Source organism: Struthio camelus, chromosome 11 (genome assembly GCF_040807025.1).
Source record: "Struthio camelus isolate bStrCam1 chromosome 11, bStrCam1.hap1, whole genome shotgun sequence".
Lineage (NCBI taxonomy): Eukaryota > Metazoa > Chordata > Aves > Struthioniformes > Struthionidae > Struthio > Struthio camelus.
This window is the reverse complement of record NC_090952.1, coordinates 22,801,601-22,930,321: the sequence shown is the minus strand read 5'-3', so window position 1 is coordinate 22,930,321 and position 128,721 is coordinate 22,801,601. Positions and strand designations below refer to the sequence as shown.

The following is a 128,721-nucleotide window of genomic DNA, read 5'->3' as shown; positions in this document are numbered from 1 at the left end:
ACATGCACTAATTAGCTTTACTCGTACAAAATGGGAAGCCCTTAGACTTTCCGTGAAGTTATTAGTGCCAGGATTTTGTAGATAACATTAGCATCTGCGGAGTTTACCCAAGGGTCTACCCAAACAAGGGTTTACCCAAATGTTCTCTTTGCAACTGAAGGAAAACTTTTAGATGTTTGACATCATCAAACAGTAAAATAGGGAGATTTATTACAGGGGCAGAGAGAACAGGGCTCCCGAGCTGCTTTGCTTATCATGGAAAGGGGGGTTAATGAGAGGTGCACATGCCTCCCATTGTTTTTTGGTTTTGTTTCCCTCCGGTCCTGCTTCTTGACAGGGTTTGCAGTATATGAAAAGGCCTTGGAGCCATGGCACAAACTACTTGGACCCTGCAGTCTGAGGATTATATTTGTACGTCCAGAGGATGTTTATCTCCCTCTCGAGCTGCCATTAATGGAGAAGAAGGCCAAGCGCTCAGTGAAGCTGTAATTTTTCCAGGGAAAGGGAAATACAGGAAATGACAGTGGATGCGACCTGCAGGCAAAAAAAGATGCATTAAAGAATTTGAAAAGGGAGGGATTTGTCCCAAAAGCGAGACCACCAGAAGAAACGGCTGGGCGCAGGTGGAGCCGGAGCTGCCTTGCTCCTCGGGCGCGGGTGGCGGTGGAGCAGAGCCGGGAGCAAACACGGCCCCCGGCGGGCAGGCCCGTGCCCGGGCGGCTCTGAGCGTTTTGCGGGTGTTTGCAGGGACGCGCCGCTCCCCCGGCGGCTCTGGGGCTGGCACAGAGAGCGACTCCCTGGACCGCCCAGGAGCCACGGGAACGGTTGGCTCAGCCCGGCCGGCAGATGCTGCTCGTGCCTTTACATTTGCGCAAAGGTGCCCGCTTTGGATGGCCTGGTCACGCGCTCGGGGTTAAACTTAATCCGGATTAAGAGACAATCCGTCAAATAGGCGGGGACTGATGTGTGGTTTCCCCTCTGGGTGAGTATTTTATCGCACAAATTCCCGAGTGACGCAGGGCCTGGGCATCTCGGGATGCTCCCCGTCCTGCCTGCTCTAGTTATGCAGCTTGTGGCGTCTTCACTTTGTCTGCTCCGGCCCGTGGCCGGGGCTGTGCGGGGCGCGCTGCTCCCTCCGGGGCTTGCCACGCGCCGCCCTGGCGCTTCCCCCCGCCCCGCGCGCTGGACGGCTCCCGGGTTCCCTTCTGCTCGTCCCCTGGCTGAGTCGCGCCGCGCAGGGCTGAGCGCGAGGCGCGCCGGCCCCGGCCTCTCGGCAGAAAGTCTGACTGCGGGACTGCGAGTGACAGATCTACGGGAAAGTTTTCTATTAATTCATTATTGCTTGTTGCCGCTCGGAAGCGTAAGAGTGCAATTGCAATGGAACAGACTTACCAGGGCAAAATAAGGCCTATGTACAGCCGTGGTGACCTGAAGGCTAAGGGTTACTGGCCGTTCGCAGTACCCATCTTCTGCAACTCGGGGAGGGCAGAAACCCCCGGTTTGCACCTTTTTGTCTGGCAAAATCGTGTGCTCTCCTGCCCTGCGAAGGACAGCTCCGGTGAGCGAAAGGCCGAGGCTCCCGCACCGTTTCTTTGGGAAGCCGGGGGACTCCCGGCAGCCAGTGAGGGATTTCCAGCAGCATCAGCACCGAAGTGCTGCTTTTGAAGTTGATATTAGAGTATGCCAGGCCGAACCCATGCTGCCCTGGACGAGGGTGTAAGCATCTGGCCAAGTTAAGCTTGCTTAAAATTGGGGCCTTAAATTACATGGTCATAGTAAAAGCTCACTGCCTTTGCCTGGCAGTGTCTGTCCGGTTGAGCTGGTTTGAAAGGGATGGGACTGTTTAACCAGTCAAACAGTTGTGCTAGGAAATATGAAGGAAATAATTAACCTGCCAGGCTGCTTAAAAACATTAGAGAAAGCTTTCTTGTTTTTAAATATAGGACATCTTTCCTATCTCTTTCCTCCTTTTTAGTTTAGAAAAGGTGGAAAACTGATGGGGAGAAGAGGCGAAATCTGTGCCTCCAACTGGAGGACTAATAGCTGACAACGAAGCTGCAGTGATTTATAGCTGGGTAATTTTCCAGCTGCCATAGTTTGTGTTAGCACAAATGAAAACTGATGGCAGCTTGAGGGAACGGTCTCTGCGGTGAGGAACGGGCACATGTCAGCTGCAACCGCCTCTGCCGCGGGAGCAGCCGCTTCTCCAGCCCCCCAGGCCGGTCGGCCGGGCGGGCAGGGCCCGGGGCGCGAGCGCCGGAGCATGGGAACGTCGCGAGGGAGGGCACGGTCTGGGGAGGGATGCGAGCGGGGAGCAGAGACCAGCGTGTGCATGCGATGGGGAGGGAAATGTGGGTTCCTTTATCTTTGCCCCCTCTTATCAACCCAAACGCCTTGTTCGTCTGCCTTCGGAGGCACCCCGCCCCCTGTCCGCGGCAGGAGCCGTTCCCGGGGGCCGGCGTCGTGCACGGCGGGCTCCCCGGCCCCCGGGAAAATGCTCCGCGGCCGTCGGATCGATGGAGGGGAGGCGTTTAGTGGAGCACTAATGAAGCACGCGGGGAGAGCGTTTATCAAAAGCCATGCGAAAAGTTAACGAGCCCTCTCGGCCACGATGGTGGGCACGTGCCATCGCCATCCCAGCCCTCGTGCCAGGTTTCACCCCTTGGAGCTGCCCAGAGCATCCTGCCACCAAGCCCGCACTAAAACGGCAGCGTACGGTCCCCAAACCAGGCCTTATGTCCTCTGTAAGGCGCTCTTGATTTTCCATTGTTTTTTTTTTTTTCCCCTTGGCTCGAGCTGTGAAGGAAGAAGGCTTTCATTCCAATGTAGTTTATTTTCACTAATTAAGAAGGATAATAAGACAATTACTGGCAAAGTACATTGCTTATAGCCTAAATATTCTTTGTTTTAAGGTTTTCCCCAGTGTCAAGGTTCTGCAGCGGTTCTCATTAGGAAATATAACACAGCCCGTCTTTGAAAAGTGGCAGCAAGCGGAACGTAGCCTGGTGGGAAAATTCTAAAATATTTAAATATAAATTATTTACCTCAAAAGTTCGCTCTCTGAATTTTTCCTGCCACGGTACCTAACTAATTATCATGTTATCAAAGGAGTGTGCAAACCTGTAAGCCTCGTCGTTTGGAGTGCTTTGACAGATAAGCCTTTCCGACCGCAATAGATGTAACTTTGCTATTATGAGTCTGGTTCTCTTTTGAATTTTGAATTACTATTTTTTTTAACTAATAGTCTGTTTTATGTAAACCTCTCAGAGATTAGGAGTTGATTTCAAAGATCATCCTCCATAAAGTCTCTTGATCATATTTTACGGCTCCTGTGACTCATGGGTGTAATCGTGTATCCCTAGGATATTTATGACATGTTCGCGTAATTCCCTACGGTAGCTAATCTCAGTTCTGTACCTTAAAAATATTAATATATCTTTAAAGCAGGGCTGGTAAAAAGGCAACTTTTACAGCCAATCTTCAGCTCCAATTGCTCCTGCTGGGGAAGTCATAATGATGAATTTGTGACATAATTTCTGCGGCAGCATGCTGGGATTTCATAAATGGGGATGGTGATTATAGAGCAGGATCAGGTGAAGCTGGATTGTGATGGAAAAAGCCCCGATTCAAATGCAAATTGTTCAATAATGGCATAGGGGATACCAGAAATTACTGGCAATTTATTTTATTTGGGTTAAGCTCCTCATTCAGTCTTCTCCAGTTGGAAAGTCACTATTTTAAGGAAGCGAGCAACAGAAATGGCTGGGAAACAAATCTCTCTCCTCTTCAGAGAGTAAAATTGTTCTAATTTAATAATAATTAATCAGTTAGTGTAATTAATAACAATATTCTGTATTTCTGTGATTCCTCCCATTCGGGGTGCTCGAAGCGCTTCTCAGGGCCTAACTGATTCCTCCTTAGCGCTCCCTGTAAGCAAAATCCCATAATTTGCCCCCTTTTCTGGAGAAGGGGAGCAGCGCACGCTAGGCACAGAGGTTACGGGGTTTGCCCAAGGTCACGGGGGAGCCGGAGTCAGGACAAATTTGCATGTCGAAGACCAGCCACTGCCCAGCTGGGTTTTAGCTGCGGGACCCTCCGGCTGCGGGGCCGTTGGAGCGGTGGCCGCCTACCCGCAGCCTCCAAACACATCGGGCCCTTTTCTGTTGTCCGACACGTGGGATCGGACACAGGGGCGAGCGGCCCTGGAGCGGACGTCGGCGAGCCCCGGGCGTACGCGTCGGCAGCGAAACCAGCAGAACGGGCTGCTGGATGGTTATTCCTGCTGAAATTAGAAGCTAGTTTGTGTTTTGCTTTCGTTTTTTTTTTTTCTTCCTTTTTTTTTTTTTCTTTTCCCAAATAGCTTGGAATTTAAACTGTTTAGCTGAGGATTAAACTAATTGCTTGTGTAAAATGCTGTTCCCACACCATCTAGTGTACATCTGTCAAGCGGGGAGGGATAACGGAACCAGTTGCCAGATGGTCTCTTGGATTTGGGTGGCCAGGAGCCAAGTAACTGCCAGTTGGCGGTTTGCGGGGTTCTGGCGGAGAAGTCACGCTACGTGCACATGCCCCTCGGTTACTCCTCTCCGCCTTAATGAAGACACTGGCTAATGCAATAAAGCAGCCGTTAGCCCCCTCCCCAGAAGTGACTGAGTTTATAAGTCTGATTTGTCTGACTGAAGTCGGCTTTTCCAGGAGCTCGTGCCCTCGGCACGCTATGTGTGCAAAGGCGCTTTCCCAGACGTGCGAGTCGCTCGGTGTTGCGCCCACCGACTGCCTGCTTTTGCTCTGCAATGGGAAGGGGCGGTTATGACAAAACCACTATTACAAAGCGTTTTCACCTTTATTGCTAGCAGCTCGAGAGACTTCATCGCTCAGTAGCTTCATTGCTTACTTATTGAACGGCACACACCTTAACGCGTGTTGGCGGGCATCACGCCGTACCGTTTTAAAAACTGTCAACCCAGCAGTTGCATGCTTGAGGGAAGATACGGTCCTGCTCCGCTGGGAGGAAGGGTTGTGCCGGCCTCCCAAGGGGCTGCTGGGGGTGCGTTAAAACAGCTGCCCTCGACCCAAACGCCGCGCGGGAGCAGCCACGCGGCCCAGCCGGCTGCAGGTCAGCAGCAAGGCGGGCTCTGAACTGACGGCCACGTTAGACTGTTTCCCCGCTTAAACTTTGCACGAGCAAGTTTTCCTCTCCAGGGCTCAGGTCTTTGCCTATAAGCCATTAAAATGCAAAGCTGCCTGCTGTGGTAGGAAGGGGCAGAGCAAATACAGTTTGACGGTACTGTTTCTTTTTGGCAGGGAGTGTATTTACTGGGAAAGGTTAGGTCTATTCCATGTGTTTTACACCAAAGGCCGCAGTGTAAATAATCAACTGGATCCACCGAAGTGTGAGCGCTGACACTGTTGCTTTTCTGTTGAGCTGACCTGCACACAGGACCGTGCACTGGTCCGTAAAAATTGCTACGGAAAAGCAACGGCTGCGTTTGGAGACGATTACAAAATTGGTCACCAAGAGCTGTCGAGGGCCAGAGCTTCACCTGGAGCCTGCTGGCATCCTCGGGAAGCTTCCCGCTGAACGGGGCGGCTTTTGCACGCAGAAATTTCCTTCGTCGGGGGGGATTTCTCCTGCGCGCCTCTGCAAAGGGAAAGGTAAGAGCAGCACCTGCCTCGAGGCAACGTAGCAGCAACGGGGCTTTGCTGGCTTTGGGGAGGTCTGCGGAGGAGCTTGGGGGGGGGACTGCTCAGCGAAGCGCAGAGGAGGTCGCGCTGCAGACCTCAGGGGGCTTTACAGCTTTAGCATTTAAAAAAATACGTTGGCAGCTGCAGATCTGGCGTTCAGTTGACTGTCCAAAAGGTGGAGGAAATGGACAAGTCCCAAGCAAAGGGACCAGACCAGGGGGGCCGCGCTCCTGACCCCCCACCAGCCTGCTGAGCCATTCCCATCTGCAAAAAGTCTCTCTCTCTTTTTTTTTTTTTTTTTAAAGTTGCTCAGTTAAAAGCTACTTCCTGTCGTCAGTAATTACCATCCCGTTGAGGCTTGCCTGATGTACAGCAGAAGGGCAGTAATGTAGCAGCTAATGCATGTTGCCCTCTGCCGTGGCCTAAGTCCTTCTCTGCCCAGATATACACCAAATCATTTGGCTCTCTTAATGATGGTGTTAAACGGACTGTGTAGCAATGGCTACCGCTCTCGCTGGCGGCTGGCTCCTTAAGAGGATGAGTTTGAGGGGCAGAAGAGGGATGTGTGCGGGTGAGGACCGGTGCAGAGCTCCTGAACAGGCCTGGGGCCGGCTGCGCTCACAGGTCAAAATCCTGGCCTTGCAAAGCGGTGCTCACCTCCAGACGCGGCCTGTGCCAATGGACAAGGGTGCCTAGGGCCGAGACCACGTCTGCCAGGAGCTGGGACCTGCCCTGGGCAGACGGAGATGAGAACCCTTCGCTCTGCGCCTCGAGAGGTGTTTGGTCAAGCTGGGCTCATGCTCTGATACAGGAGCTTCCAGGGCCGCTGAGGTTAGCGCTGCAGGAGCACTGCCTTGGTACAGCTGGAGAAATCTCAATTAAACCTGTCACCATCTACGCCATCCATCCTCATGCCTGTGCTGCATTCGGAAGCAGCAGGGCGGGCTCCCAGCCAGCTGGCCCGATGGCGTGAGCAGACCAGCGGCCGGGCGAGCTGTTGTGCACCTCTGAGTCCCCCCGTGCTGCGCAGTTTTGCTAGTCCGTTGGCAGGGGATAACTCCACGGACAGGGCTGTGGTCGTGTGGCAGTCTAAAATGCAGTAGTGCCCTGGTGTAGAGGCTCTCTGGGGTATGTGGCGTCATCTTAGTGACTATTTCTACAGCTCCTACAGGATGTAGGAACTGCAAGGCACCCTGGTTAAACGTGGAAAATAGCCCCCATCCCACAGACCTTGCTTTCAGCTTCTCCTGGCTTGCCGTGCTTGGGCTCATCATGAGCTTTCTTAGTGAGCCCCTGAACGTGCCTCTTGCTAAGCATGGGAGTGGATCGGGAAGCAGCTTCCTCCAGGCAGGAGGTTGTGCAGGGATGAGAATAGCACACAGCTATATACGGAGATGTTTGTGCGGCAGTGAAAACCCACGTCCTTTTGTTCCTTCTCTGGAGGAACAGGACGTTCCCTGCCAAAACTCCGCTCTCTGGAGGGATGACACCCTGTGCCAGGAGCCTGGTGCCAGGAGCAGGCAGCTGCCTGCACTGTCACGCTGCCATGGGGAGCCCCAGGAGATGGGGAGGCAGCTATGCCTTCTCCCTTTGCTCCAGCTTTGGTGTGAAAGGTCTTCTAGAGAAGTATGCCCAAAAGCTTAGAGTTTGGGAGGGGACCAGGGGAGGGAGGAATGAGGTTGCTGGTAGGTATTTGTAGCCTGTTCTCTTCCGGGGATAGTCTCGCTCTCTTCAAGTTTTCCTCACCTGCCCCAGTCCCAGTGTGCTGTGGAGCCAGTTTGTGGTCATGGCCAACGCTGCGGTTGGGCGTTGCAGGCTTCCTCCTCCCCAGCAGCCCGTTCAGCACCTCAGACCTTGGATGTATCTCTGGACCTCCTGGCAGCTCCCAGCTTGTGCAGGCAGTGATGCAGCTTGATGGTGAGGAGACAGAAAATAAATGTAATAAAAAATGAGGCAATTGTCCTGTTCCTGGTAGTGGCCATGGGGAAGCTGTAGATGCCATGGCACCCTCTTTGCAGTGCCTGTGTCCCTGGGGAAGTTTTGCTGTGCAGGGAGGCACCACAAAGGGTGAAGGCAGCAGTGGGACTGGAGCAGGAGCAGGAGCAGGAGCAGGAGCAGGAGCAGGAGCAGGAGCAGGAGCAGGAGCAGGAGCAGGAGCAGGAGCAGGAGCAGGAGCAGCCCTTGCTGGATTTGTGACTAGCAATTTTGAGGATCGGTCTCTTTAAATCAAGACAAGTTTCCTCAGGTGTGCTATCACTACCCACAAAACAGATATATAGCACCTTTTGAAGTCTACATTCCTGTTCTTAGTTTTGGAGGGTTGCTGGGCAGTTTGCTTGCAGCTCTCCCTCAGCTTAGCCTCATTGTGCCCTTCTGGCTGATGCTACTTGGCTTCCTGGGTGTGCTGCCTGCTGCTCTGGCAGGTCAGATAGCGCAGGAGTATGCTAATGTGAACGTGTGGTGCTGGAGAAGGAGGGGGTGAGTGGAAACTTGGACTTGGAGGTAAATTTTGCCTGCTGAGTATATATGGGAATGCACTGAATTTCCTGAGAAATATTGTGGAAAAGAGCATGCTGACTTGAAGGGCGGGGGGGGGGGGGGGCGGTGGAAACAGCACAGCAAAACATACCCTGAATGAGCCCCATCAATAGTGCTGTGCTGCTGCTTAGATGTTCAAAGGGAAGGGTCCAGAGGCTAACCTTGAAGGATTATTAGATATATCACCAAGTCAATACATGTGGATGTGCAAACTCCAGCGCAGGCACCCTCTGACCTGCACATCCTCAGGAAAGGAGCTGATGCATTTCTGTCCTCAGAGGTATCCCTAAGAAATAGGGGATGAAAAGTGAAGCAAGTCTTTGTTTTTTTTTAAGGATGAATCAAAGAGATAAAGGCAAACCAAGATGCTGAGAAGGTGCACATATGGAAGCAGCTCCTTTATTGAAATTACAGGCACACAAATCCAGAAAAGCCTTGTGGGTTGGGTCTAAGAAGCTTACCAAAATCAGCACCTAATCAGCATGATCCCTCCTTGCCCGGGCTCCAGGGAACTGACCTTCAGAAACCTGGGTCTGGGAGGAGCGCAGCAATCCCTGAGGCTGGGCAGCACGCGAGGGGCATGGCTGAACCCCCGCTCTGCGGGGATGCAGCATAATGTGGAAATATGAAGGGAATGGGTAAGGGCCAAGTATGACCCCAAAATACTTGGTGTCACAATTTCCTGAGACAAAGCTGAGCTGTGATGCCTACAGACTCTGCATGAGGTGCCTTTGGAAATGACCAATAGTGAAATGTTTCCTTTGATTTCCTTCCCTGTCTGTTGCATTTTTAGGAGAGCTGCTTTCTCACCTTGTCTGGAAGTTTGGGTTTAGTGAGGCCTTTTTGCAGAGGGGATCATGGCATGTTGCAAAAGCCTGCACAGCTTGGAAATGAGGGCTGGTGTTAGGACGGTGCGTGGCTTTGCAGGGAGCCCTCCTGCTGCACCAAGCTGTGTCACTCCTTTGCACAGCCAAGTCATTAACGTGCAAGGAAATTTGGGAGACGATCACTCAAAGCTCCATGTCTTCCATGTAATGGTTTGTCTTGATTTCTCTGAGTCCGTTTGGAACGTGTTTTGGGATCAGATGAGAAACAGAGGCTAATTCTGATCCTACTGAGGGGAGCTCCCATTTGTGTGTGCACACTGGAGAGCATTTTTTTGGAAATGGAGAAATGCATGTGTAGCAGAAAGCAATCTGGGCAAAGAAAGCGCCCTGCAAGTAATTCCAGCTCCATCTCAGGGATGTGCCTTGCATTTTGCATAAACTGAGCTCGGTCCAATATGCTCTGCATGTTAGAATATGGCTTCATGAGCACGTTCAACTGAGAGACCAGTGTCAGTAGGCAGTCCCTCTTCAATTTATGCTAAAAGCCAACAGATGGGGGAAGTAAATGCCAGGAAACCAGGCCCCTGATCAGGTGGCTTTAGCTGTGCTCATACTCTATTTAGACAATAGGCTGCATTGCATATTTGGAGACTGATCTTGTGAAAATGAAACCCTGCTGGTGCTAACCCACAGAGGCTTTGCACACTGGGAAAATGGCCAAATTCCTCTGGAAAATGGTGAACCTCCAGCTGGGGGAATTAATGAAAATTCACTTTTGCCAAAAGCAGAATTTCATCTTTTTGCATGACAAAGACTGGCTCTTGCTGGTGGAGATTCCCTCTTCTGCCACCTGGTCTTGCACACATGCAGGAGGAAGCCCATGGTGGTCAAATACATGAACATGGCAGAGGAGTAATTTGCCCCTTCTACCTGTTAGGGCTAAGGCAACCAGTCAAGGGTTGGGCTGCAGCAGCAACAGGTAGGTTTCCTGCTTGGAAACCCTCCCTATGTGTAAGGAGTCACCAGGGAGTGGCAAGGGCATCTCTTGGAATGGAGATTTTAGGGAAGGACATGGGTAAGTATGTTTGCAGCGACGCAGGCTTGCAAAGTCTTCCTTGAGGTAGGGGAACAGCCTAGGGCATCTCTTCTAGCTTTGTTTCCTATGATTTCTGAGATATGCTCCTCAAACTAGCTATTGCTGGTGCTTGGTTGCTAGAGGAGATGGCTGGCTGTGCAGCTCCTTCCCCAAGCACCTGGCCTTGGACCTGAGGCTTGCTTTGCTTCCCAGAAACCTCAGTCGTGGTTCTGTGTTCACAGCTAGACCTGGCTTGGTTTTGACCCTTCACTGGATCTTTCTCCCCTTCCAAAGCAAGGGTAGGCTTTTGCTCTTCGTACCAGCTGTGTATGTGAGCACCTGCTTGCCCAGGCTGACTGTGAGGAGACCAAAGTCACAAGGACCACATGCCTGAGACAAGATCTCTAGAGAGGAACAGCTCCTCAGTCCTCCATGAGTCAAGACTTGCAGGGAGTTTTGACCTCAATGATTTTCCCTGACCAGTTTTCTTAAGACTGCTGATTTCCCACGCTTTCTGAAGTGAGTGTGTGTTTCCCTTGCATTAGCTTAGCTCCTCTCCTTCCCTTGTACAGACTGCAGGATTTGTGCTATTAGCACAAGCAAGATAACCAAGCAACTCACACAGATGCGATGATCCAGGTGTGATTTTTGTTTTTTGAAGTGCGCTAAGAACATTTGAAGGATCCTGCTCTCCTAGCAGAGGTGTCTGCCTGTTTCTGAGTAGAAACCTGATCAAAGCGTTCTTGTAAAGCCTCATGCTATTATTTTCTTCAATAGCTCTGTGGTTAAGTTCCTTGACAATATCTCTTAGCTGAACTGACTGGTAATCACAATGGGAGCAAGCAAGAAGGCCGGTTTATCTTCAAATGCAATAATCATGTGTGGAAGAAAAATAACTCCGCGTGATGCTGTGCCATATTTTGCTGCCCTGCCTAAGGAGAGCTTGCAATGAGATGAATGGCAGGATGGGCATGCTGCTGTACTGCTGAAGAGGCTTGTTTTTCTCCCAAAATCTGGCCTTTGTCCTTGGCACTAGATTTTAATTTATACTTACAGTGAAATGGGGAAACTCAGGATCTTTGTGGTTTCTAATTTGAAAGGGAAAAATTGATCTGGGGTTTTTTTTACACTTAGTCCCATACCTGTCTGCAAGGAGCTATAATGAGTGGTGTTAAGGAAAATCTGCCTAATGTAAAAGATGAACAGTACTTGGGCTTAAACTTTGAACCTCCTAAAACCATATTATAGCTCTCCATAAATTCCACAGAGAACAATTTCTCTCCCTTGGGGACCAGTAAATGGCAGTGCTGTAGCCGGGGTAAATAGAGTCTACGTGCTCCTAATTCAGGTACCTGGCAATTACCTGCTTCTTGTACGGCTCCAACAGGTGAGTTTACCCAGTTATGTTTTTGCCCACTGTCACTTAAGTTCACGCACTCATTATAAAAGCCAATGTCTGAGGACTCCTGGCAGGAGATGGAGGAGCCTGGTGCCATTGGCCCACAGAGCACGCCGAGCATCCCTGCGGCTGCGCAGATCTCCCCTCGCCTTCCCCCTCCACGTGGTTGCTGCTGGGGGTGGCACGTGGGACGTGCAGCGCCTAGCACCAGGTGTCGGAGCGGGTCCCCGGCCTCTGAGGGTGCTGCGGGACTCACGGTGCCAAGCCTGGATCCTGCTGCCAGGACTTGCCTTGCAGCTGCGGTTCTGCCTTTGGAGACAGCGTGGCTGCATTTAACAAATATGGGCTGTAAAGAGAAATGAGAACATCTTTAACCATCCCGGAGAGATTTGGGTCACGCTTATGACTTGAATGTTTACTTGATGAGCAGTGAATTGATGCTTTTCCCCCCTTCTGCCCTTGGGAACCACTTGTGAAATGAATAGCAATTGTTCTCTGCTCAATTAGTCATATATAGGCGAATGCCTTGTGGTCCCCGTCCCCAGAATGGTGTAGTTGATGCATTTAAGTGATGGTTGTGCCAGCAGGATCTCACTTGCTTTCCATGGCAAAGTATGGTGAAAAGATGCAATAACTGCTAAGTTGTCCTCAGCCTCTGAAGAGGAAGCGCGCAGCCGCTGTATAGGATGCTATTGAACTGAGCACGGTGCTCTTGAAACATATTGAGCTTATTAGAAGTGCATGTTGACTCTGGGACTTCAGTCTGACTGCGTGGCAAAACAGTTAGGCCAAAGAATATGTGATAATGTTTTTTAGAAATGTGATAATTGGATAAAAGAAGGGGGAGTTGGAGTTTAGACTCGAAGACACTAATTAAATTCACATTGACAAATCAACATATTGGTCTCATATGGATTAAAGCAGCCCTGAAATGCTTCTTTTGTTTAGATTACACTAATTAAATTCACACATTTTGCCAATCCACAACAGTTACCTTAAAACACAGAAGCCAAAAGCTAAAGCTTTGAAACGCACTTGAATGAATGTGGCTAAATCGATGCTAATAGCTGAGAATTTTAAGAAATTTGGGGGCTAATAGTTTGTGAAAATTTTAAACCCTCGCAACAAAACACTATCAGAATGATGCGTGCTTTTACTTAAACGCTGAGTGCTTAACTGCAGTTTTAAATTATGCTCGGTGATGAGGTAATAAAGTATTTCAGTGAATATGTCTCGGAGGAGAACTTGGGAAGGAAAAAAACACATATATTCCCAGTAGCCAGGCTGTTCAGGTCAGTATTTAAAAACCATAGGTCACACGTCAGAGAATTATGGCCTGCTGCTGGCAATATTTTTGGAAGTTAGGACTTCATAAATACATCAACTACTCTACGCAGGGCTGCCCCACAGCAGCCACGGAGCAAAAGCCAGGGGATAATAGTTACAAAAAATGAAGCTAATATTTGTGTGGTGGCAATGGCAAGTTTCTATCGGTTTAAATCTTAAAACACTGCCCTCATTGATGCACGCGTCGACCAGAAACCAGAGAGGCAGCGTCAAACCGGGCGCGTGCTAGCACAGACTCAGCTTTCAGGCCACGTGGGGAGCCCCCCAGGAACGCGGGTCAGCACCACCATCCTGTATTTGCAGCATGAATAGGGGCCTTGGGAGGATGCTTTCAGGGTTGTGGGCTGGCCCGCTTGCACATAGCACCCCTTTCCACCACCCGTGCCTGCCTTTGCAGCCCTCCGCCAGCCTGGCAGGGTCCCTAGTACCGCCCAGGGTGGGGGGCACGTCCCCTGTACCCGTTGCAGCGCTGCATTTTTTGCACTGTATGGTCCGGAGCAACTATATCTTTCATCTTTAAGAGCAAAACTCCAGTGCCAGCGTCACTGCGCTGTCTCTAAAGCACAAAGTGCCAGGCCCCTGCAATAATCCTGAGTCATCACCATCTAGTCGTTTGCAGAATATTCTATTTTCTGTCAGTAAACACAATTTAAGCACTTAGCAGTTAAGCTTCTTAAGATTCATAGCTGATGAGGGAGCAATTAGGACAGGATTTTAATGAATACACACCAACTCGGGGGCTCCCGCCTGGAGGACAGGCTAGGTTCGCCGGCTGAATTCAGAGTATCGCGCAGCCCGGCGCATGGCACTAAAGCACAGCTAAACAGGAACGCTTTACTTTGGGGCTAATTATATCAATCTTTGCCCCCTTATCCGTTTAAAATCTGTCTGTCAAACAGGCACGCCGCCCAGCTCCTGCCCTTGGCTGCGTCTGTAACCGGCCGGGTTGGCGGAGTTGCGATTGCAGTCGCTGCGGCCCCAGCGCAATAATTTACCCTGTTTCCTTTGTTACAGAAACGCTTTTTGTCCGTGCTTCTCCCAGAAGGTTTGATGGTTAAAGGGTTTGATCACAGGTATAGTGAAGAATGTGAGGCTTTATTTCAATACAGGTAACACTTCTAATCCTTTTTTAAGTGTTTCCTCCTGCAGGCAGGAGAGTCTGCGTGGGACAGGGATAAAGTCTGCGTGGGAAGGGCTTTTGCTAGTGCTGTGGGGCCAAGGGCTCTGCGAAGGATGGGGGGGCTGTGGCGGGTGATTTCCTCATTTCTGAAGGTGATGTCCCCTTGCAGACATACGTGGAGGAGCCGCAGCCTTGCCCACCATCTCTCGTGCCCCTCTGAGCCCTATGGTTCCCACGGGGAAGCGGCAGATGTGGTCACGCTGGGCTCTGCTGGCTGCACTCACGGCCTCTTCCTGCAATTTGTCTCTTGGACCCAGCAGTGTCGCTTGCTGGATCCACATCTCACGGTCACGGGCAGACGTGAGGCCTCTCTAAGACCTGCAGGATGCAGGTGCTCTGCAGCAGCTGGGTAGTTTTAGTATAATATTCGGCTGAACGGGGAGACTAGAAAGCGCCGGGACCTGCAGTACCCAGAGATGTTACATCCCGCTCAGGACTGCTGCCTCTGCTGAGCTGGGGGGGGTGTCCTGTGCCCGTACCCATGGAGCAGCATGTTAGGCACTGGGACCTGCAATGCTTCAAACCCCCCTGGTGTTCACGGGTGCTCATCTGCAAGAGCCCACAGTCAGCAGAAATAAACTGCCTTAAACCATTGCAGGCTACAGGTGCTTGCCATCTTCAAATGACTTTACAGATGTTAATTAATTAATCCTGCCTCCTTTGAGCTGTTTGTCAATGACTTGCACTTGCTCTTCACTGACCAAGCTGGGCAGTGGGGTAGTTGCTGCTGGATGCGCAGGGTGAGGTCCAGCAGCAGAGAGGGCTGGTTGCTGGGAATGGTCTGAGCTGTCCTTGTTTGGGGGTGGGGGGAAATAGCTGTTCATTGCAGTAAGGGTTTTTGTCAGCCATCTCAGCCTGAGGTGAAGTTTCTGGCTTGATCCTGCCCCGCTGAGCCCCGTGGCTGGGATGCTCCTGTGGCGCTGGTGCAGACACTGGCTCTGAGGGCCCCAGGTCCCAGCGAGGAGGTGACGCTCGGTCCCTGGGTTGGATCCAGCAGGGCAAATTCCCAGCAGCATGGTTCTTGCTTCTCTGGGGCGGGCGAAAGTTTCCGTTTGAGCGACGAAAGCTCCTTAAAGCCTCTAGCTTTGTCTCGGTGCACCATGGGGGTTGCTGCTGCTGAAACTGCAGTTCTTACTTAGCTCTGCTGGTGACGGTGTCGTCTGGCTAAAAACCCCGCAGCGTCTCTTTAGGGTGGTGAAACGCTTGGCGCGGCTCGGGTATGGGGATGGAGCTGCTGGTTGTGTCCCTGGGTCTCATGTGACCGCAGGCAGATGGCAAGCGCAGGGGCCTGGGCTGTTAGGGGTATGAGAGAAGGCCAGGTTGGGATGTGAGGAAGCAGGTGAGGAGGAAGAGGAGGAATGAAGTGCAGGAGGCTTGCATGAGTTCTAGCTGAATGCTTAGATCTGAGATTTAGCTTAAGCTACTGAAAGTCCAGAGTAATGCTGCTGAAATCTGTCTAAAAATACTCTTTACTCTGGAGGGGGCTCAGGTCCTCAGCCCATCTCCAGTGAAGCCCCCCTGGCAGCTGGGTTGACTCAGACCTCCAATTGCAGTGATTTTGTGGAATTGCTCCAAATGAGTCCCCCTGAGACTTTTGTATGGTGACAGGGAAGTGAGAGGGGGCAACTGGCTGAGGCAGCTAGGGATCTGGAGATCTTGGGCCATCAGACTTCTGGAGAGCAAGAATGCCTCTGGGGTTTGTGGTTTTTTTGTCGTTGTTAGTTCACGGCAGGTAGAGTCCTATACAAGACTTGAATGAACTCTGCATCCTTCTCGCGCCTTGGCCATTACCGATGTACCTCAGCTGTGTACTTATATTTTGCCGAGGGTTTCTCTTTAACTGCAGTGTCCACGCACTGTAGTCAGTGTCCATGAGACAGCCCGTTACTGGAAAAGAGCTGGGTTTTAGGCTAGCTGTAATCAGTGGTGCAGTGCAGTGTCCTTGCAAGGAGATATGCTCAGCCATGCATAAGGTACACCAGAAAATTGCACAAGAAATGAAGCCATGCGGAAACTTCAATGGGAACTGATTAGCTGACGAATGAAATAATTGCGCACTGCCATTCTCTATTTATGTAAGCGTAATGAGTGCGTAATTCAGGTAATGAGCAGAAAGCAAAGGCCCACCCTATCTGCTGGTGGGCTGCAAGACCGGAGGAGTCCCTGGGACTTGGTCTGACACTGGTGTAATTCAGACCACCAATATCACCCAGTGCTTCCTGCCCTCTGCTGTCCTCTAGAAAAACAGCTACTCTTAATTTTACCCTGCCACGACCTTTGGCAAGCGCTGCCTCATGCTTGCTGCCCTCCCTGATTTAAAAGTAAAGCAAAGAGCGCCCAGGTTGTTTGACATGGTGATGAGAGGCTCTGTTGCTCCTCCGAGACCTCTGTCACCCTCAGCTGACAGCATAGGCCTTTTGGGTGCTCTGAGGCCAGTAAACCTGAACTTCCTTCAGACCCCATGGGTGGCAGGGCTGCAGCTTACTACAAACCCTCCCAGTTCAGCCAGAGCACCACTGCCTTGGCCGTTGCAATGGAGCCACTGGAGGCAAATGCTCTGTAGGGCAGTGGGTACCTGGATGCTAACAGGTTTAGGGGTCCCCAGGGATGCTCCTGTTGGTGCTTTCTGACCCTATTCTGTCTGCAGAACCCCGAGAAAGAAAATTCAGGGAGGTGCAGGCACCTGGGTGGTTACTTCACCTATTGTCAGCAGGCCACCTTTCTCAGTTGTGCTTCCCCAGGTGGCACGTGGGACTCTTGCGCCACGTGGGAGTCTCAGTGGCATGGGCAGCAGCAGTGCTGCTTGCACAGAAATCTCTGCAGGTGGAAAGGGGGCAGGCACACTCGCATCCCCACCATTTCCCTTGCTCTCCAGCAGTGATCCCACCGCAATTCCCAGGTGTGTAGCGTTGTGCACGTCACTGGGTCTGTGTCGCAGGCACACCAGTGCCCTAGATGTCTAGGTGCTGTCCCTCAGTAGGCCCTTCCCCTCTGCCATTAAGTGCTCTGATGAGCCAGAGATTGCTGTTGATCGTAAACCCTCAAAGCTGCTCGTTTCTTGTCAAATGAGCTCAGTGCATGCAAAGCTAATTTTTCTGGGGCTTTTGATCTGTAACAGGGCTCTAACCGTAGGTTTACCCAGCCTACAGGAGGCTGGCAGGTATCTTGGTTACCTTTTGGGGACGTTGTAACTCATTTGTAGGCTTTTTGCAAGCTTCCAGTCCCAAAGCCTTCCTTTCTCCTTTTCAGCACAAAGTATTTTCAAAACAAAAAAAAAAAAAAAGAAAGAGAAAAAGCAACCTACATAATAATTTGCTTAAGACTCAGATTCACAGTAGCAAGTAAGATATAATTGTACCCTTTGATCTTCAAAGATCTCATCCAGTGTCTGCTGAAGTCAGTGAAAGCCACTCCGTTTGACTTCAATGAACATTTATAATATACAGCTCAGAAATACCCTTCCATTTTATCTATATACATCTGATGCCTCTCTGGTGAAAATAAACTTTGGTGTTTAAGTTTGGGTGATTTAACATAATTTTATGTGACATGAAAGTGTTTCATATTTGAACATGAAAGGAATAAAATGTGTTTGCCCAAAAAAAACAACTGCTACTAAAGAACCGTGCGGCATCAAGCCCAGATCACCTAATAGGAGTTTATGCAACACTTGTAGCTGCATCAGCATTGCAGGAACAAGTGCTCGGTTGCTAATGAGCTGCCTGCCTAGCCTGCCAGGCAGCTCTTCTGCCATCTGAAAACCTTTCTGTTGCTTGGTATCTGCCTGTAAAAGAAATGTGTGATATATGGGCCTTGAAAATTATCTTAATTATGCTAGATTAATTTTGCACAGTCCAATGTTTTAGCTTGCTATAGGACTGGAACTATCTTTATGCAAATACTCTAAATAATTATCTGAGATTCGACTCTGTGTGGAGGTTTAGTGTCTTCCATCCTTGGCAGCAAATGCTACAGACTAGTCCAGAGGGGAAGGTTTTAGTAGCATGAGAATTTGTAATAGAAATCAAATATTAGTACAAGCAAGATGATATCTTGCTTGAGATGCAAGAGACCTGATTACATTATTAATTTTGATAGTGATACATGATTTTATGTGCGTGTGATTTGAATACTAGATTAAAAAGCCAGGAGGTGAGTCACTGAGATGATGCCGTTTCTCGTGGAATCCAGACAGAAAGGTGGATTTAACGCTGAGGGAAAACTCCTATGGCCTCTGGAATGAGTTTGCAGGATTTCCTCCTGCCTGGAAGCCAAAGGAGGCCTTTACCTGCAGAAATCTCTGACCGGAACTACCCGTCATGCTCGTTCAGCAAAGCAATGCAACGTGCTCGAGCACTCCTGCCACCCAGGGAGAGCTGAGCCCTCTGTTACTGTTAAACACATGCCTGTGTTTTGGACAAACAGGAATGGTTTTAACGACACACTAATGATTGCCAGAATTATGGCGTCAGTTCATTTCCTTTGATCTTGTCATCACCTAATGGGACATACAGTTGGGTGCAGAGCCATCATCGCAATTCCTTACTTTCTCTTCTTTCTGATCTTGCCTGCACTTTACCCTTCTTTCCTCTGTTGTTATTACTTCGTATGGCTTTGTGCACGCACCCGCACCCACACCTCCAGTTTTATAGTGTTTTCAGTCAAGGAAGCATCAGGATGAGGTCCTGTTCCCAGCGGCAAACCGCGCCGGGTGGCTGTCGGGGACAGCCTGACTCTCCTCGGCCACATCAGACTCTCTGCAAAACTCAGGCGGTGAAGTTTGGAGCGTCTCCAGTGGCGGAGAGGGCTGGGAACATGTGTGTATTCAGAAGCTGGCAGGCTGGATCCCAGACGCTTCAGGGACCAAATATCTCCCACTTGGCTGGACTGTGTGACATCTGATACTTAACTGTTTTCTTCCCTTTCTCCCTCCCTTATTTGTTTTTGTATGAACTAGTTCTAATGGGAGGGGGGGAAGGAGGAGCCTGTTTGGTCTTTATAGTTATTTTTCAGAGGATTTGCTCTAATTCTTCTATCTCCTCTTTGGAGGCTTGTAGTTCAGCTAAGCAGAACATTGCAAGAAACAGTAACTTCTGTAAAAATCACTACAACCTCCCTCCACAGGCTGATTTTTATGGAGCACGATAGTAATTACTCCGTGAGGCCCTTGGAGTCTATTAGGAATCTGGTGTGAAAGGAGAAAAAGCCACAAGAGTGTCTTTGAAAAGGTAAACGCATGCCTGCGTTCCCTACGTGAGAATAAAATATGATATAGCATAATCTATTCTTTAAAAAATGTATTTAGAATTATTAGCGATTCTAAAGAAACTGAAGTTTTTAGACCAGATCCAGGAAAGAATGAGTCTTAATCATTATCTTCAGCATTGAATTTTGCTTTTTAGGCACTTGTTAACTGTTAATTTTGGGGTAGTGTCATGGGCAAAACAATCTTGACTTTGGTAATTTTGCTTAATTTAATTTAGTGCTAATTCATGTAAAGCTTTAATTACATTAAGCTGGAGGTTTTGCCTGCTGCTCCTGGCGTGGTTCCCCCAGCACGGGTCCCCTGTGGTCCCTCCAGCTTCATCATGAGCAAGTGAAGCTCAGCAACACCCGGCTGTCGTGTCCCTGCCAGCCTCCTCTTCTGTTGGGGCGTTGAAGCTGGCAGAGCCCGTGTTAGTGCCCTCCAAAGCCATGTAAGGGGACGCAGGGGCTGGCCTTGCCCTCAGCCACTGGCATTGAACTTGAGATTCAAGGAGGGAAGAGGACAAGCGGTTGCTCAGGATAAAAATGGAGCAAACTTAAAAGGTGGCTGCACACAGCTATTTGCATTTGTTTTAAATTCCTGTGAGTTATTTCACTCTTTTCGCCAATTCTTTAAAAACCAAGCCCGTCTCAGTGCAGTATGCAGGGACACAGGCTCTCTGACAGCTCCTGCTTGGCAAGTGGCCTTGGTGACGGGCACTGCACGTGTGAATTCCCCATCAAAAAGATGTAGGCAGGAGATGGAATATAAAAAAGTTCATAAGATAAAGCCAGTGAGAAACCAAGAGTTTAGGTGCTACAGCTTGCTGGTCAGACATGTGCAGCTGCAAACTTGGATGGGTTGGCTTCCGTGCTAATGGGCGGGTGGTTTCGTGATGGGTATTTCAGTCTTGCTGGATTTTGGAGAATTATTCTGGATAAGAGACTTATTTCATAAGCTGCAGTCAGAGCAAGGCTCAATGAGAGCAGAGAGGGCTGAGCAGCAGGCGTGAAGGGGAAAGCGCTCCACACGCAAGGAGGTGAACCTGGCAGGAAGATGAGCCTGTGTGCGTGGGGGCTCACCCATGGACTCTCCTGAACTGTTGCGTGCAGTAGTTTGCAAACCGCTGTGATAGTGCTATGTGCCAATTTATCACCATCATGCATGAGACTTTACGTTAGAAGGAAGCTTAGGAGCGGGACACAGCCACGATAAGAGGTGGTCTGTGCCATGGAGGTCATGCCTGTTGGTATCCCTGGCATTGCAGATGAGGGTTAGTTCATCAAAATATGGAAACCTACTGCAGCAACGTCACTGAAGAGCATAAGCAACGCCTCATTCCAGGAATGTTTTTGAACTCCTGCCGTTAAAGACTGTGTTATGTACAGCCAGGTTAAACTGGACGTAGCTCCATTTTAACGGTGCAACAGTGACAACCAGTGGCCATCTGGGCTAATCCGAGAGGAGTGTCATCTTTTCAAACCAGATCTCCGGACCCTGGGAGTTTTGGCTGCTGAAGGGGAACAGGATTATACCGACACTGCTCCACTCCTGAGCGGTGCAGAGACACCCTGCCAAAGAGGCTCCCGCAAGAGGCCGGGTCTGCCCCGGATGTTTCCTTCCGCAGGGTCATGATCTTGCGCTGCTAACAGGTTAAACATCAGTGTAGCAATTTGGCACTGGATTTCTGGCACAGGGTACGTGGAAGCCGTAATGCAAATTGAGGACAGCATTTGGTGTAAACAGCTAGCCAGCACGCTCGCTGGAGAAAAGCACTATTGATGCTGGCGGAGTGCAGGAGAAGGGCTTTCTCCTCACTGACTTAGGGTTGTAATAGTGCCAATTTACGTCCACTGTAGGGATACGCTCCCCTCCAAAGCCTTTATCTGCCTATTGCATCCATCTGAGCTGTGAATGAATACAGACTCGAACGCAGCCCAAACGGTACACGGGGAACATCTCATTTAAGAATGATTTGTGCCTCCTGGGGGACAGGAGGGAGTGAAGAAGCAAGTGCATGTCCTGAACGCAGGCCTGAATGGGATGTGGATCCTTTAGCAGCCCATAGGCGCGAGGAGAGTTGGTCCAGCTGGCTGGCTGAGAGGTATATGTCTGTGGGGAGACCCTCAACACTCTTCTCCTTGGCCAGAAGCACTCAGGGCCCATAATGCTCTGCTTGGGTGCAAGCGGAGGTGTAATCATTTTATTTAATGTGTGACTAATTCCACTGGCTAAGCTCCTCTGTTTCCCTGGAGGCTGTTGCACTATATTGACCCTGTGTCAGTTTGGGCCCGTCCTGTTCTGCATTGTGGTTGTTTGGGCTGCAGCCCTGGAGAATTAAACTCTCTGATTTATCCTGAGAAATGGGACCCCTTGCTGGTCAGGGATGCCTGAGGCTTAAGGGCTGAACTGGTAAAAGAAGCTGAAGTGAGCCAAGAGGAGAAGCTCACGACCTTATTGGTGTTTGCAAAAGGCAAGATGGTCTATTTTGTGCTGGCTCCATTTAGGTCCTGTGTACCAGGTTATTCCAAGCAACCTGTCCACCAGAGCCTTTGCACTGGGACAGCACAGCCACTATCTCTGAAAGCTCAGTTTTGGCTTGAGCTCGAGCAGCATTTGCCCCTTTTCTGGCTGATGTGAGCAAGGTCCTGTTTTGCATGTGTTGCTGCTTTGGAAAGGTGGCGAAGTGGCTGGTGTCCTGTGTGCGCTTTGACTCGGAGCAGCTCCCTTCTCCGTAGCCTCAATTCGCTCTTTGTTTGCTCATTTTGTTTTTCCCTCCCCTCAACCTCAAAGAAGTCATTTAGACTCCAAAGTGCTTGTCTTGCTCTTTGTGTGCGGAGGATCGTGCCATTGGACAAACGCTTTTATCCTGATAAAAGCAGAAATCCTACTGCCTGCCTGCATCTAGACTGGGCTCTATCTTGCTGACAGCTTCCCAGAGGACTCGGAGCCTTGTTTAGCACATGGTCCTATTCCTGCCTTTTCCCCTCCCCAGAGAAGTTCAGTGCTGTGCAGGAGCTCATGGTGCTCGAGGTCTTCCTGCCCCACATCTGCCATCAGTTTTGGGCAGGTCTTGGTCCCTTCCCAAGAGACCTCCGTGAAGCCCTCTCTGGGGCTGCTACGGGGCTCCTTCCCTTGCGGTGATGGGACTATAGCGGAGGGGGCAGACTTCGCTTTTCCCTGCGCATTTTGCAGTTCAGACTGATCTTGCTGCTGCTCGCAAATGGGTAGTTTATTTGGTTATGGTTATATTTATGCTGTAACCAGATGTGCACAGGAAGATGTCTTTCCATGAGCAAGGTCTTGAACAGCTCAAGCTATACAGCTGGCTCACAGGACTGCCAGTCAGTTGCTATTTGCAAGATGTGGGCTGATTTTGAGAATTTTTGACCGAGATAAGCCACTTGCAAGCTAGCATGGCACAAGGGTATCAACCCCAGTGCTGTGCCTGGCGCCGCTCTGCTGAGCCGTCCCGAGTCGGGGATGTCACGCTGAGCCGCTTCTACACACATGGAGGTGCCCAAGGACTCAAGCTTTTGGCCCTTGACAAACGAATTTAGCTAAAATCCAACACTCTGAAGCTAGACATGGGAAAACCCTTTATTTTCCCTTGACCCAAAGGAGATGCTTTGTGCCTCCCTGTTTGGGCTTTTTCAGGTGAGCTGCAGCTCCCGGTGAAGCGACGCCGACTTCCAACTATGACGCGGTCAACTTAATTAGGACTAGTTCGTTTGATTTACCAAATGAACAGACAGAGCCCAGAGTTTGTAGTTCATAAGATCTTAAATTCTCCCCAGTGCCACATTAGCCGGTTTGACCTCCAGGGCCATGCTATTTGAAACAATTATGTTGTGTTTCTTTTTTTTTTTTTTTCCTTAATTTGCGAATTCATTAAAAACGAATAAGAGCACCCAAGCACGAAGCTTAACCTCTGCGTTATGCCCTCCTGCAGCAAGCCTGTGAACTCTCTGCGACGTCCTGCTCTTTAGCCGGGAGAGGAAACGCCGAGCCCGGCCGACATTGTGCGGTGCCTGCTATATTTGTGAGCAAATAAAGCCCCGAGAACACAGAAGTGCCTCTCGCGGCCGCGGGCCTCTCCTTCGGGGCGTCTGAAATTGCTGCACAGGCTTAGGTTATGATCTACTTTACTAGCGGGCCTTGTTTCTCTGACCAGATTGGGCTAAAAGTAAAAAGTAAAACAGGAGGTGAAAACCCTTACTTCTGTTTGTTAATCTTTCTTCTTCTATCTTTCTTTCTCCTTTCTTTCTTTTTTTCCTTTTCTTTCTTTCTTTCTTTTTTTTTATTAGCAGGGCTCCTTTTTTCTCTCTCTTTTGCCTCAATAGAAAGAAAAAAAGTTTTGTCAGCACTCCTGTTTCTTTTGTTGTTTTCTTTTTCTCAGAAGTCTTTTCTGCTTTTATCCTAATCCCAGGCATGCATGAGGGAACAGTTGTGCTCTGTTGTTTGTCTGTTCTGCTAGTTTTGAACCAGTAGGGCTCCCGCTTTGTTCTCTTTATTTTCTGAACACAGAAAGGTAAAAGAGTAGGAATAGTGATTGAAACTCTTAAGAAGAGAAACCTTCGATATTTATTTAGATTTAATTCATTTTTTGCCATGTTGGTAATAATTAAGGGATGATGACAAATCAAAAAAAAAAAAGGCAGGGGGAAAAAAAGGGGAAAAGGAAAGAAACCTCTTTCCACCCCTCTAAGATCAGAGTTTCCTCACCCAGGACATTTTTAAACTTGTAGCCCTTGAGACATTGCATTTTTAGCCGTACTGTCCAATTTATTCACTCTCTGGAACCAGACAACGATTTAACAGATGCCAGGTTTTTTTTCCAGCACTCGGAATTGTTCCTTTGTAGAGATGGGTTTTATGATTCAAACGCATATTTGAAAAGCAGTATTAGGCTGTTTTACCTGATGTGATGTCAGCTTGATTTTCAAGTCAAATCTGGGTTTTTAAGCCTCGTATTTATGACTTTAAATCTACCGGCGCTCTTCACAGCTCTTTGGGGCAATGTGTTGCAGAACTCTTGGTACGGTTTGTGCAGATTTTATTATTTTTAGGTATTTCTTTAATATTTTGGCATACCAGAGGAGAAATTGCCTGAAACATTTTAACAAATTAAACTAAAACTAAGCACCGATCCATCTGTTTCTGTTTCATCCCTGCAAAACAAACCTTTTATGATTTTGGTATCCAACATGTGCTTGTTCTCTGTTGCCATGGAGATGCTGTAGGCCTGAAATTTTTTCACAGGCTCTTACGATGAAGTTTTTGAAAACTGTTTTGATTAATTTTTCCTCCACTTCAACTTCTCTCTCACTTAAACTGTTTTCTCTTTTGTTTCACACTTGATTTATGGCAGGTCGCTGTCATTTAAATAGATGTGCGTTTTGAAATTCCTCCTTTCTGTTCTAATGCAAAGAAAAAATAACCCATGCAAGTCATGCTCAAAGACTTGGTTATTGTTGCTTGTTGGATTTCTGCTCTCTGTGGTTGTCGGGCCTAATTCAAAGTAATTCAGGCTACTCAGTGGGGGCAGTGCATAGCTCCACAGGAAATTATGATAGCAAAAGTCTTCCTGTAGAGCTCTACACTTGGCACTACAAAGTGCCTCAGGCTGCAGTTACCTGAATAGGGTTGAATTAGACCAGACAACCGCATCATCCCACTTCTTAATCTATTAGAGCGATATACAAGTGGCAATTGTTGATTGCAAAAATGGGATTAAGAGGCTCTTCAAGTGAATTGATTTTCTTGTGAGAACAAAAAGAGGAAAGAGAAGGCTCGTTTGAATCACACAGCCAGAAAGTTTCGTGAATGGGTTCCACTCCAAATGTTAGAATTAAAGCAATCAGCGTTTCCCCATGGAGCGCGCAGGTGAGAGGAATAAACCGCTGAAAAATAGAAAATGATGTCTAAAACTTAGTTTGTGGTGCTCTTGCCAAATCACAGCTCTCCCCCTGCCGCCCCTCCCTCCCCCTGGCAGCAACAACAAATCCTTGTTTCAACCAAAGACTTTGTTGCTGTTCATCAGTCTCTGCTTATTATTCTTTAACCTTTTTTTCTACTGACTTGTTTTATTTATTTATTTTGTTTTAACTCGGAGAAGTGAAGAGGAGAAAAGCTGCTTCGATTCCTCTAACCTTTCCACTTATTTTTTTTCCCCCTACCAAGATCAAAGTGTAGTGTCTCTCCCGAGAGACCTCCAAAATCCGCTGTATGTGCCACTCTCCGGGCCGTTCCTCCAGGGTTTTCATTGAGCAGTGTCAGCGTTGGTAACTCTCCCCTGGCCAACTTCTCCCTCTTCTCCCATTCCCTGTTTGCTTTTTCTCTCGGGGCTACCGTTTTCACTGCAACCACAAGTTTTGTGTGGTCGAGTGTCAGAAATCTCCTGTTAAACTCGACATCATCAGTTGGGAAACAGCAGAGGAATAGCAAAAGCCTGATGTTCAGGCCTTTGCTGCAGCGGGTCCCGTTACGTATTTTTCGATGGCTCTCGGTGACGCTGGAAATCGTTCTGCCTTGGCTGCACAGCTGCCGAAAGCCAAGGCGCTGGGTGTACGGTCTCCTGCCTATGGCCTTAGCCTACAAAGATATTGAGCTGCGCGGGGAAGGTAGGGGCTAAGGCGCATCTCGGGTCGCAGGCGTATCTGGGAGGATCGCTCCGGCGGCGGCGTTAGCTGTCAGGAGCTCCCCGAGTGTGGAGAATAGAAGTGACACCCTGATGCCAGCGGGGACAAGGGGCTGACCAGAGCAGATGGAGGGAAGCCTTGTGTCGCCGCTGGCTTCAGGCCGTGTCACTCCCCAGCCGGGGGGAAATAAGGGGGAAAGGTCCCTCTCGGGCAGCGTTCGGCCTCCGTCGTGCTGGGGTCCGGGGCCGTGGCGGCCCCTTGAAAGGTGCTTCTCTGGGTCCCTGAGACCTCACGGGAGAAAACTTCCCTCCGGTGATCGACGCAGGAGACACGAGCTCACCCCGGGAGGCGGCGGCGAGAGGGCAGGGGAGCCGCTAGGTGAGGCCGCCCTGGTTCACCGCTCGCAGGCGGGCTGCTCTTCCCCTTTCAAGTGGCTTCAAAGACTGTGGGGAAGGGGAACGGAGAAGGAAAGACACGACCGAACCAGACCTCCCTACGAGGGTTTGGAGAGGCCGTGTCCATCCTCAGTGCCCTCTCCAGCACCGCTGCGTAGGGCTTGTTGTGGGTTTTGTTTGCCCGTCTTTAAATTTGCCGTTTTAGACTTGTTTTCTCGCCTGCTCAGTAAACAGCTCTGTCAGACAGGTATTGGAGCAGAAAGGGCTGACGGAGCCATTACTGCGAAGCGGAGGGGGCCTGGGCCGGCAGGCGGCACGGCCTCCAGTGGGCTCGCACCAGCAGCTTCAGGGACCAGGCAGAAGCAAACTCGGAGCAAAAGGGCTCTCCCTGTGCTTTATTCGGTAACTCTTTATTTAAGCAGCTGGTTATGTTCTTGGAAAATCTTTCCTTTTGGCTCGGCGGTGGTAGAAAGGGGTTGGGTTACTATGGCACCAGAGACCCCTTTTTACGGTCTAAACGCCCTGAGCGCGTGTTTGCAAGCGCTCTGAATCTGAATGAAATCATAAGACAAACCACGTCTCCTGCAAAGGTTACGCCTGTGCTTTCACTAAGACTTCTCCACCAACAGTTACACTAAGTCTTTTCCCAGCTTGTTCCAGCCCTTTTAGCCTTTTATTCAGCTGTAACACTTTTACAGGCTGTAATTTCCAAAGATCATGATGCACAGATATCCCCTTTTCATCTCCTCCCCTCGCCAGAGGGATTTTTGCCAAAATTTTGATAGCGGGATGCAAGAAGCCTCGGGCAGGTGCCTCCGTCTGCTAGGAGCCAGCGGGTGCAAATTCCCCCTTTGCAATAACATTGCTTTCTGCAATGGCCACGCATTAACTGCTCCGCATTTAATTACCTAAAACTGCGCTGAGTCTGCGTAGCGTTTTTGCACCTCCTATCAATTATGTTGTAATAAATTAATTTCCTTTTCAGGCTTCCCCACAGCCGATGGCTGGGCTTCTGTTCCTCCTTGACTGTTCTGACTTTGAACAGGTTTATTCAGCTGTTGTCTGCTAAGCCCTACAGAAAAGAACAATGGCTTCTGATCTGCCTTTTATGGGTTATTGGGAACTGGTGGTCCGCACTACAGCTTTGGTCAGTGATTAACCGCAGTGAAAACAAACTACACAAGGCTAAGTTGATGTTGGAGGAGGAATGAGCCCACTTCATTAAGGCTTTAAGAGGAAACCTTTTCTTCTCCAGGGCTTGTTCACAACTTTTCAGGTCTCTATTTAATCACGTAATTCTCTCTAAGTAGGAAGAGAAGCTTGCCTCACAGCGAGAGGTCTTTTGCCGCATGACAACTTAGAAAGATAAATTATATATAAATATCTTCATGGTGTTGTGGAGGGGAAACCAAATTCAGCTTTAGTGCGTGAAACTAATTTACTAGTTTCTTAGGTGGTGTGTACTTCCTAACGTCCCGTGGCAGAAGGGGCGATCTTTGCTCTTATTGCCTTAACTTTTGGCGTGTGTGTGTAGGGTCAGCAAATCATATCTGGCCAGAGCTGGACACGGATGTCTGATGGGGGCCCAAGGGCAGAGGACGAGGAAGCAATAATAGCAACGGTCCTTTAAAATGCCACTGGATGGTTTTTTACTCTGTCACCTGGAGAAATTGTCCCCTCTTGTGTCCTGGGGGACTCCCTGTGGTTGGCACCTGGAGCCCAGGGAGCTGTGCACTAAAAAGAAAAAAAGAGTAGCAGATCTGAGATGGATTAATTAGATGCTAATGGCCTGAGGCTCCTGGCGTTTGTGGAGCGTGCGTATCTCCGTGGCCCGCAAGGTATATGGACTCGCAATATGCTGAGTGATTGCACAAAGTGAATTACGACGGCATGCTTTCATTTAGTGTAATTCATTTTTTTTTTTAACATGGCGGTTAATTATGGTTTGGGGAGCATATGACTTCAACTCAAGGCGCAGCGGTAATAAATCAAGTAGCCAGCTCCTCTGGGATTGCGCGGCAGTAGGCGAACCTCGTTGTTCCCGCAGCCCCCTGCGCTAGCGACAATGCGTCAAACGGCCCCTCCTGCCTGACGTCATGAGCGGTAACAAGTAGGAATGAACAGGGAGGCGTCATACGGATACGCTTGCAAATACCAGGGAGCTCCTTGCTGTGGCATCTTCGCCATCTCTAACAAGCCCTGCGTAGACAACAAAGGTCTTCATCGGGCAGAGCCTTCGAAACGCAAACGGGTGAACGTACACCCGGCGCTTGCGCGACGGGAGCAGCTGGTCCAGGCTCCTACTTGTGTGTTAGGACAAACGGAGACTTGGCTTTGTGGCTCGGGATCAAACTGGAGGGAGTTTCTGTTCCCCTGAGTGGATGCAGGTCACCTGGTTTCCTGGTTTTCCCCTCTGTTGAGGGCTACAGCTTTTCTGACTGAAGGCAGCAGGCACTTGTAGGAGATACCCACTGGTAAGAAGTGACTCTGCCTCTGGGGACCTGCTGCTTGCAAGGTTAGGTCTTCTGGCTTGGGCAGTTCGCATTGGTGGGACTGTCTGCTTTCACTGCAGGTTGAGTTAATGCCCCAAAACTCCTTGCCCAATATCCCAAATTCAGCACAAGGTCTGGGTTTGGGTGGTCAAGGTCCCCGGCTGTAGTGGAAGCGAGACCGAGGAAGGTCCCCTGGGTCGCCCCTCACTGGGTACGTGCAGTGCTGAGTGAGACGCCTTTGGGCCTCCAGCCCTTTCCAAGTCCCAGGTGCCAGGACTGGATGCTGCATTGCCCTTTCCATCTGCCCTGCGTGAGGTACATCGCTCCTCTGTGCTGACTGTTAAACCCAGGCTTTGGGGGGGGGGGAATAATGGTCTTGATGAAATGATGCTTAAGGATGAGGAATTTCTAGTCCCAGGGAGGCAGAAGGAGAGTAAGAAAGCAAGTCTTGCCTGCGGATAGCCTGCTGCCAGCCCCACGCCGCGTTAGGGCTTTGGGTCTGCTCGGAGCTGGCTCAGTGTTGCACCACGGGAGGAGGGACGAGCTTGGAGCAGAGGAAAGAAGGCCACAAATCCCCTCCCTTGGGGAACTGTGGCTGCAGCGAAATGAGGAGGGTGAAATGGGGCAAAGCAGGTAAAATATCTGCAGAAGAGGTCTCTTTCTTTAATAAAGAGAAGAAAGTAACAGGTGTCTGTTTTCTCCTCAAATATAGCAGAGATGGTGCCATTTTCCCTCCAGTTACACGTTGCGAAGGGTGATTTTTGTACAAAAGTATCGTTCTGTTGTTGTTTTTTTCCCAAGTGTTCTATAAATTGATTCGTCTGGGTACCAAAATGTTTAACTAGTTCATTAATTGAATTCTCTGAGCTTGAATTAGAGGGACTTGCTGAAATACTTTAACAAAGAGTGTTGGTAGGAGTGGAGGACAGCGGGGAGGAAGGCTGTGGCTGCTGGCATGCGTATTGCAGAGCTCCTAGGAAGCAATGCTGGTTTGCAGCAGGTGAGGATCTAGCCCAGTGGTTTTGGGCTCAGATATTAAATGACAGCACTAAACTGTCTACATTAATAATTAAAATGTATGCTTAAATAATGCATCAAGGGAAATTGCTTAAATAGCAAACTTGAGATTTTGGGGAAAGTTCACATTCCGACTCAGGCTTTAAATGTGGAAAGAATTCAGGTATCCAACATACCAGCATGAAACAGGAATTTCAAAAGCTTTAGCTTTTGTGTTAAAATGATGAAAAGAGTGTGGTAGGAAAAGAGACTGCCGAACTCCTCAGAGTGTTTGTGAACAAAATAGCACCTTTTGGGGGAAACAAAGACAACCCTTCAGAGCCTTATCAAACTGTTTATGTCCAGGCTGCTGCAAAAATTGGGCAGCAAAAAGTATGAGATACCCTTCAGATGAATCCTCCCGAGGGAAGGCTAAGCTACAGACTGAACAGAAAGAAAAGAAAGGCAATGTACCTTGAAGAAAAGGATTATCAGACTAGTGTCCGTTTAGGAGTCCACTGCTGAATAAGGAGAAGAAACTGAAACAGAGTGAAACCCCCCACAATGTTTTATGTCTCATACGCAGCCCTTCTTGAAGAAAGCACAGGGACTCAAGGCATCAGCAGGTGACGTGCCCTGGAGCCACAGGGAGGTACGTGGTGCTGATGCTCACGCTGGCTGATGTCTTGGAGCTTTTCCTGTGCACTGAAGTCTTTCTGGAGTCAATCAGAGCTTGTGAACTGGTAGAAGACATGGGCCTTTCCCCCTGGGAAATGAGTTAAATTGGTTAATTTATCCATGTAGGTAGTTATGAACAGGTTGGTTGGGTGTATTTTATCAAGAATTTAATACTGAAGAGCTTTCTGATGTTTGCCACCACATGTGGATATGAGTGCTGGAATGAGTGAAGCCAAGCATCCTCTGGCCAGCTCGGAGAAGGGGAAGCGAAGTACAGAAACTGGGTACGTTTCGCAGGATCACACAGAGCAGGGGTTGGAAACTGAGTCTACTGAAACTGAGTGGTTGATGCTTCATCTGAGGCCATTCTTCAGTTGATAGATCAATGTGGCTTGGACCAAAGGGATGGAGAAAGACCTTATTCTGTAACCTGAAGATGCAATAAGAACTTTTTGTCTTTTGTCCGTTTTTCTTTTTTTTTTTTTTTGGAAAAAAAAGAAAGAAATTTGCAGCAGTAGTACGCAGTAGCCAATAAACTTGGGAGACTGGGATGTCAGCGATCTTTAGGTTTTGCAAAAACTCCCCTGAGACAAAGATGTTGATTTAAAAAAAAAAAAAAAAGACTTGAGAGAATTTGCTTAAACTGAATGCTTGGACTGAACTCCAAAGTACTGATGTGATGTTGTCATGGCCTGGGAAAGCAGTTGCCATCCAGACTCTCCGCTTCCATCCTCAGGCTCCCTCCTGCTCAGCCCATGTAAGACGTGCGGAAACTCCCGGCACCAACCTGCTGTTGCAGCAAGGATTGCACCGTGCTTCCCCTGGGTACGGCCCTTGGGGAAGTACGACTTCGTACTTCAAAATGCAGCTCACGCGGGGCAGTGCACCAGGATAAGGAGCCAGTGAGAGCAGGGAAGAGCCTCGTCCTGCTTGGCATCAGTCAGGTGCAATGGGGTCTACTTGTCCCTGCCAATCGGTCCCACATCAGCAGTGCCAAGCCATCCCCATCCCCATGCAGGGCCTCTCGGAGAAGGGGAAAGGCCTGTTCCTGTGTGGGAAAATTTTTCAGCAAGAAGGCTAGAGACCAGGACAAGTGACTGGCCACTTAATTGCTGTCTGTGCTCCAGTGAAGAGGAACTATCCTGCTTCCAAGCAGAAAATCCTTCGCCGTCGCTGTCTGGGGTGAGTGACAGCTCATCAAAGGCTTGCTTGCGCTCTCAGACAGGCAGCCAAATAACTGCATATCTTTCCTTTTCAGCACAATGTGCGTGCTTTGAGGCTGAGGGAGGCAGAGACCTTATTTTGAGCGTGGCTTCTAGGCAGAACGCTGATACCGTGGTGCCACCGTCCCGGGAAAAGGATGCCACCAGCAGGGGTGTGATAAAAACAACCGTGCTGCTGATTCAAAGTCCTGGGAGGATAAACAGCACCATAGGAGGCCAGCACCACTACCTTTCCAGATCTTGTAGAGCAGCAAGGATTATATCATCTTCCAGCAAACGGGCCATTTTGGATCTCGTCAATGAGATCTGAAAATCCCAGATGTGAAGCAGCCATGCTTTATATGCAAATTCAGTCTGCTCTAACGAAAGGTGGCTCTGAACCAAAAACAACGGGTCCAATTGCTCCTAGGCTTTCTTCTCTGTTCTGATGGCAATGTTCAGGATTGGTTTCAAGATCAGAAACTGTGTAGCATTGGCCGCTCTGTGCTCAGGGTTTTTTACAGCTGGCAGGGCTGGGGAAGAGGCAGTTGCGGCCCCGCTGCCGGGCTGGGGTGCGGGATGGAGCTGCACTCCCTGGGGCTGTCCCCCCTCGAGCAGGCACTCTCTTCCCTTTTCCTGAACAGGCTGGTGAAGCAGCAGCACTGGACTTTCTGGTGTCTCCTCTTGTCTCTCTGGCCCAGCAGAGAGACAGGGGGCACTGCCACCTTCCAGGGGCAGGGGGTGGTCAGATGCAGCCCGACACTGGGGATGGCACGTCTCGGTTTAGCCTGTCCCACCAGGACCTGGTTCTGCTCTGGGAAGGACAAGCCTGAGGGTGATGTCCTTCTCATCTGCACACTTGGGAAGGAGGCAAACCAGACTCCAAGTCCTCCTCTGTGTGTGTCCCTGATGGGGACGTGGGCAGCGCAGCTGCGAGGCGGTAGCACATCCTGGCTAATTGCTGCATTGTTTGGTTTGCGCGGCAGTAGAGTTTGGTCGTGTTGATGTCTGTCTGGTTCAACTCCAAACATAAAAATCTCCCGAGCTGAATAGAGGGGATTCCTTGGTGCAAAAGGAAGGCTTTCTCTTCACACATGAGGGGTTTGCTCCATTATGCTTTGACGTCCTGCAAAGAAGCTTGCCTCGGCATCAATGGCATCTAACACGGTGACACATGTAGGGCCTGAGGTCTCCAGCAGCAGGTTTAAATAGGACCATTGAATCTGTCCGCCTGCATGCATGTGACTCTCGGTGGCAGGAGCCAGTGATCAATTGAGCTGTCAATGCATGCAGATGGACCAAATTTTGGACTTTCTGCCCTTTGCGAAACGATTGGTCTCAGTGAGTTGGGACGATGGAGGTTTCTCAGGGGCACTGCCTTCTTCTGGCAAACAAAAGCGTTTGCTGACTGTCTGTCTGGCACAAAGAGCAGTATATAATGGAGGGTTTCCAGGGTCGCTTTTCTGAGCAAATCGTGTCACAGATTTTCGCAAACGCACTCGCTGGATGAATGATGCTTTCTAGCCTCATCCTCTCGTTAATTATTTGGGATCTGAACGTGTTTCCTCTGAGCCCAAGTGCAAACCTCCCATGAAATTTGCAGGTGCTGGGTCTGAGGCAAGGTTTGGAACAATATTAGGTTGCTCAGTGAATGGTCACAGACTCGTACAGGGCACAGGACCTGTCCAGTATGTGTAATTACTCAACTGTATCCTGTGGCTTTCGCAAACCTGTTGAAAGGAAATCGTTTAAACTGCAAATTGTTTCACTCCGTAGCTCAGCGCTGCACAAAGGAAAAAGTATCAATTCAGGGTTATTGTTAGACACTGGAGCTTTGGAGATGTTGTATCTAGTGGAGAGAGAAGTAGGTAGTGTTTAACCAACAGAGGAAATAGTGTTTAACTGTGAGCATGTCTCTCTAATTTCTGCTTGCAGTCCTAATCACGAGAGGGTCTGAGCATCCAGGGCGATCTTGCTGATGCTGGCACAACATGGGTTTCATTTCCTTTTCCGAGGGACAAAAAAAAGGCCCTGATTTTCAAGGCCAGGTTCTCCCCCATGCGTTGCCGCTGGCCCAGACTCCTCCAGCTGGCAGATGTCCACAGAGGCCGTGGCCTGGTGCCAAAGTGTGCCAGGAGTGGGGCAAAGCGCCTTCCCCTCCTGCCCGTGCCAGCTGCCGAGCTCTTGCCCAGCCCTGCAATAGCCTTTTTGTATTGCAAGTATCTGAGGAGGCCAGGCTGGTCTAAAAGCACCTTTTCCAGGTGGGAAAAGGTAGTTTGCCTATGACACTGTGATGGTGTGTTCACTCTCCTTCTGTATGTGCTGGTGTTTGTCCATCTGTGAGATGCCCGTCGGCTCTTTCTGGAGCATGTAGACATGATATTCAGAAAATCAGACCCATGCGCTAGACTTGTGAAAGGATTTATGCGTAGGGGTTTGCTCTAAGGGAGGGTGGTTATGACTCAGGTTTAATAAGGCCATTAAGGCGCCTACTGATTTTGGCAGCTCTTTGTGGCCCTAGGACCTCACTTTTCTTCCAGTAACAGCCAGACAGAGGCTCCTGAAGGAAGGGGGTGCTTTGCATCAGACAGCTCTTTGCATCTCTTCTGAAAGTGCGTGCCGTGAGGGTGGTGGAGCCACCTCGCCAAGCCCTGCCAGTTCCAGGACTTCGTGACCCTCTCCAGGAGGGAGACAAAAAAGAAAGAGCATATGGCAATTGTGAACCACGCTGAGTCAGCAAGATGACATGCCATTTTCCTGCACGAGTGGGAGCACTTTTCATTCAAATTCTGGCTTTGCAGAATCTCTTTAGCAAGGGCACACAGCGGAGGTTGCTCATCTGAGCAAGAACTGGCTCTGTGGGACCTCCCTCTCCCTCCGGGCAGTGGGGAATGCCTTGAATCTTGCCGGGATGGTGGTGGGGTAAGGCCGGGAGGGTGATGCATGGGGTTGTTGGGACCACTACGGTCCCTTACCTTCTCAGGCCATGGAGACAGGGCACCAGGGAGCTTCAGAGAGGAGACCAATATAATCCCTCCACGTGCAAACGGTTGCAACCCCTGCAGCGAAGGGGTTGTCGCCACGGCCGGTCGCTGCCTCGCGGGAGGTGGTCTTGGGCTGGTGCCGCTCCTGCGGGCTCACCCCCTCGGCTGGCACCTCCGTGCGCGGGTGCTGCTGGCATCCAGCCCGGATGCGTAAGGCTGGCGGGGACCTGGCAGGGGAAGCGCTGAGCAGCTCCGCACCCCCCGGGCCGGCCCTGCCTGTGCAGCACGTCCCCCGGAGCAGCGCTGCCTGCGCAGGGCTTCACGCCGACGATTAAGGGGACGCTGCAGCACGACCCTGCCCGGAGCTGGATTAACTTCAAAACCAAAAAGGAGGGGGGCAAAAATAGCTTCTGTGGCCATGTAAGGAGAACTTCTGGCTCTGGTGAATCAGGATTAGTGCTCCACAAAGGGAGGGTCGGAGCATTATAGTGAAATGTAGACTCTCCATAGGAGGCACCCATACATCCCGGCGGTGCGGGGAGGGGAGGGGTGGGGGGGGACGGCATCTGCGGCCCGGCCAAGTTTGCCGAGGGAGCCAGATCGCCCTCGCAGCAGCCCCGACGCAGGTGTCAAAACGTGCACGGGACAGAGCGTGCGGAAAGCGTGGCGTGGGCGCGTGAAGGTAATACCCCTCTGGGCTGCTTGCTGGGGGGCGAAGGGCCCTGCGGAGCCGGGCGCTTCTGCGGCCGGGCAAGGCTGAGCGAGCGCCGGCGCGGTGCAGGTCCTGTGCCTTGTTTGCTGTCTTGCAGGAGCTTCCTCCCTCCCTCCCTCTCTGTGCCTTGTTATGAATGTTGCAGGATGTTTTGCCTGTCCACGTGTTATTTTTGTTAAGCTATAGAAACCAGAGGGCAGGTTAAAAGGTTGCGAAGAGAGGAAGCGCAGGAGGTGGGAAGAGCAAACTGCGTGTTTCTGTGCGTGGGGGGACACAGGAGTAATGTCGACCGGGAACCGTCGTTAACTAACGCTTTAACCATGCACGGTCAAGTGTGAAACAAGAAATAGATTTAATGCTGCATAGCAGCTTGCAGTGTTTCCTTAGTTCCCGAGAGCCGTATGTACGCGGAGCGTGACGTAGCCTGATCTCGGGTCTCGCGGCCGCGATGCTCGCAGCAGCTCTCCTGCGCCGTCCCCGCGGGCTGGAGCGGTGGCACGGGGGCAGAACTGCCCGTGGCTCTGCGTTTAGCCCCCTTCTCCGGGCTGGGTTTCGTAATGAAAGAGCACAGAGTGCTTCGAAAGCAACCGGGCAGCTGCTGAAGGATGGCTCCAGCGCTGCTGTGCCTTTTCCAGTGCTTTCCCAGGTTACGTTTGCATCGCGTCCTGAGGCAGGGGAACGGCTCGGGGTCCGTAATAGGTCAGGGGGCCGTCAACAGGCTAAACGCCGTTTCCCTGCTGAGCTGCGAACGGGGCCACTAAAACCTCGGGCTCTCTTTCCGGAGCGGGCTGCGAGCATGAGGGTCTAAGGGGGGTGAGGGCTTTGGGGGGCCGGGGGCGCGCTGGGCGTCCGCGCCGGCGCGGCTTTTGCTTTTTTTTCGGGCGCCTCCGGGCTCTGCGCGCCCCGCGCTCCTTCCGGGGCTCTGGGAGGAAACGGGAAGCAGTGGTGGGGCGCTGGGGAATTAGTTAATCGGGCTTAGCTCGCCTCATCTTACAGTGCGAAAGTGGCACGCACAAGCACATATGTAATTATCTGTATAATTATATATGTATATAAAGTCTGAAGGCTCTTTGTGAATAGGGATCTCGGAGGGCAAATACAGGACTGAAACCCAAGAATCTTAATTTTGCCTCAAATTTTGGCTATACTGTTTCTATAGAGACCAAAAGGAAGCTTTGGCTCCCCCACTCAGCTATTAAAGTTTAGTGCATTGAAAACTGTCTTCATGCTGTGATACCCTTTCAAGGAGTAGAATAGGGTCTGAGCTAATCCATGAAAGTTGTCATGCTATGAACTAGTAGTCAAGCTTTTTCCTTTCAATTGAGTCTAAAACTATACTGTACTTCACACTTGATTGGCCCTTCAGATGGCAGGACTCAATATCCCTGCTGGAAATAAGCTCGTCTTCACACAGTGATGTTGAACGTGGAAAGATCTTGTTTCTGTGGCATAATTACTGCTGCTGCAATATGAAAGTCGTCAGGAAGAGATTTCTCTCTCCCTCTTTTTTTTTTTTTTAATTATTATTTTTGTCTAATTAATACAAGCCAAACTTTGCTCTGCTGAGCGCAGCTGGCGGGGTTGCGGTGCGCGCGCCGCAGCGAGGCTGTCGGCACGCTGTCCGCCGCGAAAGCGGGGACCTGAGCAAAGGCTCCTGCTAACTCGGGAGCCTTCTCCTCAAAGTTGCACGCCCACACGTAGCAAGGCCAAGTTCTCATCCGAACACAAGCCTTAGCCTTGCCCCATTGAGTGTACTGTAGCAAAGGTAATGAGCGGGTATTTTATTTTATTTATTTCTTTTTAACCATCTAAGATATCCAGATAACTCTATAAAGCAGAAATCTGGACCGAGGCAGTTTTTCTAATAGACGTTCAGTGCTTCCTTTGACCTCCGCTGCTGATTTTTTGTGCGTTCACACGTGATAAATTGGTAACGGGCGATAGTGGACCGTCACAATAGGCGGGGTGGCCGCAAGACTCGCAACTGAGGCTTCACCAGTGAGAAGTTACTGTATTTTATGATTATTTTTTTAAGTGGGGAAATGCCTTGAACTGTGTAGACCAAAAGGGGGCACCAAGGTATTAAAAAAAAAAAAAGTGATGCTGTTTTTGGTGGTTTACCTATTTAAAATGGAACAGTTTCTACTGTAGTCTTGTTTTGCCTTGTGTGTACTAAATAAAAACAAACCAAAATTCTCCGCAGAGTTGATGCAAATTTCCAGTATTTGCACCTTGCCAGCATAACGCTTTGGTTCAATAAGGTTATTGCTTTCTGGGTTTCTTTTTGTCTTTTCTTGCTAACCTTTGTTTGTTAATCTTTTAAGACTTGGTGAGTTTTCAGATGTACCCTTGGGTTGCTTTCTTAACTCAGTGGCAACGCTTTAGGGAAAAGCAATCTAATTTAATTATATACATCTTAAAAGCATTATCTGCCTTTTGTGCATTATTCAAGGCTCGCCTCTGCCACCACTTTCAGATGCCAGTGTTTTGCTTCTTTCTGGCTTAATTTCACCACTTATTCGGTGTAACAGGATTGTTCCCTTAGCTGGAAGCGTTATGGAATTGGGTGCGCAGGTGTGGGCAACGCGAGCCCACGCTCCCCGTCCGCGAAGGCAGCGTTTATTACAATTAGGCTAATTTATAGTTTGTGCAGCCGGGCGTCGTGGTTAGGATGAGGCACAGACAGTGGAAGAAATTCTGCCCTGCGAATAACACGCCGTCCACGTATTTGCTCTTACCTCGCCGTAAGAGGAGAAAGAAAGAGCAGGACAAACATATATTTCATTCGTTTGCAGTCCCCGTGCTCTAGACGGATTGGGTTAAAAGCGTTCTTGGTGTGAATTAATGTGACATAGGAAGTGTGCGGGGCAATTGTCTTCTCGATTGTTGTCGGGTTTTTCCTGCTCTTGACTAAGCGAGATTTTATGGCGCGCATGTATGTTTATAATCTCGATTTTTCACAAGAGCCCAACATGTTAAACACGAGTCAGATGATTATAGCTGTTTTGTAATCGCTAATTTTTATTTCTGCCTTTGTAGCTGTGCTAGTGCATAATCCTTTCATAAAATTGTCAGATTCAATTATTTTTCACACCAAATTGGAGTAAGTTTGTTTTCCCTATTTTATGCTAGCACCTTTATTGGATTTTAAATTAGAATTTTAAAATGAAAGATGTGTTTTCAAGCACTAAATATTATGTTTTATTCTTCAATTTGTACTGAGACCTAAGCCTTATTTTTAGGTTTGTTGTGAAATCCTTATTTATTGGATCATATATTATGTAAAGCTAGGCGACTGACTAACTAAGGTTACGTTAATAATGTTGATGCATGTAGCTAATTAGTTTGTATTTTCCACAGAACTCAATTTAAAAAAAAAAATTCTGCGAGCCTATTTTAGATTTCAGCAGTAATGTTAAATACACAAGTTATCTGATTAGAACTACTCATGCACAGTTGAGACATTTATTTTCTAAATATAGCTGATTTTATATTTAAAAGAGGGGCTACCACTTTGATATCTTGTGATTTGCCTGCAAAAGAATACAGTTTTCTAATCGTGCGCCCACCATTAATTAATAACATCTTCGGAAACTGTTGTGCGCTGACCCATTTTGTTTCGTGATTTAAAAAATGGCATTTTGATCCCCTCAGCTGCCTCACGAGAAATGAAAAGTGGTTGCTGTTTTGGTTACTGGTGCTTTAGGAGAAAGTGTGGGAGGAGGAGGAGGAGAGACTCGAAATACCCTAAACTATGCTGAGTAATTTAGCTGAAAAAGGGATATGCTGAATAGTTAATTTTCCTCTTCCAGTTTCGTTACGGTTTTAACTTATTCCATATTCTGAGCCTGTTATTAGTATATTTTTCTAATTTAGCTTTTCCACCTAACTTGTTCAAAATAGTTTATGGTATTTAAACTGTTCCCTCTATTTCTGCAGTTTACTCTGAAAAATGATCACTAAAAAGTGTTAGATTTAAGCTATTCTTTTGATAACTTTTTTTTAGATCCTCATATTGGTTGCACTAAAATATTGTGTATGTGCTTTCTGCTGCTCTGTTTGGCTAATTGTAAATCTCTGCTGTACTGCCCCTATAAGGATTTAAAGGTTTGCCATAGTTTATTAAACCAGTTCAAAAAAGTAAAAGTAAAGAAACTCTCAAAACCCATTGAAATGTGCACATGAACAACTTTAATCACTATCTTGCTGGAAGCTGGTTTATTAAACTCCGTTTCTGTGATGAATAGCATTTTATCCTTAGTATGTTTTGCAATTTGCAAATATTAATTTTTTCCAGGGCGAGAGAGAGAGAGGAGGGGAGAAAAAAAAGACAAACGTTCTCAGTTTTGCCTGTGTATCATGCCTTAAATTCAAAATAAGATTTTTCCTTCTTGGTTTCACAGCCCCAGAGGTAAACATTACCTCTTTCACTCTTGTGCAGCTCAGATTAATTGGAAGTGCGTGTGTATAAAATGCGCAGGCAGAATCTGAAATCAGGTTTTCTCCCTTGATTTACTTTTATAACCTAGGGAACATAAAAGTGTTTGACAACGGGTGACTACAAACGTCCCCAGACGTTATTTTTTCCTTCTCCCACAGGCGCGTACGTTGTACGTACAGAGGGGACCTGCGCTAGCGCTTCGGCTTCTGCGCTTCATCGTGAGTTGTATTTCCATACGCTTGTAGCAACGAGGAGGGGAGAAATCGGTCGTCTTCCTACTTTCCTCTAACTGCAAATTCACTGAATTCAGCTCCGTCCCAGACGGATATCTGCGGATGAATTTACTGGTGATTTCTAGCATGCTCTGCACGAACGAGAGCGGTTTTTGTTTGGTTGTAAAGCAAACCAGCCAGCAAAAAGCCGCGCTGCAAGCAAACAGTTTCCAACTCCCTTTTTGGTTAACTGCGGAAAGTACAAGCTCTCCGCGCCCACGGTTGCACGTTGGGAGGCTGTGAGCCTTTTAAGATCTGGGAAGCACATCATTAGAGCAGTAATCCAGCTGTATTTTAATTTTCAGGACGCAGCATAGCACTTACTTGCTGTGCCTCCCTCTGTCTGCCTAATGTTAGCACAGAAAAGAAATTTAATCTCTCAAATGACCCTGCTGCTGTTCTTGAGCTCATAAAAGCCAAAAAAAGTCAAGCCAGAGACTCCTAAATGTCGGCAGATCCTGTAAATCACACTGTAGCACCAACAGGATACACCTTCGGTGGAAAAGATTTTTGTCCGGGGTCTGCCTTTTATTTGCTTTCGTGAGTTTAAGCGACACGCTTGATACCAGTTCAATGTATCCGTACATACAGTATTTGATTTATAACAAATTGTTTTACTAGACCCAGCGACTGGAGATAATTATGATGGGATACAAATTTTTAAATGAATTCCAGTGAGCTGGATGCCTCATTACCTACGCAGAGAGGAAATCTTCTACGTTTCTGGCTGCCGAAGCAGAGTTGCAATTTAATCAACATGTTTAGAAATAAAATACCGATGTCTCGTTCCGAAGTGGGCAAATGAAATACACAGCAGAGGAACAGTTTTAATGTTGCCACATATAATCAGAGACTCAAATGTAGGCAGATATCGTTGTGTTGTTGTGCTTAACACCAGTCAACCTAATATTGAGGTAGAATAAGTGAAGAAAAGGGTACTAGCCAGGTAGTTAGGACGAGAGCCTGAAGTATGAGCTGGATTCAATGGTTTTATAAAAATGTACAAAGAAAAAAAAAAAAGCCATTCCATTCTGCTTCTTGCTTTGACACTGTCTAAATTAAATGCAGAGTTGCGTTGGCTTTGCACGTTGTTTTTTGCTCGTTTGACATTTAATACTGTTGTATCAGGACCGCTCATCTTAGCTGCGATGCTGCAGGAAAATGCCCAATTTAGACCAAATGTGCGAGGAACTTTATGAAGCCAATATCTGTGCGAGTGGCTAAGCGGGGAGCGGGGAAAGAGCGTGACTGGTTTATGTGCGCTGTAAAACGCAGAGCGCCCCGAGGACGTGGCGCGGGAGAGCTCGCGGGGCGTTGCTGCGAGCGCGGCGTTTGGACCGGAGCAGGTCTCTACCGCTGCTTTCTGCACACCGTAAATGCTCTTCTTTGAGTAATTGCTGCGTCGTAACGCAGACTGATAAAAATGTGCTTGCTCCATAAAACTCTCATTAATCTGGGGTATAAACTATATTTCAAAAGTTGATTGTAAACAACGTGGTTCTCCTGGCTTTTTACTATCACCACCGCCGAAATGCTAGCACTTTCAATAAATGTCATGTTATTGTATGTCTGAAGTTCAAAAAAGGTGGGGGGGGGAGTTTAGTTGCAATCTGTAATTAAATCCAGCGGGAAGTATTTCCTGAATGGCAGAGACCTTTCACACTCTGTTACCTAATTCTTTACAGGTGATTTTTTTTTCCTCTTTTTTTGGCACTAAGAAGTGGTAGTCATAGCAAAAACGGTTAGATTGCATAGCGAGAAAACGCTCTCTGCCATCGCACAGCGAAACTGGTCAAAGCGTCAGCTAATCCTCATAGCGAGAAAAAGTAATTTTAGGGTTTTTTTTTTCCCCTCCCCTCCCAAAGGACTAAAATGTAACCGAGGGACCTAGAAGATAATGATTTGCATCACCAAAAATCCGCGTTTGGGTTAAAAGTATCGAGCCCGCCACTGGATTGCCCCAGCTGTGACACGAGCGGGGCGGTGATGCGCAAGGCAGAGCTCGCTCGGAGCCGAGCTGCTGCTCCAGCCTCTCCCTCCGCTTCCCTTTCCCGCGGGCAGGCCGGTCCCCCGGCGCCGCGACCCCGCCGGCCCAGCCGCGGCTCGTGTAAACCCGAACGCGCAGACAATAGGAAACAGCCCGCGCGCGAGACGGCCTTTTCTCTCCCGGGGAAGAGTCCGCCTCTGCCCTCCAAAAATGTTTTGCTAGAAAAAAGGGCTTTCCCCAGCGAAATGACTTACTTACATTAGGAGGAGCCTTTTGTGGCCAGGCTGTTGCATTGTTCTTTTTAAAAAGTGGTCCTTGCCCCCCCAGCCCGCTCCCCTAAAGCAATGCACAGGAACACAGATGACACGGCAGTGACTCGGGCTGCTACGTGCAGGATTGAAGCGGTCTATGAGAGCAGTACCTCTCTGCTACTACCTGCAATTTAAATCTGCTCCAATTTCCTGCAGCACTTTACGGGACATCCCTGCCCGGCGTCTTGATAATACCGTCTGAAAAGCAAGCACCTCGGCGAGTCGGTTAAAACCGTATTTCTTCCAGCCAAATAAAGGTATAAATGCTCCCCAAACGCGCTCGCAAGCAGAAATGTCAGTGGGTATTATACAGATATTTTGATGTCGACGGAACGTCATTTTGGAGTGACATAGATGGAAATTTAACGTAACGACTTGGTACAACGGTGTTCGGAAGCTCCGATAAAAACGCAGCAAAATTTCATCACTGTTGATAGAAAAGGTTACTCTCGTTTTAAAATATCTGAACGAAAAAGCGGTTGTGTTCAGCTGCGCGACTTCCCTGCCTTTCGGCAGCGTCCCTGGTGCCGGCGAGCGTCAGGGTTGCGCTGCCGGGCCCGCGACAGGGTGGTGAGGAGCGTTTTGGTCGGTGAGCGTACGGGCTCCCTGGGGGACAAGGTGGGTGGCGAGCAGGAGGTCCCGGGCTGCAGAGGCGGCTCAGCACCTTTGCAGGTTGGGGACCTGGGCGCTGCCTGTGCCCTGTGATTTCTTCCTCGACCTTTCCCGGAGCCTTGGAGGCCGGCTGTGGGCAGGAGGGAGACGGTAGCGGCTCGGTGGGGAGGCAGGGGGTTGTCACCCTTCGGTGCCGGCATGTCGGTGCTCGCTCACCTGGGGTTGGGGCTACACCGATTTCTCAGGGTGAAGGAGGCTCCCACCTGCCAGGGCCCCCGCGAATTTTTGCTTTGCTCAGCGACAAAGTTGTAACGTCTCTGCCATTGCAGCAGCTCCTCGCGGTCCTGGTGAACCTCGCCAGCAGCAAAATGCTTGCGCTGCGGTCCTCAGCCTTAAAACACAGCAGCTGCATAGGCAGGGACGTGCGGCAGCCTCCGGTACGTGAGGAAGAAGGGTCCCTTGGTGTCTCACGAGCGTGGCCCGCGGTGGCATGCCTCGTGCGTGTCACGCGCTGGCGCTTTGGCTATTGCCTGCCCTCATGGAGAGGTGCGGGCCCTGGAGGAAACAGGCATGGACGGGGCAGAAGGATTCCTGCAGCAGCTCGGTCCGGTTGGAGATGCTGAGGGAGACGCACAGGTCGCGCGGTTAGCGCCGGCCTCCTTTCCCGCACCTCTCGGGATGCAGGTTGGGGGTTGGCATCTCTTCGATGTGCCAGACCCTCTGCTGGTCCATGCTTTTCTTCAGCTCGTTTCCTCTCCCCCTAGCCCTGCAGCGGCATCTTAAAAGCCTTTCTAATCTTCACATCAAAAAGGTTCCCACTCTGAAAACTACCTCTTTCACCTTTCCTTCCTGGCTTGTCACAGACTCTCTGCTTTTAAGTGTTGCAGGGTCATCTCTTGTTCTTCTTTGTCCCTTCTTTTGGGCATTTTGCTCCACTCCCAGAGATGTGCACAGATGATGTCTGACCAGGACTGCCGTTGGCCAAGGTGAAACCCATTCAGAGGGGGTTCAGACACGCAGGCACCTCTCCCTGTTTCATTTGCCCCAAAGGAGACCTGGGAGAGAAACAGCCTCTTTGAAGTCAACAGCTTCTGGGTAGACCAAGTCCTGTGTATTTCTCATAATAAATGATACCAAAATTTCCTATTGCCTCAACACCAGCATCAGCGTTCATTCCACTGCTGAGACTCTGGATGCTGCTGCTAAAATCAAACACGGCAAACTGTCTCCAGCGCTCCCAGACGTTTGCAGGCAGGTGGACGCTGAAGTTCTTCGCTCCCCACATTGAAACTAGGAGCATGTTAGAGGAAAACTGAAAGTGAAGGCCACTTTAAAACTCAAAGTAGTATGAGGATAATCAACCATATTGCTGCCAGTCTGGGGGTGGTTGTACTTCATCTGGTAAGTAGGTTTGCCCTTTGGGATGCTGCCGAGTCTGAGAACTTTCTAAGATCCCAGGAGGAATGGGGCATTATGTACCTCAGGAGAAAACTGCTTTGTATTGACCAATGCACAAGCAAAGGGCAGCTCATTTATGCTGACCATTGCTCTTGTGTGTGCAAGGGAGGTCCCAAGTGGGACTGTTGCACGGTGGGACAGGGCTGGACTCAATCTCTCCTGCTGTCAAAGCTATAGTGGGACAGCTATAGTGGGTGTGTGGGAGTGAAACTCGTAGCTTGGAGCATAGCGAGGGGTTATTCTGCGTGTGTGTAACCATTCGTGCCATTGCAGCCATGTATCCTTTCTGGAGGATCAGGGTACATCAAAGCTGTTGTAAGCTGTTTTGCACTAGGGCATCGGGCCCTGCAGAGGGTGTTGCCTGCACATAGGCTTTGAGGATTGACTGATAGCAAATGCTTCCAGTGCCGTACACATGGAAACGAATGACCCTGTTCACTGCCATGATACTCCAACGGATGCGGCTTGCCTACACTTAACTGTGGTTTTGGGTACATGGTACTTCATTCTGGTTGTCCAAAATATAGCAGCTTCCTAGTCTTTTCCTCAGTGGCTCCAAGATGTAGTGACTCTTCTCCAGGGAGTAGCTGATCTCTTTGTTGTAACTACAGTCCAAACCACCTGACTAATGAATGTGTGATCAGAAAATGCAATAAAGCGGGTTGGATATTTTGCTATTATCTGTTCTTGGCACAAAGTGGAAGCATCGTATCTACGCCGAACTTTGCTCATTTACACTTTGCTTATCTGCAAATTCCATAATTTACATACACAAAACAGGGATTTCTCCACATTTATTAACACTGATTAATAGCAGAATGCTGTAGTGAGACCTCGTATTACTCCGACTTCATTATTTCTACAAAGTAGACTACTGCCCACTTACCAGAAGATGCTTTGCTAGGAAGAATTATTGATGATTAAAACCAAGCTACACTTGTCAAAATGAATTACACAAGTACATTTTGAGAGGCAGCAGCCTTCCTCTTTATGACAGTTGTCTGCTTTGCTAATTTGCACTGCGCCGGTGGCTTGCAGTAGACCCGCCGGGCACTGGCGGGGTTAGCGAGATGCCACACGGCAGCATCCCCTGGCTGGGAGGTGCTGAGTGAGTTTGTGGAAGCAATTTGAATTCTGTTGTGTTTCTTCATACATTATCAACATTACATCAGTTGCAGATGTAATAAAACTTCATAGACAGAGGAGTGTCGTTCATTCACTGGTTTCCAGACCTAGGGTCCCCTATGAATTGCTCCAAATCCACATGGTGTCTCCAACTGCTCGATTTTGCATTTGGATCTCAATGTTAGCTGGGAGCTGTATAAAGTCACATGGAGCTCCCTATTGACTGCGAGCTGAGGTGACTCTGAAGTGCATTTATTCTCATCAATGGTGTGGAATAAATTACGCTTGTGAAATTTGCTCCAGATCTTCCTATTTCAGAAGGTGATATGTAAACAAACGGAGCGGAGCACCAAAATGTCCTACTTTTCCTCGCAGAACTCCCCAGTGGAGACCTTCATGCCTGTAGGGGAGGAGATACACCTCGGCAAATGCCTTGCACTATCCTGTCCCGTCCTGCTCCAAGAGGTGGAGGAGGAACCCTCAGTGCGTGCTTAGCTCTGGCGCAGCATTGCCTTGGGAGGTGGGGGCCAATCCGTAGGGACAGCGTTACGGCTTTTGGTGAAAGCTCTTTACCTTCGGGGCCATGGGGAGGGTCCTGGATGTGGTGTGCTGCTAGTCTGCCTGCCGTAGTCCTGGGACCACTGCGCGTGCAAGAACCCATTTCCACCTGCGGGACTCTCTCCGTACGGCTGGAAAGGCCTCAGTGTGCGACGTGTGTGCCGTCTGGCTGTTTCTATGTGCTCCGCAATGCTCCATCAGCTCTGCTCATCGCTGCTGTTGTTGCGGGTTTCCAAAGGGGGTGGGAAGGAACTTGATGGTAGATGGATCAGACCATGGTAAAGACTTCCTAGAGTGAAACGGCACTGTGCGTTTGTTCCTGCTGCGTACCACGACTGCTTGTGTCATCACTGTCTCTTTGGGGTTTCTCTCAGTAAGTGGATGCGGCAGGTAAAGATTGGTCCGCAGGCGTGATGCTCGGAGCAGGGGGCTCTGCCCTGCGTGGCTGCCCCTCGTGTCTAGCAGGAGGCGTGAAGGCGACAGAGGTGGGCTGGAGAGAAGCGCGGGTCAGTGGCAGTTCAGCTGCAGAGCACCTCGTTTTGGCTGTTACTGTGTGTTTGCACGGGGAGGCTGGTGCAGCAGCTACCGTTTATGCAGATACCAAGGAGGACTCACCACTCTACGGACAGAGAAAAGCAGCTGGAAGCAGGCAGGAGCGATGCCGGGACGTGGTGGCGTTGCCCTGAGGGCCCCACGCGGTGCCTGCGCTGGAGGTGGCCGATTCACTCGCTTCCCTTGGCGAGGGACAGCCCCCCTTCCCTGTGAATGTGCCGTCCTTCCCAGCTGCAGCCTGGCTCTTCAGAGTGGTTTTTGGCCTCGGGTGAGCCAGGCCCACTGTGTAAGCACTGGTTTTGCTTCCTTAATGCAATGGTGGTGTTACGGAGACAGATATAAACAGGCTGGGTGCTAAACTGCCAACGTTAGGGTATTAACAGTAATATTCAGGGACGATATTATAGCAAAAGTAAAGCTTTCCAGACCAAAGTGAAGCTACCATTTTGGACTAATGCAAGGGAAGGCTTATTAACACCTACAGGAATTAATTAAGCTCTAAGTGGCTTTTCCTGGGAGCAGGCTCAGAGCAGAGAGCATCCGATGCCCCAAAGAACTGGGCCAGCGGGCCAGAGGGGGCAAATCTGAAATTTCCTCAGGCACGCACGGCTGCAGACTGGTGGTGGAGGTGGAAGAGGCTAAAATTGCTGCTACCGTAACAGAGGGAATAAGAGAGGGCACAAGGAGAGCAATTTCTGGCATTTCTTCACTGTGTATGCAACTGGTAAAACTCTGCTAGGCGCTGCCACAGGATAACAGCAGGCTCGATAAGCAGAGCTTGGCTTTCTGCTGCGTATTAGATCCTAGCCCCAAACGCTGTTCCTCATTATCAGGCTCGCAGTAGGTGAAGGTCTGTTTTCCAGCCACCCTGGAAACTAGCAGTCAGGGTGGATAGCGTTTCCGTGAGAAAGGCGTATGTTGAAGGCAGTGACTCCTCAGCCATGGGCTCTGGGCGGACTCGGCGATGGGAAATCGCAGTGGATTCACATCTTGACTCGCGTATGGCGGCTCTCCGGGCCTGACTTTCCTCGCCGGAGCGGTGGCGTAAACCCTGGGAGGGAGCGAGCCGCGGAGCCTTTCCTGCCGCTGCCGAGCGGCTCCGCCGGAGGGGCCCGCGCAGACCCGGGCACGCTTGCGTCGCTGTTTGGCACCCGAGGCGGCTGGTGCGCTAGTAATAAAGAGAAGGAAACAGCAGACTGCAAGCGTTGGAGAAACCATATTTTGTCAGGCAAAATGGATAGCTTTTTTTTTTTTTTTTTTTAAATAGAAGAGCCAAGGGAACGGAACAGGCGGCGGAGCAGAGTTAATGCAATGACTTAATTGACGAAATAACTCAAACGGGTGGAGATATGAGTGCTACTCTCGGGATGGAAAACTGGCGTAAGGAACGTGAACAGAAGGCGGCGAGAAGCAGGAGGTCGTTGGGGGGAAGCTCCGCAGGGCCGCGGACGCCCGACGCCGACTCTCCTCCGCGCGTACGGCCAGGGAGAGAGCAGCGCCCTGACGCAGTTACGGGCTGGTGAGCCGGCGGTGCCCCGTCACCGCTCAGGAGATATTGGAAAAGGACTGAGGAAGCGTAGAAATCAGCACAAAAAGCACATTCTCAGGAAAACTAAGGCTAAGGCATTAAAGAAAAACAGCCCTTCACGCGTGCGCTTTGGAGGAAGCCGAGCGAGTAGAGAGGCTGGCAGAGGCAGGAGCTGCTGGAAGAGGCAGACAGCGCTTGAAACCGTAACGTGATGTTCAGTACAGGTGCAGAAGGCGACCAGGGCAGTCCCGAACTATATACCCTTGTGAGCGAGCCAGCCTGTTGCGCTGGGACCCTTCACCTCCGCCAGGCAGGATTTCACTGAAATGCCAGTCATGCCCACGGACCAGCAGATCAAACAGACCTTTTTCCCGCCCCGTCTCTTCCAAACCCTAGTTATCTATTGGAACCAGATGCATTTTTTCCGCAGGAATTTCCGAGCGGGGAAGGCCAGGGTGCCTCGCTGCAACCAGAGAGGTGACGGTCTCCCTCTGAATTTGTCTTTCGCAGACACGTAGAAAAATGCAGTCTTTGGCTTGTTCTGAGGGAGGTTTGGCCAGGGACCCCGTTAGAAGTGCTCAGCAGACACTTGTTGCTCAGTTCAGCTGCGCTTGCACGCCGCTCCGGACACTTCACCCACCTGGCAGAGCTGCGTTTCACGAGACAGCGCACGTCGGCACGACCGATTAATTCAGTGCTCTCCTTTGTGCGTTTTAGCGGCTTTTTTTTTGTTTTTAACGCTGCTGAACGTGTGAGTGTGTTTCCTCCCCCTTGTTTATAACGTTTATTTCGTTTAGAGCTGTTTTGAAGTGATCGACACCTTTATAGGTAGCGGCTCCTTACAACCTATAAGCCCGTTTATCAAAGGCAGGATTTGCTGCTGTTGTTTTTCTATTAGGGAGGAATTACACTAAGCCTGTAGCAGACATTTTGTGTTACCATGGCAGCCCATATTTCCTACAGGGTTGTGACCTCTAATGACTACAGTGGAAAGCTAGGAAAAATGGGGACTCTTTGAAGATTAGTAAATAAATGCATACTTATGCAAACTATCCAAGAGATGGCTAAACTATAGAGGGGGAATGGCATGATTCTTAATGCTGAATAAATGGTTATATGTAAATACCTGTGTGTTTTAAAAAAAAAAATCACCTTTCATTTCACGGTGCCTTTAAAAGCCTGTTTTGTTTCCATCAAAGTGGTACGCTGAACACGTTTTCTGCATAGGGCCCGTACTATTTTTCATGTAATGAAACAGAAATACAGAGTTCAGAATTTCAGCGAGGATGTTTCTTACCATCTAAATCATTCTTTTTTTATAGCCTTTTCAAATACTATTGCCATCATGATTGAATTTTCACTGTTCTTTTAGTTCATCATTGCTAGATAAAATAAGGCAGCAGAATGTACTGAACTTTTAAACAGACATCTCAGTGGGAGCTGTCTTTATTCTTTTAAAATAGCGTAGTAAAAAAAAGCCTCTGTTTTTAAAAAGAACAGATTGATTTTTACGTAAGGAATTTAGTAAAAAGGAAAAACTACATCTATCGAATAGTACGCAGCACTTGTTTTGGACTATTAAAATACCTACAGAGGTATTTTATGGGATTTGTTTGTGAATTCTGAACGATCCCGTCTTGTCGTCTGCAGAGATCTCCTAAATTGTGTAAAGCTTCAGTAGACATGCTGGTGCTCTGTGCATCTTAAGTTAATGACCCTTTTCGTGTAAGCACAGCTGTTGCAATGTAAGAAATAAATTAGCAAAATGTGCCTCTTCTCCTTGCGTCTTCAGGTCCCTTTTCTGTGGATTTCAGCATTTTTCCCATGCAGTGAGTAACTTTCTAGACTCCCAGATACATGGCGCAAAACTCTCCCATTGATGCTGCCGGCAGAAAAGGAGCAGATCGAGGTCGCGCAAAATAAAACCAACAACGTCAGCCAGATCCCGAATCTTTTCCTCTTGTGTCAGGAATACCGAGGTCAAGACAGTGCCGCTGAGCTGTTCAAAGGGAGGTGTTTTAACCCTTTTCGTATCTTCGTTTAGGCAATAAAACTAGACCCGGCTGCTCTTTGCAGGTAGCGCCACGGGGACCGGCTTCCCTTTCGCGTCGGGCTCGTTCTGGCTTGAGTGGCAGCAGCAGCGCGAGCTTTCGGGGAGAGCGAGCTCTCGAGTCAATTCAAGCCACGTCTATTAAGGCTTGCGCTTAGCAGGAGAAGCAGCCTGCCCGGGCAGCGAGAGCCTTCACAAAGTCACTTCTCGCCAGTGCGACTTTGGTGGACTGTGGGAGACGGCTTTGCCTGCCTCGGGGCTGATCCTTCTCTCTGTGAAGTCAAATTTCCATTGATTTCAGTCGGAACAAACCGGGGCCTTTGACCTGTTTTTACGGAGGAGTCCTTGGATGTGGAGCTGTCGTATCGATAATGAGTGCCGGCACTCCTTACCGGCCCGGCCTCTCCGGCGGGCTGCGGAGGCTCTCTGCCCTGTGCCGAGTCCTGCATCGCTGCAAACGAGACGGGGCTAAAGCTTGTTTTACACTTTTAGTAGCCCTGGAAATTTTACACTACGAGGTTTGTATTGGAAACCAGCAGGAGACTTTGGGCTGATATGTGTCGCGTTTGAAAGCAAAGACTTGCCACCTCTTCTGCTATTTTTTCCCCTCCTTTTTTTTTTTTTTTGGTATTTAAATAATGAACATTGCTGCAAGCAATGTCATGCTCTCAGCCCTGAGAATATTAGTGAGGACTTTCTCACCGCAGTGATTTAACACACTGAGAATCCTTTTCCCAGAAAGCACTAAGATAAGTCTTTATTATTTCAGGCTCAAGCTGCAATACGAGGTGCTTTGCCAATCCCCAAGGCAGCTTAGCTGAGGGGAGTTGCAGAAACCATGCTGCACGGTGGAAGGTGTAGGGAATTGCTGTGCCTTCCAGTGCCTGGGTAACTGGTGGAGACTGGAGGCAGACAGAGAAAAAGCATTAGTTTTGGTGTTGGTTTTGCATGTGCTTTTGCTCCTTTTTGACTGCACTGACGATACAGGTAAAGCCTACAGGCTTTTTCTAGGGATTTGGGACACCGGACATCTGGGCTTGTTCATAGTGCCGATTACTTGTGTTATTAATTTTCTTGGAACTGGGAAATTTAGTTCAAAATGTGAGGCTTCCGATGTCACTAGTCCTGGTTTTCTTACACAACTTCAGAATGTATTTATGAGTAGATTATTTTATGTTCTTCTTACTTCTGCTCTTGGTAGCTTTGAGTTTTGTGCTTATTGACAGTGGTTTATAGACTGGCCCAGAAGTGACTCCTGGAGAAGTATCCTCTCCTTGTGGCTCTGTTCCCTTCTCATGTCAGTAATTGAGTGCCCGCTGGGGCAGGAGTGACCTCCCAGATTCCTGCCCTTGTCACTCAGTGCCAGTCCTGCTTCTCTCACTCTCTGCATGGGTTTTCAGGCTTTCCATAGAAACCAGAGCTCCTGCAACCCGAGGGTCTGCTTGCAAGCCAGCGTCACCTGGGGTATGGGGTATGCATGGATCTGCCTTTTACCTGATCCCTGGCTCTCTGGAAATCCTGCAGTTGGCTTCCTTGGCTTCCATGGCACCTATTCTACTCTCAAAATATCCCAAAACGCCCTGAGAGAGAGGGACTGAATGCGTGGTCTCCATCTGTATGTTGCGAGTTGCGAGTTGCCTGCTTCAACCGTGAAGCGACTCTAATCCTCCACCCATCCTTGAACACATATTTTCCAGCCCAAACTATTTGACAAATCTGACCCAGACTAGCTAATAGTTTCAGGGTGACCAAAACTGCGTATCTGATGAATTTACGATTCAACTGAAAATTCTTGGTTTACTGAAGTCCAAACATAGAGGGGAAGCTGGTGGTTAAGGCAGCAGGGAGGAAGAGAGGAAAATAAAGCTAGTGAGGAATGCTGGGGAGATTGAAACAGGATCCTGAAATGAACTGCAGAGCTGGAATGGCTCTTTGGGAAGGGAACCACCATTTTGGGGGTTCGCTTGTGGAGGACCTGATCTTCTGTTTGCACATGCTGGTCAAGGGGCCTGAGGGTCCTGGCTAAGAGAGACTCCCCACCACCCTTTCCAGGGGTCTTGTGAAACTATTCTGAAATTCCTTTGGTTTGTTTTTTACTTTTTTGTTGTTTGGGGGGGATTTTTCACTAGTCCTTGAAAGCAGAATTTTTTCAACCTTGCTCATTTGAGGTCAGAGGAACATGCTGTGTTGAAGGTTATGGATAGCGTACACTTTTGAGAAGGAAAATGGAACAGTTTTACATCTGGTTTCATGGCACAGCATTGAAATGTTACTGGTTTTGTAGCTTAGCCGCTGAACAGACCAAACTGTGATTTCCCAGTCCCGGTCCCAGCACAGTCTCGCTCAGAGATGCGGCCATCCCCAGGCGCCGTTGTTCGCTGGCTTTCCGCAGCTCCCCACTTTCCACAAAGCTCCCTCGTTTTCCCGTTGAGCTGACACAGTTCAGAAACGTGGTGGGACTGGCAGGAGAGCAAAGCAAGGACCTTCAGGAAGTGCAATAACTTCTGCATGTGTCACTTCCAGCCTCTGCTAGATGAGGGCCTGCAGATTGAAGGTAAAAAGGCCAATATTTGGCACAGACCCATGAACATCCACCGCTCTGGCTAGCTGAGTGATGCCAAAAGACACCAAAGTCACACCTTTTGCATTTGGCTGGGAGAGCCTTTGGGAGCCTTGATTTGCACCTCTCCTGGTGATGAGCTGGGCTGCTGTCAGACCCTCCAAGAGCGCGTCTTGGGTGTAGCCTGCCTTTAAAACACACCTACCAGAAAAGCTCTGTATCCAAACAGAGTCGCTTTGCTCGTGCTGTATTTCTTGTAGCGTAATTGGTGCTCATGGTGTCGATTCCAAACAGGATCAGAAGTTCAGGTGAGGAATATACATGCTGGTTTTTTGCAAGCCTTAAATATAAAGGAAAACGGGGAAGAATGGTACCTGCAAATAAGGCCATCCTCAAACAGAATATTGCTCGTGGCTTTTCCACGAGACACTCTGTGGCAGCAGAGACAAGCCCTTTGCTGCTGCCGGCACTTACGGTCACACTCTGAGCAGTTATGAAAGTGAGCCGATGAACCACATTCCTCAGCCCAAATTGAAAGGGATTTTTTTTTTTTTCAGACTGAATGTAAATGTAGTATCCTTTATTGCACAGAGTACAGAGGAGACCACAGCGCAGCTGTGACAACGGTTTCTGCTTTCCAAAAGACTGCAGTGATTAAGGAGAGCAAGTCTCTGAACGCCGATGGGAGTTAGGCGCTTCATGGTCATTTGAGTCTTTGAAAAGCTCTCTGTGATTTAGCCAAGTAAACTCCTGTGCCAATTATCTTGCAGAAGTTGAAAAAGCCTGTCTGGGTCTCGATGCTATACATGGAAAACTCAGCAAATCCAGGGACTTATGCTGATGTGAGGACAAATCTATAAATCTCTTTAAAACGAACAAAGGAGATGGATTAAGAATGAGCTTGGAAGCAATACATGTATGTGTGTGTGTGTGTGTGTGCGTGTGCGTGTGTGTATATACATATATATACAAATACATATATACACATACACATGCATGTACATGTGCAGATACACACATATACATACATACTTACATATATAAATACACACACACACAAGTTGTACCTAGTTTGCACCCCAATTATCTTCGCCTAGATCTCATAGGAAATTAGGGAGCAGATCTGGCTGGTAAATCCCAGCTCAGGTCCGTCATGCTGCAGTCCCTCCTTTGTTTTGTGTATAACGTTTTGTTAGAGAAGCTTTCATTCAGAGATGGACCATGGCTTCTAACTGGAGATGGCTTGTATCTGGGCAGCTGAATATGCCAGAGAGGATCAGTTTCTGCGGAGGAAGGGGAGATATCCCTAGGTGAAGTCACACCTCTCCTGCTTGTGTTTGCCAGACCCAGTGTGACTGCTGCACCGTTGCCAAACAAATGCTTCAGCAGGCTGCCGAGCATTGCCGTGCCCTCCCGTGCTGCCCGGGCTCATGCCTTTGGGTGCCCCTGTGGTCTCCTCTTTGGTAAAGTTCAGACAATTTGCATGGCTTTTGAAAGAAACCTTTCAAAACCCATGATGAGGACGTAATCATTCTGAGGGAAATGTCCCCAGCGTTTTGATCTAGCTGGTTGCATGGACACGAGCGCCGGGCCCCTTTCCTAGCTAGGCTCGTTCTCAAGACGCATCTCGCGCCTGTTGTTGGTGTTGGGTTGTGACTCGTTCGCTTTATGGCTCTGAAACTTACTGCTTTGTCAGGTGTCCCCAGCTGAAAATCAAATATATATGCCCAGCGCGCTTTTATCTTGTTAACTAAACACAAATAACGTGTTCTGCCTCTTCACTTTGAAAGCTTTCAACCCTTTCTCTTTTATCTCTGCCTGCATTGTTCTTTATCAACCTGCCAGTGGAGTATTAAATGGTTTCTCTTTCTCCTTTATCCTCTGCCCATAATTTTCAGTGATTTTTTTTCACTGGGCATTGCTTCCCAAAGTGCCTTTGTGAATTTGGAGCCAGGCAGTGTTGGATGTTGATATAATTTGGACTTCTGAAGTAGCGTGGATACTTCCACAGGGTGTTTCCCTTTCCTACTCTGGGGCAGCTAATTTGATCCTCTGACTTGAGATTTGTCTCTAAACCTGCTGGAAAGGCGTTTCAGAGAAGTGTCATCAAGCTGTAGGGACACGTGTTTGCTCCCAGGACCAGCCCGTTTTTCGGCATATTGTACTTCCTGCTCCTTTGGCACCAAAACCTCACTGCGTGTCTGCGTGACTGATGAAGGAGGGCAATCTCTGTGAGACTTCAGTTGCTTTAACACTATTTATTAGCTGCCATACAGAGTGTCTTTGCCTGTCAGTGCCCATGGTGGGACTGTGTCCCCATTTACAAACATAGTTCTTTGCTTATTTACCCACATTATGATAAAATCAAGCTTTCTACCCGAAATACTTATGAATCTTGCAGAACATTTTTCTTGCTGGGTTTTGGATGTTTTGGTGTTCATGTTTGCCTTTGTTCATCTGCGTCACTGCTGTCCGTGACTTTTTCTGCTGTGTTGGGCCCATTCATTTCAGCAGTCATTTCTTCCCATTCATTCTCAGTGAATAGCTCTGCTATGGTTACTGCTTTGCTGCTAAAACTATAATTTTTAATTACTACAAAAGCCATTGCCACATTAGCACTTGGGTTTGAGCTGGATTAGAGGCAATAGTCAGAAAAGAATGCTATTTGTGAAGATCCTGCTTTTCAGCCATCTCTTAGTACAGAAGTTAATAGCACAAGTACGCATAGCTGCATGTCAAACGTCGACAGAAATATTTGTAACAACAACGCTAGCTGGAATGATGTTATGGAATTCCTGCTATGCAGAGACACTAAAATATGGTTTAAATTAAAACTGAGGCTGAGCGTGTTATTTACTTGATGAGGTTGGCTCCACTCCTTCTCTTGGGATACCTAAAAGCAGGCTGCAATTTCTTCTTCTTCTTCTTTTTTTTTTTAATTCCTCGGAGATGACTGGTGTCCTCTAAATCTAAATGACACTCAATATTCGAAATTCACCTTCATTTAGTTGTGCTTGTGCACATCAAAAATACGATGATGTTGCTTCTGTTCTTTAACTGGCCGTGTGTATTTCTTATTAATGGGAAAAAGACACAAGGAAACGACTAGGGAGTTCAGCCTCCTAAGGAGATGCAATTCGGGGAGGAGAGAAGGGTGTTTAGCAAACATTGTTTTTCCCCCCGTGTTGGGCCAGCACAACCTTCCTAGAGGCATCATGAATCCCAAAGAGGGTTGACTGTTTTTGAGTTCTTACCCTGAACATGGGATCTGGATTTAATTTTCTCTCCTCACAAATGTATGCAGTAATTGGGCATTCGTAAGTGCCCTTGGTAGTAAAAAGTGTTGTTGCATCTCTTTCTGGCTTGTTTAGTAGGGTTTTTTGAGGCTGCGTCTGGACCTTCTGACTTTCCAGCCTGGTACGTTGCACAGCGTAGACGTAGACTTCACCCAGGAGACCTCAACAACTTCTGCTCCAAGGAAAGCCACTGTCTTAAAAGGGATGCGGTCTTTAAAGAAAGAGTCAACCTTATAGAGACTGTTTCATGTCCCCTCAAGAAGCTGATTCACTGCTCAGTTACCTTCCCTCAAAGATGATCATCTTTCTTTCCAGTTTACGGTTGCCTTAACCTTGGTGTCTGAGGTTGTGCAGGACGTCCCAGGCAGAGATTGGTGGGCATGTGGTGTGGACCCTGGGCACAAGGACTCAAAGGCAGCCCTGCGTTTTACTGAGCACTAATTTTGTGCAGTAAGTTTAATTCTTCCTCAGTGTTAAATCCAAGAATCTTGCTGGAATCACAATAATGCACTATATTTGCAGGAGATAATCTCTGGGATTTCCTACCATCTACTGCTCTCAAATTCTGTCTTGATAAAAATTTGAGGTGGAGAAACACCTCATGTCCACAAACTGGTATGTCTTGAAGCTCTAGCTTTGCCTAATAGAGAAGTTACTCTTTGCTCCGACTCTTACAAAGGTTGTCAAGTATGGACACACTGCCGATATAAAAGGATTTTATGGAAAAGGGTGCACCAGTCCTAAGTTATATTTTACCTTTTTCTCAGAAAATTGTGCCAGTTCCTGCCTGTGTGAAGCCATTGTGCAGCAGTGTTCATGAACTTACTGTGCTGAATTTCTCCCTGGCACGCTATTAGGCTTTGTTTTGCACGGCACTGCACGTCCTTCTTTCATTTTCTGAGTTCAGACCGACCAAGGAAAAATATATGGCTTGCTTCTGCATGTTGTTAGAGAAAAAAATCAACAGGTTTGACTTGAAAGCGCTGGACTGTTGAAAAACAAAGTAGATATTGATCTTGCCAAATCACATGGCTTATAAACAGAAATTATTAGTCTTCCCTGTAGTTACAGGATAGAGAGAAGTCAATCCAAGTTGTAAATAAATTATGATTGACCTGGGGTACAAATGGGACGTGATACATAAGGACTCACTGTTCTTGGCCAACCCTGAGTCTTCTCAGAGATTCCCAAACAAATCTGTTGAAAAAGCCTGACTGGAGGTTTCAACACACACCCTGCAAATTATGGAGCTCTTCAGGGTATTAATTTCAGAGACCTGGAAAAGGTCACATAAGAGAATCCAAAATGCATGGCCACTATATTTCTGAGCAAGGGAAAGGCTGAGATTTGAGGCTGCAAAGCTGAGAGGCCAAGGGGAAATCACCTGAAGGGACAAGGTGGGGTTCATGCAAGGGACAGGTGTGTCTTGAAGAGGGAGAATTTGTCCTAAAAATCAGGCTGTGACAGAGATTTCTCTTTGGAAGAAAAAGTTGAAAAACTCAAAAGTAATGGTTGCATGGTTAGATGGATGCCTGTGAAAGCCTCATCACCAGGTGGAGGCTGCAGTTAATTTGGGTTTGAAAGTGCAACTAGGATGTTTGGCACCTTACCCCCAGCTGCTAATTCGGTTGGGGCTGCACTGTCAATAGGTTAGGAAATCCAGCGACTGGGGTATGGTCTCAGGCCCTTGCTGGGCCAAGCTCTCCTGGTGATGACACAGGTGAGGGGTACCCCAAAGCCCTGCCCTCAACAAGGCAGCAAGACCTGAATCTGCTGTTGTTCCCTCCCTGAGCGTGTTGCATTGTACCAGGGAAATGACTCCGCTTGGGATTGCTTCCAAAATATTGGTGCTAGCCCGGGCCAAAGTGGAAACCCAAGATGGGGAGGGTCCTGTCAGGCCTCCTGTTTGGCTTGTTTTTATGAAGGGACCGAGCTGCAGCTGCTGGCAGTGGTTAGGTGTTTTGCGTGGAAGGGGCTGTCTCCCTAGTGCTTTGCTCTGTCCATTTGTCTGCTCTCCACAGCTCTCTTTCCAGTAGACTGGAAACTTGGAATTTATTTTTTAAATCATCTGGGCTGTGGTATATGTATTTCTTCTGTCTTTTAATGATGCTTCTAAGCCTGTGATTGCCAATTATCAGTTAATAAAGAAGCTTTCAGAATTAGGTCAGAATAGTGTTTCTTTTTTATTTCATTCTTTTCTTTTCACACACTGGCATGCACAGCAGGTATCTCTTCTGGCTGCGTTGTTTGTAGTGGAGGTGACAAACCCACACCTTTAAGAACAAGGAAGTGTTTGTCACGGAGAGCAAATCTGTATCAAGGGACAAAGCCTGATTTCAAATAACTTACTCTGGAATGAATTCAGAATTCTCATCAGTGACACCAGAAAGACGAAAAATAAATAAAAATCTTTCCCTGCTAAACTAAATCTTGTTTCTAGACTTGATAATTTTGAAAGGAGTTACATTTGTATTCTACCTGGAAGCCAAAGGAGAAGTTAGTGTGTGTGGATCATCAAACCCAAACCTGCAGAAAAAGGAATTGCTGAGATCAGTAAAAATGAATATCAAAGAAACATAAAGGTTGTGTCCAGGGGTCCTGTTCTAGGTCAGAGCATTTGTGTTCTTCGGGTGCAGGGCACGGTTTCTCTTCTCCCATCTGCCTACACTTCCCAATTGCATATTCTGCACTCAGTCCCCATGCAGAGCTCCTCCTGCTCCTGCTTGAGCAACAAGGGCAGAACATTGGACAGAGATCTTCAGCACAGACAGGAGAGGAACATTTTGCCCTAAGTATGAAAGAACATAGGCAGGACTTAGAAAAAAACAACAACTTTGCATCGACGAGTTCCAGGATGCGAAAGGGTTATGGAGAACAGGAAAACTTGGATATTTGCAGTGGGTGAACTTTTCTGGAGGACAGAATTTCTTTTCCATAACACTGTCTCCCGTGGCTGGGACTTTCAAAGGGGCCATAATGGTGCTACGTTATCCAGCTCTCCTTGTGTGAAAGGAAAGACTTCTGTCCCTGGACTGGTGGAAGCTCATTTACTGTACCAATCAAGCAACTAGCAGTCCTGAGCTGACCTGGCCACTCCAGATGAAGAACATCTAATCAGGATGGTTATTATGTTCTCCCAAGAGCTTGTCAACCAGAGTTTTGATGATTACTCACAGACAGGGCTAGAGCAACACAGAGCTCACCCAACAATCCTGTCCTACAGTGGGCTCCAGAGCAGAAGAATGCAATCTGACACATCTTCACTTCTTTTTTTAACCTGTGATCTGGAAGAGGCTGAGCTTTGCAGGAGATGCTCAGACTGCAGGGTCATTGCTATGAGGAATTTCTCCCAACCCCAGCAAGAAGCCTCCATTCTCACCGGAGAGAGAACCTCCATTCTCCCCTGTTCTGTCCCCAGCATGGTGAAGAGCAAGAGATCTTGGTGGGTCACTTGGAATTACTTGCAAGGAGAAATCTTTGAAACTTTATTCTGGACAGCACATTCTCTGTCTCCTCTCTCTAGCAGATCTGAATGTGTCTTGCAGGGATCAAGAGAGGGAGCATCAAAGGGTCTTGAATCTATTTTTGCATCTATATGCTACAGCAGAAGCTGTGTTATGTCACAGGGATGACCAACACATCTTAACCTGCCAAAGAGTTGGCCATCTAGTTTGCTGTCTCAGTTTGGAAGGAGCTCTCCACGGAATCATGAGGGACAAACGTCCCTCTGTTCTCACAGGAAAGCTGTTAGGCAGCTTTGTTCCATCTACCAAACTATTTTCTTTTTGAAGAGAGGAGCTGTGGAGTGGAAGAAGCAGCAAGACATCAAGGCCATGGAGAACAGAATGGAAATTACACTGCCCCTGAGCAGGTGGTGTAAGATGTATGTGTAGGGGCCAGGCTCAGGGCTGAGGACTGGTGCTCTCCAGTGGAAGGCAGATAACACCAGACCTGGTCATTTGCCCATCACTTGCAGGAGTCAGGAGAACTCTGTGGATATAATACCTCCTCCAAATTTCTTTACACCTTGGCCAAGGCAGCCTGGGGTCTGATCCTCCCTTCATTGGATATTTATGAGATGCTTCCTGCTCTCCCAGGTAGTCTGGCTGAGTTCAAAGGAATGCTGCAGTTGCCTGCATAAGGATTATTCTCAGGAGCAAATCTCCACAGGATCAGGCCCTAGGTGTGTATAATAATATATTTACACTTTGATTTATTCCTTTTCCAAATGCCTGCAGTTTAAGCCTGTAGGTGCATTTACACAACAAATCCTGCTTGCCAATATTTTCTTGACAAAAGCTACCATGAGAAGAAAAAAAATTGCACTTATTAAATGTACAGTTGGCACAATAAAAATGATCACCTGGAAGGCAACATCTTCAACTAGAGCTGTCCTTAGAGCTCTGCCTCTGTCCTAGCATGAGACAAAAACCCCAGTGGACAGACGGGCTCTAGCTGTGCCTGTGAAAGGGAAAAAAGCCTGGTTCTGCTGGATCAAAAGGGACTTGAATCTCTGAGCAGCAGACAGCCTCTGAAACCAGCCTCACTAGTCCTCAGTACTGGCACTGCATTTCATATCGCTCTGCGCAACTTATTCCACCCCCTCCCCTTGCCATCCAGCCGGAGACAAAGCTCCTTGCAGCAGGGCTGCCGACAGCTTGGCTGTCACTTTGCAGAGGGACGTGCTTTGCTCCTGCACCTTGAGGACCTGCTGCACCAGCTGCCCACCACTCGACTCCAGTACCGGCTGTTAATCCTGTAACCTGGTTTGGGGAGGCTGCTTTTGCCTGCTTTCAGTGCAAGGCTCAAGGATTTTGTAGGGGTTGGCCTGGGCCTTGGGCAAGGTGCAAGAGGGAGCACGTGTGGGCAGATGTGAATCTGCCTCCCCCTCCTGCCCTGGCAGCCTCTGCTCTACAAGAGCCATGCTCTGCTGCAAAGAGGTGGGGCAGCAGGAAGGGTCTGTGAAGCACCTCTGCAAGAGAGGATGGGGTCTGGCAGGGTGCCCAGGACTCCAGGGCCCTGTGGGTCACCCTCCTGACGGTCTCCTGCCACACCATGAACCTCAACCCTGATAGCCAGTGGGGCAAAACCTAGGGGCCCTGCAGGGTCCAGCATCCTCCCGTTAGGGTCCTGCCTGGGGGGATGGGGTGCAGCAGGCTGGATGAGATCCAGCTCCGCCTGCATCCACTCATGGCTGACTGCAGATTTCCTGGCACCACGCGCAGCTCTGCCAGGAGCCCCAGCACTGGTGCTCTCCTGCTGGTATTTCCCTGTCTCCTGGAAAGCTGTGGAGGAAGAAGCTGCGTTTTCCTAGCAGGATCTGCAGCAGCCTGGGCCAGAGGAATCACCTCCAGCACAGGCTGGGCATCCCCCCTCCTGCAAACACTAGCCCTGGCAGTGCCTGCAGGGACCGGCCACAGATCCCTCTTCCCAGGTACCAGCCCCACTTAGATGTCGTGTCCCCCGTGGGTTGCTGTCACGGTGGCCTGGCTGCGGTGCTGCGCAGGGTCCCGGGTGGCCGGGCCAAGCTGGGCCCGGAGAGCGGGGCCACCGCTGCCCCGGCTCTGCCCGGGGGCACCGTGCTGCCGCGCCCCGAGGGGCGGGCGGACGGGACGGGCACGACACGGCATTGCATGGCACAGCAGGGCCCGGCCCGGCCCGGCTCGGCTCGGCCTGGCTCGGCCCGACTCGGCCCGGCCCGGCCCGGCGCCCCGGGGCGGGCAGCCGGGGTGATGGCCGTCGCGGCGCGGCCAGCAGCGCCGGAGACGGCGCCTAACGCGCTGCTCGTGTGAACACGCGCGTCGTTAACGTAATTAAGCGAACTCCCCGAGGGCCGCTAATGGGGCCTAATGACGGCTGTCGGGAGCGCGCCCAGCCCCAGCCGGGGGCGGGCATGTGCCCGGCGCTGTCAGCGGGCTGCGGGCCGCTCCGTCGGGGCCCGCCGCGCTCGGGTCGCCCTCCCCGTCGCCGCCGGCGGCCCTGGGAGGGCAGCTGTGGAAACAGCCTCCCGAGGAGTGTGCACGCGTGGGGGTTAGTGCAGGCCGCCTCCTCCTCGGGGTGTGCTCGCAGGGTCCTGCCGGGGCTGGGGGTGCCAGTGTCGGGGTGCCCAGGGTGCAGGGGGGGGGTGGTGAGGGTGGCAATGTCCCGGGTGCTCTCAGGTCCATGCGGATGCCCCAGACTTGCTGGAGATGCACCTCCCAGTTTTCCCGGGTACCAAGTTATTTCTGGTCAAAGGAGAGAGAAGGAGAGAGGTGTGGGAGGTGCTTTCAAAGGGCCATTGGGATCTAATCCAGGAATGTAACTACTGCCCGTATGAATCGGTGAAGCACTGCCCTTTTGGCCGTACAGGGAGCCTAGCACCCAAATCCAGCGCCTACAGCATAGCCGAGGTGATGTATCAATTTGTCCACAGATGTGGACACATCTGGGCCCACATACAAAGTGCCTTTCCTGATCATCTTTCAAAATGTACTTGAAATGAAGCTGGAACTGGACAGCTGTCTCCACAGTTCTTGGGACCTGGGGGGTGAGTCTCAGGACAGTTCAGGTTTCAGCACGGTTGGTGTTGTGCGTCCTCCTGTTGATTGCTGTAACATCCTGAGGCCAGTGCCTGGGGTTTTGCAAAGAACCAAGGTGACAGTGGTAAGCAAAGATGTTTTAAGTTCTTTGGGAGTTTTTTTTACTTCAAAGGGACATTTCAGAAATAATACAAAGCAGATCGCAAGTCAGCTTCCAGAAATGCCTGATTGCACTGACACCCCAGCAGCACCCCCGGGCAGGGGAGCAGTGCCGGGCCGGGGAGCGTTCATTGGGATAGCAAACTGCACCCGTTGTGCTGTGGCAGTCGCAGGCTTGGGCGCAGGAGAGGAGGCAAAGCACGCGCACCGTTTACATTTCTGAATACTTCCTTTCTGATGATCCAGTAAAATGCAGCACATTTCTAATTTTTAAAGTTGCATCACATTCAATGAGAAAAGAACATTTTTTTAAAAGGGAACAACTGTGTTGTCTGCAGCCATTTGTTTGTTGGGTTGTGTCATGTCAGCTGCGATCAAATACACTGGATTAGGGGGTGTGATGTGACTGGTGTGACCGATGCAACCGCATGCATTAGCTGGGAGCTAGAAGGGGGGGGGAAAGCATTTTCAAACCTTAAGGAAGTAAAAAATCATTTCTGAAAGGACACAAAAATAAACCTGGCATGTATTTATCTGTCTGTTTTTAATATACTTCCCAATATGAGATTCTGGTTTTCAATTTTAGCTTGCTTTTCTTCTGCTCAGCACATTTTATGGAGTATTAGAAAAGCAGTCAGAAAACTATCTGTTTCATCAGTAGTTATCCTTTTATTCTGTGAATTTGTTTGATGAGAATTTATTCTCTGCTTTTCATTTTCCAAAATCAAACGTTTTTGGTTATTTTGGCTACGGATTATTTTCCAGACAATTTATCTGCAGATTATGTGGAATACTTAAACGAAACTAGATGTTTTTTGGGTTAAGAAATGATATGTGAAATTTCCTAAATACTTTTCTAATGGGAACATATTTTCTACCAAAAAAAATTTTCAAAAAAGCCTAATTTCTACCAGTTTATTTTTTTAATGATTCGAATATACATGCAGCTGTCTCCTAGCGTGTCAAGTATGTGCGAACTGTTTTAGATGTAGCTGGTTTATTTAATGTACGCGACAAAAAGGTTAAGCATTTTTCAGAGTTGATACCTACGTCAGCATGTTGGCATCTAACCAAGCAGCCTTGCCGTTTGGACGCGTGCATATTTTCTCGTCCTGTTTTGTCTTCTGTTGCTAGTCAGCTCCCATCGCTGATGGGAGGCGGCATGGCAGTGCCTCGACAATCAGGTTCTTTATTTGGATGTGTAACTCCAGGCGCCAAAAGTTCGGCCACGAACGCTTGGCTGCGAGCCGCGTTATGCGGTCAGCAGGAATTTTAAATTGTTAGGATGAGTATTTATTATTTGTGTTATGACATTTCCTAGAAATCCAGCTGAGTGCTGAGCCTGCTTGTTCCAGGCATGGCTTGTACCCGGGGGAGACACGGGCTTTGCCCTGCTGGGCTTGCCGTGCCGTTTGGCCAGGCGAGGAGCAGGAGAGGACAGGAGTCACCGCGCAGAGAGGGCTGGAGGCTGTGGTCAGTGTGGTGGCTGGTTCCCCTTCCCCACCAGCATCTTCCGTCTTGCCTGGCTGCTGATTTCCATCGAAGAGCAGATGGTGATGCATTATCCCGATGGGTGGGAGCAGTTTAAGAGGTCAGCAGGGGTTAGCCACAGCTTCTGCCTCCTGGGCAGAGATCCTGCAGCGTCCCTGCAGGTTTGGGCTGTGGGGAGAGAGCAGTCCCGCTCTGTCCTCCTGTGTGATAAGCTCCGTCCCAACTAGTTGCTTCCACAGGAGTTATTTCCAACCAAGCAGGAGAAATATGAGGCAGTCAGATTAAGGACTAAGGTTTAGCTGTTGTGTTTAGAGCAGCTACAGCAATTTAGTTTTGCATATGTTATAGGAGAAGAGCCTATTGGCTTCATTTGGAGCTATGTTTGTGTAAGAAATCCTGCACTTTTTGTTGGTAAGATTCTGCTTATCACTTCTCTACCCCCTACTTAGACATCACCCTCAATCCTGTATCTGCAGCGCTATGAAAGCTGGGGCTGTCTGCAGTTTCAGAGCTTTGAGAGCGTAAGAGCCTTGAGTCACGTTTACACCCTTCTGCCAGTCTCCGGAGAAAAAGTGTTGTCTACCAGCCGCTTGCACATTAATGCTAACTAATACAAACTCTCAAAGAGCAACTCCTAATATTTCTTCTTCTGACTTCCCTTCCAATTGCAAGTTTTGCTTCGGAGGTGCTGATGGCCCTAAGTCCTAGTAGAAACAGCAGCATTTCTGTTGGACTGGGGCCCTCCTGAGAGCTGCCTTGGCCTGAATTCAAGGTGTGACCCCTAGTTTTGGTAGAATTGCCCTAAAACTCTAGGTTATTTCTAATAGCCAGGTAGCTGTGGACCAGCTAGGATGAAAGTCCCCTTCTGGAAGTATCGCACAGTGGTGCCCTGAGGTGCAGCACTGTGGTAGGAATGCTTGTGGCTATCATGAGCGGGAAGAGTGGCGCGGCACAGAGGTGATCTCACGCAGAGTCACTAAGAGTCTTAAGCAGCAGGAGTGTGGGGCAGGGCACAGCCCCAAAGTGGTCCTGTATGCTGTCACCCCCTCTGCCTGCTGCACTGCTGCACCGCTGCACCAGCACTTGTGGTAGTGAACCGGAAGCCTTGAAAAATATCTCCCCTTAAAATGAAACTCAGCTTAGAGGTGGTCTCCCTGAACATACCTATAAAGTTGGCTTATGTTTTCTGGGATGATTAAGGCTGATTTACCCCCTGTTCCCAGGGTCTTCGTGTCTTTCAAAGGGATGCTCTTTCAGCCGCCTCCCGAAATACAGCTTTGGTTTTTAAAAGCAAAGTTCTCAGGAGGTTATTCTGGTTTCCCAAACACGCTGGGCTTTCTCTCTGCCTCCGCTTTGTCTCCGCAGTTCTCCCCGAAGCCCAGCTCAGCCATGTGGCCATGGATTCATGCCTTGGTTGGAGTTCTCTCATTTAATTTTCATGCATCATTTATAGCTTGCTGTGGTGATTTCATAAAGTGAATGTATGTAGTTAACACAGGAGGCTGTCTGGGAACCGGTAATGCAGCTGCGGCAGAATGGTTGCTCCCTGCCTTTGTCATTATTTTCTGTACTTTGAGAGCGTTTGTGAGAAACTGCTGCTGGAGCAAACGTTCAGACTTATTTTTCCCCTTGAAACTTATCTTGATTGCTTTCCGTAAACCAAAAATGGATTGTTACCTTCCTTCCCCTGGAAATCTGGAAATTTTCCCACACATGACATCTGCCCTTCAAACTGACATCTGAACGGTGATGAAACCAAGCAGGGAGACACGGAGGTGACTAATTTAAGAGGAGCGCTGGGCTCTACTCCTGTGAAACAATGGCAGCTCGTGAAGCCAAACTGAGAAAAGGCATCCAACTGCCAGCAGGTGTTTACGCAGGAAATCTGCCTTCTGGGCCCGGGCAGCTGGGCACGCGGCTGTTCTGCTGTCCTCTTCTTGGGACACACTGTGTAGCTGTTGGTGGGCAAAAGCAGGATTGAGGGGGAGCTGGAAGAGAGATTTGGAGGCATAGTTGAGAGCAGGCATCCTCCCTTCCCTGCCCTTTCCCTTTTCTTGTGTCAGCCTATTCGTTTTATTGATTTTTAAATTCATTTAAGTTATTAATTTAGGCAGAGTGAGAGTGCAGTGTTTGCACTTCTGCTTTGGGTGCTTGCATTAAGTTGTTTGTTGGGCTGCTCTGTATTGTGTTAGAGTAGAAGTGGCTAATGAGGAAGGGGAGAGAGCCTGTCTGTATTGATTTCCATCTGGTTTGATAGGCAGCAGTTGGAAATGGCAGTGGAGCCACGGCCGGTTTGAAATGCTGCATGTTCACACCTTTGTGCTGCCTCTGCGGAGGCGATGGAGCAGCTGATGGTCTCCGTGCAGACCCACTGACTGTGCGTGCACAGATGGCCTCAAGCAGGGGCAGCCAATGGACCACCACGGACCTGAAACCTGGGGCCAGAGCTTTAGTATATAAGCAGCCAGGTGTGATCTGCTTTTTCTACTGGGTCAAATCTGTGCATCTATCCCCCATCCTGGAGTCCGTGAACGTTGCTCCTCTTTTGAGGAGGATCTCTCCTTGCTGAGCACAGAGCTGCAGTGGACAGATGTGCAAGGGGTACTGTAGAGGAGGATGGAGAAGGAGGACTGCGGTCTGCTGCGTGGCAGCTTGCTGTCTGTCTGAGGCACAGGTGTCAGTAACCAATAGTCTGAAATTCCTCCTCCTCCTCCTCCTCCTCCTCCTCCTCCTCCTCCTCCCCACCACACACTTCCCTGACTGCTGAACAGTAGTTTGCTGCACAAAGAGCAAAACCTGGAGTCTGCTCTCTCAGAGTATTTTATTGGGTGGACTGAGCCTAGAGAAGTGAAGGTTTTCCTGGAATTTGGTAAACTGGGGGAGGCAAAAAAAAGGAGGGAGATGTTTCTGGTTGCTAGTTGAGACACCCATGGTGCCTCTGGGCTTGAGGAGGACAGGCTCTGTTCCTGCGAGTGGGGACAGAAGCTGGAAGTGATTTTTAGATTATCGTTTACGTGCAGGACACGCTGTTTAAGTGGAAGGTGTAAATCCAGGCACGCAGTAATCATTTTAAGGCGATGCAGAGACCTTGCTTCTGGAATGAAGCTTGGGACTGGGAATCTTTTGAGAAGGCAAGAGGTTAGCAAATATATCCAATCTCTCGGTTGGATGACATGCAATAAAGCAGGGTACAGAATATAAAGCAGTGATAAGAAGACGTGTTATGACCTTGTCTGCTGTTAGCAGCTTACATAGCCTGCCAAGGAAAAACTAGCCTGTATTACGGGGACCATATGGTATTTTACTAACTCTGTGTATAAATCCCTAATACAATTAGAAGATCCAACGTCCATGGTGAATTAGAGCCTCTGTGCTGCTTTATCTAGAGGAATTTCTGGGTTGGTCAAGACTGCAGATATCAGAAAGGAGAAAACCTTCTGCAGAAGGAGAAGGGAAGGCTCCTTCAGCCTCTCAGGTGCAGCAGCCTCTTTGCTAGGCCCTGCTAGGAGAAACGGTCTTTCTGACTCGCGCAGTCCTCTGGGGACTCCCCGCAGCTAACCTTTGGAGTCCTGCAGAAACCATCCTGCAGCCTATTGCTCGGGCGAGCCGTAGGGAGACGCTGGTGGGTGCTGTAAGGGGGACCTTTGCCGCAGGAAGCTCGAACTGCAAACCTGGATGGGTTGTTTGAGAGGCAAGGCAAAGCTAGACCTGGTTCACAGCAACTGATTTGCTTCAAAGTTTTCCTCTTTAAGAGACTAAGAAAGAATGAAAAATTGCCAGTTTGGACCCTAAATTCCATTTTTTGGAATGGCTTGTACCACTACTAACTCTCCAAAACACCAGAACCCTGCTGCTTTGTAAACTCCAAAGGACTTCAGCAAAAAAATAACTGTGAAAATGTGGGTGTTAGCAATTCGGTTGTGTGGGAAACTCATGAAGCCACAATGCTTTCTCCTATATTGAGCACCACAGCTGAGTTAGGGGGTTCTGGGCTCTGGGGCCTGTGCTCAGTTCCCTGGGGTCCTCGGTGGGACATCTTTTCTGGACCTTAGCAGTCTCCATACGTTAGGATCAGCTCCCTGAATGTAGGCCCTCACTTAGCCTTACATATCTTTTTTATTATCTGCCTTGGCCTGACCAGGTTTAGCCATGGTATTATCCTTCCTGGTGGTATGAGGGGAAATGTATTTGTTCCTCTTCCAGTAACTCCACAAAATGGCTGGAAGGATTTTGTTCAGGCTTACAGACAACTCCCCCTCCCAACAACCTAAAGTAATTGTAGCAGTCCTCCTATTAATGCGTAGTCTTTATTTCCCTAATTTCTCAGCTGCTTACGCACAATGTGCTTCCGCATCCCAGGGGAATTTCTTGGAGTTTTGGAAGCTTTCAAGAACAATTTCTAATCTTGTCTGCATAATTTTTCAGGCTGTTTGCGTGCAGCCATGTAGACCCACATGGGTGGCTGCAGGAAGGAGGGTGGTAACGCAGGGTGGATGGGAAGTGTCTGCCGAAACGCTCCTGCGAGCAGCGCGGCTCGACGGGAACCGCTGGTGCTTCTGCATCCCCCCCGCCGGAGCAGCAGGTCGTTGGCTGGCGTGTGCCGCCCACGGCCCCGCGTCGGGAAATGCCGCTGCTGCCGGATGCTCTGCTCCAGAGCGGCCGGGCAAAGGGGTACACTTGCATTTCAGGATTTGCTATCTGGCTTTAGAAATGACTCCAGTCCTGCAGCCACCTTATTATGGGGCTGACTGAACCTCAGCCTGCTCTTACTGATGGCAAAACTTCATGTATACTCCAGTGGCTGCTGGAAAAGCCTCCAGGAATATAGAAAGTTCCGTTTTTATTCTAGTGTACAAACCTCCCCAAGAGATATCATTTCCTTTGCAGATGAGAAAGGGGATGTCCACCTTTTATTAATAAACCCTGTTAAGTACTACGGCAGGATATGGTTGTGCTTAATGACATCAGTGTTGAGAGACAGCCTTGAAAAGGGCTGGGACATGCTCTAATTTTCCATAGAGCTATTGCATGTCAGTTCTCCCTGCCTCGGTTTCTTCCTTTCGTAAAGCTGGCTGGAGAGTGTGTCCTACTGTGCTTTGTGCTCCTTGTGGAAGAATATCATTGCTCTTATTTTCCTTGCCGTAAAGCACCAGCAAGGCATGCAGTGTAACTGCCTGCCCTTTTATCTGGGTTGGGGGGGACATAGCTTTTGTTTGAATGATTATGACTGTTTAATCTAATCAGATGTTTCGTATGACTACACAAAGCCCAGTTTTTGGCCACTCTGTCTCTCGTTCTCATGCATACCTATTTCCAAGTGAATCACTGTGCTGGAGCATGTAGTTGCAAAGTGTGACCCTGGCTCTGCCCACCTGCTGGAGGAGACCAGGAGATAGGAGCTATTTCCCAGGGGGCTTGTCAGGTGGTGGTTACCATCAATTTAGAGCCTGAAGAAGGAAAATGCTGTGGGGTGATGTGTGTGAATAAGAAACACGCTTTTAGCAACAGTCAGATCCTGCGGACTGTTGGAGCACAGGGACCGCAGGGCTGGATCAGAGACCTCCGCCCAAAGTCCCTGCTGGCAGGAACAGTCACCCTGCTGGCAGTGCGGGACTCGTCTCACCAGGATGTCTCACCCTGCAGCAGCCCCGTGTCGGGATGGGGAGGGCCAATGCGAAACCACTTTCCCCCTCTGCTCTGGCCCAGCGCGTGGGCGATCCCTGGGTGCAGGTGCCCTGGATTAGCAGCAGTGAATTCTCTCTTGCAGCGACCATCTGGCAGCGGGTTTCTGTGCACAACTTGCAGTTGTTTTGACGGCTGAGACTGCAGTAGTGTGTTGGTTAGCTGAAATTTTCATCCAGATGAGATGTTCAGAAGCCTTATTTGTTGGTCCCTCCCATAGTAATTACCAGTTGCTCAGATCTTGGCTTATTCTCCAAGCCTGTTAGGTGGTCTGGCTGTCTCTCCTTTTTATTTTTAAAAATTGGAGGTGTTCTTAGGTGCTGTTAAAAGCCCAGAGTATTTTTAGCATGAGAATCCAGGGTACAGGGGGAATGGCCTTCAAAGTCTTTTATTCCTTCCGAAAATGAACACTGGGTTTGCTCTCAAGGTCCTATTTTAGAGGAAAGCTGGGTGCTGGTGGATGTGGCACGGTGCAGTATGGTATCTTAGGGCACGTCACAGCCCCTCTGCAGGGATCGTCATGCCACTTGGAGAAACTGAGGCAGGGCTTTCTATTGCAGAGGAAATTAGGGTGTGCTGCATGCTGGTCTTAGCTGGAGACCACGCTTCTTTGCATGAAGGAAGGGAAGCAGATTCACATGTCAGGCTGGCTCGAGGAGCTGATGTGCCCCCCACGTCAGTGACACTCGGCACGGCACTGCGGGGTGCTGAGCACCCACTCGCTGGGTCTCCAGCAGTTTCCTGGGGTCGGAGAGTGCAGGAATCCCCTGAGTGCTGCGCATGTGAGCCGAGGTTTGTCCTTGCCAGGTTTGCCTGGGTATTTTCCTGCACTCAGGTATGTTTTCTGCTGTCTGAAAATTATTACAGAAAGGCAGTTTTTTGCTTTAAAAGTTCAATAAAAAAAGCAAACCTTTACTAAGAGACGGGGCTCTCTCTCCAAGTACATATAGATATACATATAACCCTAGTGGCTGAATGCTCCTTCAATGAAATGGCTAATACTGTGGCAATAAATTCAGAGGAAATGGACATTATCTGCTGATTGACCTTCTTGCTACGTTAAACAGCTTTTGCTTTTGCCTTGAGGCATCTGGCTGCCTGACATGGCCAATTATCCTATGATAACATCAACTTCATTGGGTCTTATTGCTTCATTATGAAACTGCTTTAGCTGATAATGCATTGCGATTAGCCGGCAAACATTCTTGGGAAGGGAGATTACCCCTTGCCAAGCGTCGAGTTTGCTGAGCGGTGCACTTCATCCAGCGCCGGCACAAAAGGCAGCGAGGTGGGGAAGGTCCTCACCACGCAGCAGCTCCCGGGAACGGATCGTGGGACCCCGGCGTTGTGTATTTGTAGCGTGTGCAGGAAGGAAGCAGGGAGGAACAAAAATGCTGGTGCTTTGCCCTTGCTTGTTTTGAGCCCTGAACCCTTTTCTCTCATGATCAGAGCTGCCCATACCACTCTGTGCCACAGTCCGACCTGGCAATTTCCTTCCTTTCTGTCCATTTAAAAGGAAAGAGCCTCTCCCACAAAAGCTTTATCCTTTCTCTCATCTTCTGCTTTTGGCCTATGGTAGAGACTAGTTTAGATCAGTGACAGTGATTCATGCCAGTACAGAAAGAAACGCCACACACCAAATGCCTGTCTCTTTTGAAGTTTTCCTGCGAGCCTCGTGTGGTTTTGCTTCATGCCCCAGCTCCTGGAGTCCTGTGGACACAAGAGAATCTCTGCTTTCACTGAAAAAGGGACAGGCAGGATGGTAACCCTTGGAAGAACGTGCAAAAGCTTGAAAATACTAATTAACTTCTGCAAATCACGTCCGTTTTCTTCCCGTAGCGGCCAGCACAGTGGAGGGCCGTGGTGGAGGTTCACCTTCTCTAGTGAAGGGGTGGACATCCCATTCTTCCTCTGCCACCCGCTGCAAGCACGCTGGCCCCACTAATACACTATGTGGTCTTATGGCCATGTCAGTAGGTTACAGGGTCCAAAGTGTGCATGCAGTCTTTCTGTGCATGGGAGGATCAGCAGATCTAAGGGGCAGGTGGAGACTGAGATGGCATCGTGTGATCCACAGAGGAGACCAATCTGCCATGAGGGTGAACTCTGTACCTGGGCAGAGATGAGCAGATCCGTTGGAGGACAACAGGCTTACTGGAAGCAGCTCAGCACAAAGGAAGTGGGGAGCCGTTGTCCAGCGTGAGCCTTGAGCTATTCAGAGAGAGGATTGCTCTGCCCGCTCCCTGCCCTGGGATGGCGTTCCTGCATCTCCCCGTGCTCACCCCTGTTGGAAGCGGGTGGATTTGGTTTTGCAGTGGTGCAAGGGTCGGGGGGAATTTGGGAGGGCATGGTGCGCATGGCAGTCAACAGGGAAATTTGGGGGAGCAGGTAGCTTTACGTGAAGTGGCCCCATGGTGATTGGGGCATGCTGCCTGTGAGCAAAACCGCCTGGGATCTGCCTGCACATGGAGCCATGGGAGATCGCGCTCCTGTTGGAGAGCCTGGCGTGTCCTGCAGACCTGTGGGCTGACTTCTCCAAGCCACGTGCAAGCCATCTCAGCAGCTTGCACCCGCTGCATGGGCAGGCGAGCGGGTGAAAGAAGCCATGTTGCAGCCGGGGCTTTGTCGGTGGTTATAGGGTAGCTGCGGTTCAGACGGGGCTCAAGCAGCTGAAGGGGGGAGGAGATCAGAGGCTTAACGAAGCCAGGGGAAATCAGACAGGCCTGGCGCAGCTGAAGAGGGAAGATCAGAGTCCCAGAGCAGCTGGGGGTGAGATTGGATTAGTAGTTGGGAGATCAGAAGCCCAGGCTGGTCGGGGAGGGAGGATCAGACAGGCGAGGAGCAAGGAGATCAGAAACCCCGAGGAGCCTGGGAACGGGAGAGTTCAGGTGGGTCGGGACAGCTGATGGAGGCGAGCCCGGAAGCGGCCGGGATGAGCCCTGCCTGCGTCCGCTGAGCATTAGCATGCGGCGTCGTGCCTACCCTGTTGTGTCGGTGTTACGCCGCCTGCAATTGCATTGTGTCACCAGCACAATGGCAGGAGCTCTTCCGCCTTGTTGGAGAAACGCTTGACGCAAAACGCAGTGCAGGCAATAACGGAGCGGCTCTTCCCGGAGACACCATCTGGGTTAGTGCTTGTTTGCAGCAGGGAGGCACCATGACAATTATACTGTATTTCAGTAGTCAGTTCCCAATAACTATTAAAATGCCTCAATCCCTGCCGAGATCTTGACTGCAGCACTGCAAAACGTTCCCTTCCACCTACAGGCACCTTCCTCCCAAGGCTATACAGAGCCTTGAAATCCCGCTCCTGGTCATCCCAGCAAGGAAATGCAGCAGAACCACAACGGAGAAGGAATTGTTTAAAACAGATAACTGATCAAATAGTGGCTGTGCCATTTCGGCTAACACCTCCCGGCCGCAGAGCTGGCACACCAGAGCTGTTACACAGCCTCCTTGGCCCCGCACCTGCAACGAGCTCTTCCCCGCTCTGATCTCTGCACCCGGTCTGTGAGCACTGGCTCCAAATGCACACGGCCGTTACGTGTGCTGGCAGCTGGCCTCCTCCTGAGTGTGGCGCTGAGGAAACCCAGCCGGCGCAGAACAGTGGTTTGGGACAGCGGCTTGGGGTGCAGGGAGGTGAGGACGTGGCTGGTGGAGGAGACAAGCAGTGGGGAAGGTGGTCTTGTGCTTCTGCTGTCAGCGACTGTGCAGCACTTAGGTGTGTACTTTGGTGCCTGGTTTTCTCAAAGGAGAAACAACTGGAGATGGACGGGAAAGCTTTCTTAGAGAAGAGAGTACTGATCACTTCTCTGCTGGGTGATATCCTGACAGTAACTGCCTATTAATATTCCCTTTTTTGCACCTCTTTCCATCCTTCCCTTAAGCAATGTGGTTACCCTGTGCTGCTTCCTGTGGCACTGACTCCTGAGCAAGAGGCGAAGGTGTTGGGTGACCTTCCAGAGCGGGAGGGATATCGGAGCCCTGCTTCTGCCTGTGCGTGAGCCTGGTACTTCCCTGTGGCTGTCCTGTGCTCCCAGCACCCAGCAGAGGCCTGGGGCACGAGGGAGGCTGGGGATTGGCCAGTGGTGCCCCCGAACCTGCAGACCCCAGTTTAGTGGTTGGTTGCTGGTGCCTTGATTGAAGGTGTGGAGACCTGCATACCTGGACCTCCCACCTTCAGAGGTATCATCTCCTTTTCCTCCAGGGTAAGCACAGAGGCCTTTGCCGTCGCACCTGGAGGGCACAGTTTCAGGGTGCTGGGCTCCTGCTGGATGTGGTTGCTAGAGAGGAATGTCCTCCAACCTCCGTACCCCTCTGGGGCCAACACAGCATTTGATGTCCTCCAGGTGCTTGGAAGACACATGGGTGGCCGGATGGAAGCAGTTTCATGGATAATTGTTTTGTTGTGCCTGTCAGGCCCCCAAAGGTGGGCTATGACTTTGAAGATGCAGGGTCTGGAGGGACAGGAGCAGAGCAGGGCCCATCAGACCAGTCTTGAGTTTAGCTTCACAGTCACAGGAAAGATGTAGATGAACCTAGTATGACATTTCCCGATGTTTTCCTCTCTTCTCTCCTGCTTTCTTCTGTTTCCAGCCTAAGGTTGTTATTTTCTGGTGTCTGGGCACGACTCAGGTATCAAAGCACGAGCAGAGCAGGCCATGAAGGGCAGTCAGCCTCTGCTGCGCCCCGAGCCGGTGCGGATGTGCCAACACGCAACTGGCCCGCGCCAGCACCACTCTGCCGCATGATGCGTCGGCAGCAGGGCGCTTCGTCCCTCCCGGCCCGCTCCATCCCCAACTTGGCCTGCTCAGTGTGACCTCCTCCACAACCCTGATTAAAATATCTGTACCCTGTGGGAGATATAAAAAGGAACATGTTGGCACGTGCCAGAATAGGTAGGTGGTGGAAGTCGCCGTTCTGATGATGTTTTTGTTGTTCAGTTAAAACGGTTTGAGAGCAGAGATGGGAGAATTATGCACAGCTGATTTCTGAGGCACGTGAAAAGGCATTTGACCTGGCAGAACTTGATGGCAGATTTTTGGCCCTATCAGGTCCAGCATCTAAAAAGCTAAACTTAAAAAGGCCTGTGGGGAAGAGGTCAGAAGGGCCATGGTGAACATCATCTCAAATATCCTCCATCCTGGCATTCAGAAAGTTGAACAATTCTCTACTGTGGTGGCACTGAGAGAGTTTTAGTCCACACAGAAGAAGTTCTTAAAACCTCAGCAGATCCTACCCTCCGAAAGCTGCAAGTGCAAACTGCTGCTGCTTTGGATGTGTAAGGTTAAATGGAAAGCTAAGACAACCTAATGCAAAAAGGTAACAGCTGAAAAAGTGGAAACCTGTAAAACCTTTGAGCTGTGTTATTTGCTAAGCTGATAAAGGTAGCTTGCATAAACGTATGAACGGGGAAATCCCTGCTGTATTCACGTGGGCTGCTCACAGTTTTTTAGTTAAGTAAATATAGTTACACATAAGAACAGTTTAAAGGGAATCTGAGAAAATAATGAAGCTCAGAGAATTAGTTGAATAGCTTTCATTTGAGATTACAAAAACACACTGTAATACAATGTTTAACTATCAGTGTGGCTTCAGCATTACACAAAATAACCGAACAGAGATAAGGCTACTGCTCTGTCCCAGCATCGGCTGGTAATCTTATTACTGAATTAATATAACCGCATACCTTGCGATCGCTGGTTTTCCCCCAACTTGGCAGACTAGGTGAGTGAATAAAAGAGGACAGAAAAGGAAGGCATGTTGATTTTGAAGCTCACCAAACTGCAAAGCATTTCTCCCTATAAAATGACCGGCGGGGGAACGACACGCAGACACGCAGCCTTGTGCCGTCGAGGGGCAGCCGCGGGAGCGCGCGTGCAGGGCTGCGGCGGGATGCTGGAGCCCTGGGGCAGGCTGTGATGGCTCGGCAGTCCTTCGCTCAGGCCCTCCTCCCGCGAGCCAGGTGCGAGCTCGCAGCTTTGTTTTTTTGCGTTAGGCTGTTTGGCAGATCAGGAGAGAAGCTCCAATTTTGAGGCAGCTGGGAGGATGTTTAAGGCTGCTGGGGTGAGCGTTTGCGTAACATAGGGAAGAGTTTGTGTTGCTGGGTCAGGAGTGCGAAGTAAAATTGAGGAATTCGTTGTAGGAGGGAAGTGGGGTGAGAGGGGCGAAGGTGTGCTCGAGGCTGCTGTTTTCCAGAGGGAAACCTCAGTTATCCCAGGCTCCGGTTGTGCTCCTTAGGGCTGAGGCAGGAGCGCGTGCTGCTCTCGTGGGGTGGTGGGTGGCACAGACTCAGAGGACACTCCATTGCATCCTTTCGTGTTTCAAGCCTGCTTTGTCTGGAAAGGAAAAAAAGTAAAGGATTTACTGGCTGGCAGATAGACGTTTTTGTTGTTTTGCTCTATCTGTGTTACTGAACTGTGCTCTATCTGTGAGACTGAAAAATCCCCTTTGCTGGCTAGCTTTCCATAAATGATGGACTGCTGCTAACACAGCCATTCTTGCTGCAGCATCGCGGTGTGCTCCCAGGCCCTGGCCACGTCCACCCGTGGTCCCATGGTTTGGAGTAGGCTCCATGACTTGCAGGCAAACCAAGGGCTGCTGGGGTTGCAGGTATCAACCGTGCCCGGCACCGAGGACGTTCACTTGTTCGTGGCATCCACAGACGAGGTGTCACCATGATATTGGGATGGCTCCTTTTGGACCATTTTTCTATGTTGTGCAAGAACAGCAGCCAGTATTTTCAACACTTTGGCTCTGTGTCTCACGCTTGTGGGCACGTTTGTGGCTGTTGTGTTGGGATCACAGCTGCAAAGGATGGTAGAGCCCATTTCCAGTTTGGAGCCTCTGTCCCTTTGCCCATATTTGTTGGAGACCTCCAAGCGGTATTTGCAAAAGATGCCTGGGTCTGGCTGGGGCAGGAAAAAACAGATACCTTCACATCCATGTTCCTAGCCAATAAGATTTGCTCAGCTTTGAATTACGGAGATGTTTCTCCAAATGTTTTAAATTCCAGCATAATGCTGCTCCCCAAACCTAATTCCTAAAAGGTCTCTTTTATGTGACTAGTACTTTGGTTACCAAAGTATGAGGGTTTTACAAGCGCTGCTTATCCTTTGATAAAACAAAATCAGTGAATTTATGCTGACAGCTTCAGATGCCGTGGAAACTTGAGCAACCTTTCACCAGCATATGCTGCTTGCTGGATCATTCCTTAACAGCAAACTGCAGCAGCATCTTTAGTAATTTAATGAGCAATAAAGAAGACCATAAAAAACCAAGGATAATTAAATGCAATGATATTTTAGCACCCTAAATGGTTACCAGAAGTGCTTAATCAAAACTAAGGTTTGTTCTAGGCAGAAGGAGTAGCTCTTTGTTGCCCCATAATCGAAAACATTTAAAAATGAAATGCGAAGAAAGATCTGGGATAGAGTTGGAATGACAGAATCATTAGAAATCAATCACAGCCTGCCTCCCGATGCCCCTCTGATACTTCAGTGAAGCAAATAAGCAAAATTAGGGAGCTGTTTTGTACATCGCTTTGATCTTTGTGTCTCCTTTTGGAAATATTTAGGAAGGGTGTTTTAATACAATTTGGCTTGTAGTTTTTCTATTTGGAAGAGGAACAAAGAGATGAACGCTGTTAAAGGTTAGTCAGCGATGTGATTTTTCTTTTTTTCCCCCAGCCTACTGTTCTGGGAGGTAAATCCTGGAGCATGAAACATAAGCTACCTAGCCAGAACGGATGGTGGTGGGTGCGGGGAGTGTTGTCGGCGTGGGATATACGTGTCCTGCCGCCACACTGCCGCTCTTATTTTAACAACGCAAATGGGAAACTAATGAAGGTACTAGCATTGCCACAAACTCTTAGCACAATAGTCTTTAGGAAGATCTGTGGAATAATTACACATTTTCATGCAATGACATGATGCTAATTGTTTACACTAAGCCACATTTGCTTATGTAAATTATCCTAATTGGAAAATTCTTTAGTGTATAATTGTAATAGCGAATTAAAGAAACGAGGAAATATGGAGGGTGTCAAGACAATCCTTTGCAAACGATACTCTGCTGTGATCCAGAACGACCTAATCTGTTAACTCAGGCACTGGTTACTAATCGAGCAGATAGGGACAAAAGCGCTTGAAACACATGGGTTGTAATGTTACCAGTTAGGGGCCTGATCCGGCCTGCTTTCGCTCACGAGACACCGCCGTGCCCCACGGCGGAGAGGCGGCGGGAGCGGGTGCGTGACCCCGCGCCTCTGCCTGCCCCGGCCCGGCAGCCTCACCGCTGGCAGCTACGCGAGCTCAGCCTTTTTCAGGCCAACACCTTGTTTGCAAAGAAATCGAGCGGGACCTGTGCGCCGGCCCGGGGTGTCCGTGGGCCGCAGGCGGCTGGCCGAGCCCCCTCGCCGGCCGTGGGCTGCAGGAGCTTGTCGCGCTCGGTGAGGTGCTGGGGTCCTGGAGAAGTCTTTGAGCAAAGAGCCAGGGCAGAGCGCGCCTGCGGAGACGCGGAAGGTGAACGCTCCGCCGCGGCGGCGGGAGGTGCGGAGGGGCCGGGAGCGCTGTGGCGCCGGCAGGGCTCTGCTGCGAGAGCCGCCGCTGGCGGGGGCCGCGCGGTGCAGCCGCCTGGGTGCCTGCGGGCCGCGGCAGGCGCTGGTGCGCGCCTGCTGGCGCAGGGGTGTGCGTGCTGGCGCGGGCGCAGCGCGGTGCCAGCGTGGGGACGCGTGTGCACGGGTGTGGGTGCAGCGCGGTGCCAGCGTGGGGATGTGTGTGCCCTGGGGCAGGTGCAGCGCGGTGCCAGCATGGGGACGCGTGTGCATGGGTGCAGCGCGGTGCTAGCGTGGGGACACGTGTGCACTGGCGCAGGTGCAGCGCGGCACTAGCATGGGGACGCGTGTGCACTTGTGCAGCGTGGTGCTAGCGTGGGGACGCGTGTGCACTTGTGCAGGTGCAGCGCGGTGCTAGCGTGGGGACGCGTGTGCACTGGCGCGGGTGTAGCGCGGCACTAGCATGGGGACGTGTGTGCACTGGTGCAGGTGCAGCACGGTGCTAGTGTGGGGATGCGTGTGCACTGGTGCAGCATGGTGCTAGTGTGGGGACGCGTGTGCACTGGCACGGATGTAGCGCGGCACTAGCATGGGGACACATGTGCACTGGCACAGGTGCAGCGTGGCACTAGCATGGGGACGTGTGTGCACTGGTGCAGGTGCAGCACGGTGCTAGTGTGGGGATGCGTGTGCACTGGCACGGATGTAGCGCGGCACTAGCATGGGGACACGTGCACTGGCACAGGTGCAGCGTGGCACTAGCATGGGGACGCGTGTGCACTGGCATGCAGCATGGTGCTAGTGTGGGGACGTGTGTGCACTGGCACAGATGTACTACGGCACTAGCGTGGGGACACGTGCACTGGCACAGGTGCAGCACGGCACTAGCGTGGGGACACGTGTGCACTGGCCCGGATGCAGCGTGGTGCTAGCGTGGGGACGTGTGTGCACTGGCGCAGGTGCAGCGAAGTGCTAGCGTGGGGTTGCATGTGCACTGGCACGGATGCAGCACGGCGCTAGCGTGGGGACACGTGTGCACTGGCGCGGGTGCCCGCATTGGGAGTCGTGCAGGGTGGAACCAGTGCAGCCGACTTCAAAGCGGTGCCCCGTGTCGGGTAGCCTGGAGCTGTGTCGCCGCGGCCTTTTTCCCGAGCGATTCGCTACGTGGCTTCGTGGAGGAGCGGAAGCGCTGCGAGCGCCGAGGACGTGCCGCTCTCCCGGCCGAGCCCCCCGCCAACCCCTTTGTGCTCGCCGCCGCCAACCCGGCCGGGAGCAGCCCGGCCTTTTTGCCCACATTATTCTCCCCGTCTCCCTGACAGGCGTAATAATATCCAGAGCTATCTCAAGCTGGGACTGTTTGAATGGAGGAGATTTTAATTTTTTTTTTTTTTTTTTTTTAAAGACTGCGACTGCAAACGTCGCACCCGCGCGCGAGGCCAGCCCTGGCTCGGCGGGGAGGGCGCCCGGCCGGGCAGCGGGACGCCCGCAGGCACCGCTCGTGGGCGCCGCTGGCTGCTCCTCTGCTGCCGCTGATTTGGGTTTTTTTGGGGTTTTTGGTTTTTTTTTCAGCAGTCTCCTAATGGGAGGATAATCAGCACCCTTTAGAGGCTGAGATCCAGTTCAGTCCTTTGCAGCACAGAAAAACCCAAATACTGGCTAGGTAATCCACTGCTGTGATATTTCCCCGTATGCTATAGCCGGGAAAGCCGTGTCAGCTGCTGAATCGATACCACTGATTGCAATCTAGCCCTATTTTGAAACAAAGCAAAACAAAACTTACTTTTTTTTTTTAATAGACTTTCTAAAAAATTTTGCTCATTCACATTGCGTTTTCTTGAGCGTGTCTACTCTTGATGCTGTGTAACGGCTGACAGTCGGGAGCATCATAAAGAAAATATATCTGAAAATATTGTTCCGTCAAGTCTCAGGGAAGAAACTCGGAGGCCTTGCCCGACGCTTTAGGCTGTCCGAAAGTGTTAGCGCAAGCGGGCTGCAACTGAAGGAGCTTTTGCAGATCAAACAGACGTATTATTTTTGAAGGGTGTTTCTTTGAGTATTAAGCCTTTCTCATGCTACATGCTGTTTGCAGTCTTTTGTCTTACAAGCTTTTAAAATTTATCCCAGGATGTTTCAAGTTGGGTTCTTTTTTTTTTTTTCTTTCCCCCCCCTTTTTTTTTTTGGTTGCAGTTTCTCCCCTTTTTGTAGCTCAGGAACAGTGAACTAAGAGCTGATGAAGGACTGGATGATAATTTTAAACTTTCTGCAAGGGAGTTGCAGAAAAGATGGTATGGCAAGAGGGGAAAAAGCCAAAGCACGTGTTGCCAAGAGTATGCATTTTCTGCATAGTCATTTCATAACGTAGAAGCGGCTGCTCTGTGTGTATTTTCAGGATGTAGAGGGAATACATTAAATGAGACAGTTCAGCTCTTGGGCTGCTCGTAGGCACGCTTTCTTTTTGTTATCATACAGCGCTTGTTCTGTAACTGGGTATGACATTTAATAAAGTTGTGGTTTTACCATATCTCATAAATGATGTCCATGGTTACCGAGGTTGCGTGCCGACTGAAATCAAAGTACTTAGGAAAATCTTAAAAGGTAGGTTTCTTATAAATGAAGGCGGGGGGGTCCTGGGCAATTTCTACTCTAGCATTTCATTTTCGGAAGCCTGGGCCCGCAGCCGGTGGCAGCGCAAGCGGGCACGCCGGCTGGGCCGCGGGGACGTCGGCGGGATCGCACCCGCTGACGCCGGTGCGAACCCGTCTCCCGCCGCAAGTTCTGTGTTCCCTCACAACATGCCTTCTCAAGCACGTCGATTGAAGTATTTTAACGTTGATAAGAACACAACCAGGCTACTGCCCGTTTTGAATGGTTGTCAGCGCTTGGCAGGGGCCAGCTGGAGTCAGCTGAAGCTGCTGCTTTTGTGGAGCTTTGGGTCTCATCCCTAGACCAATACAAAGATTTTTTTTTCTTTTTTCTTTTTTTTTTTTTTTACACCTTCACAAGTCTTTAGTGTATTTTCGCTGCACCAGCTGTGACAAATGTGGTGAATATATTCAACCAAAGGAAGAAACCTGATTTCTTTAAATGGTACTTGAGAAGTCTGTTATCTTTGAGACTCTCGGGGGCTCTCCGTAAAGTTCTGGGATTCTCTGTATGAGAATCTCAACCTTTCGGATCGAAAATGGGATGCAGAGACTCAGAAAGCCAGAAACATTTAAAAGGACTAAACCACACGTTCTTCAGAAAGAGCCGTGTGATCTCTAAGCTTAGCTTACGATGCAGGAGTGCGGTTCCTGAGACGCGAGCCCCTCTCAAGCAGGCATCGGACAGCGTCGGCCCGGCCGCGAGCGGGCAGAGGCGGGCGCTGCTTTTACGGGCTGTCCTTCTACAGGGAAAATCTCAGCGTCGAGTATGGCAGCTCGTGTCTGAGAAGGCGCTGATACGGAAAGACTGCGTGCTCAGGGTCTGCTCTGTAAACAGTGCTATTAAATCTGACTTTTAAAAGCACTGAAAAGTCCTGCGAGACAAGGCGCTTGCAGTGAGGGTGCAGGTATAGTCTGGGGTGTATCTGTCCGCCGAGGTGAAATGCTGAAGTGGCCTCTACACAGCTGCTCTGGGGTTGAAATCACAAGCCCAGTTTCTTTCAAGGGACTTTTCTCTGCCTTTTTGCCCCCGGGGGCAGTGGGGCAGTCTGGGGAGGGCTGGCCGTCGCCGCTCTGTGTCTGGGCTGTGTCTTCTCCATTCTGGCCTCCCAGAAGTTGGTGTATCCACTGTAATCAGCAACACCTTGGCTTAATATACTGAAACAAACTTTTCATGCTTTACATATAAAATGTTATGTCAAGAACACATTATGGTTCTCGAGCCAAGAGTTTTTGGGCAGAAAGGTGCCAATGAAGTGTGGCTGCATCCATGTGAAAACGAAGAGTTTGCTTGAAGGAATTAAAGCAAACTTAAAATATTCAAGTTTGTTCATTAGGAACATGATGACATTTCACTGGTGGTGAAACGGCAAGCTGCAATTTCTACCCCTTGTATTCCTTTCTTCACAGGCCCTGTTTTGCCTGGGGGGATTCAGAGCGTTCCTGGACTAGAAAGCAACAGATGGGGAACGCCGAGAACTTCAGCTGCAATAAAGCTACCTGTGTATGATTGAGTGAGTTATTAGTTTAAATAAATATAAACAGCAGTAGCGCATATACTTCACATCCCAACCAGAGGCAGCATTGCCTGTTTCTAGTTGGCAGTTTGTTTTCCAACTACTTTACACCCTGCTTTTCTCAGGCTTATGTTTTGAATATTAAGAACTGAAAGACCAAGTCCCCTCCTACTTTTCTAGCCAAAACACCCCTGTATGGGGTGAGAAAAAAGGCATTAGAAAGAGAGATGGCCTTTAATTGCCATACCTTCTCCTTGCAAACTATAGGAGTTTCTTGTAGGTCCCCTGGGAATGACGGCTATAGACCACTTTCTGAGGATAAACTGTTACCTGATATTGACATAGAGTTTTCCTTGGTCTCATGCATTTGCGTGGCTTTCCTTCCTGCTGAGGAAGGCCACCTGCATCTTGCCTATTTACGTCCCCTGAGCTGAACTTGTGCGCTGTTGTTGCCACTTGCTCTGTTGCAAAGGGCCCAAGGGAAGCTGGGTACAGCAGTCCTGGGTGCTAAAGCAATCTTGTCCCCAGATAGCTGAGCTTTGCAAGAGCACCAGCAAGGAGAGCTGAGCACCAGGGAGAAACTAGGTGGTCCTGAGCTGGCAGACGGGCAAACCTTGCCCTATCTCCACGCCACAGGTGTGGAGCGCTGGCCTGGGACTTCTCAAGGCAGCTCCTGCCCGGCAGAGATGAGGGAGTACCCTCAGCTAGAGACTGATTTATGCTTGTCAGAATGGCAGCTCCTGCTGCTATATGGCTATTTTATGTCAGGGAGAGCCACCACCTGGGAAAATGCTTGGTTTGAATGCATTCAGGTCTTATCAGAAAGTGCTTTGTGCCAGAGGGTTGTGTTGGGCAAAATGCAGCCACATGAACTCCCCAAAACCCACACGGGAGCCCCTGTACACTCCACGGCTTTCAGCCTCTAACGAGCACTTGGTAACATGACCTGCCACCCACCATGCTCAGCATACCCTCCTTAGGAGCTGAGGGTTTGAGTCCAGCTGAGTCCTCCTTCAGAAATGATTCCTGTTGAGGACGATGATCATGGTCTTCTGCTACCTTTCTGCTAAGGAAAGGACCTGGTTTTAGTTCCCCTTCCTCATACAAGACAAGTGGGGAGGAGGTTAGCTGAGAGACCCGTGAGCATCCAGGGAAAGCAAGCCTGGTTGCATGGAGGCCTTTTGCAGGACTAGAGAAGCAGAGGTTGCTCAAGGTTGTTGGCTACTGACAGAAAGATCTTGGACCTTATGGAGAAAGGAGGAGACGTGGGGCTCATGGTGGTGTTGGGACCTGTCTTGGGGCAGGGGAGAGGTGCTGGAGAGGAGGAGTTTGTTACTCAGCTCCTATGGGGCCTGTGGTTTTGGGTGTCCACGTGGATGGATGGGGTCGGAGCAGGAAGAGCTGCAGTGAGCTGTGCTCTCATGTCCCTTGGAGCACACCGAGGCAATGGGAGAGCCTCACTCCGTCGCTCCACTGCCGTGTGGAGGGACACCCGCAGGGCCGAGGCCTGGGGCAGTGCCGATGCTTCCTGGGATGGCTTTGGCTGGCACTATGCAGCTTTGTCACCCCTACCCTGGTGCTGCACGGCTTCGTCACCCCCTGCCCCAGATTTGTGTCCGACTTGGTGGCAAGGAGGGATGAGCCCAGGTGGTCCTGGCACCGCTGCCTGCTCCTGCCTGGTTGTTCCTGCGGCTGCAGGGCCTCATAACCAGGGAGGGCAAACTGGTCTCTTGTCTTTTCTGTTCCCATGCCGGTTCCTGAGGCACAGTACTCTGTCAGTCAGTTCTTCCTGACCCCCTTTCCCTGCTCTCTGGCAACTGCGTAGCTTTATGATGGCCAAGAAAAAAAAAAAAAAAGCGATCCCCAGATAACTATTTGGTATAAGCAAACCATGCAGCTTTAATGGAACTACCTCAGCCCAGCTAGGAAATAATTTATAGGAGGCAGTAAATAAAATATGTTTCTGCGTTCTGAGAAAGAGTTGTCAGCCGGCAAACACCCACTGGGGGGAAGTTAACCCAGAAAGTGCCCCACTACTACAGAGGTGCTAGGTGGGAACGGGAGCTGGCGGGACGGCGTCCGGAGGCGGCGGAGCGGTTTTCCCTGCTCCGGAGGGGAGCGCAGCGCTGGGGTCGGGCATCCCGGCGGAGCAGCGCTCGGCTCCGCTCGGCTCCCGGGGCATTCCCAAGGTTGCCTGCCGGTAGCCTTGGCCGTGAAACCCGAGCGCTCGCCACTTGACCTGCATTTCCGAGGCACCCGCTGCAGCCTGCGACTGTCACCGAGCCCCGATTGAAACCCGAGCCCTGTCACTAATGGCATTAACGGGAGCTGCGGGGCCAGCGGCCGCGGGGGGCCGAGGGGGACCCGCAGGGGTGGATGGCTGCGGGGGGTGCGCAGAGGGGGCGGCGGAGCGGGGCGGCTCCGGGCCGGGCAGGGCCGTCGGGGCGGCCCCGGCGGTGCGGAGCGCGGCGCGGCGCGGTGCTGCGCGGCGCGGCTCCGCAGGGGCGGCCCCGCTCCCCCGCTGGCGCGGGGGGCTGCGGGCCGGGGAGCCGGCAGCGGAGATTTACGATGCGGGAGGACAGAGCGTGAAAGCAGTATATCATCATCAGGTTGGGCTGAAAGAAAGAAAACATATCTCCAACAAAAAGCGGGGCTTCGCAATTCAGCTGCGTTGTTAGGACAACGCAAACTATCCTTGAAATGATTAGTTCCACTTCAAAGGCATTTACATTCAACAGGGGCAGGCGCAGCCGCTTTTTATGTCGCCAGAGGAGGAGGAAAGAAATAATAATAATAAAATAAAATAAAGAACCGAAGAGGAGGTGGGGAGGGTTTGCGTTAAGGAAACTCAAGTGTTTGCTTCTTATACTTATTTTCCCTCGTTGAAGGGACACTTGTGTAAGAATAGGAGAGAGCTCACAGCACCGCAGCGCTCCTGGGCTGCCTGGCCGGGAGGTGGGCGAGGGGCGGCCAGGCAGGCGGCTCCCAGGGCCATGCAGGGATCCCCCCCCTCCCCGCCGCCGGCTTTTAAATGGGGAAGTAAAAAGACAACAGTTTAACAAAAAAAAAAAAAAAGGAAAAAAAAAACCTGACCTCAAGAGCTGTCTTTCCTGGGACATCTGTTATTAACTTGAGGAAGCGTGACATACATTTGGTTAGATCACAAAGACTCAGGGTTATCCTGACACAGTTTGGGAAAGATTTGAAGACTGAGGTGTCCCCACACCGCTCGGGAACTGGCTCCTGTGTGATGGCCCTGGCTGGAAAGAAGTTTTTACATCTGAAATCAGGCGTCGAAACAGCTTCCTGGAGGCCTCGGCCCTGGCTGGCTTTTCCCCTGGGGAAAACCCAGCCAAAGTTGATTTTGTCCCAGGTTGTCCTGAGCAATACAGGATCGAACGCGAAGAAGGAAAAAGATGCTGGGATTAGCCCGGAGGAAACATTTACCAAATCCCTATTGCTTTACCAAAACCCAACTCGTTTCTGCTTCCCCTGATCAGTTCTTATATCCAAATGAAACTAAGCACACTCTCCTGTTTCAAAGCACGTCACTTATTTTAGCTTCCAGTTTATCTAAAAGTACTGTTGTCATCTCTCTTAGTGCTGGAGATTAAAAAGCAAATATAAAAAATTAAAACGCACACCAGGCAGCCAATGTGGAAGAAAGTTATCGGTGCTGAATGAGGGAATTCTGCATCACTTTGAGTGTGTTGTGCCAGCACGTGTGCCTGTGGGTGTGCGAGTGTGGGTCTTTGCTCCCTCCGTCTTTGTGCTGCCGGGTTTCTGCCGGACGTCTTATAGCTCATCTTTGGGTTAGACCTCAAAATTCTGTAGGAGAAAAATCAAAATAGTAAAGGATCCTGGGCAACAGTTTCCTAAAATATTTTGTCTCCCACAGCTATCTAAAAGCATATGAACTGAATTATTCTCAATAGTGGTGCTGATCAAAAATCTTTCTTTCAAGTTGCTTTTGTGGGGAGGTTAACACTTTACACATTTGAAACCTAACAACTGTATCTGGGGCTTTTAAACATTTTTAAAGGTGTCACGAACATTTTAAAGCCAGCTCCCACAAACTCTGCTTTCGTCCTGTTGGAAAGCCAGAGAAAAGGATGGCTCCAGCTTTATGAAATGAATAGCAGCATGCAAGTTAGCGTTTGGAAATGAAAGCCTTATTCCAACAAAGCTGTAGCTGAAGTCAAGGTTTAACTGTTCAGCAGTCCTTGTTTTATATTATGAACATGTACATGATTCATTTCTGATCAATCCAAGAAGTTCCCTTCTTTTTTTTTTTTCCTTTTCTCTCTCCTTTTTCGTAGACCCTTTTATCACTGGTGTGGGCGAGCGCTACCCAGGAGGATTTGATATGTCAACACTCACTTTCAGTCACTCTCAGCTGGTTTCTGATCAGCTCGGAGGCTTTGGGTGTTTGGTTTGCTCTGCAGCGCTTTGGCCAGCGGAGGACTGCTCCGAGTACTCGCTTGGAAGGTGCCAGTGCAGAAATCGTGTGCTGCAACAATCAGCATATAAAGATTAGAAATGGGCTTTTCAGTGAAATCAAATCCTGTTGCAGTGTTGGTAGCTGTAAGAAATGTGGCCTAAAGAGAGAGGCAGTTGCGTTGGAAAGAAAAGTGATGACTTTTTTTTTTTAAGTGAAGGCCAGAGAATTTGGTGTTACAGAAAAAGAAAGAGAGATAGGACTAGAAAAATCCTAATAGAAAGAGGGAAGACTTGGGAATAGCTTGGAGTTGGAGAGGCAGATCGGGCTGTGAAAGGAGAGAAGAACAGTCTGAGACTCTGGCTGGTGGGATGTGTTCAGGGCAGCAGACCTCAAAGGCCAAGCCAAGAGCGCTGTATGTCTGAGACACTTTACTCAGTTGTGTTGTTTTTCATTCCTAAAGATAAAAAAATGTTTCCAGTCAGAAAAACACATTTTTATTGAATTCCATGAAAGTTCATACTTAAAAAATGTGTTTTCCATTTCTGACTTTTTTTGTTTTATGAAACACTAGAGCTTTTGAAATCTCCTAGCGAACTTTGGCACTTTTACGTTTGTTCTATCGTTTACTCTGTCATTTATAAGGGCATTAGCAAGAAGTTAAAGCTGATGTGTGTTTTAACTCCACATCATCTTCTGATGTGGAGCTTTCCCTAGATTTCAAGTTATACCGTTCTCCCTTTCAATCCCACCGTCTCAGTCCTAAAATATTGAAGAGGCTGCTTCAGACCGCGCTAGGGCTCGTTTGGAGGGAAGGGAGAGCGCCTCTGCCCTGGGAATTCCCATTTTGCTGCAGATGATTATAAAGCAGAAATATATCCAGCAGAAAGGATTTCAAGGCTCCTTTTGCAGGCTGGGGTTTCTAGGCGGAGAGGCTGAGTGATGCAGCAGCATCTCATGTGCCCTGCTCCCAAGAGCAGCAGTTTTGGTCTGTCAGTCCCCGATGACCAGTGCCTGTCCCTAAGTTTAAATTAATTAATTGGGACTGGCTCGAGGTTATGCCAAGGCCTGTGCTATGGCACTAGGTATGTGTCTGGGAACAGGAATCAGGCAAATGAGCATTTGAGCAAGTTACTCCGTGACCCTTTGCAGATTCGCTGATCCCAGCCACGCTGGGAGAGGTCCAGAACCTGAATTAGCAGGAAAATCCTCTGGGGTGTTGGGGATTCAACTTAAAGGCCCAGTTGCTCGATGTGTGCGTGCATGGGGCAGGCAAAGAGAAGGAGGATGAGCGAGGGGAGAGCAGCGCCGGCGGGGAGGAGAGGGGGCCGCGCATGGCGGGGGCCCAAGCCAGGTAGGAACGCCCCTGCCCAGGCGGTCTCTTCCCCCCTTGTTATCCCGTTGTCTTTCCCTTTCTCTGATTTTTGTGTGCCTGCGTGTCTCCCTCCCCTCCTTCTTGTCTGTATGTCTCCTCTCTCATTCTTGTCTCGCTCCACCCCTCCGTCTTTCCCGTCTGTCTGGCCCACACCCCTTTTGTCCTGCTCTGCAGCTCCCCGGCGCTTTTGTGTGCTAATAGCGGCCGACGGACTGCGAGGGGGCCAGCGATGCCCACCCCGTGCGGCCTCTCCCGCCCTGCAAGAGCCTGCAGCAGGGTTTTTGGTTTTAACTCAGCTGCTGAAGACCAGTGAGGCTGCTGTGCCCGGGCTGCCTTGCCACGCACTGGGCCACGTTCGCACATGGCCTCACTAGGTGCAGCATCTCGGCCGGCTCGGCTGTGATGGCCGTGGCTCGGAGCAGACGTGTCCCAGCAGCACGTGTGCTGCTGGTGCATGAAAGTTAGCTTGGAGAGCCCGTGGAGATGGTGGCAGCAAGGCATAATAGGTCGAGGGGAGCCTCAGAGAAACTACCTAGGCTTCTTGGAGCTGTGCTGGGATCCAGCGCAGTGCATGGGGCAGTGAGGAGGTCTTTTTTGCTGAGCCCAGTGAAAGGACCAGTGCTCGTTCACCCAGCATGGCTCCTTGGCTGTGAGCTCCTTGCGGCAGAAACCACCGCTTCTGCGTCTGAACTCTGGGGTCTCTTGGAGCTGCTGGCACCCACCTAACTGGAGCAACGGGAAAGGGCTTGAGTCACCACATGGACGTGGGTTTCTCACTGCCCCTCGCTCCTAACATCCTCCAGCACCTGCCCCATGTACCTGCCATCTCCTCCCTCTGATCAGGGAGAAGTGGGGCAGGTGCTGGTGGGACGCTTCCAGGCCACGTAGCAAAAGCTGCTCCATGTTTGACTTCCCATGAGGTGTAAATAGTGGTGTCGGTCCCTGGGGACCTGGGGGTGGCCTCGGCAGGCACGAAGCCGGCAGTGATGGAAGTGTCACTCCCGGGGAGCAGTGAAATGGGACCTGGGCCCTGGCCGGTTCAGGCCAAGCTGCTGCTTTCTACTTATGCGCCTGCCCTTGTCACCCGCAGCGGTGACAGCATGCCGCATGCTGCATCGCTCCTCTCCCTCCGGGGAGGCCTCTGATTGCTCTCCGGAGCTGAGACGCTCCGCCAAGCGCGCTGGGGACCCTCCGCCGGCGCCTGGGGGGGGGGGTGCCCCGCTTCGAGCGGAGCCCCCCGGGGCAAGCGGGGCCCCCTTTTGCACGGGGGCGTTTTCTTGGCTGGGTGACGCTTGTTGCAACGAGGTGTCACATTCGTTTTCCAAAGAGCCGCCTTCCCTGCCCCGGTTTTGTCCGGGGCAGCGGCGGGCTGCGGCTGTGTGCCTGCGCTGAAGCCGGCAGGAACCTGCTGCTCTTCCTCCCAGCCCCGGGCTTCGCCGCAGGCGCGGGAGGACGCCGCGAGGCAGCCGGGCGACGCCGAGACCTTTCGTCCTGGCCGCAAGGTAGACAGCGAGGGGTGACGTATCCCGCTGCTGAGAAGGGCAAAGGACAAACCGCCTGGGGGAGAAGATCAGGAGGCTGAGAAAAAGCAGCTGGTGAGCAGAGTAATTCCTTCTGAAGAAATAAAAAGGTATCTCTTGTAAAAGGAAAATCTGGGCGGTCAAGTGATGTATCTCTTACAGCCACCTATTCCCTCCGAAACGGTGTGGAGGCGTTTGTAAGTAAGTGGCCCCTGCTTTGCCACTGCGGTTAGATGTGAAGGTGGCAAGAATTAGAGTCGGTGATTCCGTTGTGCCTAATTACTCATCCTTTTCAAGACTTGTTTGAAATATTTTTCCCTGACACTGTCTTTTCTTCCCCCTGAAGAGAATAAGTGAAAAAAAAAGAGAGCAGAGATGGAGAGAATAAATGCTAATGAGAAATTAAATGAAGTATTTATATTCCATGCTTACGTGTCTCATTTGTAAGCATGGAGTAAAAATACTATAGTATGTATGTATGTATGTATGTATGTATGTATGTATGTACGCATATACACACTGAGATACAGCTTGCTTGAGAGCTTGTACATGGGTGCGCGTGTGTTTGCGCATACGTGTATGTGGAGCCAGAGACAGCAATCCTCCTGTGCTGTTGTAGCTTTGATTTGCAGATGGGTTGGCCGGAGTCGGCTGGTTTCTCTTTACGTAAAGACATAAATAAGCCCCCTTAAAAAATGCCATGGGCTCAGATGAAACAACGCAAATGCTAATGAGCACAAAAGCGGTTCGCAGCCCCCCGAGGAGGAGCCGTTTGCGGGTTTCCAGCGCGCGCTGACCTTTTGCGCGAGCGGTTCGCCCTGCCGCAACGTCAGCCTGCGTGACCTTCTGCCGCGCGCAGGACTTGCCATGTCCTGGAGAGAAATGCTGTCCCCGCCGAGTCCACCGCAGCGTCCTGATGCCCGACGGACCCAGGGACGACGTCTGGCAGCGTTTGCTTTTCTAGAGATCACACGCCGTCACCGCTGCACGAGGAGGATATGCAAGTCTGGTTTTATTAATCTAGTACAGCCTTCTACGTATTAAAAAAATAGGCGCGCCATTAATAATAAATTCGCCACGTTTCTCTGTCACTTCCAATTTGTGTGAGTTTGCAGGCGGGCCGCTGTGTCAGCCGGCGCCGCTAAGCTGCCAGAGCTCCTCTTACCTGACATCTCGGCACCTGCAAGGGGCCGCGCGGGCGCCGCCGGCCTCCGTCCGGGCAGGCTTCCCGAGGGGCAGCCCGGTCCCTGCCGCTCTCAGTAAGGAGAGACCGGCTCGGCTGGCAGCTGTGAGCTGAGAGAGGTTTGCTGTTCCGTGGGATGGCGAAAAAGAATCAAAAGGGAAAACATATGGATTTTTTTTTAAAGGAAAAGAGCTAGCAAAGTTTTTCTTTGCGGTCTGAGCACTGTTAACTGGCAAAGTAGCTTAGCATGTGTTTAGATGCGTAATTGGTGAAGTAGCGGCTTAAACATTTCCAAATAAATCTGCTTTTCCTCTGCGGAGACCAGATTTGAAGCTGCAGTGATTGACTGTAGGGAAGTATATCGGACACTCGGTCTTGCTAAGAGCATCGTCCAGTACCAGGCGTGGGGCTTGCAGGCGTGGGGAGGTCCAGCCTTCGGACTGGAACAGCATGTCGCTTGGCCTTCTTAGGGCAGGTCTGGTGGACACCTGACAGCAGCCACAAGCCCTTGACTTCGTCAGGCTCTTCAGGTTTGCTGACGCGGCAGCAAAAGGAGTGCGTGCGTGCGTGCGTGCGTGCGTGCGTGTGTTGAGGGAGCGCTCCCAGGGCAGACAGGGCGCTGGGGAGCCCGAGCGGGGCATACGTAGCTTGTGCCTGTCTCCTCCTGTTTGACTCTTTGCTATGAGAAATGGCATGGGCTTCTGACTTTGCCATCTCCTCCAGTCTATTTAAAAAAAAAAAAAGAACAGTCCATTAAATCTGGAAGTCTTTGGGCTGTGGGTTGTCTCTTAGCACGGGACACCTTAGCCTGGTGTCCTGAGGAAGTGTTGCTCCATGGCTCTCCCTGTCCCCCTGCTTGACTAACTCTGTCTGTCTGTCCGTCGATAATCTATAAAAACCCCTACGTTGGAAGCATCAGGCTTCATGAGCTGGGCCAGTCCCAAGACTGCTCGGCGCTCCTTCCGAATCTCAAGTCAGGCCCGGCGGTGCCGTGGGAACGGCGTGAAGAGCTTGAAATAGTGATCTCTCTCCCTCTCTGGGAATATGTGTATTTGCACAGGACTTTTATGTCTGTTGAAGGCAGAGCCCTTTACACCTCTTGCTTCCAGGATTTGCTTCCCAGCTACAAGCGTTAAAAAGAAAACACACTTTTGCTTTCAAGAGAAAGCCGAGTGTTGCCGCGCCAAGCGGGACGCAGGGCGGCCAGCTGGACTGCCCAGGCGCTGCTCGCTCCGGGAGGGCGCGTGAAGGAGCCGCGCGAGCGGGGAGAGCGCGTCAGCCGGGCCGGAGGGGCAAAGCGCGCAGAGGAGCCCGCCTTGCGCGCGGTGCCTGGCTCGCGCGCCGTGGGCGCTCCGCACGGCTGGGGTACGGCCGCCCACGAGGTGCCGTGCAACACACGTGCTACACTGCAGTTCAGTGCGAGCCGGGGAAACCCCTTGAGAGCGACGGCGTAAATAGGTACTGGGGCCGTTCCCCCAGAGGTAGCAGACAAGGGTTTTGGAGGAAACTTCTGTTAATGGCGCTGATTATTTTGTTTTGTTTTGTTTTTTTCTCGTCTGTCATTTCTTTCTTTCTTTTGAAAGCCCCCAATCCAAACATCTGCTTATGCCTCGACGGGGCTCGCGGCAGCCGGCGGAGGCCACGGCGCGGGCAACGGTGAGACGCGCGGCTCGCGGGGTGGTTGCCCGCTTGCAGAGCACTGTGTGCCTCATCACACCGGTGACAGGGCGACAGCGACTCCAGCAGCGCAAATCAGCGCAGCTGCTTTGCTGGGGGGGGGGGAGAGGCATCCGTCGCCGGGCAGAGCTGCGGGTCCGGCCCCGACGGCCGTGCACCGCCTCGGGAGCTCGCCCGCGGTCCGCGGGGCCCCCCGGGCAGCGGCGAAATCCACCCTGGCGTTGGGAGCAAAGGGGCTGAAAGAAGGCAGAGGAGGGCGGCGGGCGGTAATTACTGCAGAGGGCCTTTCCGTGCGCCGAGGCGCCGGCGCCGGCAGAATCGCTCTCGGGAACATGTTGCTCTGAACCGTGAACCTGAGATTGAGATGAAAGTGCGGTAGAGGTATCTCCAGGCTGCACCACGTAGCACGTGCTCACCCTGTGTTTGCTTAACCCTTGCCGATGGGACGGGAGCCGCGGGGACACGTCGAGGAGATCCTCGCCGCAGTGTTGCTGCAGCCGCGGGGTCACAGGATACAAGGAAGACAGAGTTTGAGAATGATTTTGTTCAATATCAGCTGTGCTTTTCGGTGATCCACCCATCACAAACGTCTTTGTAAACGCTCATCCCTAAAAGATCGCAAAAGATTTTTCTTGAATGATGGTTTGAAAGTTATCTTTGCAGGGATTACTGTACAAAATGTGCGTATGTCTGTGTACACATAGCCAATCACAAAAAACCCAAATCCTGTTTACAATTTGCTGGAGAAATATAAATGTCGTGGTTGGTTTTTGTTTCTAACTGAATTCGATTTTAGCATTTTACTCTGACTTTCCCACCTGGAACAGGTTAGACAGGCAACCTTGTCTGAATGAGATGTGATAAGGCTAGCTGAGTCTAATAAATGAACACCATTTTACTTTTTTAAACATGTTTTTTTCAAGAGTTGTACTGAAGTACTTAGAAATTCTCATTAATCTCTCAGAGTTATCTTTCTGATACGTGTATGATTGCTATTTTATAGGAAATGCCAGTTGAATACTACCGATTTTTTCTCCCAAGAATGACTCCTAGGCACCCAGAGAAACTGAATAAGAATATATGGGAGCAAATAAGAGCAGAATTTGGCCCCCCAAACACCAGTTTTCTGAAAGAAAAGGCTAAGAAGGTTCTGAGAAGCAATACAACACGCTGTTTTAAAATTCAGTTATTGTCCTAGTGATTGACTGCGCTAACCGTATCCTGCCGGTAACGTCTGGCTTTTAAAATATATATTTGTGATTAGTTTAATTCATGGGGCTTTTTTCCTCTGAATTGATTTGATGAAATGAACTAGGCAAATAATAAATTTTTCACTGGAATGAATCTGCTTAATCAATTTAGACAATCAGTTTGTTCTTTGCTTAATAGCATTTGCAAAAAGAAGACAAAGTCTTTCATTAACAAGGATGGCCAGACATTCGTAATGAGAGGTGGCATCTAACATCAGGTTAGGTCTTCTGCAGGAGCAGAAAAAAGGATTAAACATCTGGTGCAAGTACCTGGCTCCAAAATGCCTCTCTTGCTGCTCAGTGTGGGCTTTGGCATCTGCTTTTCCCCTGGCAAGAATCCCACTCACCTCCACGGACGTTTTGCTAGCGCAGGAGTTAGCGGCAGGTACAGCTGGCCAGAGCGGTACCCGCTTAAAAACCGTGCACGTTCCCCTCCTGCTCTCCCTGGGAGCTTGGTGAATAACGCCCAGGCCCAACGCGTTGCAGCGGATACATACAAGAAAGTTTTCTCACTTCCTTTTGCTTTTCGGACAGGGAGCTTAATGTTGAGTGTTATTAAATAACCGCGTTCTTACAATGGGCTGAAAAGTAAAAGCTCATCTAAGAATCCAGGGAATTCAGAGCATCTCTGTACGGAGAAAACAAACACTACTACCCGGAGAGTGATTATGCTTGTACCGCAGTGCCGAGTACTGTTTGGTCTAGTAATTTTAAAGACATTATCTCCTCATGTTTTATTTTCTCTCTGTTCTGGATTTTATGTTGATTTTAATTATACCTCTTAGGAATAATATCTGGTAAACTAATTTTGGTGAATGGCAATGAAAAAGCATTATCCACCTACGGTAATTACACATATTTCTTAGTCCCTAGATAAAATAGTTTTACTTAAACCCCACTACAGAATTTATAAGCTCCCTTTCTACAGAGGCTGGCAGTGGAGTTTCGGATAATAGAAATCGGATAGAGTAATCTCGGCATCCCAGATGGCTGCCTCTAGGAGCAACATAAACAGTTTCCCCCAACAAATTTCCTTTTGCAACCTTGACAGAAAAACACAGCGAGCCGAAGCAAAGACATTCGGTATTTTCCCTCCTGGTTCCTATTAATTTAATAACTTAGGGGTCGGTCCCACTGCCTTTGGAAGCCAAAGGGGGTTGTTGCCACTTAGTTTTGCAAGAGCAGAAAGCAAGTTTCAGGGTGTTGCAGACAACCCGGCGGGCCGGATTCGGCTGCGGCGGCCCGATCGCAGGGCAGGTCCCGCGGGGCTACGCCGCGGGGCTGGGAGCAGCATCGCGGTCGAAATCTGGCGGGCGGGCGCTCACAGCTGGTTTCTCCGCCACCGAATCCCAGCCCCATCAGAAGCTTCTCCGCAGTGATTCTGTGAATGCCCTGCGGCCCAGCGCCGGGGGTTTTGTAGCCCTGCTCGGGATGCAGCATTGTTTTGATACAGGATTCTTTGGATCGTCCCGTCTTGCTTCTAGCATAGTGCTCTCCTGACACTTTAGCCTCTCTTTATTAAGCTGAACATCCCGTTTAAAAAACGGAATGCTCCAAAAGCGTTCTTTCTGAGACTTTGTTGTAAAATAAACTATTTTTAAGACAATAGCATCTTTTTTTCCCATCTCTTCCTAGCTTTTAGAAGCAGAAGAGCAAGCTGAGCAATTGTTTTCACCTGTGGGCAGTACCCAAGGACTGACAACCTTCTCCTGGGACGCCCTTCCTGCCCCTCTGCTGCTCCTTAAAGTCTCTCCTCCGAGCCTCTCCTCCCCCAGCACTTTGCAGGCAGATGTGTGTGCGGTTACAGGGCTGCAGCATGCAGAGGGAGAGGAAGGGTCCTCTGCTAGCGTGGGAGCCCTGAGCAGCGCGGCCGGGCTGGACACTGCTTGGGAGAAATGCTGCTGCTGCTGCTGCTGCCGCCGCCTTAGCTGGGTGCAGACCTCCCCTGTCAGCCCCTCTGAGAGCTTCCGCCGCCGGACGTGGCCCCATTGCGCATTAGCTGTCCTGGCACCTGGTAGCTACACACCTCTATTGGGGATTTTCTTTTCTTTAGCGGTTGATTAATATTAAACAGAGAATTACATTAATTTCTTCAAAAGGTTTGATGAAAATGAGCCTTAAAGCCAAGCATTACCATGTCCTTTAAAGTTGTAAAAAATATTTGTGATCCAGTTTCTTACAGGGGCAAAAGGTGCTCAAATCTGTATTTTATTTGGCATTTCTGCTGTGTTTTAGCACAGTTAAATGCAGGAGCACAAGACATCAGAATCGCCTTCCCTATTTAACGCTCTATGGGCTCTGAGCTCATGTTCAAGGGAGCCTGCCTGGTTTTACCTCAAAAGAGGCAACGCTGGCAACTCAAACTTCACTTCTTTGCTCTTCCTGAAGACTTAGTGCTCTGTGTGTGCGTGGTGACGGGGAGGTTTTTCCATGCCTGTTTCTGGGACACCTCAAGAATTCCTCTAAAGCCTGTTTTTTTTTTTAATTTTAATTTTTTATTTTTTGGACCTTATTGACTGCAGCAAAAGGCTCTTCTGGATTAAAATGGAAGAAAGATCAGGTCCATTGCCTTTATTGAGTGTTTTATGCAATAGTTTCTACTTGATTGGAAACTAAAAAGATACAAGATTTAGGCACTGATCACCAGTGATCTGCAGTAATTTGAAATAAAATACTGTACTGTTTACAGTGTCTCCCTGCATGGCAGGTATTTAGTCTGGTCAGTCAAGGATCTCCAGAAAAGAAAAGTATGGTTTTTTTTTTTCTTTTTCTCTCTGTCCCTTCACACACTCTTCTCTTCAGCTGCTTCTCCAGTTTTTTTCATTTTGCTTTAAATAACGGTTTAATTAGCAGATGTAAATATATATCAGATAAAGAAACAGCAAACAAATCCCTCAATGCCAGCAGCAAGTGTTGTTACACAGGGAAGTCAAACAAATGCCACTTTAAAAAATCTATTGAATAATCCACTTTGCAACATTTGATTATTGAGATACCTAGAAATAAAGGTTAAAAATGATTGTTAAAGAGACTGTAAGAAAAAGTATGTTACATTAATAAATTATTTGATGTTGGAAGAGCAGAATGCAGCAAATCTGCAGCCTATACCAACCTGGCTATTTAAAGAGTGTAAGTCAAGAAATAGTCTTGCTTCAGCTGGAGGCTCCGAAAGAAATAAAGCCTTGTAAACATGGTGCAATGTTCTAGCTCTAAAGAGCATTTTCTCCAAAGAGAAAATACATGTTTTAATTTTAAAGATAATCTATGGGGAAGAATTGTTAGCTGTTATATTGCTTAGTTTTGATCGACAAGTTAAGAGTCATTTATAATAATCAATTCATTGCATCTTATATTGAAATACTATTTAAACTTAGAGCTGAATACAGAGCAGCGTTGTCCACAGGCAGAAAGTAATTTCATTTTGTTGCTGGGATCTCATTAAGCATGAGGAAGGGGCGTCAGGCTGAGTGCGAGGGAGCCAGTCGCTCGCTCTAGCGCTCAGACCTTCTGTTTTAAGGTAAATTCACAGTGTTTGCATGCACCCATGTGTGCGTGCGTGCATTTCTAGGAGTGGAAGCGTTTCTCCAGAAAGCAGCTCTGGTCTTTCTGCCGATCACCGGCAGCCCCAAGCGAGCAGAAGTGTGCAAATCGCAATGAAAAATGCAAACTCTCTGCTGTCTGTGCCTGCGCTGCACTGTCTTCCCTGCGATCCAGGGGTTACCTGGGTCCTTGCCATCACTCAGTATGTTTTGACTGGTCTGTGCGTCTCAGCGGAGATTTCCTGCAATGCTGGGAAGGGAGCAGGAAGGCTAGTTCAGAGCAATTAAGTGAACGACGATGGCTTTTTCCAGTGTCTTGTGAGCAATGTTATAGTGGCTGACAAACGGACTGAGCCCGTTGCATGTTAAATGTTTGTGCAGTTAATTGTTACTGGCGTCTTTTGGTGAGTCAGTCAAGTGTGCTAATAAACACGGGAGCTGAAGGCTTACTGTTTTACGGGGAAAATATAAATTCTAACATCTGTAGATTGCGTCTTGGCACTTCATGGCTGCAACATTAATGATCTGTTATAATATTTCCCTTTTTTGTTGTTTTTTAAGCACGCAGAAATCAAATATTAACATGATTAAGAATTCAGCATTACATGTAAGGCGGAGAAGAGCTGCAGGTGGTGACAGACAACTGGATTGTGTTTGATCTGGCAGTTTTCATCTATGCCACCATTTTATTCCTGCTGTGGGACTGCAGCAAAATGGTGGTTTGCTTGTTCTGTGCCTTCGTGATGAATAGGGAGTGTGAAATCCCGGCTCCTGTGAGCCAGGGAGCGTGCTAGCTCTGAAAAAGGGCACGCTGAAAGAAATACCCTTGCTGATATATAAGGCACAATAGGAAATCCTACTGGGGAGCTCCCAGTATTGGAACGGGGAAAGAACTACATTAATTCTTTTAATGAGATGAGGATTTAGGAATTTCCTTTGTCCAGAGAGGTTTTTTTCCTCTTTCATGTTTTCACTGGTTAGGGGAGGGAGATAATCTCCTTGCAGTGTATGTACAGGAACGCCTTGTCGTGATGTCTCTAAAACAGCTAAGTGCCAAGGAAGGATCCTGTTGTCTTTGAGGAGCCCAAATTCTTCCTCCTGTAGGCTCCAGGATCAGTTTTACTTGAGGATTTTGCCTGAAGGGACCTGGGTGCAGAAGCAGGAGACCAGTCGTGCAGAGCCCAGCTTGCACGGGGGCTACCGCTGGGCTGGCCCTAGTCCAGGCAGGCCGGGAGAGCAGGGACCCCCTGGAGCTGACCCCAGTTTGGGGAACCTTTCGGCGCGGAGGACACTTCCTCTCCTGACCCAGGAGCATGTCAGCCCTTCCCTGGCTGTTCCCCAAGTCCTCTGAGAAGGTGGCAGCAGGGGTTTGTTTCCCTGGACCGAAGAGTTGAGCTCAGTGCCTGTTTCCTTGGCTGACCACTGTGATTTCTATCTACCAGAGATTTCCTTAGGCAAAGCAACACTTGTCGATCTGGGCTCTCTCAAATGACATCCAGGATGGGATCGGAGTGCTGGTTCCCCATTAGTGCCCCATCACTGATGCCTGAACTAGCAATAGGCTTCTAGAGACCATGGGAAACTTCTGTATTACTTCTAAGAGAAATGACACATGACTCAGTTTCCCCACTCCCTCTTGAGTTTTGACCTGCTAGAGCTGAAGGGGTTAATTTCTCCCTTGGGTGGGGAGGTGAGAGGCCAGGCCCTGTCTCAGCAAACCTAATGGAGTGTGGATGGGTTGATGGGATCAATCTGTAGAGAACTGCCAGCACCTGGAACCAAGAGTTCACCTTGGAGAGACATTGGAAAGCAAGAGCTGGTGCTAACTTTGAGTGGCTGGCAACTAAGAAGAACAGGGCACTTGGAAGTGGCATAAGCAGAGCTTATGGATGTGTTGGTGAGCTTCCGTGAGGCCATCTCTGCTCTGAGCTTGGTGGGAGAGGGCCACTGGACATGTGAGTTTTGCCTTTGAGTTCACACTTTGTTGGGGAGCTGGGACAGGCTGTGGGGTTGTGGAGCCTGAAGGACCTTGCTATTCCTGCTGCCAAAAGCTTGGGTTAGGGCGGGGGTTTGCTGCTTGGCAGAAGAGAAACTTTTTCTGTGAATGGTTGACTGTACACTATAATCTTCCATATATGTTCTCTTCCCAGCCTTGGGCACTGAGTAACAAACCACCAGGTAGTGCAGTACCTACTGTTTTAAAGCAAAGGCTATCCATCAGATAAACTACTGGCAACCAGTAGGCCTTCCAGCCTCATGAACCCAAGGCCCAGCTACCTCATGCTGTCATGCAAGAGGTTTTCCTCCATACATTGTGGAGGAAAAAGAGAGAAACTGGGCCTTGGGCATGCCAAGCAGGGACAGAGCACCCAGCCGAGGCACCTTCTCTCAGCCGGCCTTGGCCAAGGGGAGCCATGGGGATGCCTGGGGGTCCCACAGCCACCGCTGGCTAGAAAAGGACCATCTGGTCATACGGAAGCATTTCTCAAGTACCTTCTGGTTCTTGTTCTGATCCGAGACCAGTAAAGCTATGTGGGCCAACACTGCTCCAATCCTGTTGTGTCCTGCCCAAGTGCTTCTGCAAGAGCAGTCAAGGCCATGTTGTCCATGTTCATTTATACAGCGAGTTGCATGGATTGGGGTGTGGATTTCCTGACTTCCAAGGTTAGTAAACACCTCGCACAACTCGGGGCGAACTGATATGATAGTAATCCATTAGAACTGCTTGTTTGCTGGTAATTTAAAAGGGAATTTTTTTGTACTGGGTTGAACTTCAGAAGAGAAACTATTTCAGCAAGGACTTTTTTTGCCTCAAGTTTTCTGCATGCTTCAGCCTCACTGTTGTGCTTAAAACTGTTGTGTATCGATAAGAGTTTCCTTCCACCCATAATCTACTTTCTCCTTCTGTTTGGTGCTGTAAACAAGCCATTAAAAATGTGTTTATGACATCACAGTTGGTGACCATGGAAATGACTTTGATGTTAGAAAGACAAATATAGCGTCGTGATTTCACGGCAGGATCGAGGAAGGAGAAGACCCTTGTTCAAATGGTGGGTAATTAACAAAGGTGGTGGAGGGGAGTCTTGAAAAAACATGAAGAGCCAATAGACTGAATATGATACATTTTTAAGTTTTCTCCAGTGTAAAAAAAATCCCTTTCAAATGAAAAAATTGCAGCACTCTAGCTGTGCTATTTTAAATAAAAGCCTATAGGGTAAAGAGAGAACTGGGTGGGGGGGGGGGGGAAGCTTTGGAATAAGAATTGCATATATGCAAAAACGCAGCAGGCATCTCTCAAGCTAGAGTGGCCTGTGCTTAAACCAGACTTGGAGCATCAGGGCCAACCATGGCACCAACCTTCCTCCAGTTTGCAGCAGTAAAAGTCCCCGAGGTTTTGAGTGGAAATGCATGTAGCTGAGATCTTTGTCTTCTGGGGGAAAAAACAAACAAACAAAACAAAACCATCCTTTGCTACATTATCCTCACAATCATACCTGTCTGCAGCTGGGTTCCTCAAAGGAGTCAAGGGAGCCAGGTTTGCAAAACCTCTTTGAATATCTATTTTTTTTTCCTTGCAAGTGCAGCAGCAGCCCAAACTAAAGGGAAGCCTCTTTTTGCTGAGATGCTGCAAGCATTTCTGATTGAACGGGAATTAGTACCGCTCTCAGTGAGCGACCTCCGAAAGTGCCTGTGATGCATGCAAACCAAGGCTGGAAGATGAGCTGTCTCTGCTGTTTGCTCTTGGGTTTACCGTGACTCAAAGCCATCCCCAGTCTTTTAGGCCAACGCTTGTGGCATGGCCACATCCATCCTTTACTGGGACTTGAAAATAAGCCATTATTTTGACATACATTTTATTAAACTATTAGCATTACACACTTCAGAGGCAGCGGGATTGAGCTGCTAGGAAAGTATTAACAAAATCCTTTCTGGGCTCACTTTTGGAGCAGTTGTTCCAGCATATGTAATTATGAATAAAATAGCCTCTGAAAAGACCTCCTTGGATTCAGAGAGAGATGAGGACAATAGGGTAGAGATTAAAAAAGATGGTTCTTCTCAGCTAATTGTTTTTAATAAAATGGTAAAAGTGAAGAAAACACCAGGAAACTATAATTAGGATGATAATGCATTGTTCTACAGAAATATGGGGCCCTATTGCCTCTCCTGCTGCAGGATAACAAAGAGAATAAAGCAGAAGAGAAGGGAAAAGTTGAGGGTTTGTTAAATACCAGACTGGAAAGGTCATTAATCTCCTCTTGAAGGCAAAGCCGATGTCAAATACTTGCCGCGGGGCTGCCCTGAGCTCTGCTCGGCCCGCTCGAGGGTTGTCCTCGCCACGTGCGGGCCAGCGGCGTTGGAGAGGTGGTGCTGGCCATCTCGCCGCGTCCTGGGGCCTCGCGAGATGCTCTGTGCTGCTGCCAAGGAGGCAGCCCGTGGGCTGAGGCTGGGCGAGACGAGCTGCCCTCGGAGAGGGTTTCTCACCAAGAGGAAGCCTGTGTGACTTGGTGCCCTCTCCATCCCCCCAAACATTCCTGAGCCAGTTACCATAGAGCTGTGACAACTCTTTGTAGCAAATAGCGTATTGACCCAAATTAGCTGTTTTCTCAGTTTGGAAGGAGGGACAGACAGACCGGGCTAGCTGAAGGCTTGTTCAGTCCTGGGCTACTGTGGCTCTCTCCCTGCATCATTAGGGATGTAGCATTTTGTTTGCTAGTATTTTTGGCCCGTGATTCACTCTTCAAGCCACCAGGAAATGTTTCTGCTCGTGAACCAGATGATGGCATTTTGACTTCTCTTTACAGAGATTTCGGCTGGGCAGGGCCTTTGCGGCACGTGTTCACGAGCGCGCTCTTGTGCCTGCTGTTCACCTCCTGTGCACTTGCTTGTGAAGGAAAACTGATCCACGGGCAAATATCAGAAAGGCTTTTTCAGACCAATATTTGGCAGTATTTAACCCTTCTTTTACCGCTGCCAGCTGCCCTTTGGGGTCTGAAACCTGCAAGCTTGGGAAGGTAGGAAAGGATGGCTTTGCAATCCCAGCACAGGCAGTAAGCATCTGTGTTCCTGGCAGCACCGCAGCCTTTCTCTGGGCTCATGCCTCACTGGATAACACCTTCCTTCCTTCCTTTTTTTTTGTTTCTTCTTTTTTTCCCCTGTTCCACCTTGCTAGCAGACTCTTTGCCACAGAGGCTAGCGGTTCACATAGTGCTTGCATGTGTCTCTGGTGCTTACCTGTTGGATGAAAGCTAAGGCTGCAGGTTTTAATTGGGCCTCCCAGGAGGCTTTTATGCCCTCAATTAACCTCTTGCATAATTATCAATAGATAAAAGCAGCCCGGCCCCTGGGATGGGGCAAAAGGGGCTGCTTGGCCAATAGCTGCCCTTTGCTTTAGAGCAGCAGGTTGCATCTCCCTCTGGGACCAGCACCGCAGTCGGGGCTGGCAGAGCCAGGACAGGGTGACGGGGGACACAAGGGCAGCTCGTCTGTACAGCACTGCGGTGCTCTTTGGCGGTTGTGGAAACCCTGAGCCCCTGCTGACTTACTTGGGGCATGGACATTGGGGACCAAATTGCCCTCTCAGAAATTTCGTAAAGCTCTTGCACCTCCAACGAGGGCCTGAGCCACCCCTCTTTCTACGCGGCCTTGCATGATGGATGCACATCCTGAGCTCGCCTGCGTTACCGGGTGCTTGGTACATGGAGAAGCTTCCTGGGTGGGTGATGCTCTGTTAAATGCCCCTGGCATGTTTAGCCCGGATGACTGGACTTCTGGATTTCTGTCCTGGCTGGAAGCAGGAGCCTCTTGGCCTCCAGTCGTTTGGTATTTTGGGTTGGCTGTTGCTTTCCTCCTGTTGGAAAATGGCAGTAATAGGGGAGTTTTTAAGCATCAGGTGAAGGACCTCTGCAAAGGTCCTTCAACTCCAAGGAGAAGGGGTTGGGGCAGTTCCAGCATTTGTATCCTGCCAAAAAAGTCCTGAAATTTTTGAGCTGAAGGGTGACTTTCATCTGTATTTGCCAGAGGAATTTAGTTCTCATTGGGCTGGAGGACTCTGTGGTACCGGGACAACTAAATGAGTGACAGCATAAGAGGCATAAGGCGGCAAAAGCTGAGCTGCTGACGGGGAAAGGAAAGCTTTAAAAATATCTGAGTTTTCTTTTTGGTACGCTTCAGACCAGTGCCTAATTAACACCTTGGAGAAGGGAGGCATTTCTTGTCCAGCAGCCCCCTGCTTCATCTCCTCCAGCAAGGCAGGAAAGACCAAATTTTCCATCTGTGAAATCCGTAAAGTAAATCAGAAAATAATATCTTACCAAAAAGAAGAAAGAATGAATCCTTTCAGTCCCATACAAAGAAGCAAGGAAGATCACAAAATCAAAGCATTTCAAAATACTCGAGGGTCACATTTAGCCTCTGGCACGGTGCAATAGGGAAGTGCAAAGTGTAGTTAGTGCTCGTTTTAGGTGCTTGATTTCGTGTGTTTTGTTTTGATTCTTGCAGGCTCCAGACAGAAAGCGATGCAGGTTCGCCTGGTGGGAGAGGTGGAGAAACTACAGTGACAGCGTTGAGCGGCGTACCCGAGAGGCCGAGCTGCCGGCGAAGCGCTCGAGCCGCCCGCCTCGCTGGCAGACTTTCCCGGCCGAGCTACGTAAGCGTACGAGCCCCTCGGTTCTCCGCCAGCAGAGCGATCGCGGTGTCGGAGATGTTGTCTGAAGTCATCGGTGAGGAGCCGGACGGAGACCACCAGCGCTCTAGCCCCAAACAGCCCTTTTTCAAAGGGAGCAACGTTGGTGGATTCTCACCGCGGTGATTATAGGGGATTATTCTAGGGTTCTCAGAAGTATCTGAAAACCAATCTTTCTAAGTTATTTCTGAATAGCTATTGAATGGATAATTTCCATAGCCATTATCAAAATGATGTGCTGGCGGTGAAATTCAGCTGTATTGTATGTGATCAGTAATTGGTGAAAGGTTTTCCTAGGGTTAAAAGTAGTGTCGGCAACAGCTCTGTGTAGGGATTTACAAGGTGTTTAGATACATTTTTATGTATTCAGTTGCTTTATGCTATCCAAATGCTTTGATGGTGTGGAGAAAGCTAACGGGATTTATCCGAGTATTTAAAGACAAACTGAAAAGACGTTTACCTTCTAAGACCCAAGTTCAGAGTTGCATCGTTTCTGTTAGCTGTTGATGACACAACCGGCATTTAAAACAACACAGTCTTGATAATTAATGATTTTCCCGTCTGGGGAACAGAGCAATAAATAACCGAGGCTCAAAAAAAATCAACATAAATATACTAGAGCAATTAGTAAAGAAAAACATCAGTGATAAAAGAGTGAAAGCTTTTCCTTAGTCTCTTCTTTTTTTTTCTTTTTTTCCTCTCTCAGATTATAGCAGTAAAGATTAAGATTATGCCTTACCTTCAGTTTCCGGTGACCCACAACCCGGCGGGGCGCGAGGAGGGGCAGCACCACCCTGCGGGCGCCGTGGGGCTGGCGTGGCCGCGGGCGCAGCGGAGCCGGAGGCCTGGCGCCGCTCGTGGCACGTGTGGGCCGCCGGCCGGCTGGAAGGAGCGTCTCGTGCCTGGCCGTCTCGTGAACGCGGTTTGCAGCAGCCTCTGGTTTGGCCTGCGGACAGGAGCCGAATGCAGCCGAGGAACGAGCGCCGCCTCTGAAATCGTTCCTCTCCCGTAGGGTGCTGGCGCAGGGACGGAGCTGAGCTGCTGCAAGGCTCAGGGGAGCAATGGGTAAAGCTGAGCGTGTGCCTCGCGATGACTCTGAGCCGTTGCTGCCTCGGAGGCCGCCGGGCAGCGCTCCCGGCTCCCCCCTTTCCCTCGAGCGCGCTGCCGCGCGAGCCTGCACCGCCGCACAGCTCCTGCTGCGTTCGCTCGCACCACCGAAGCCCTGAGCAAATGCTTGGAAGCGCTGGGCGGGAGGAAAAAAAGCTTGGAAAATCTGAAGTCATAGCGATTTTTTTTGCTAAGCGAGTGTGCAGTCGGGCATCTCTGCATCGCGCTGCTGTTTGCGAGAGAAACGCTGCGCTGCGGGGCTGTGCGGGCTGTGCGGGCTGTCGCAGGATGGGCCCGAGCTGCCGGGCTTGGTTCCCCTTGTCCTCCGTGTATAGGGATGCCTGGAAGCGGGCGCTGGAGTCACGCCGCCGAGCGCGCCGGGGCGGCTGCTAGCGCTGCTGCGTGCCCCCGGCGAGCCGGGAGCTCCCGGGGCGTGGGGCGGGCATGGTTGAAGATACAGCTTTTTTTTATTATTATTACCCATCAGCAGCAACAGGGCCTAAGGAGGTCTTTCTGCAGCTGGTTGCTGCGGGCTCCTGCCTGACGGCGCCGCTGCGGGATTGTCCGGCGGCTGCTCCGCGAGAGCTAAGCAGCCCTGCGGGGCTCCCACCTGCGGCGGGGGAAGCCTGGCTGCCTCCGTCGTGGTCTGGCCGGCTGGGCCCAGGGCTGTCCTTCCGTTTGAGCAGAGAAGCAATTTAACCCATTTAGAAATAACCAAATAAAAAGAAGAAAAAGTGTCATTTTACTCTTCGTTGATGCAACGCGTAGCACCTGTAACCAATATAAGCCATGAGGTGAGATGCTGCAGGTCAATGAACGTAACTTACCTAATTTGCTGTCAGCATAAATAGTACAAAACAAAGCCTTGCATTAACTGAATGGTGATTAGAAAAGCTTTTAAGACAAATACCAACACTTTATGATTGTATGTGTGAGGTAAATTCCCTGAGATTCAAAACACTGTATCTGCAAGCGTTTGTCTTCCTATTCAAAGGTGCAGTTAGCGATCGCTTTGCCCCCGGTGAATCTCACCGGTCTCGTCTTTACTGGCGCTCTTCCACACCGCTCTGCTTTCGGCCGCTCAGGGAACGGCGTTGCTCCTGCAGAGCCCCGCGCCAGGGCCGCCGCGGCCTGGCCCCAGCGCAAGAAAGGCAGGAAGGAGGGGAAAAACGCGTTGGACGCGTTGAGAGGCGGAGAGCCGAGGGGAGCTGCCGCGGGGAAGGCGCTCGCGTGCGCTCCCCTTGTCAGCAGAGCGAGCGGGCTGAAAAGCTCGCGTGCGCGCAGCCGGCCGAAGCTGACCCGGGCAGCCTCCATTTACATAGCGCACCCTTGGGACCGGCTCGTTACCGCAACATCCCCCTAATCATCACCTCCGCGGGACGGGCGCGTGGGTGTGAACGTGCCCTGGGATCCCCGGCGCTTCGTCCCCCGAGCGGCATCCAGCCTGGTCCTCTCGCCGTTCTCGTGATGACAGATGCACGTACCGTCGGAAGCGGGTCTTGCCTGCCGTTACACCATGTAAATCGATAACGTGAGAATACAGCCGTTAACACAATGTACCGTTTTCCTATTGCTACAATGCCCTGGTTGTTCCGAAGGAAAGCGATTTTATGCTCCGCTGAAGCACGGTGCGCTTAGCCTTCAACTAGCAGCAAACGCCAGTAACGTACTGTGAAACGTTACTGCTACGCAAGTAACATCCTGTATTTATCTACAAGTATCCCCACAAAGACTAATTTCAGCAAGGGCAACGGCTGGGGTGTGAGAGCAGCACAGAGTCCCCCTAAAGGACAGTTCGAACTGCTCCGACCCCGCGTCTCCCGTGCTTTCCCCCGACGTCCGAGCATCGTCTGTGGGACGCCTGTCCTTGAGTCTCCGGCGTGGCGGCCTCCCTGCGGGGCAAGGAAGTCAGCTCTTTCTGGACGTTTCTTATGGGCTGAGATGTACGGAACTAGTAGCAGGAAACCTCCAAAACTGTAGTTATCAGTATGGGCCTCAGTGGCTGCTCCGGCCGTCCGTCAAGTCTTGCAGAAGTTGAGTCGTTTCAGCTAGGGCTGCCAAAGGAAGCGCTGGTGATGGGGCTGCTCACAGTGCTTGGGCGGCACGAGAGAAGAAAGATGCTGCTGTTTAAAGGTCACCCCTCCTGACCGTCTTTTTAAAAGCAGAAGTTGCTCGGAGTCCGCTTCTGAGCAAGGCGGGCTTGAGGTGTTTAGCCTGGGGTAGAAATCAGGCAGATGCAAGATATAAGAAAAACGTGTTGTTGAGGTGGAAAAGCCATAATTCCTGAGTTCATCGGCTCAGCATAAGGGGGCACCGAGGGCTATTGGCAGTCATTCTTTTTCCATGCAAGCCCTCTTTAAATACGAAAACTGTAACGTGCTCGGGCCTGAGCTGTGAGTATTGATTTCCCTTCATGCCCGAACGCAGCCGGCGCGGTCGCGGGACCAGCCGGGCAGGGAGAGGCTGGAGCTCAGCGCACGCCTCCCGAGTTCTCTGGCAGAATCGTTTTTCGTTGAAAAATGGTGGTTTTGTCGGAGTTGGGACTGTTTAGCAGAAACAGATTAATTACACTGCAGGCAGGCGAGAGGTAAAAGGAGTTGCTTTGGTTTTCTTGTTTGCTTTCGCAGTAATGTGTTTCAAGGATATCCTAGCAAAATGGTTTCGAAACAAGTTTTTCAGCGTATTTCACCTTTGCTTTTTTCGATGGGCAGACCGGCAGGTGCCGGGTTTGCGCGCTACCAGAGCGAAGCCCAGCGGGTTCGTGTTTTACCAGGTCGCTGCGATCTGGTCTGCCAAGAGGAAGCAGCGTGGGAGCCCTGAGAGAAGTTTCTTTCTTGGTGTTCATTTTTGGGCAGTTTCTAGGTCTTGGATGTTGTCCTTGATGTGGAAGGAAAATGCATTTTGAAACGTTGAGTTATAGCACAGAATAGAAATTCTGGCGTTGGCTCAGCCCTGCCTGGCGCGTGTAAGATGGACGTAGGGAAGGATTAGGCTCCAGGCGCTGCAGGTACGCCCCTAAATAAGGGAGTAATTGAGCACGGAGGGGGCGGTCGGCGAAGGACGAGTGCCAATGCTGAGTTCTTCCAATAAAACGGGCTGCTGAGGCTTCCCGCGCCTGCGCTGCCTGCCGGCAGGCTGGACGTGGCGCGGCGGCGCTGTGCACGGCGCGGGGCACGTTCACAGCCCACCTCCGCCCAGCAGGGCAGGAAGCCCGGGGCGTGAAAGGATTACAAAGCTATGTTGCGCCTTCAGATTTTAAGCATAACTCAGGGATTTTGCTGGGGAGTCTGCCTGGAAACAGCATAACGGGGACACAGAAGTGGTCATTAATGCAGTGCAGGATCAGTGCCGTCGCTGGGACTCTCCGTATCCGTTTTTCCCACCGTGCTCTTGCTGGCGACCTGCTTCGCCCCGCGAGTGGCTCCGTGTCGGCACGCGGAGAGAGGCGCGTGCCGGCTCCCACGCGTGGGGCAGCCACGACAGGAGCCAGGAGCGTTTCGTCCGGCAGAAACCAAGCGCTGGGTTTCATCCCTGAGTTTCTTCTAAAGCTTGTTGCTTTTCTCATGTGGGCTTAGGTCAGTTTTAAAGTGAAGACGCAGCTTTACAATAGGAAGTAGGAGCACTTTGTCTTGGAAATATTCATGTAAATCATTTCAGGTTTGTTAAAATACACCCGCTTTTCCCCCTCTGGAAATATTTGCAACGTTTGACACAAGCTCAGAAGGTTTTGCTCCCTGCCCCGCTCCCTTTGCCGTTGCACTTGGTGGTTGCTAGCAAAACGCTGCCCCTTGCGCTGGGGTAGCACCGGGTAGCGCAGCGGCTGCGGCGTCCTCGGTCGGTGCCTGCTCCTGCCTTGCCTCTGACCCTCCCCGGCGCGACGGTGCGGGCAATGGCAATTGCCCTTGGGTTTTGGCGCAGGCAGCGGCGCGGTTCTTCCTGCGCTTCTGCATCTGCGGTGAGCGCCTTTGCTCACCAGCCGCAGTTTCGCCCATGCGTGGGAGAAGGAAACGCATTTCCGCCAGCGGTTCGCGCGGCTGGAGCTGCCCCTCCACGCTTGTGGGCTCTCCTTCGCATAGGAGGAGGAGAAGGGATCCCTTCAGCTTCTTTATTTCTGTTATACAGCCTAGATTAATTTTGACTTTCTCTTTTGACTCCTTTGTTGTGTTTGTTCCAAGGGATTTCTGTCACCTCCCTTCTATACTTCAATGTGTCTGAAAATCTGCTGTCGGGAGCGATTGCGTATGACTGGAAGAAAACGCAGTTTTTAAGACTTGCTTAAAAATCCCCACTGCTTTGTATTTTTTTCCTCCAAATTAGTGCGCTTACAAGCTGAAGCTTCCACATCTGACAATGATATGTACTTTATTACTTACTGCCACGAGACCTTTCCACCACTGCTTTTTCTCTCTCTCCCGTTTCTTGTTGTGAATGTGAGATTTGCAAGGAATTGTCGCTGTGCTGAATCTTTGCGTTACAACCCGGGATCTTATCTTTGAATAGGACTTCAGGGAGCTGAAAGAGACCCGAGGAGGAAATTCAAAATACTCTGGAGAAAATTCCCCACAGTCATAGACAAATATTTTCAGCTATCCTGGCAATTCTCTTTAAATACGTTATTGCAATAGACAGCTAGACAGACAGACATCTATATACTGTTGACATTAGCACGTAGCTTCTGCCGTCACCCACCGACGGGCTGTGTGGATGGCATGATGATGCTTCTGTCCCGACTTCGGGGAGTTTCATATATTAGACAGTACTAAAGGAATTTTTAATTGGACTCATTTTACTTTTTTTTTATCGGAAGTGAGACAATGCACACGAACCCCTGTGGTTACTGGAGTCTCAGTCAGCTGCCAAGTAATATTGTGGAAGTTGTGATTGGATTAATGAAAAGCATGCAACAAAATTATGATTGTAAGGAAATTACCCTATTGGGGGCTTTAATTTAAACTGGTGGGACAAAATTAGTCTTAAATTAAGGAAAACAACTAATTGGCTAGATTTCGCTCAGTTGATAAACGTACCAGTAGGCTCCCATTCCCAAGGTGTCACTCCATTGTCGATATGGTTTTCGAGGCAAAACACCCTCAGCAGCCTCATTGCCCTCCCTTTTGCTTTTCTGACAGGAGCCCAGGGCTGAAGCCACCTCCTTCTCCTCGGCCCTGCTCCGGCTGCCTCCAAGAGCGTCCCCCTGCACCGAGCCCCCTAAAGACGCTCACGGTGCCCACGGGAGCGATGCTGTGTGCATGTGCTGGGAGCAGACCAGCCTGGTGGGACTTCCCTGGGCATCTCTTAGGGCCTCCTGGCCGTCAGCTGGACCATCCGGCACCTCGACGGGCTCCCACCGCTGGGCTGTTTAGACAAGGTGAAGGCTCGTCTCAGTAGCCTTGTGTCTTATCCAGGGCTTTCTCTTAAGTTCTTGCAATGGGCCTGTTTAAGCCATTGCCTCCGTTAGCTTCTCGTTCCCTCCCCTGACTGCAATGTGGGGAACTGGTGTCAGCAAAGACTACTGATAAGCAAATGTTAATCCCCGCTTGCTTGGGGGGCGCTATGTACGGTTATTCTGAGTTTTCCCCCTGTTTCTAAGGCCCCGTTAAATTCCTCCCTTTGCAGCCCGGCTGGGCCCAGTGTTTTGCCAGCGTGTTAGGCTGAATTGCGTTATCAGTTGTGTGAGCAAAAAGCTCCGTTTCCGTCAGAAAAGTTCCCTCTTCTTTAGGAAAACGTTTCTGTTGCTTGCGTTTGTCACTGGCCCTCAAGTGGTAAATCGCAGGCAAATAAATCTTTATTTAAAGCAATAAATTCACTGCCTTTCCTCCGAGGCTTTATTTTCTCATTTAGTGACCTCTCGTTCCTCATGTCTTTGACACTTCTCCGATGTGCATTAAGCAAATATGCAATCATCCTTTCATTCTCCATCTTTGCTTTCATTATGATTTTTTACACTTCATTACATTTCCCTCTGTAATTGCAACTCTTTGTTGTGCCAAAGTTTTATGGCTCTTTCCTCTCTTCTCTCACTTCTTGTGTTTCTTTGTTATCCACGTTAGCTTTTCTTGACACTGTGTTTCTAGTACATTTTCTAGATGTCAAGCAAACTCTTAGGCCTAAACTCATTTATCTTTGAACACTTTCCATTTCCACTTCAGTGCTCTACCCCAATGAATTCCATCCAGAACTTCCTTTTCTTCTAAAATTGGCTGTGCTGCTTTTATTCAGCGTTCTTCCCTTTTTAGGCCTAATTATAAATCCGATTGTTAGGTCCTGAATGCTTCCACGAGCTCCATTCATTTCCGAGCGCAGTGCTGCCATAACTGCTGGGGGAAGTTGCGTGACTGCCCTTTCAAAATCCTAATATGATCTATATGAGAAAGAGAGATGTTATTTCTAACTTAAATTAAACCATCGCGCAAGATCAGGCTGTTAGTCCCTCCAGTCTGTTCTCCTGTCTCTGCATTTACCAGCCCTAGAAAGTTTAGAGGGAAATGAGGGAACTCTGTAGTGGAATAAGCATTTATCAGGTTTCTTTCTATCCCCCAGCAGCAGCAGCAGTGCCGCTGAGGAGCTGACAGGAGAGCTGACGGGTCACTGTATTGGCTTCTGATGGAGTCAAGTGTGGGAATTTGAGGTCCAACTGCTCCTTCAAAGCCAGTTCAAAGTGGCAAATTGCTAATTCACACAAACGCACGCTCAGATCGCTGCTTTTCTTAGGAATTTTTTCTGACTGTTTGAATAATTATACGTGAATTTGTAAGCTGAAAGCATAGCTCTTGCTGACTTAATTTTGAGAACCTTTGGGACAAGTGACCAAGGAAAAATGCTTGTTTGTGTTTTGGTTTGGTTTTTTTTTTCCCCCACAGCTCTTCACTTGGGAATTGCTGAACTGATTTGGTTGAAATTCGACCAAAATTCAGCTTGAGGTGATACCCAGCCATAAACACTGCTAAGTGGGTGGCCGCGGTTTAGGAAAGCTGTGTGCTGTTCGTGCCAGCTCTGGGGCTGGGATGGGGCAGGCACCAGGCAGCAGTGGGCCACGTGGGAAAACCCGCCTGCAGTTTCTGAGGCTGGCTCTGCTCTCAGGCGGCATGTGGAGCAGATGTCAAACCTCAAGGAAAACCATGCAGGAGAGTTTTTTTTCAAGGGATGGCAGTGGTGAGTTTCTCTCCTTCTGCTCCACAACTGCTTTTTGCAGGAAGGAGAGACTTAAAGGAATTTGCCTAGAGCGCTCAGCCCTCCTCCGTGGAAAGGTTTTTCCTCTGTTACAGGAGGTGTCACAGCTCAGGAATTTTCCTGCCAGGGGCTCAAACTCTTCTCTGCTTGCTTTCTTGTTTTAGAAGGCACAGGCCAAACAAACTGCCTGTTGTGATGTTCATTTTTGGCCCTTGTCCCTCAGGCCTGGGGAGGGACGGACTAGAGGTAGGAGGACTTCAAGGAGGTGGTGGTTGTTCCCCCTGCTCCTGGCCAGGGTTTCCAGGTGAGCCAGGCAGGGATCTTAGAATCCCTGCAGGGAGGTTCTTCACCATCCTTCTTGGACGGAGCCTGGCTCCAGCCAAATCTCACAGCTTTGTGAATATCAGGCTTCAGAAGTGACTTTGGGGCTGGGTTTGAGACCCTCCTTAGGAATCTGGTTGCCCAGCAGGAGAAGGCTTAGGGTGAGGCAAGTTCCCCAAATTGTTAATCACTATGGCAAATCTTGGCCTCAAGTGATTTTGACTGAGCACAGAAGTCTTGCGATAAGCACCTAATTCCAGCCCAGATGGGTCCCACTCTTACAGAGCCAGACTTTAAGAGCAGCTAAATGAGGTAATGGATTTGAAATTTGCTCTCCAGATACATCTGGCAGTGTTTGCCTTTAGGTATGTTCGGGTGTTTAGGTAACTTTGCCTGCTGCATTGAATCTTCTCAGGAAAGGAATGCACACGGGGCTGGGAGCACAATCTGAAACAGAGAACAAATAGGAATATGATGCTGTTCCTGTGGAAACATTGACAGAATTTGCTTAGATCTCAAATGGGCAGTGAAGCACTTTGTTTCTCCTCCAAAATTGCTCTTGGAGAGAAGTGATGACAAGCAGAATTGCTCTTGTCCACTTGCTTTCTGATTTCCTCCTGTTCTTAGAGCACCTGGAAAAAGCATGAATAACGTGATGACAAAGTTCATCCTTCGCTCTGAGTCGAACAGGAGAATGTCAATGACTTTACAGACCCGGGGCACTCTGTCATGCAGAGCCTAGCGCTGGGACGGCTCTGGTCTGCTCTCTAGGCATTGCTCTCTCTCGAAAGCCCAAGAAAAATCAGCTACCGTTTCCTGGCCTGACTTGTTCTGACCTTTTGGACTAGAGCACAATGTCAGCAAGGCAAGTGTTATCTACAGTGACGGTCCTCCAGGAACGCAAGCAAAGCAGTGCACCCTGAAATGAGTATATAGGTATGGCTGTGCCTCATGAACCAGGCACATCACTGAGCATCAGTGACTTCTAGCCCTAGCCATGCCACAGCCTCACCGGTGGGACTGTAGGCAGATAAACCCTTTCGACTCCACTTCTCACCTGCAAAGTGGAGTTGATATTGCAGCTGCATGGGATGTATGGTGACATTACTGAAGGAAGCTTAACTCTGATGAAGGCTTTAATATTCCTCCAGAATTGCTCTGAGTTCAGCTCAGTTATTCGGGGAGGACTTACCCTCGTCCAGATTCACCTGTGCAAAACAGGTGAGTGAGAGGGGACAGATGGCTACTGGGATGCATAAAAGCACGTGTCAGGAATTGCCACCTGTAGCCATGTGAGAGGGCTGGAGGACTGGCACGCAGCAATGGAGGACAGAGCAATGAAGCTCATTTGGGCTCAGAGGAACAGCATCACCTACCTCATGGCTCATTGCAGTGTCTGATATGAGGTCCCCCTCTGGCTCCCGCTGTTTACCAAGAGAGGGCAGCAGTGGAAGAGGGGTTCAGACTCCCCAGATGCCAAATGAAGTCTTACAGGTTCCCTGAGCCTAGAGCCTGAGCTATTATAAAATCTGTACATCAATTAGTTAAAAGTTTAGGCAGTTTTTTTGAGAACTTCCTTAAGTGAAGCTGCTTGAAATGATGGGATTCATCGTGAATTGATTATCATGTGATGACTGCCCAAGGGGTGCAGAGGCATGTCAGGCTATTTTAGCTTCTATCTGAAATGTCTATCCTAGCTTGCAAAACCATTGCTTTTTGGGGGGCTTGCACATTCATGCGTGTGCGTGTGTGGTAAGGGTGTTTTGTCTCCTTTCATGATATATGAGAGCGGAAGATGGAGAGACCTTTTGCAGCAATTTCTCTGTATCAGACTAATCGGAGGAGATGACCTGAAGAATCAGCTATCATACGCCGTACCATGTAAATAAATATCTTCCAATTTTGCCAAGCATCTACAATCAGCTGTATGTGCTAGATGGCCATAACTGGATTATTATAGTCTGTCATTTAACCATGAATTCAGTCAGTTTTAAGTCAGTATTATTTAATAGGCTGGAAGAAGCCTCTTGGAGCTGTTATTATCTCTCATGTAAATATACATTAAGGCCATTTGAAAAGGCGTATGGTCTTCCTGATGGACTGTTTAGCTCCTTTGGGAAGGCTGAGGTCTGTAGACAGTGTCATACGGGAGCTCCCTGCCCTGCAGAGGTCGTTAATTAAACGGGACATCAGGCTGCTGCCCGGGCAGCAGCCGGAACGGCAAAGGATGCAAGGCAACCGACTGTGCTTCGAGGACCAGCGTAAATAAGTTTAACCAGTAACTTAAACTTCAGAAATGATTTTTTCCACCAAGTTGTCCAGGCACGGACTGACCTTATCAGTCACTGTGTTGCAGCCATGGTGAGAGGATGCTGTGCTGCCCCCGGGTTACAGATCCGTCGGGGACCTGAGAGCCTGTCAGGGAGCGAAAAGTTTCAAGGTCCAAAGAGCAACCTCTGGGAATTTGTTTGCTTTGGAGAGGCGGGAGTTGCAGGGAGGGACTATATTGCTTTAGCACTGTTTGTTAGCGAGCAGCAGTGTGCCACGGCTAGGGAGTGGGGAGGAGGGAATAAAATCCCACGCGGCACAAATAGCTGGCGGGCTGGGCTGTTACGGTAAGAGGCACGCGTGGCAGGGGAAAATAGCAGCATCTCCCAATTACGGTCCTGAAATTACAGTAAGAGTGGATTACACGTGCGCTTATTTTCCATTCTCGCAGGAGAGCAGGCTCTCGGTGCACCGCTCCCTGCTCTCGTTGCAGCCGGCGGCCACGCTCGGAAGCAGAGAGCAGTCCCGAGCTGCCTCGTGATATTATTATTTTTTTATTCGACTCAATAAAAATCTGTGATTCATTAAGTGCTTGTCATGTTTTGATACGTGGATCAGGAACTGATCAATAGCCAGCCAAATTTAATAAAAAGGAGCTCTATCCTTGGGAAATGGGCTTGTTACCATGCCAACTATCGATCTTGCCTGACAGGCTGCTGTAAGTCGCAAAATGGGGTCCTGATGGGTAGGCTGGTCTCCCTGCCTGCCTGCCAGAAGCCTTGCCTAGTTCAGCCTCTTTATTTACGAGGCTTTGGAGACACCCCTCTTTTTTAATACTGTGTCTTATGTAATTCTTTGGCAAAGGTTCGAGATTGCCTAGAGCTAGCGGAAATCATTCGAAGTCTTCATTTTTCTTGCTGGCTCTAAGGTGGTGGTAATATAGCACAGAAGCAAGCAGAAGGCGGCTCTGCATCGCAGCCTCCCGGAGCGGGCCAGGACGGAGGGCTCGGCGCCGGATGCCACAGTGCAAGAAGTGCCAGCAATCACCCCAGTCCCTCTGCCTGCCACCAAAGGCACAGCCTTTTCTCTTGCGATGTTAATTACTTAATGTGAACCAGATGGTGTTAAATGGCACCAAACCGACCCCCCGTCAGGTGGATTTCTCCAGTCAACCGCTGCAAGCAGGAAAAATTTGCATTGCAAGGAAGGCAGAAGCTCTGTGTAAACCCATCTCAACTCATAGCCTTGGCTCTGCAGCGGCTTTTTGGTGTCGGTGGTGCTCTGAAAGAACAGAGACGAGGATGAGGGGGGTTGTCAAATGCAGGCAACGCAGCCCCAAGGTGTCACTTTGCCTGATGACCCATTTGCAATATGCCATGATCTTTATTTGCACTTTATTCTCCTTCCTGTGGCCCAGAAAGCGGGAAGGCACGGTTGTCCACCCCCTGCGCGGGCTGTGTGGGGAAACACGTTGCGTCCGTCCCGCTGCTGGGAGATGTCTGTCAGCCTGGCGCAGGGGAGGGAGCGTTTTCCAAGCCCGCAGAGTGACGAGCGCTGCAAACTCGGCCTGGCGCCTGCAAGCCACAGCGCCGTGCAGGCTGCCTCAAGGAGCCCTCGGGTCGGAGAACCCAACGCGCAGAGAAGTCAGCACTGTATTTCTGTATTACGAGGTTTTTAAGGGCAAAACAGTTGCACGAAGCGCGCCTTCCCATAGGGATTCAAGTGCTCGCTTGACCGAAACCAAAAGTACAAAACATCCTGTGACTTTTGGCCCTATCCTTCTCCTTTGGTCCAAGGCACTCAGGGATCAGCGGAGATAGCTCTCCAAGGGCTTCGGCCCTCTCCCAGTCCAGGCAGTTTAACCACGGTGGCCCACCTGAGGTGCGGTGTGCGAGGTTTGGGTCCCCTCTGCGCGCACACTCTCGTGGCCTCCCCTGCCTGGCCTTTCCAGGGACCCCGCTGTGCCAGCTGGATTCGCCGGGACGCCCGCGCTTTCACGGCTTTTTTCGATTAGTTACTGTAAAACTTATTACAATATAACATTAAAATTAGCCCTGCTTTGCCTGGGAGGACTGGACTCAAGCCCTCCAGAGGTCCCTCCCAACCTGCTTTCTTCTACGATTTCATCTCGTAACGGTGATGTGCTGATCTGAACTGAATACGTACCTGGCATTCTTGGGTGTTCAGGCCTGCAGGAAAATGATCAGTTGACCTTGAAAACTGAAAATTTCCACAACATATTTCTGTATAGAAGGTGTCAGAGCAGAGCCTTGGCTGTGCAAAACTGAGATTATTGGATGGTGTTATTTTCTGCAGTTATCGGAAAAGTAGCAATCAGCCGTTACTGCAGGCATCTGCCCTTGTGTCTGCTTTCAGCATTTCTCCTCCTTGGGCTGTCTGAGCTGTAAAGACTCATCCCAAACTCCCTGTTTCACATTTCTTTCTTCCAAATATTATGTAGCAGATATCAGCAGACATCTCCACAGAGTTCATTAACAGGACTCATTTAATGGAAAGGTCCTTTCAATATATAGCAAAGGGCACAACTCTTTAGTAAAGTTCAGTAGCCTGCAAGAGCTCTCGCCCTCTGCAGTATTTTCACACTGGAGGGGCAGGGGCGCATGTGCTGAGCAGAGATGGGGTGGAGCAGCTCTTTCAGTTAAGTGCATGCATGCCAAATTGAGCCTAAAATAAAACTTTTCTTAAAACCTAGTAAAGGTTGGGCTTGGGAACAGACTGCAGGATCAGATCACTGCTGCCTGTGCAGAGCCTGGCAAGATTTTAAGATGGTAAAGACTGTTTTCTGTTGCAGTTTGCACTGCAGTCTGGAGCCTCGCAGACAGGAAAAGGGCCGGTGGGATGTCAGCAGCAGCACCATTGGCCGGGCGCGCGGGCGAGAGGCTCCTCCGCAGCCCGCAGGAGGAGGAGGAAGGACGGCAGCGCCTTCGCGGGAGCAGGGATGCAGCTTCTGCTGCTCTTCCTGGGTGTCCAGTCCCTGCCCAGCTCAGCGAGCCAAGTTTTCACGTCTAAAATTACAGCCATCAAAGCAGTCTTGCAGGTTCAGTGGGAACCTGAGCCCCAGGATAACCAGCGTGGAAAGCACTGCATGCTCAGGAGAGGCATAAAACCGTATAAACCCCTATTCTGCAAACTCCAAAAGCTGCTGGAAGAAAAGGCTGCCTTGCCGGCATTAACCCCGTGGGCAGCTCCCTGCCCGGCATGCCGAGAGCAGAGCGCGCTGCGTCGGTACGAAACCAGGGCGAGAGGCTGAGCTCAGGCGGGCCAGAGATTTTATTGCTCCCAAACCAAGGAGCCTGCTCTGCGGTTTTCATGATGGATCGCTGCCCTTTCGTCTCATCGTGATTTGGCTGAAACTCGAGACAGATGCGTATCATCTCTATGGGCCCGTGGCATGCCTCATCTCACTGCTTGACACAAGAACATACAGCAAGTGCTTCACGGACAAGATACATGTGCTTTGGCTGTATAAAGTAGTAATGTTCTTCCTGTAAGAGAAAAATTTAATTTTGTCCTGAATTCCACTATACCCAAACAGATCTCCATTTATAGCCTGGATAATAAATCAAAGCAACATGAAGTCTCCTGCACAGAACTGAAGTGGTTTCTTAAAGCAGATTTGGCAGGAAATAAGACGTCCTCTTGGAAAACCGGTTCACTCTCCATACACAGTACTCCTTCTTCGCTAAAATCGGCAAACAGGCATGAGAAGTCATTTTTAGAAAAATAAAGAGAAATCTGCAACCTCTAGCAACCGTAAGATAGGCTTTATGATTCTGTTATCAAAATAATTGATAACTTTGTCAAAGACCAGCTGTCTTCAGCTCCTGGGTCAGATACTCAAATGCGCAGATGCTCAAATATCACAACGGCCGTTAGTTTAGCTTCTTATAAAAATAAGGTCATACTGGTATCACATTTTCCCTCTGTGCTGTTCCTCTTTCTTCCTTCCTCCTCAGCTAATGTTGTTTTTTTTCCCCTAGATTTCCTTCAGCCTTTCTTTCTTAGTTTCTATTTCCATCATGCAAACATGCCATAGCAAAGCGATGTAGGAAATGCATAATATATTTGCATTAATATATGATTCATTTAGTAGCTTTCATAATTAATGTGGATGTGTTTTACATACACAGTACTTCCTGCATGCATTTTATGATGTGAACACCCTTCAAAAATCTAATAAAATGTAATCCATTAAAAATGATACCACTATTCCTGTGATGAGATTTATGTGCAGTTTTGCAGCAGTTCTAGCAAGAACTTGGGGCTGAGTTTGTAATTCTGAACTCCAATTTTATGCAGCTCCTAATGCCAAAGGTGGAAATTATGATAGCACTGTTGGCACAGGTATTGTCTGCTTTCATACCGTGAAAACTTCCCAATCCAAATAATTTGTCTATCTGCTGTCTGGAGTTCAAGAACAAGTAGAAATTGTGCTGAATTTATGATGAAACATATGAGGACTATATCAGCTAAATAATGACAGTATCTCCACCTCTTAAAAACTTGGCCTTGTCTTGGGTTCGGTGGGGCTGAGAGCGCACATGGTGTCATGGTCTGGGCCCCAAGACCCTGGTCCCAAAGGCATTTATTTAGGCATCCCGTTGCCATCGGTATTAACGAGAATTGGGTACTGTTGAGGAGCTTAGGCCATGCACTTTATTTACCTATTGTTATCTTCGTTAGGAGGATTCGAGTATCCCAAATTATTTTGCACTTCGCAGAGAAGAAAGCCGGGCTATCCATTTGTGCATCGTTTCTTTACGCGCTGTTTTAGCTGGATAGATTCGGGAGCTTGTCGCTTCCTGTGTTCATGCTAAAAAGGCGTAGAAAATGCATTCCAACAGCAAAACCCCCATTAAAAACTAAATGATCGAACACACACAGGCTGCAGATTCAAAACGGGTATGAGCACGTGTTAGGCTAGAAATCCTGTTTCCATCTCCCCAGACACCAGGCTGAGCTGTCGCCCGCTTGCCCCCAGCAGGACGGTGCCTAAAGCCGAGGGGCCGACGCTCGGCCGGCACAACGCCTCGCAGCTCAGCGGCGCTGCGTGCAGGCATGGCAGCGTGCCTCCGCTGGGGCCCGGGCGCTGAAACCGGCCCCGCGCTGCTCCTCTGATAGCCCCAGCCTGAGCCGTCAGCACGTGAGGGGCATGGCTGGCTTTAGTAAGTTAAGCCTGCGCCTATGGTCTGTGGGTTGTTTTTGCAGCATGTGGGTGTGTAGGAAAAAAGTAGTAGCTTGTGTGGTGCTGTTGGCCAGGGCAGTGAGGGGGCTGTTGCACCACTCCGGCCAGCTGATTTTGTTGGGATTGTCTCGGACTTTCTCTGGAGCCTTAAACACCTTTTTTTTTCCAAGGAGTTTAAGCGCTGTTTGGGGATGTAGGTGTATCCCTCCCAGGCAGCGTTCCCCTCCTGGTGCTGGGGTAGCCGTCTGGGCTGAACGGGCAGTTTTCACTGGTTTCCCGTGAGCGGGATCGGCGCAAGGTGCTGCTGCTTCGCGAGGGGGGTCTGCGTGCGGCTGCAGGTCGGGCTGGGGGGGGACAAGCTGCAGGGCCGCGAGCCAGTTCCTTTGCCCAGTGCGGTGCGAGGGGAAGGGTGGAGGCTTTCATGTGGAAAAATGAGCTAAAATCCTAGATCGATAGTGCTGTCAGTGCCGGGAAGCGAAGCCTGTGCCCCAGCACGGGGAAGCGCGGCCCCCGGCGCGTTCGGCCCCGCGCACCGCGGGGAGGTGGGTTGCGGCAGCGGAAAGCAGATCCTGGCACGCTGCCTTCCCGGCAACTCGGCAGGAGGAAGGAGGCTGATAAAATTGGTCATTTGCAGTGTTTTCTAGTTGTGATGGGAGAGCAGGATTTTCTTTTTTTCTGCTTTTGATGAGGCTTATTTTAGTGTCGAATTGTGCGTTCTGCTTGGATATTTAAGGCTCGAGGTGATCTTGTCTTTTTTTTTTTTCTCCAGACCATAGCCTAGTTTTGTGTGCTTATTTCCGCTTTTGCTCTTTCCTTTTTTCTTTTTTCTTTTTTTTCCTTTCCCCAACAATTGTTAAATTCATTATTTAGAGGCGAGGAACCTTGTTAAGTGTATCTCTGTGTCCTGTAAAGGTCCAGGCAATGCAAAAAGCGGAGGGGGAAGGGAGGAGACAGCAGCGCTGTTCTGAAACACTGACATTTGAAAACTGTGTTTTAAGGGAGTCGCTCCAATTTCGGGGACCTGGTGGGGGATTCCTGACTTTGGCTGGTGCATGCAGGCATCCATGGGATGTCTGGAGGTGATCTGTGCACAGAGGATGCTGTGGCTTGCTTAGCATGTCCAGCTGTACCTGCTTTGGTGCAGTGCCAGCGGGTACTCCTACCGCAGTATCCCTTCTCCTGCGTGGCTGCTTAGCAGACGCGATGGCAGAGCCCGCTGTGCTCACCGGCCCCCTGGAACGGCCGGGAATGGCTAATGGTCTCGATCCTAGGATCCTAGGCCACGTGTTCTCCTGCTTGCCATGGTCCTTTGGAGGCATTTTGATGCAGAACACCCTGGTGCCTTTTCCTTACCCTGTGCGTGTGCCCTGGGCTGCCTAGGTCTGCCTGGGTTTGAGCAGAGGAGTAGCTGGCGCCACCAAAGCGGGGGCTGCTCCTCAAGGTGCTCTAGGCGAAACCCTTACGTCGTGTGTGCAGAGCCCCTGGGAGCAGCAATAGTGGCAGTATTTCCAACCCAAAGCACGTGGCTGCTTGATGGCTTAGCTCTGGGTCCCCTCTCAGGTCTCCCTTTGAGCAGCAAGGATGCTCCTGCCCCCTCGCCCTGTGCCGGGGGCCCTGCAGGACTCCTGGCCATGGGGACGGACCCTCTTTATGGGGGGGAGGGGGTAGGGCCCCCCCAAGCTGCCAGAGAGGAGGGGCCAGTGGAACTGGTGGCCCCTGCGTGTGTTAGGCCTCGAAGGGGTGGTGGCCCTGGGCCCCTGCCTGCTAGGTGCCATGTCAGAGCGCTGCTACCCAGTGGCAAGCACGTGTGCCCAGGCCTCTGGCGTCCTAAACGGATGAAATCTCACTGGGACAAGGTACCTACCCAGGTGGCCTCCTGACTCCGAACTCTGAACTCCCGCTGGGGGTCTCTGCCCTTTCCAGCCACCTCCTCCCAGTATGGACCCCCATCCCAGCCCCCCCCCCAACAACACTGGCTCTGAGGCTGCCTCCCGCGAGCTGGCGCGAGGGGGCAGAAAGTCTCCTCTGTGGGAGCTTTGGGGAAGGGTCCAGCCCTGCTCAGCAGGAGCCTCCTGGGGACGTGGAGGCGGCTTGGGCACGCGCAGGGAACTGCAGGTAGTCCCCGTGCACGGCCTGACGTTCATGCTCAAAGCATTGCTTCGGGGAGGGGCAGGGGGAGGATACAGTGGGAAATCTGGACCTGGAGGTCTTTTATCTGCCTGACAGAGAGAAACACTCCCAGGGGCTTCCCGAGACAATAGCTAATTACTGCTCCTGTGGGGGACGCGGGGAGGGAGGATGGGGTGAGGCTTGTACCTCCAGACCCCTTGGTGGGGCGCGGGGAGCTGAGTGCTGGCAGAGGAAGGGGGCACCGCCAGCACGTCCCCTGCGCGCCCCTTCCTCCGCAAAGCAGCACAGCAGCGGGTGCTGGCAAAGCCACGCCAGGGGACGGGGCTGCGCCTTGCACCTGGAGGCACCCTCGGAGAGGTATCCCCAGTGCAGCTGTGCGCGGCAGCACCTCCGCGGCCAGCGGCAGCTGGAGCCACCCCGGCGCACGGCTTGCGTGCTGGGCACAGTGGTGGCGGTGGCGGGGCTGGTGCAGGGCTTTCCGCAGGTGCAGTGGCGACACAGCTGGGCACAGATGCATGAGCGGGTCTTCCTGCAAGGCAAATGGCGCGGGCACCAGAGGGTGCCCAGCATCCAAAGCACCAGGGACTTTAAGGATGGAGAGATGTATATAGACAGATATAGGTATCTGTATATCTCCATCTATATATCTATATATAGATAAATACATAACTTCATTCTTAAATTCACATATATGAATACATATATGTTTTGGGTGATATTTTGGTTTTTTTGTTGTTGTTTTTTCCCCTTCTGCATCAGTAACCCCCACCTTCACTTGCACCGTTAGCTCTCGGCATTTCAAGGCGGGCTGCAACAGAGCAGCCGTCACAGCCTGTGCGTTAAACGGGAAATAAAATCAAAATAAACGCCTACTTCTATCCCATTTTGAAGGGTAAATGGCAAAATCGCCTTGCATCTCCCGGTCCGGCCAGATCCGCCTAAGGACCGTGAGGAGAAGCCAAGGTTTAGGGAAAATTTGGGTGCGTCTCCCGCAAACGAAGGGTGCGAAATCTCATGAGATAAAATGCTGGAGCAAACGGGGGAAACATCCTTGCCTGCGAATAGCCGGAGCGGCGAGAGCCTTTGTGCCCAGGTCGCCTTGGGCGGCAGAGGGGCATCGGAGCTGCCCGTCCCCGCCGCCTCCCCTTCGTGTGTCCTCTGACACGGGCGCATCAACGGAGCCACCAGGGAGGTGTGTGCACAGCCGTGTCCCCGCAATTTGCGCCTGGGAAAGGTGGAAAAGCCAGGCAATATTACTGTACTATTGAAGGGAGACAGGCGGAGTGTTTCTGTACGTGTGCGTTGCCAGAGGTTTGCACGGTTTGTCTGAAAACACTCAGAGCTGGAGGCGGAGGAAAGGGGAGGGGGGTTAATAAAAACCACTTGCCACTTGTCTTCAATTAGGGTCCAGAAATTTAGCAAAAGAAAAATATATATATATATATAGATATAAAATGTGTACATTTGTTTTCCTCACTTGCAGTCGGGATCAAGAGATAAACGCAGCGCACATGCAACGACTTTGGGGCTTTCGGTTAAAAAAAGAGAGAGAAAACAGGCGTTATCGTTATTCGCATGAGCGTTTCTGTGTCGCAGGGTCAGTGCCGTCCAGGCTGCGGAGGGCAATGATCCCAGCTAATTCCTACAGAGCTGCCGCTCCCTGTGCGGGGTGGGTTGGTCGGTTCTTTTTTTTCGTGCCCCTCCAGTTTTTGGGGCTCTCGCAGACGCTTTCGGGGGGGGCTTGGGCGCGCAGGGGAGTGCGGTGGCCTCCCCGTCGAGGCGGGCTCCGCGCCGCGGCTCTCTCGGAGCGCCCTAAATTGGCAGCCCCGGCAGCGAGCCCTCCTCCCTCCACGGCTCGCGGCCGCCAGCGCCCTGCCGCCGTGCCGCGGGCAGGCGAGCGCGCCCCGACGGCTGTGCCCCCCCCCGCTTCCCCACGGGGCCCGGCGGATGGGGGCGAGCAGGGGGGCGAGCGGGGGCCGAGCCGCGCACACCGCGGCCGGGCAGCTCGTTGGCAGCTCCGGCGTTTGGGGGAGCCGGTGCTGCCACTGCGCCCTGCTCAGCCACCGCACCGAAAGCGATGGTAAAAACGCATCTAAACACGCGGCGGTGTGATATATAAAAGCACAGCGGGATGAGCTGCTTCCCGAAAAGGGACGTGGTGATTGGATATGCCTTGGCATGATTGACAAGAGCTTAGTTTGGTAAAGAGAAGACACGCAAGCTTTCACAGCGGGATTTCTTTTCTAAAATATATCACACTAGCCTTTGAAAAGCGCCGCACACTATAAGGGAAATAAGGTTGCTTTATAGTGCGCTGACATTTCTTTAAAACACAACTAAGATCAAAAAAAGAAATAAAATGTGTTCCAAACACAATGTTTTAATTAGTTTATTCTGTGCATTTGCTTTTATCTGGTGTATATATCACGGATCCCCACCCTTTAATTAAAACAACTGGCTGCCTATACAACAGCAGAGACAAATGCTTAACTTTCTCCTTTGTAGCTACAAGCAAATGCAATTTACTACAGCTCTCAGAATCTGCGTTTTTAAAATAAACGTAGATGTCTTTAAAGCTATCGGGGAACGGGCGAAGGTACCGGGAAATGGCTGTTTCCTGGCTTTGAAAACTTGAGAGGAAGTGAAATTCCGCGTTCAATTCTACTTGTAGCAATATTCACTCGCACGGCTCCGAGTCGCCAATTGGCCCTTCCGGGGAGAATATGCTCTTAAAAATCCTACAAAGGGAATTTAAATGGAACAAGGGCAAACAATTGCCTTTAACTGGGAACCGCAATGGAAGCGCTGAAATGGGGCTTTTGGTTTGCCTGGTCGCTTTTGGAATATTTTTATTTTGATTTTATTTTTCGTGCGGTGCCCATTCAAGCCAAGGTTAAATGAAAACCCTCTTCTCCTTCCCGGCACCGTCTCCGCCTGGGTTGCTAAATTGAGGTACCTTTTTATAACATGATCTCGCAAGCTCCTGCCAAACCAGGTTCTCGTTACAGAACTGCTCCTTCGGGGAAAGGAGAGAGAGAGAGAGAGAAAACAAAACAAAACAAAACAAAACCCCAAACAAAAAAAAGCAACAACAAAAAACCCCAAACCCTTTTTTTGGAAGCGTAATTTCCCCAAACCCCGTGGGAAGCGCGGGGGTTAAAGGGCAGTTACCGGGGCCGGGGTGCCCCGTCCCTGCCCGCGGGGGAGCGGTGCCCCCGCGCCCCGCCGCGCGGGGCCTGCGCGGGCCGGCGCGGAAAACCCGCCCCCTCGGGGTATTCGATAACCAAAATTTGGAAGGGGGGGTTCAAAACGGCGGGGGTTCATCTGGCCCGAAATCTCGGGGAATGCACGGAGGGCGCTGGCTCTCCGGGAGCCCCGCGGCTGCAGGCAGATGCTGAATCTCTCGTGGACAAAATCCCCGGGTAAAATCCGACCCGGGGGAAGGGGGGAATTGGGAAACTGCCCCCCTCCTCCCGCCCTTGCCCCAGGACCCGGTGCTGTTCTTCGCCCAAGTTTGGCCCCACGGCTTCGAGCGGGATTTTACCGGCGAAACCCCCTCCCGCTCCGAGGCTGTTTGGGAGATGGATGGGGCTGAGGGCTGCACCCGGCTCCTGCGGGGCGGCTGCGCCCCGCTGGCCGGGGCGTGCGGCCGCCCAGGTTGCCCCCCCCCCCCCCCGTCGGTGCTGCGGGCACCGCTTTCAGCCCTCGGTTCCCGGTCGCTTGCGACGGGAGCGGAGCCGGCAGAGAAAGGAGCAGGGAGCCAGGTGCAGCCCCGCGGCTTTGCGGCGGCAGCGCATTTCCCAAAGGGAGAAGCAAGAGGGAAGGGGCAGATGTCCCCAAAAGGACGGATCTCCGGGTCAGGGGGTTCGGCTTTGCCCCCCAGCACGATAGGGAGAGCCGCCGGGTGATGCGGCTGGAGGGAGGATGGGGAAAGGCAAACGGCAGAAACGACACAGCCCTCGCTTGTATTTTTCCTAAGACCTTCAAGTATTCAACACCTTGTTCCAACATGTTGTCGAGGCGGGCAAAATCGCCTCCCTTTCTTGAGGGGACGCTGGGTCCGCGGGAGACACCTTCGGTGTCCGCCGTCGGTGCGCTCGCCGACCTGCCGACCTGCCGTCGGTGTCCCGGCGCGGGGCTGCGGCCCCTACCCGCGGTTCCGAGCTGGGGCAGGAGGCACCCGACGCCCCTCCCCCGCCCCCAGCCGGAGCCCACCTGCACCCGGGTCCCCCGAGGGCCCTCTCCTCCCGTCCGGGGCCGCCTTCGCCCCGGGCAAGGACCCTGCCGCCCCTGCGGCTCCCGGCCGCGGCTGCTCCCCGGCGGGCAGCGCGCAGCAGAGCCCGCGTTCCCGGGCACAGCTGCAGCCCCCGAGGGCAACACTGGGGCCGGTCCCCCCGGGGCCCGGCAGCTCGTCCCATCGGCCCCCCCAACAGCTAGACACCGATGTCTCCAGCCCCCCGGGAGGGCCGGATGCCACCCGGGAACGGCTTTAGACGGCGTTTACACCTGTTGCGAGGCCCTGAGATGGCTCGACGGGGAGAGGGTGGGTGAGCCCCGATCCGCGGAGCGGGGATGGCAAGTGAGGACGGGTTGTACGGGGCTGAAGTGAAGATAGGGCCATCCCTCCCCTCCCCGGCTGCCCCGTCCTCCGCGGTGCGCTCGGGGCTGCGGGGGGCAAGGCGCGGAGGGGACCCGCCGGCCCCCGTGGCCGAGGCGTGGGGGGCCGCAGCGCGGGGCCGGGGGCCTGGGCAGCCGTCGGGGCTGGGCCGGGCCGCTCCGCAGCGCCGCCTCGTGCCCGGCTCGGCTGCAGGCCGGGCTGGGAGCCGCGGCGGTTCCCCGGCCCTGCTTCCAGTGCTGCTCGTCGGGGCGGGCGCGGGTTTTTTTTTTTTTTTTTTTGGGGGGGGGAGGAGGTCGACGAGGAGATGGCAGAGCAAAGCAGTTCTTTCGCGGCTCCGTTTAAAACCCTTCCTGTCCCTCCCCCCTCATCCCTAGTTATCCCCAGTGCCCCCCCATCGACCCTTGGGAGCATTGCTGAATTTCCTGCAGGTCAAAAACCGAGCCCGCAAACCTGGCTTGAGCACAGCCGCCGAGAGGCCCCTGCAAATCGCGGCAGTCCCGGGGGCCTTTCCGGCCCACCTCAGCTCGCCGCTTGGTGCCGAGGCTGTGACGGGCCCGTCCCCGCGGGGGATAAGGTCTGGGGGCAGGAAGGACGGTGTGCCCTGCGCGCCGGGCGGGCTCGGCAGCGCCCGCGGCCCGGGGGGGGGAGGGGGGGCGCCGCGTTTGGCCGGCCAAACCCGGCCGCTTTGCCTCCCCCTGCCCCACGCAGGTCCCCGGAGGGGGGGGGGTCGGACACAGACCGTCTGGACGCGCTCGGGAGCGGTTTCTGGAGGCTGGCGAGAGCCCGAAGGGCAGGAAGGGGCGGTGGGCGCGCAGGGCGGCTCCGCGCCGGCTCCCGAAGGTGGGATGCCTCCCGGAGCCCGGGGCTCGCCGTTGCCCCTGAGGGCTCAGTCACGCAGAAAGGCTGGCTGAAGTCTGTGTCCCCCGCAAGAGCGGGACAATAGAGCCACCCTCCGGGTCACAGGTCACCTCCTCACTGATTGAGATATTTGCGCTTCCCCCCCCCCCCCCCCGGCTCCTCAAGGGCTCGGGGTGATTTCAAGAGGGCGGCTGGAGGGCGCGGATCCTGCCCCGAGGGCCCGCCCCCCCCTCGGTCTGCGCCCGATTTTCAGCGTGTTGCGCGGGGGGTGAGGGTTCCCCCGTGGCCGAGAGGGGCCTTTCCGGGCCGCTGGCCCCGCAGGAGCGGAGCCCCCGCCGGTGCGCACCGCCCAGGCGCGGCGCCGCTGCCGCCTCCCGCCGCGGGGCTCCCCCCTACGCGGGGCGGCCTCCGCCGCCGCCCCGGCTCCGCTTCGCTCGTCTTGGCCGCGTTGGGGGAGACAGGACCCATTTCTTCGCCAGCAGCCGTAACTAGTGGTTTTCCCACTCTTTTGGTTTTTTTCCGCCCGATGCGTGTTTCCCCACGCAGCTGAACGAGCAGTTTATTTAAAACTCATTTTGGAAGCGTAATTTCCCCCTCACCCACAACAAATATGCGAAATTGCTCCTGTAATTAAGCCAAGCCCGCGCCCCTTTCCTGGCCCTTCCGCGCC

The 128,721-nt window shown here is 50.4% G+C and overlaps 1 long non-coding RNA gene across 1 annotated transcript; it reads left to right on the top strand.

The window, feature by feature from the left end:
- The first annotated feature begins 36,975 nt into the window (after positions 1-36,975).
- LOC138068783 (uncharacterized) lies at positions 36,976-105,111 on the top strand. The gene is made up of 3 exons (XR_011143551.1): positions 36,976-37,161; positions 82,603-82,706; positions 104,190-105,111. It is a non-coding gene; the product is annotated as an uncharacterized lncRNA (long non-coding RNA).
- Positions 105,112-128,721: the final 23,610 nt, after the last annotated feature.